General features: G+C 41.6%; 4 protein-coding genes across 10 annotated transcripts; 2 read left to right on the top strand and 2 right to left on the bottom strand.

Annotated features, from left to right (window-relative positions):
• Positions 1-20,960: 20,960 nt before the first annotated feature.
• On the bottom strand, positions 20,961-24,362 carry LOC124035201 (leucine-rich repeat transmembrane neuronal protein 4-like). The gene is made up of 2 exons (XM_046348631.1): positions 23,890-24,362; positions 20,961-23,397 (listed from the first exon to the last, which is right to left on the bottom strand). Exons 1-2 carry the CDS (start codon positions 23,891-23,893, stop codon positions 21,779-21,781), a joined length of 1,623 nt encoding a protein of 540 aa, XP_046204587.1. The 5' UTR covers positions 23,894-24,362; the 3' UTR covers positions 20,961-21,778.
• Positions 24,363-25,888: 1,526 nt separating this feature from the next.
• ddx51 (DEAD (Asp-Glu-Ala-Asp) box polypeptide 51) lies at positions 25,889-30,647 on the bottom strand. Its single transcript, XM_046348630.1, has 16 exons — positions 30,461-30,647; positions 29,976-30,316; positions 29,666-29,868; positions 29,413-29,563; positions 29,173-29,318; positions 29,018-29,089; positions 28,813-28,919; positions 28,543-28,651; positions 28,281-28,426; positions 27,924-28,101; positions 27,726-27,841; positions 27,513-27,629; positions 27,320-27,421; positions 27,008-27,071; positions 26,589-26,723; positions 25,889-26,449 (listed from the first exon to the last, which is right to left on the bottom strand). The coding sequence occupies exons 1-16, from the start codon at positions 30,481-30,483 to the stop codon at positions 26,423-26,425; spliced, it is 2,037 nt and encodes a 678-aa protein (XP_046204586.1). The 5' UTR covers positions 30,484-30,647; the 3' UTR covers positions 25,889-26,422.
• Positions 30,648-30,973: 326 nt separating this feature from the next.
• cenpe (centromere protein E) lies at positions 30,974-55,520 on the top strand. 7 transcript variants are annotated; one of them, XM_046350601.1, is made up of 60 exons: positions 30,974-31,128; positions 31,415-31,524; positions 31,620-31,709; positions 32,260-32,378; positions 32,460-32,579; positions 33,377-33,458; positions 33,568-33,635; positions 33,717-33,791; positions 33,870-33,921; positions 34,041-34,128; positions 34,223-34,352; positions 34,462-34,581; positions 34,684-34,836; positions 34,934-35,075; positions 35,662-35,737; positions 35,829-36,135; positions 36,237-36,293; positions 36,407-36,538; positions 36,768-36,842; positions 36,969-37,037; positions 37,137-37,268; positions 37,397-37,574; positions 37,689-37,843; positions 38,233-38,526; positions 38,625-38,771; positions 38,852-38,965; positions 39,046-39,129; positions 39,247-39,363; positions 39,522-39,743; positions 39,845-39,946; positions 40,036-40,257; positions 40,362-40,424; positions 40,976-41,074; positions 41,227-41,388; positions 41,485-41,706; positions 41,791-41,886; positions 41,981-42,064; positions 42,149-42,265; positions 42,356-42,577; positions 44,476-44,559; positions 44,648-44,869; positions 44,950-45,045; positions 45,134-45,217; positions 45,304-45,420; positions 45,511-45,732; positions 45,917-46,000; positions 46,088-46,183; positions 46,431-46,511; positions 46,621-46,758; positions 52,337-52,531; positions 52,623-52,838; positions 52,950-53,162; positions 53,274-53,477; positions 53,573-53,749; positions 53,853-53,965; positions 54,118-54,215; positions 54,306-54,441; positions 54,534-54,871; positions 54,971-55,024; positions 55,287-55,520. In XM_046350601.1, the coding sequence occupies exons 1-60, from the start codon at positions 31,073-31,075 to the stop codon at positions 55,364-55,366; spliced, it is 8,001 nt and encodes a 2,666-aa protein (XP_046206557.1). In that variant the 5' UTR covers positions 30,974-31,072; the 3' UTR covers positions 55,367-55,520. The 7 variants fall into 7 exon arrangements, with proteins under 7 accessions (XP_046206557.1, XP_046206556.1, XP_046206555.1 ...); XM_046350600.1 differs by having other exon boundaries at positions 36,371-36,538; positions 45,923-46,000; XM_046350599.1 differs by having other exon boundaries at positions 36,371-36,538.
• A 9,964-nt stretch (positions 55,521-65,484) lies between these two features.
• On the top strand, positions 65,485-100,477 carry LOC124036268 (leucine-rich repeat transmembrane neuronal protein 4-like). Its single transcript, XM_046350597.1, has 3 exons — positions 65,485-65,997; positions 67,489-69,082; positions 99,915-100,477. The coding sequence occupies exons 1-2, from the start codon at positions 65,964-65,966 to the stop codon at positions 69,036-69,038; spliced, it is 1,584 nt and encodes a 527-aa protein (XP_046206553.1). The 5' UTR covers positions 65,485-65,963; the 3' UTR covers positions 69,039-69,082; positions 99,915-100,477.
• Positions 100,478-141,821: the final 41,344 nt, after the last annotated feature.

Here is a 141,821-nt window from a genome sequence, read left to right as displayed (position 1 = left end):
TGAAGTATAATCTCATTGAACCTATGTATTCAGCTATGCCAGGAGAATTTAACAAGATAGGAGAAGGTACAATGAATAAGGGGCTAAAATACAAATAGTGTTTATCTTTGCCAATAAATTGCTTCCTTTGTGTTTTAAGGACTGCATGGACATTGATTGAGTTGTTTTTATCTCATCAAATGAGATTACTCTGAGCTTTACCCAGAATATGTGCCAAGCCTTATCCTCCACAGACAAGTCACGAAGGACAGAAATGGGAAAGTTGTGGTAATTTGGAATAAGTTAATGTCCCAAATCTTAACAGACATACCATATGGACCACTCCATTCTCCTCTATGGATAGTTTTTCACTTCACTGGCCTGGTTCTGCATCTATTCAGGATGGTTATATCTTACAGACCTCTAGTCTATTTGCCCTCTAAAAGTGATTACCTCACACAACTTCATCAATATTTATTTATTAAATCATCAAAGATGGCAGTGAACAAAATTGCAAGAACCTTACTATTGTTCATGCATTTTATGTTCCATCACTTTTTGTGTAAGAACAGTATTTGAACGTTCAACCGCATGGTTGTAAAAATCAACACCCATCATAAGCATACAGTATGCAATATGTTCACAAGACATGATGACCTCTGACAAAAAAAGCTCTGCCTTGAAATGAGTTGCCAATATTTAGCTTTCTCTTCTTCTATTTCTACACACATCAAAATAAACACAAAAACAACACAAACATGCATTCACACACACACGCACACGCACACGCACACACACACACACACGCACACACACACACACACACACACACACACACACACACACACACACACACACACACACACACACACACACACACACACACACACACACACACACACACACACACACACACACACACACACACACACACACACACACACTGCCTCCAGCTACAGTATTTCAGCTGAGATGGTGGACACTATAATCCAAGAGGGTATGCTTAGTCTGCCAAAGGCATTATAGTTTGGCAGAGAGGGAGGGTCCATGGAGATTGTAGACTCCCAAGTCCTGCTAGGAGAAGAGAAGGGGAAGAATGTAAGGGCTGCCACTTTCTGATAAACAACTTCACATGACTTTCTCCAACTGTTTTAAACTCACATTTCCAAGATGCAAAATACCACAGATTTAAGGGAGTATGTTGAAAAGTGGACGGTTTATTAATCACGTAAAATGGTTGGCTCAGTAATAAGTACATTCCTCTACTTTTCATTTACAAAAGGCATTTTGTTTCCTATTTCTAGCTTTAATGTTCTGGTTGTCATTGACCACTGACAACTAATGTGGGACATCTGGCAACAACTGAATATGAAAGTGGCTCTATGTTATTGAATGCAGCTCATGTTGCTTAACGTAGAACTGTTTATGCTCCAACACAAACTAAATAATTCATATGTATCCATAGTCTTCTTGTTATTGTAATTGAGAATGTAGAAATCTATTTTATTCCAAACTAAATATTAAATATTTGAAACGGTATAAAACTGTCACTTGCTTTTCAGGGTGTCTAAAGGATTCTAAAATGAGGATGTTTATTTTCTTTAATCTCTTTTGTGTATTCTCAATCTATTCTGTTGTGCTGTATAATTACTTTCAATGTGTAAACAACATACAGTGACAATGTATGACAAGATGAATAAAGGCAATTTTCATCAAGAGTAATTACAGTTTTGTAAATCAATTTATCATTTTGTTGAGTCTAGTCCTCCATGCTTGGTCTAGTACTCCACTGGATGGATTTTAGATTTGTACCATTATGGCAATCCCAACAAAACAAACTAAAAGTAACTGAAATGTTACATAATTACAAATTAAGAATCATTTGAATAGAACAATGTTGAGTAAGGTGCCCTACTATTTTATAAAATGTTACATCCATGTAAATAAAGGATATTACAGTGTAAATTCTATATTATATAGAGCTTGCTTTAAACTTTGAGTACAGTGGCTTGCGAAAGTATTCACCCCCCTTGGCATTTTTCCTATTTTGTTGCCTTACAACCTGGAAATAAAATACATTTTGGGGGAATTTGTATCATTTCATTTACACAACATGCCTACCACTTTGAAGATGCAAAATATATTTTCTTGTGAAACAAACAAGGAATAAGACAAAAAAATAGAAAACTTGAGCGTGCATGACTATTCACCCCCCCAAAGTCAACAGTTTGTAGAGCCACCTTTTGCAGTAATTACAGCTGCAAGTCGCTTGGGTATGTCTCTATTAGCTTGGCACATCTAGCCACTGGGATTTTTGCCCATTCTTCAAGGCAAAACTGCTCCAGCTCCTTCAAGTTGGATGGGTTCCACTGGTGTACAGCAATCTTTACAGCAATCTGGTGTACAGCAATCTACCACAGATTCTCAATTTGATTGAGGTCTAGCTCATTCCAACACATTTAAACCACTCGAGTATGTTTAGGGTCATTGTCCTGCTGGAAGGTGAACCTCCGTCCGAGTCTCAAATCTCTGGAAGACTGAAACAGGTTTCCCTCAAGAATCTCCCTGTATTTAGCCCCATCCTTCATTCCAACAAATTCTGACCAGTTTCAAAGTCCCTGTCGATGAAAAACATCCCCACAGCATGTGGTATTTCACTGTGGGGATGGAGTCTCGGGGTGATGAGAGGTGTCGGATTTGCGCCAGACATAGCATTTTCCTTGATGCCAAAAAGCTACATCTGACCAGAGTACCTTCTTTCATATGTTTGGGGAGTCTCCCACATGCCTTCTGGCGAACACCAAACGTGTTTGCTTATTTTCTTCTTTAAGTAATGGCTTTTTTCTGGCCACTATTCTGTAAATCCCAGCTCTGTGGAGTGTACGGCTTAAAGTGGTCCTATGGACAGATACTCCAATCTCTGCTTCAGGGTTATCTTTGGTCTCTTTGTTGCCTCTCTGAATAATGTCCTCCTTGCCTGGTCTGTGAGTTTTGGTGGGCAGCCATCTCTTGGCAGGTTTATTGAGGTGCCATATTCTTTCCATTTTTAATAATGGATTTAATGGTACTCGGTGGGATGTTCAAAGTTTCTGATATTTTTTTTATAACCCAACCCTGATCTGTACTTCTCCACAACTTTGTCCCTAACCTGTTTGCAGAGCTCCTTGGTCTTCATGGTGCTGCTTGCTTGGTGGTGCCCCTTGCTTAGTGGTGTTGCAGACTGTGGGGCATTTCAGAACAGGTGTTAATATACTGAGATCATGTGACAGATCATGTGACACTTACATTGTACACAGGTGTACTTTAATGAACTAATTATGTAATTGGTTTCACCAGATCTTATTTAGGGGCTTCAGAGCAAAGGGGGTGATACACATGCATGCACCACTTGCATTTTAAATTTATTTGAATTTTTTGAAGCAAGTAATTTTTTTCATTTCACTTCACCAATTTGGACGATTTTGTTTACTGTATGTCCATTACATTAAATAAAAAATACAAATGTAATTAAATTACAGGTTGTAATGCAATAAAAAAGGGAAAACGATGATGAATACTTTTGCAAGGCACTGTATAACTCTGCTAAAGCCATATACAGTGCCCTCAGAAAGTATTCACACCTCTTGACTTTTCCAGATTGTGTTGTGTTACAGCCTGAATAAAAGATTGATTCAAATTGATTCAATTACGATTTTTTGGGGTCACTGGCCTACACACAAATAATGTAAAAGTGGAATTATGTTTTTAGAGATTTTTACAAATGAATAACAAATGAAAAGTTGATTTTTGTCTTGAGTCAATAAGTATTCAATCCCTTTGTTATGGCAAGCCTAAATAAGTTCAGGAGTAAAGATTTGCTTAACAAATCACATAATTAGTTGCATGGACTCACTCTGTGTGCAATAACAATGTTTATCATGATTTTTGAATGACTACCTCATTTCTGTACCCCACTCATTCAATTATCTGTAAGGTCCCTCAGTCAAGCATTGAATTTCAAACACAGATTTTACTACGAAGACCAGGGAGGTTTTCCAATGCCTCGCAAAGAAGGGCACCTATTGGAAGATGGGTAAAAAAAGCAGACAATGAATATCCCTTTGAGCATGTGGGAGTTATTAATTACACTTTGGATGATGTATCAAAACGTCCAGTCACCACAAAGATTCAGGCGTCCTTCCTAACTCAGTTGCCGGAGAGGAAGGAAACCACTCAGTGATTTCACCATGAGACCAATGGTGACTTTAAAACAGCTGTGATAGGAGAAAACTGAGGAAGGATCAACAACATTGTAGTTACTACACAATAATAATACTAACCTAATTGACAGAGTGAAAAGAAGGAAACCTGTACAGAATAAAACATATTTCAGAACATGCATCCTTTTTGCAACAAGGCTCTAAAGTAATACTGCAAAAAAATTGGAAAAGCAAATAATTGTCCTGAATTTCAAAGTCTTATTTTGGGCTGTGATGAAGAAAACATAATTTCTTAGGATTAAAACATCACCTAAATTGAGCTAAGCACAGGCAAAAACCTAGTTCAGCCTGCTTTCCACCAGACAGTGGGAGATGATTTCACCTTTCAGCAGGACAATAACCTAAAACACAAAGCCAAATCTACGCTGGAGTTGCTTACCAAGAAGACAGAGAATGTTCCTGAGGGGCCGAGTTACAGTTAGACTTAAATCTGCTTATAAATCTATGGCAAGACCTGAAAATGGTTGTTTAGTAATGATCAACAATCAATTTGACAGAGTTTGAAAAATGTTGAAAAGAATAATGGGCAAATGTTGCACATTCCAGTTGTGGAACATTCTTAGAGACTTACCAGAAAACCTGACCCGTCATTGCTGCCAAAGGTGATTCTGACATGTATTGATTCAGGGGTTTGAAAATGTATCTAATCAAGATACTGTATATTGTATATTTTATTTCACAAATGTTGTAATTTTTCTTCCACTATGACATTACAGAGTATTTTGTGTAGATCGGGGACAAAAATGATAATTCAATCCATTTTAATTCCACTTGATCACACAACAAAATATGGAAAAGTTCAGGGGGTGTGAATACTTTCTGAAAACATTGTATCTCAGTGTCATGCCTTGGTCATTGTATTTTGTGTTTTTTGTTATATGTTTGGGTAGGCCAGGGTGTGACATGGGTTTATATGTTGTGTTTCGTATTGGGGTTTGTATTATTTGGGATCGCGGCTGATTAGGGGTGTGGTATAGGCTTGGCTGCCTGAGGCGATTCTCAATTAGAGTCAGGTGCTTATCGTTGTCTCTGATTGGGAACCGTATTTAGGTAGCCTGAGTTCGCTTTGTATTTTGTGGGTGTTTGTACCTGTCTCTGTGTTGTAGTCACCAGATAGGTTGTAATTAGTTTCACGTTTCGTTTGTTGTTTTCATATTTCAGTTATTTCATGTACCGCGTTTTCATTCATTAAAGGCATGAGTAACCAACACGCTGCATTTCGGTCCGACTCTCTTCATTCAACAGACGAACGCCGTTACACTCAGTGATTTTCTTTCAGGTACAGTCAGGTGAAAAATGTGATGCACCCTTTATAAAGATTAGCAAAAAATAATAAAATAATGCAAAATAAATCATTCAAAAACTTAGCTATGTGTATGCAATTTTTTAAATGATATTCTTCTATTCTTATACAGTTGCTCAGAGAAAGAGATTGCATCATGAATTTCAGTCCATTCACAAGGCATTTTCATTCAAAAGTATAACAAAAGAGAGCAAGCCTTGGTGATGCCGTCTAAATACAACAATACTAATTCCATTAAATTGAGCTGGGTCTTTAGTAACATGGCTGGCTGGCAGATACTCCTCACTTTAAAATGGATTTTTTAAAAACCGGAATATGTACTCAATCTTATTGTGAGGGTGGAATCAAACATTTCACTGCATACATGGTACATAAAGAATTGATATCGACGTGCCTCTTTGAAAACTTAAATCGGGGGGCTCCTGATTGGTGCAGTGGTCTAAAGGCACTGCATCTCAGTGCTAGAGGTGTCACTACAGACCCTGGTTCAATTTCAGGCTGTATTACAACCGGCCGTGATTGGGAGTTTCATAGGGCGGCGCACAATTGGCCCAGCGTTGTCCGGGTTAGTGTTTGGCCGGGGTAGGCCATCATTGTAAACAAAAATGTGTTCTTAATTGACTTGCCATGTTAAATAAAGGTTAAATAAATAAATACAAATCAGCCACTTCTTTTCTCTGACATTTCATAAAATAAAGCATAATGAATGGACCATCAGAATTATTCTTTAACCTAAGCGTATAATTTGCTATGACAACTTTACTTTCTACATGACCACACACATGATCAAATCATTACAGTCAGTGAGCACATTAAAAATGGGAAAATACCAAGGAAATTGCACAGAGTTGTCATAGTCCAACAGTCAAGATGAACTTTCTATGAATGTAGCCATCTTGACAATCTTGTCAACAAATGGTGTATTTTCTTTTGTAACACTTTAATCTTTTGCTATTTTGTTATACTGTGACATAGACGATGACATTGATAGACTTGATGGAAATGAGCAAATTGTGAAATCATAATATAAAATGCTATACAGGTATGAATAAATCAAAAACTGGAACTATAGTTTTAACTATGCATGCTTTAACTATGCTTTGTGGAAAGTTTTTTGGGGGGAGAACAAAGTTACTTTGGAGGGGATTATAACTATTTAAATACAGATCCCAAAAAATGACAACTTCTTAAAACTATTTGAATTACAGATCCCAAAACATGACTAATTTTCTAAATTATTTGAATACAGGTCTCAGAAATAAATACTTTTGAAAACCATTTGAATACAGATCTCAGCAAGTGACTACTTTTCAAAAACTATTCGATTGGCTTCCTTCAACTAATGTTAAATGAATAGAACACAATATCCTATACTAATGCGTGCCAATATATCTGACAGTCATACTTGATCTACACAATACGTTTATATCTGAACATTCTGTAAATGTCCATTCTTCTGAATGTCCATTGCCTCAGATGTACAGTGCATAATCAAGTCAAACCAATTACCAATGATATTTTGTACAGATAAGTATAAATCATTTGTGATGCTCAACTACTGTACTGTATTTCTCTTTCAGCATGCCACTGAACACGTTGAAAGCTGCAAATAATTTTATGATACCTTAAAATACTGGACAAAGTCATTTCAAACATTGCAAACAGCAAGCTGGTTGCTTAGCAAAAATGACTTTGAACCTCTTTGTCCATCTGAGGAGAAGTGTTCATGTTTCAAACACACACTGTACCATCTTTAAAGGGAAAGTTTACTCAGAATACAAACTAACGTGATTTTCTACCTACCTTGGCTATTGTTGATTCAAGAAGGCAGTTGGACATTGAGTTTCCTTCTGACACTTAATAGCCATATTTTGTTGCTGTTTGCATTCTCAGTAACACTTAACATTAATCTGTTCTTGTGACTGTGTAGTAAAACTGTAATTACTTTAGGAGCAACATTTTATTAGCATGTTTTCACATAATACTTTGGTAATTGCATTTTAATTGCATAGCAATGAACTGAGAATTTTTGTAACTTCTGTACACGAGGAATAGTGACTTCCTTATTCCACTTATGTAATAACTCCCTTATTGTGGAATTATAAAGCAATTTCCAAAGTCCTATGTACTGACAATGTTGCTATTGTTATAATCACAAAGTTACTACACATGTATAAGAACTGGATGTAAAGCTTTACCTTATGTCTCACTAATTACTAAAATATATTTGTTAATTAATTTGAAGCTGCAAAAGTGGTCTACTCTAATGTTGAGGTGATTCCATGTCCCTTGTGGATTTCATTATAGGCTATTTTCTCCAAACCATCCAAACCATGTGCTAATGATAGTATATTTTGACTAATTCAACTAACTGTTGAAGTTTTTGGTTCTGGCAACCATCAAATATATGTATTTTTGTTTTCAAATATTATTTGATTTTCTGCGAGGTTTTCTAAATACTTGCAAATATTAGTTGTTTTTCTGAGACCTGTATTTGAATATGAAAGAAACCAGTTGCTTAGAAACTGTATATAAAAGAAAGAAACTCTATATAAACTATATTCGACTACCTCGGGTATATGAAAAGTTGGTATTTTCAAATAAACTACAAAATACAACTATTTTCTGCCCAGGTCTGACACAGACTATGCATTATATTTACTGAATGGTGGGTGTATATTGATTTCATAATTTCATAATGAAATCAAATTGATCAAACAAAACCTTGTGCTTTACAAAAATGACAAATATGGGGCTAATTTCACAAGAGGGATGGTTAGCTTACACTGATTTTTCAAGATTTGTACATGGTAATTTACTTCATCCTTGTAACCCTGATCATGGTTGTACTAACAACACCTGTGTCATCCAATTAGGAATTACTTAAATTATACACTTTCAGATCTGGTGATAGAAACCCTGTCTCCGCCCCTGAACATAAAAAAAAAAGTCACAACAATTTTTATTTTATTTAACTAGGCAAGTCAGTTAAGAACAAATTCTTATTTTCAATGACACCTTAGGAACAGTGGGTTAACTGCCTTGTTCAGGGGCAGAACGACAGATTTTTACCTTGTCAGCTTGGGGATTCAATCTTGCAACCTTTCGGTTACTAGTCCAACTCTTTAACCACTAGGCTACCTGCCGTCCCGAACAATACACAGTTCATAATGAGATGGAAGAGAAGGCGAGGCTGTAGGACTGAATCATGATGTCTGTGTCATGTTTTGTCTTAGATTGTCTTGTCATTTTGGCTTTTCCCTCTGTTCATTTTCCCCTGCTGGTCTTTTTAGGTTCGTTCCCCTTTTTCTCTCTCCCTTCCTCTCTCTCTTCTCTCTATCGTTCCGTTCCTGCTCCCAGCTGTTCCTATTCCCCTAATCAATCATTTAGTCTTCCCACACCTGTTCCCTATTCTTTTCCCTGATTAGAGTCCCTATTTCTCTCCTTGTTTTCCGTTCCTGCCCTGTCGGATCCTTGTCTATTGTTCACCGTGCTGTGTCTGTGTATCGCCCTGTCGTGTCGTGTTTCCCTCAGATGCTGCGTGGAGAGCAGGTGTCTGAGTCTGCTAGGTTCAAGTGCCTTCCCGAGGCAACCTGCAGTTCTTGATCGAGTCTCCAGTCTGTTCTCGTCATTACGAGTGGAATTATGTCTTATGTTTGTAGATTTACTTTACTGGATTAAAGACTCTGTTTTCGCCAAGTCGCTTTTGGGTCCTCATTCACCTGCATGACAGAAGGATCCGACCAAAGAATGGACCCAGCGACTACAGACGTTCGTAACACTGCCGTCGAGATCCAAGGAGCCATGCTCGGCAGACACGAGCAGGAATTGTCTGCTGCTCGCCATGCCGTGGAGAACCTGGCCGCTCAGGTTTCCGACCTCTCTGGACAGTTCCAGAGTCTTCGTCTCGTGCCACCTGTTACTTCCTGGCCTGCCGAGCCTCCGGAACCTAGGGTTAATAACCCACCTTGCTACTCCGGGCAGCCCACGGAGTGCCGCTCCTTTCTCACTCAGTGTGATATTGTGTTCTCTCTCCAACCCAACACATACTCTAGCGAGAGAGCTCGGGTTGCTTACGTCATTTCACTCCTTACTGGCCGGGCTCGAGAGTGGGGCACAGCTATCTGGGAGGCAAGGGCTGATTGTTCAAACAATTACCAGAACTTTAAAGAGGAGATGATTCGGGTTTTTGACCGTTCAGTTTTTGGTAGGGAGGCTTCTAGGGCCCTGGCTTCCCTATGCCAAGGTGATCGATCCATAACGGATTACTCTATAGAGTTTCGCACTCTTGCTGCCTCTAGTGACTGGAACGAGCCGGCGCTGCTCGCTCGTTTTCTGGAGGGACTCCACGCAGTGGTCAAAGATGAGATTCTCTCTCGGGAGGTTCCTTCCAGTGTGGACTCTTTGATTGCTCTCGCCATCCGCATAGAACGACGGGTAGATCTTCGTCACCAAGCTCGTGGAAGAGAGCTCGCGTCAACGGTGTTTCCCTGCTCCGCATCGCAACCATCTCCCTCCTCTGGCTCAGAGACTGAGCCCATGCAGCTGGGAGGTATTCGCATCTCGACTAAGGAGAGGGAACGGAGGATCACCAACCGCCTGTGCCTCTATTGCGGATTTGATGGACATTTTGTCAATTCATGTCCAGTAAAGGCCAGAGCTCATCAGTAAGCGGAGGGCTACTGGTGAGCGCTACTACTCAGGTCTCTTCATCTAGATCCTGTACTACTATGTCGGTCCATCTACGCTGGACCGGTTCGGGTGCTACATGCAGTGCCTTGATTGACTCGGGGCTGAGGGTTGTTTCATGGACGAAGCATGGGCTCGGAAACATGACATTCCTTTCAGACAGTTAGACAAGCCTACGCCCATGTTTGCCTTAGATGGTAGTCATCTTCCCAGTATCAGATTTGAGACACTACCTTTAACTCTCACAGTATCTGGTAACCACAGTGAGACTATTTATTTTTTGATTTTTCGTTCACCTTTTACACCTGTTGTTTTGGGTCATCCCTGGCTAGTATTTCATAATCCTTCTATTAATTGGTCTAGTAATTCTATCCTATCCTGGAACGTTTCTTGTCATGTGAAGTGTTTAATGTCTGCCATCCCTCCCATTTCTTCTGTCCCCACTTCTCAGGAGGAACCTGGCGATTTGACAGGAGTGCCGGAGGAATATCATGATCTGCGCACGGTCTTCAGTCGGTCCCGAGCCAACTCCCTTCCTCCTCACCGGTCGTATGATTGTAGTATTGATCTCCTTCCGGGGACCACTCCTCCTCGGGGTAGACTATACTCTCTGTCGGCTCCCGAACGTAAGGCTCTCGAGGATTATTTATCTGTGTCTCTTGACGCCGGTACCATAGTGCCTTCTTCCTCTCCGGCCGGGGCGGGGTTCTTTTTTGTTAAGAAGAAGGACGGTACTCTGCGCCCCTGCGTGGATTATCGAGGGCTGAATGACATAACGGTTAAGAATCGTTATCCGCTTCCCCTTATGTCATCAGCCTTCGAGATTCTGCAGGGAGCCAGGTGCTTTACTAAGTTGGACCTTCGTAACGCTTACCATCTCGTGCGCATCAGAGAGGGGGACGAGTGGAAAACGGCGTTTAACACTCCGTTAGGGCATTTTGAGTACCGGGTTCTGCCGTTTGGTCTCGCCAATGCGCCAGCTGTTTTTCAGGCATTAGTTAATGATGTTCTGAGAGACATGCTGAACATCTTTGTTTTTGTCTATCTTGACGATATCCTGATTTTTTCACCGTCACTCGAGATTCATGTTCAGCACGTTCGACGTGTTCTACAGCGCCTTTTAGAGAATTGTCTCTACGTGAAGGCTGAGAAGTGCTCTTTTCATGTCTCCTCCGTTACTTTTCTCGGTTCCGTTATTTCCGCTGAAGGCATTCAGATGGATTCCGCTAAGGTCCAAGCTGTCAGTGATTGGCCCGTTCCAAGGTCACGTGTCGAGTTGCAGCGCTTTTTAGGTTTCGCTAATTTCTATCGGCGTTTCATTCGTAATTTCGGTCAAGTTGCTGCCCCTCTCACAGCTCTTACTTCTGTCAAGACGTGTTTTAAGTGGTCCGGTTCCGCCCAGGGAGCTTTTGATCTTCTAAAAGAACGTTTTACGTCCGCTCCTATCCTCGTTACTCCTGACGTCACTAGTCAATTCATTGTCGAGGTTGACGCTTCAGAGGTAGGCGTGGGAGCCATTCTATCCCAGCGCTTCCAGTCTGACGATAAGGTTCATCCTTGCGCTTATTTTTCTCATCGCCTGTCGCCATCTGAACGCAACTATGATGTGGGTAACACGAACTGCTCGCCATCCGCTTAGCCCTAGGCGAATGGCGACAGTGGTTGGAGGGGGCGACCGTTCCTTTTGTCGTTTGGACAGACCATAAGAACCTTGAGTACATCCGTTCTGCCAAACGACTTAATGCCCGTCAAGCTCGTTGGGCGTTGTTTTTCGCTCGTTTCGAGTTTGTGATTTCTTACCGTCCGGGTAGCAAAAACACCAAGCCTGATGCCTTATCCCGTCTGTTTAGTTCTTCTGTGGCTTCTACTGATCCCGAGGGGATTCTTCCTTATGGGCGTGTTGTCGGGTTGACAGTCTGGGGAATTGAAAGACAGGTTAAGCAAGCACTCACGCACACTGCGTCGCCGCGCGCTTGTCCTAGTAACCTCCTTTTCGTTCCTGTTTCCACTGTCTGGCTGTTCTTCAGTGGGCTCACTCTGCCAAGTTAGCTGGTCATCCCGGTGTTCGAGGCACTCTTGCGTCTATTCGCCAGCGCTTTTGGTGGCCGACTCAGGAGCATGACACGCGCCGTTTCGTGGCTGCTTGTTCGGACTGCGCGCAGACTAAGTCGGGTAACTCTCCTCCTGCCGGTCGTCTCAGACCGCTCCCCATTCCTTCTCGACCATGGTCTCACATCGCCCTAGACTTCATTACCGGTCTGCCTTTGTCTGCGGGGAAGACTGTGATTCTTACGGTTGTCGATAGGTTCTCTAAGGCGGCACATTTCATTCCCCTCGCTAAACTTCCTTCCACTAAGGAGACGGCACAAATCATCATCGAGAATGTGTTCAGAATTCATGGCCTCCCGTTAGACGCCGTTTCAGACAGAGGCCCGCAATTCACGTCACAGTTTTGGAGGGAGTTCTGTCGTTTGATTGGTGCGTCCGTCAGTCTCTCTTCCGGGTTTCATCCCCAGTCTAACGGTCAAGCAGAGAGGGCCAATCAGACGATTGGTCGCATACTACGCAGCCTTTCTTTCAGAAACCCTGCGTCTTGGGCAGAACAGCTCCCTGGGCAGAATACGCTCACAACTCGCTTCCTTCGTCTGCTACCGGGTTATCTCCGTTTCAGAGTAGTCTGGGTTACCAGCCTCCTCTGTTCTCTTCCCAGCTTGCCGAGTCCAGCGTTCCCTCCGCTCAAGCGTTTGTCCAACGTTGTGAGCGCACCTGGAGGAGGGTGAGGTCTGCACTTTGCCGTTACAGGGCACAGACTGTGAGAGCCGCCAATAAACGCAGGATTAAGAGTCCAAGGTATTGTTGCGGCCAGAAAGTGTGGCTTTCCACTCGCAACCTTCCTCTTACGACAGCTTCTCGTAAGTTGACTCCGCGGTTCATTGGTCCGTTCCGTGTCTCCCAGGTCGTCAATCCTGTCGCTGTGCGACTGCTTCTTCCGCGACATCTTCGTCGCGTCCATCCTGTCTTCCATGTCTCCTGTGTCAAGCCCTTTCTTCGCACCCCCGTTCGTCTTCCCTCCCCCCCTCCCGTCCTTGTCGAAAGCGCACCTATTTACAAGGTACGTAGGATCATGGACATGCGTTCTCGGGGACGGGGTCACCAATACTTAGTGGATTGGGAGGGTTACGGTCCTGAGGAGAGGAGTTGGGTTCCGTCTCGGGACGTGCTGGACCGTTCACTCATTGATGATTTCCTCCGTTGCCGCCAGGATTCCTCCTCGAGTGCGCCAGGAGGCGCTCGGTGAGTGGGGGGGTACTGTCATGTTTTGTCTTAGATTGTCTTGTCATTTTGGCTTTTCCCTCTGTTCATTTTCCCCTGCTGGTCTTTTTAGGTTCGTTCCCCTTTTTCTCTCTCCCTTCCTCTCTCTCTTCTCTCTATCGTTCCGTTCCTGCTCCCAGCTGTTCCTATTCCCCTAATCAATCATTTAGTCTTCCCACACCTGTTCCCTATTCTTTTCCCTGATTAGAGTCCCTATTTCTCTCCTTGTTTTCCGTTCCTGCCCTGTCGGATCCTTGTCTATTGTTCACCGTGCTGTGTCTGTGTATCGCCCTGTCGTGTCGTGTTTCCCTCAGATGCTGCGTGGAGAGCAGGTGTCTGAGTCTGCTAGGTTCAAGTGCCTTCCCGAGGCAACCTGCAGTTCTTGATCGAGTCTCCAGTCTGTTCTCGTCATTACGAGTGGAATTATGTCTTATGTTTGTAGAATTACTTTACTGGATTAAAGACTCTGTTTTCGCCAAGTTGCTTTTGGGTCCTCATTCACCTGCATGACAGTCTGTCTTCAAATCAGGGAGGTAGTCTCAATGAAATGTGAGTCACTATGTCAGAAAAGAAGAAAGTGGGCAATCAGGGTGTCCTGTTCACTTGAGATCCCATTAACATGTTAAAAAATAACAACCGCAACCAAAAACAATGCTTGGCCCAACTCAAAAAGAAACATCAAATGGCAAAAGCTGTGCTGGAGATAAAGATCCACTGGACCAGAACCAGGGCCTCTGTGCTGCGCATACAGTGCGTCAGTGGAGAATGTTAATTTCCAACCTCTGGAGTGGTGAATGCCACAGAGGTGACCAGGAGACATGATGTTGCTCCATGCATTATGAAACCCCCATTAAACAGAGGTTAATCAAATAAATTAAAACAATTCCAAACTCCAGAGATCCTAAGGTGGTCCGACATTAGTTCCTAATATGAAACATTGGACACGTTGACTGATTTTCTGCCAAATTATTTCATGAGGACATTGGAATCTATGTAGTACAGTCTAAAATGAAGGACACAGTAGGTTTGGGCCTGTAATGGTTCCGTGTTGGCATTCAGAGTCCTCTGGAATGGATATAGTGTTTAGGCAATGTTATATTAATTACAAGCAGTACTATGAATGTTAATTGTCATGTCATCTGCAGCGAGTGTTAAGAATATTGCAGTATGGGTAGGTCTGGAAGTAAAGATATATCACAACGTATACCACAACGTGCAATGGAATGTTAATCTTACTCAGTTATTGAGAAATACAATTGTTTTCCCTTTCTAAAAATACAATTCTCTAATAATAATTGCCTATCAAAATGCATTTGCCCCAAGTGTAAATTCAAAGCTCTATCTATAACATTTTGGATTCACAAGTTGGAGGCTGTGAATTAATGTTTTTGACACTTAAGACAATATATTCTGCCTTTTAACCGGGTATTGTCTAGGGTAATTAATTTGACATGTTCAATACCAGGCATACACAATCACTAATACAAAGAAGAAGAAGGAACGATCTATATAGGCATATTGCAGTACAGCCTGGGTAATTTAAGCACATACTGTAGTTTACTCAAATTGGAAATCATAGCTAGCATAGGTTAACTGTGCAGCAATGATTGTTTCCCCATCTATAGTAAAACACCTAACTCATGAACCTCGGAGTGTTCTTTTCACTTCCTCCTTTCCCAGATACAGCAGCCATACAGTGCTATAACCATCTGAAGTTTTCAAGACAATGTAAACCATGTTTCATCTATCAGAATTTGAAAAAGGCAGATTAACATGCACATAATTACAACATTGCTCTTTTCTACACATACAAAAGGCACATTTATATTCCAAACAGGAATTCATCATAAATGCAGCAGCTGAAAGCATAATAAATGGGTGTATAAATCTTGCTGCCAGCAGTAACTCCTCGTCATGACTCATACTGAGAAAGTGAAACAAGTGATGGGGCACATAAATCCATTTGAAATCAAATGGACATAAACCATTCTCAATGTTTGTTTGCGTTCACTTTACATCACATGATGGCCATGGACACATCACCCTCCTGTCATATTTCACAATATGATGTTTCTGTATAGACATGCTGTTTAGTGTGACTAAGCTGTGGTTAGATCGTTATAACGTTCTCTATTGGCCTCAAGAGCAGTGATCATTATGAATATTACACTCTACACACACCAAGCTGTCAAGTAGCTGCTTATACCAGCCTATACACAACAACACACATGAGGAGTCTCCAAGTCTGAGAAATGACATGTTTCTAGTTTAGGACCAGTAGAAGGATGATAATACACTGTGGATTATTATCCTCAATTGTAGACTGTGACTAAATTCCACCCCTTTTTGATTAGGTGGGATAGCTCACTGATGTAAATAGCTTTTGAACGCTGGCACCAAATTCCCCTAATCCTGTCTGGCTTAACACATGCCTCCTTGCCCACTTTAATTTATTTTCCTTTCCGTTGAGGGAGTTGACCGTATGGAGTTGACTGGGGAGGGAGGAGGAGAGGGGAAGACAGGCGGAGGTGGGTGGCATTTTTCTAATAGCAAAAGTGTCCTGACCCTTGGGACCATGTTTTCTGAGTGGCTGTTGCCCCTGTTCTTTCCCTTCCCTGTTACACAGCAGGAACACACGGCCCTCCCACACAAACACAAACAGACACAGCATGGAGAGAGCTAACTTAGGCATTTGCCAGTAGAGGGAGAGAAAAGAGGACAATCACAGAATACAGTGAATGGTAATGGAGGGGCATGTTGCCAAGTTACTCAGTCGTACAGTTTCTTTCTATAGTGCAGATGACAGTATCTGTGATATGAATGGTTCAGTCAAATTGGTGTACTGTCATACAATGCATACTCTGTTGACAACCAGTATGTCCATTCACACTTCGTTTTTACGATTGACAGTATCTGATATTGTCATTGTCCCAACTCATATAGCTACGCAACATACAGCACCAGTCAAAAGTTTGGACAGACCTACTCATTTAAAAAAACAAACTATTTTCTACATTGTGGAATAACAGTGAAGACATCAAAACTATGAAATAACACATTTGTAATCATGCAGTAACCAAAAAAAAGTTAAACAAATGTATTTTAGATTCATCCTTTGCCTTGATGACAGCTTTGCTCACTCTTGGTATTCTCTCAACCAGCTTCATGAGGAATGCTTTCCAAACAGTCTTGTAGGAGTTCCCACATATGCTGAGCACTCGTTGGCTGCTTTTCCTTCACTTTGCGGTCCAACTCATCCCAAACCATCTTAATTGGGTTGAGGTCAGGTGATTGTGGAGGCTAGATCATCTAATGCATCTAATCACTCTCCTTCTTGGTCAAATAGCCCTTACACAGCCTGGAGGTGTGTTTTGGGTCATTGTCCTGTTGAAAAACAAAGTATAGTCCCACTGTAAGGGTTGAGGAACTGGTGGCAGTGAAGTCAGACGCAGGAGAGCAGAAATAGGTAATAGCCAGAGCAGTTTAATTTCAAAACCAACGGCAATAAAAAAAATAACCTTCATGGGTACAAAACCCGACGCGCACCAGTAACATAGTGCACAAGCACTTACAAACAAACAATTCCACACAAGGTCATGGGGAGAGCAGAGGGTTAAATACACAACACTTAATGAGGGAAATGGAAACCAGGTGTGTAGGAAAACAAGGCAAAACAAATGGAAAATGAAAAGTGGCTCTACGATGGCTAGAAGACTGGTGACGCTGACCGCCGGACACCGCTCGAACAAGGAGAGGAAACGACTTCGGTGGAAGTCACTAAGTCACTAACCCACTAAGTCACTAACCCACTAAGTGCAAACCAGATGGGATGGCGTATCGCTGGTTAAGTGTGCCTCGAATTCTTAATAAATCACAGACAGTGTCACCAGCAAAGCACCCCCACACCATCACACCTCCTCCTCCATGTTTCATGGTGGGAACATATGTCACGTTCTGACCATAGTTCTTTTGTGTTTTCCTTGTTTTAGTGTTGGTCAGGGTGTGATCTGAGTGGGCATTCTATGTTGTGTGTCTAGTTTGTCTATTTCTATGTTTGGCCTGATATGGTTCTCAATCAGAGGCAGGTGTTAGTCATTATCTCTGATTGCGAACCATATTTAGGTAGCCTGTTTTGTGTTGGGATTTGTGGGTGGTTGTTTCCTGTCTTTGTGTTTTCTGCACCAGATAGGGCTGTTTCGGTTTTGCCACGTTTATTGTTTTGTAGTTTGTTCATGTTAAGTGTCTCTTATTAAAGAACCATGAACTTCAACCACGCTACGTTTTGGTCCTCCTCTCCTTCCCAGGAAGAAAGCCGTTACAACATCACATGCAGAGATCATCTGTTCACCTACTCTGTGTTTCACAAAGGCACTGCGGTTGGAACCAAAAATCTCAATTTTGACTCATAAGACCAATGGACAGATTTCTACTGGTCTAATGTCCATTGCTCATGTTTCTTGGCCCAAGCAAGTCTCTTTTTCTTATTGGTGTGCTTTAGTAGTGGTTTCTTTGCAGCAATTTGACCATGAAGGCCTGATTCACGCAGTCTCCTCTGAACAGTTGATATTGAGATGTGTCTGTTACTTGAACTCGGTGAAGCATTTATTTGGGCTGCAATCTGAGGCTGGTAACTCTAATGAACTTTAATGAACTAATCATCTGCAGCAGAGGTAACTCTGGGTCTTCCTTTCCTGTGACGGTCCTCATGAGAGCCAGTTTCATCATAGAGCTTGAGGGTTTTTCCAACTGTACTGTACTTTTCCAACTGTAAATTTTCCGCATGACTGACATTCATGTCTTGAAGTAATGATGGACTGTCATTTCTCCATGCTTTTTTGAGTTGTTCTTGCCATAATATGGACTTGGTCTTTTACCAAAAAGGACTATCTTCTGTATACCACCCCTACCTTGTCACAACACAACTGATTGGCTCAAACGCATTAAGAAGGAAAGAAATTCCCTTTTAAGAAGGCACACCTGTTAATTGAAATGCATTCCGGGTGACTACCTCATGAAGCTGATTGAGAGAATGCCAAGAGTGTGCAAATCTCAAATAATCTCAAATACAAATAATCTCAAATATAAAATATATTTTGATTTGTTTAACACATGATTCCATATGTGTTATTTCATAGTTTTGAGGTTTTCACTATTATTTTGCAACATATAAAATAATAAAAATAAAGAAAAACCCTTGAATGAGTAGATGTGTCCAAACTTTTGACTGGTACTGTACCTATGTACATATACAAGCAGTGATGAATAGTTATGGCAATTTTTACAGTGAACATTTTATAACTCCATCCTTAATCCATATCTAATATTCCACAAAAAGCACACCTGCTTCCCTATGAGTTCTTACGCAGCTGAATCAAAAACATGCAATTAATAAACATAGCCATTTCCTGTACAACAATTGTATGGGTCTAAAAATCATAATGGGCAAGACATTTAATTAAACTGCTTCCACAGCGAGGAGTGATTTGGCCCACACTACTTTAAAAGAGTGCGGCCCCATTTTTAGACAATATCAAGCAGCCTCAGAGGAAGTATGAGTGTTCCACTCATAAGTAGTAGTTTGGCCAAACATCACCTATTTTGACTATTTGTATAATATATGATATTAACTATTTTAGATATATAGCATCTATCCTTGAGAACAGGTGTGATCTGGGGAAATAAATATTCCCTTAAACTAAGCCCTCTGTTAAAAGCATAATAGTGATCAATTGAATGCAATTCAGTGATTCTGCATCTTGAAGCAAACATTTCAATGTCATTGAGATCGTAAACGAACACATGCTTTAAAAGCCTGAGAGAAGCAGATATTCAGACTAGAGGTCGACCGATTAATCGGAATGGCCAATTAATTAGGGCCGTTTTCAAGTTTTCATATCAATCCGAAATCGGTATTTTCGGGCATCGATTTGCCGATTTTTAAAATATATATTTTTTTACACCTTTATTTAATCTTTATTTAACTAGGCAAGTCCGTTAAGAACACATTCTTATTTTCAATGACGGCCTAGGAACGGTGGGTTAACTGCCTTGTTCAGGGGCAGAACGACAGATTTTCACCTTGTCAGCTCGGGGGATCCAATCTTGCAACCTTACAGTTAACTAGTCCAACGCAATAACGACCTGCCTCTCTCTCATTGCACTCCACAAGGAGACTGCCTGTTACGTGAATGTAGTAAGCCAAGGTAAGTTGCAAGCTAGCATTAAACTTATCTTGTAGGCAGAAGCAGGCGTGTAAACATTCATTCAAACAGCACTTTCTTTCCGTTTTGCCAGCAGCTCTTCGTTGTGCGTCAAGCATTGCACTGTTTATGACTTCAAGCCTACCAACTCCCGAGATGAGGCTGGTGTAACCGAAGTGAAATGGCTAGCTCGTTAGCGCTCGCTAATAGCGTTTCAAACGTCACTCGCTCTGAGCCTTCTAGTAGTTGTTCCCCTTGCTTTGCATGGGTAACACTGCTTTGATGGTGGCTGTTGTCGTTGTGTTGCTGGTTCGAGCCCAGGGAGGATCGAGGAGAGGGACAGAAGCTATACCGTTACACTGGCAATACTAAAGTGCCTATAAGAACATCCAATAGTCAAAGGTTAATGAAATACAAATGGTATAGAGGGAAATAGTCCTATAATTCCTATAATAACTACATCCTAAAACTTCTTACCTGGGAATATTGAAGACTCATGTTAAAAGGAACCACCAGCTTTCATATGTTCTCATGTTCTGAGCAAGGAACTGAAACGTTAGCTTTCTTACATAGCACATATTGCACTTTTACATTCTTCTCCAACACTTTGTTTTTGCACTATTTAAACCAAATTGAACATGTTTCATTATTTACTTGAGGCTAAATTGATTTTATTGATGTATTCTATTAAGTTAAAATAAGTGTTCCTTCAGTATTGTTGTAATTGTCATTATTACACATAAATAAATAAATAAATAGGCCGATTAATCGGTATCGGCTTTTTTGGTCCTCCAATAATCGGTATCGGTATTGGCGTTGAAAAATCGTAATCGGTCGACCTCTAATTCAGACAGCTATAGTGCTCTGGAACAATTAGCAACTAAGGATAAGGACAAGAAAATCTGTAATGTGAAATGTAAATACAATCTAAATGGAAATATACACTTCCATAGAGCCTAGATAGAACTCTACACTGTGAATCCTACATGGTTGCATTTGTCATAGCCTTAGTGGGCTGGTACACCACGCACATCCATAAAAAACAGGATAAAAACTTTTATGCATTTTTCATAAGATTTGAAATTGTCTTGTTACACCATGTTTTATGTCATGGTGAAGTGCCTCAATAGAAAGCCTACTAGTGCTGTTGGCTTTTATGGTATATTGCATGCCAGTAAGAAGACTAAAAACAGGACAAAATAATGTAATCATGTTTATGACACCCATTATTTAGCAACTACCATTCACAAGATTAATGACATAATTCAATTTCACATACAGTTACCATAATTCCATAAAACAAACAAGAGCTAAATATTGGAAAAGACTACACATAAAGTCTATCAGTTACTTGTATACAAGTATGAACACAAAGATCTCAATATTACTCAAGGATAAGAAAAGTGAAAAGTGGGGTAATTTGTAATCAACAGCAGATACAGATATGCCATCTCAATTTTATCCCTCTTTTGTTGCTGACAATTTTCCTGCACTGCAGGAAATGCACATTTCTAGTGTATTCAAGGCTTAAAAAGACTTCTAACATTTATTATTACTAGCTTACAACTTGATTTGCCCTAAGGAAAAATGTATCAACCCCTACAAAAATGGCCATTAACTATAATCCACAAATTTCCTGTTGCTGCAGGATTATTTTCCTGCTGAAAGAAAGTAGGTTTAGGTTTATATTCACAAACAGGATTAATTCATCCAATCAATTTGTTCTTAATGTGATAACGTTAATTTAAAACAACAATAATAAGAGTCAAACAGGGGATGAAAGTAGTCAGTCACCATGCACATGGTGATCTGTACAGTGCATCCCTGTGGAAAACATTTAGCTCTGACTCCCAAGCAGCTGTAAAGTGTGTTTTTAGGATGGATAACTTTAATTTAAAACAACAGTAAGAACAGAGTCAGAGGATGGAAGTTTAACTCAGTCTCCATTCACTAAAGAGGTTTACAGTGCATCCCTGTGGAAAACATTTACCTCTGACCCCCCAGGCAGAGTGCGTTTTTAGGATGGACTTGACAGATCATACCTCACATTCTCTGGATCCTGAGATCGTGCAGGGGCAGGACCTTGTCTCATTTACCAATGCATCCATGGTCTCAGAGTTTGAATGGTAAGTCAAATAATACTCTTGCAACTGAGAGTTAAGGTTAAGCTCCTGCTTCCGGGCCTTTTTTCTGCGCTTGTGGTTGACTGAGTGCTGCTGAAGCTGCCTCATGCTATTGGGGTAGCGCCTCCACGAGACATAAATTACCAGCAGGATCAATGACACAGACAGAAATAGGGCTACACTGCCTGCAATTATTTTATGGAAGGCCATATGCTCAAACTCTAGTTCTGGGAAAAATGAGGAGGATTCTGGAGAGATGGAGGTCATGAGTATGGACTCTGTTGTTTCTTTGTTTGTCACAATGGGAGAGACAGGTTGTGGAGCGAGTCTTTGTACAGTTGATGCAGGTAGACCTTGGGTTATTGTGGTCGTGGCAGAGAGAGGTGTGGTGGGCTTTTTGGTGTCCACAACTAAGGCTGTGGTTTGCCTCATGATCATAGCTGTGGTTTGGTCTACAACTGATATGTCCACACAGATTGTGTAGTTCCTCACTATGTCGATTACTCTGTCTCCCTGAACTGACTTGGGGCTGCTGCATATCATGTTGATGTCCTTTGAGCCTCTGAAGTTCTTCAGCCAGGTCACCAGGGGGCAAATAGTAGGGCTGCAGTCCCAGGCGTTACCCACCAGGCTGATGGTATTAATGGAGACCCAGGCTGAAACCGTGTCCTGAGACACGTTGCTCAGCTTATTGGATTCAAGATTGAGTATCTGTAAGTTTGGCATACACTGGAAAACAGCTGGGTCCAAGATCTGGATGTCATTTCCTGAGAGGTCTAATTTTTGCAGCGTATGCCAGATCCAAGGCAGGCCCTGATTGATGGCTCGTATGCGGTTCCATTGCAAGTAGAGGACCTGTAGATTGTTAAGGCGTGGAAAAATAAAAAAATGTATCCTTGAAAATTGATTATGCTCCAGGTGAAGCTCTTTCAACTTGAACAGCCCCAAAAAGGTGGTGCGGGTAAGGGTGCGTAGGTAATTGTAACCCAGGTCCAGGAACTCCAGGTTGCGACACTCCAGGAAAGTGCGTACAGGTATCCTGTTGAGACCATTGGATCGTAGGTGAAGGTTTTGGAGCTTACGCAGACCATAGAAATGACCTGGCTGCAAAGAATGTAGCTGGTTGTAGGACAAATCAAGATTGCGCAGGTTTGGTACAGCATTGAAAGTCTTATTTTGTAGAAGTGTAATTTTGTTAGAGCTGAGAATCAGATCTTTGAGCCTACGCACACCCTGAAAGGCTAAGCTATCTATAGCGGTGATGGAATTGTGGTCCAGGTAAAGCCAGATGAGCTGGTTGAGATGAGCGAATTGGTAAGGCAGCAGAGTCAGTAGGCTGTTGTAGCGCAGGGACAAACCCTGGCATCCAGTAGAGATGTTTTCTGGGATGTCTTGAAAGATGCCAGACTCGCAATAAACAATCTTCCCTTCACAGCGACAACTTGCTGGGCACATTCTCTCCCCCTTGCTGAGCAGCAGAAGAGAAGATGACAGGAGAAGACATAAAAGACACCTATCCCAAACTAGGGAACCTGTAGATGAGAAGAGATTTGAGTGCATGTGGCTACCAAAGCACTCCTCCATTTCAGTATGTGTGCCCTGTCACTGTGCAATGTCCATGACAGATTGATATTTTCAGGCAGATTTGTATTTTTTTGTGGCATTCTGTGAAGTGAAAATCCAGTCAACTATGGGTGATGGGTCTTTCTAAGACATAAATGCACAGCAGCAGAGAGCAGACACGGAATAACTTTCATATTTCATACCACTTATGAGCTCAATAATGTATAATGCATATTCATAAATATATAAAAGGGCAGGTATATTACTGTGACCAATCTTTTGTTGGGTTTTAGAGCAGCCAAACAACCCCTCATTATAAACCCTATATAATACAATAATGGTTGTACACTACTTAGGAAAAGCAAGCATCAAGGAGTTGTATGTAACAAAGCTTCAAAGCACCATAAACTTGCATGAAATAGAAATATGTATCTTTATGGGTTTCATTGGTGGTCACTTACCCATGGCTGCTTAGTGAAGTATGAGCAATCCTTTCAGCACCGTGGAACTGTCCAAATAATTCATTTAACTCCTTTCATTCGACACACGCCTGCTCTACCGTTAGAAAACTGAAAATATTACATGAATTGCCTAGTGAGTTTCAAGAGATGCTCTTAAATGTATACATCACTGACAATAATACTTTACATCAGAATTAAAGACAAGTTAGAACGTAAGCAGTTCCAACAGTTCAATATATCCGCGGTAGAGCATAATGTACTCATCCCTAAATAGTCTACTGGACTGGTAGCGACTTCACCCGTACGCGGCAAAAAAAAATGGAAATACTGGCTATGCGCAATAAACAATTCCGTTCAGGCGTGTCAGATTGCACAACCAAGTGCAAATGCAACACCTTGCGCCTTCTCGCTCTCTACATACACATGCATGCATGCACCCTCGCGAAGAGAGGGAGAGAGACATAGCCATAATGGCATTTGAAATGTCTCTATTCCTTTGAAACTTTTTAAAAGTGTAATGTTTACTGTTCATTTCTTATTTAAATTGTGTGATCCATTTCACTTTCTTTGGCAAGGTAAACATGTTTCCCATGTCAAAGCCCTTCGAATTGAGAGAATTTCACTGTATAATAATCGGTCACATTCGAGTTACTAAAATAGTTTTTTTTTAAACTTGTGCATTTATCGAAAGATAAAAGTTCTTCAACATACTGATTTATGAACGATCTATAATTATTTACAAAAGCTACCTTACTCATGACACATTTTCATAAGAAAAAGTAGCCTCCATAATCTGGCATCCCTAATCTGTTTAAAACATTAAAAAAATGTAATGCCTAATTTCGCTGTTGTAGCCTATAGCAGGCCGACTGCCCACAGTATCTATAAATAGCGTCACAACAAAATAGGAAAACGTGTTGTAACATTTGGGCTACATACAACTATAAGTAAAAACAAAAGATGTAGTACTTTACATTGACAAACTATACAAGGGACCCTTCAAACATACATCATGTGCAATTCAGGTCAGCAATAACAGTGAGAACAATCTCTCCTAATACATCAAATGTGTTTGGGAAATCAGATCAGTGCTGTTTAAACTAATGGCAGGATAAAAGGAAAAAAATTCAGTATTTTGGCCTTTTGTGATTTATTATTAATGAGAAATAAGATTGGATTTTTGTTTTTAAGTCCCTACCCAGGTAGCACATAACGTTCCGAGAACCATATGTTTCTTAGAGCTTGGTGAGAGTGTGGTTGCCCTATGTTATTTGCATACAATCTTTCCTTAACTTTCTGTGAAAGGTGCAGGATAGTTGCTTGGCTTTAGAATATTCTCAGCACATTTAAGGAACTAGACAAAAAAAAGTCAAACATTGATAACATTTCATTTCAATGTTGGGAATGTTCTAGGAACGTTCTCCAACTGGTTCGACATTGGAAAGTTCTCAAAGTTCAGAATGTTAAAAAAAAAAACATTCTGTGGGAATGTCAGTACTTCAGCATAACGTTTCATACCGGTTTCCTCATGGTTCTATTTAAAGTTGTGTTCTTAAATTGATCTAAGAACATTAAGAAAACTTTCCATAAAAACCACAAGAAACTTGAGTAATATTCAGAAAATGTTCTAAGAATGTTACTTAAAAACATACAATCCAGTCTCAGCATCAACGAAACTGTCCTTAATCTTGTTAAGTGTGCTCAGGTGTATTGGCCCACTAATTGGCCACATCTGATCATAATGAGCGCTTGGCTCCTATGAAATGGGGTCTGTTTGAATAGACTAAAAAGAACATGGCATGCTAGCTCCTTCCTGGTGGCGCAGTGGACTAATTCCTTGGATAGAAAACAAAAAATCATACAAACCTCTCTCACTGACAATAAAAAAGAAAGACAATTGTCTGTGTGATTAATGCCCAAGGAAATGAATTTCCATGCATTTTAACTGTGCTAGCAGTGTTAAAGTCAAGACCACTTGCTTAACATTAAGTGAAAGTCATTAAAATAATGTAGAATTTATTTTTTCAGAGAATCAACTAAACCTCCCAGGAAAACTTTCAAGGAACAAAAGTAAAATGTTCTCAGAACCTCCATGTGACCTAAAAATAAACCTTTTTATAACATGGATATTTTTTACTTCTGTTCTCAGAACATTTAAACATTTTTACCAGTCAGGAAGCGTAATGCTTTGTTCCCACAACCAACATGAAAACAAAAACATACGGTCCCACAACTTCCAAGGAAACAAATGTTCTGGGGATTGACATCATGGGCCTATCATTTTGCAACAGGTCATTGTTCAGTGGGCCATGTGAACTCTGCTAGCAATGCGCAGCAGTGTTTAACGTCGAGCCAATGGATTGTTTCATTAAAAACAAAGATTAATTGACATGTCCCATATTTATTTGAGAAAAACAAACATTTCATACAAAAGTCTGCACCTGGAACAAAATCTGATGTGCATGCTGACCACTGGTTTTGCCTGTCACAAGAGAAGGAACAATATTACACTATATTGACTCAAGTCACTGTGTTAGACGCGCTTCTTGGCCTTTTCACCCTGGGGGGAAAAATAAAAAGATGTACTGTTAAAAGTAATGACAACTTGCAGCTATGATGACGATAATGCTAGAGCAACAGACAACAGTTGTCCTCATGCCATTTGTTTGAATTTCAGTGATGTGAGTCTACTACACTACCTTTATGGTATTCCCCAACTCCAGTAGTGTCTGTTGATAGCAGGGTTCCATGCTCTTCAGATTCCCAGGCTTGACTATCTGTTTGTGGATCCCAGGGCTGCCTGCATCCTTCACCATCTGAATAAAATTATTCTCCTATAGAATAGCAACGACCAACACCAACCAGATTCAGCGTACAATAACTGTAGATCTATAACTAAAGCAACAATTTTATAGCTATTAAAACTTGTCTGGCAGTTTAATCACTACTAAACAAAACTCACATTTATTTAAATATAAATGTGCATTTTATTTATGCAGAAGCAATGAAATTGACAGAATACTGCTTTTCTGCAATGCTATCATTCCAGCCTTGGCCACACATTGACATATTTTCATTGCTCTTTGTGTCTTATGTTTGAAAAATACATCCATCTCACCTGTATCCCCAACAGAAATGTGAAGGCCAGTCCAGATTTTCCCGCTCTTGCAGTTCTTCCAACTCTGTGCCAACAAAAAGTTGTTGCACAGAAAGGCAAAAGAACATTGCATACATTGAAGGGTCCCTTGTAGTACTTTACATTGACAAACTATGCATCTTTTGTTTTTACTTACAGTTGTATGTAGCCCAAATGTTGTTACAACACATTTCCCTATTTTGCTGTATGAACATTGCATACAAAAGCTACAACAAATACAATTCAACCTATGCAGTTACAAGTGTAACAGTCAAATAAAACAAGCTAGCTTACCGGTGAATGTAAGTCCTGATGAACTGTGGTGCATCGTAGTTCACAACACATTTCACCCCGTTTATGTCAATGCCTCTGGCAGCAGCATCAGTGCTGATCAAACTTGAACAGAAAAAATGTATATATACATTTGGCAAAGAATAGCAAAGAAAATAGGATATTCAATTATCCGCTAACAGACACTCATACTTACAGTTGGATCTTTCCCTGTTCAAATTCCTTGAGGGTTCTCTTCCTCTCATTGGGGGAGAGTCGTGAGGAGAACTCAGCTGCCTGCACTCCACCAAAAAGATGCACTAGCAGGTACAGTCTGTCAGAGAGAACAGAAAGCAAAATCAAATTGCTGTGGACATGTAATCTTCATCCAATAATGCAGTAAGGATAAAACCAGTGAAGATTCACCAACCTGTGAGCGGCTTCTCTGGAATTGGTGAAGCACAGAATGGGACTAAACTTCAGGCGCAATATGAAATGGAGGATGAGGAGGGGCTTCTTACTCAGAGTGCAGGGCACATAGTATTCCTAGAAAAGAGACCACAATGCCACAATACTCTGGAATATAGGATAAATTATATTTAAAAAATGGGGATGTTTTGTAACTTACTGTCAGGCCCTGTGGGAAGTTAAACCTCTCTTGAGACTCGGGGTTGGTTGTTGACCGACTGTGGACAGAGCTGAAGAGTCTGGGCTGATGCAGGCCTAGCTGCTGCAACTTCTCTGGATTCTGAGTCAGTGTGGCTGAGAACAGGAGCTTCTGCAGAGGCATCTGCAGCGGTGACAAGCTGTCACAAAGTAAAAACAGATTTACTACATCACTGAAATGCATATACCCTAGAATAATGTATGAAAGCACACAACCCATAGGTGCAGAACAGTTTGTATTCTCACAAACAAACCACATAGTTGCCAGTCCTGCATTTTCCAGTACTGTCTGAAAGAATGCTGAGAAGTGAGGTCTTACCTCGCTGCTGTGATAGGTGCAGGCTCTGTCCTCTTGAAGATTGAGACTGCTTCAGAAACTCTCCTGGGTCTGTAAACTGCCTTGGTCACCTGACTGAGCCAAGACTGGTGCATGCTGTCAATCATCCGGTCTGCCTCATCAATGATCTACAGAGAAAGTTTTAATATTGACCATCAATGAAATATGAATCCTTTATTGAAATATTGTTAGTCATAACACCCATAAAAATACAAATGACATTGTACTAATATTAGTGACTCACAAGGAAGCGGAGGTATTCCAAACTGAAACCATCATTCTTATTGATGTGATCAACTAGTCTCCCAGGGGTTGCGACAACAATGTCTGCCAAACTGTGGCTTATTCCACCTCTGCAAAACAAGCAAAATGTGTATTTCTTTCAGATCGATTTTCCATTTAAAATCATGGTGTTATTTACGCAGATATTACTATTTTGAATGAAAGGAAACTAAGCTTAAACAAATAAAATAATTCATTATCCACCAAGGAAGAAAGACCTTGATGTATCTACCTGTTTTCTGAGAGCGATGCTTGCTCGGCGGCAAAGGACTTTTGACCAGCAAGCATAACCACTTTCAAGCTGTTGCCCTCCGCATATGAACTGAATACTTTGCAAACCTGTTTGAGAAAACATTAAAAAAATGTTCAAGCTCAGCTAACCAAAATAAATCACAAGTTATCTCCATCATGGAGATTGAAGGTTTGACCCAAGTTACCTGCTGTGCAAGCTCTTTGGTGGGCAACACTGCCAAAACCCGGACTTCACATACAACTCTCTCCATCAGTGCCTAATGACATAAAAAAATGAAAATTATGATTTATCTAGTGAAAAAAACCCCATTATATATATAGTTAATGGTTTAATTCATACCTGAATAACAGGTATGACAAATGCCAGAGTCTTGCCACTCCCCGTTGGAGCAGACACACAAATGTCTCTGGGTTTGTAGCCCCCTCTTCCAATCAATAGACCATGAGAGACACTCTCTAAAATGGCTGGGATGACCTCCGCTTGTACTGCAAAAGGGAAACAATAGAAGTTGAGTATTTTCCCCTCCCACATTGCGACAGCAAAACAGATTTCAACTTCCAATACTTTATGACTGCTAACCTGGAAAGAGGTGATGAATTCCATTGCTCTCAAGTTTCCGTTGTAGTTTAGTACAAATTCCTGGGACGTCACCGATGGGGACTAGGTTGCTTGTAATGTCTCTCTGGATTACATCTGGTTCAGCAAGCCACTTGGGCAGGACTCTTTGTACCTAACATATTACATATATGAAATGTATCATGAACATACTGTAAAGACATTTCCCACTAGAAGTTATATCAACGCGCTAGTGCACTTCACCAAACGACGGTACCTTTTGAATAATCTTTTTCTCAAATCCTCCTAGTATGGTGAAACCAGTCTGAGAGGGACTTGTTTCTGTGTCTTGTATTGACTGGTCAGTCTGAATTTTCTCCACCATTTCATCAACATTTTTTAGCAGCTCTGTTTTGTCAGCAGCAGCAGCCTCTTGCAGGTTTCTATTCTTATTGTGGACAGATGTCTGCTTCATCCCATCTAAGGAGAGAAACAAAGACAATAAGGAATACTAATATAAAATACATTCTTATGAATGTTATACCATTTCAACTGTAAATGTGTGATATAAAATAATAGATACACACCTTTGTCCTCTTCTGTCAGTTGCATCTTTTTCGTATCCTTCTTCTTTCGTGCATCATCACCCTCGGAAAGTTCTTCAGGTTCTGGTGGGGACACATCCTGGTTTACTTGCTCTTTCCTCTTCTTTGGGTGTTTTGTCTCATCGAGGTTGCCTCCCTTGTTTTTTCTTTTCTTCTTCACCGAGGTGTCCCCGTCATTCTCAACTGTTGTTTTTGACTGGTATTCTTCTTGACATGACAAGCTCTGTTGCTCCTTGACTTTGGCCTTCCTCTGAAGCTTAGCCAACAACGCTTTGGCTCGAGATTCGTTGCTCGAGCCATCATCTCCTTCATCCCCAAGGTATCTGTGAAAAGCATAGTCGTCAATGTACTTGGTTTCAGGTCCCCAATAAACACACTTCATAATATAACTACATAGCTAGCTGACTATGTCAATCAAGAACTAAGGAAGCTAGCTAACGTTAGCATACAACAAACAGTGAACATACCTATTAATAAGGAACAGAGCCATTGTTCAAATGTTGAAAGGGGCCAAGAAATGAGATGTGGGCAATAACTTCAATAATGCAACGTTATCTAGCAGCCATTCCACAACAATATATATTATAACTTTAACTATTTTTGCTGTTTCACACGTGTGTGTTTTCCCAGAGCTTTTTAGAGAAAGGAGGTGTCTTCCTGTTTAAAGTCGCTTTAAAATGACGTTAGTAGCTTCAGAAGAAGAGTTGACCAAAAAAAGGGTTGACCACTTTCAAAAATTAAAAGGTCATGTTTTCTTTATATCTTGTGAGTAAGTAACGCTAATATTTTTTTAAATGTTATTTGTTCATAGCTTAATATTTTAACTAGTGTTATCAATATTTGTATATATATTTTAATACAGTGAGCGCGTTATGAAAAGCCTGCTATCCTCGGAACCCACACCCCTGTAATATGCAGCCTTCCGAATTATGACGCCGTCCAATGAAAACAAAGGATAAGACAGTGCGCACATTTTCAAACTCAACTTTTGAATCTAGCCAGAAAGCTAACGTTATTCATCGAGTGAAAGGTATTTAGTTAGCCTCCGGGGAAAGGGACGTATTTTTTAAATATATACAATGGCAGAGGAATCTGCTGTCAAAGTCTGTGTACGGGTTCGACCTCTGATAGAAAGGTGAGGCTATTTTCTGAACTTTTTAAATATAGCTAGCTGGCTTACTAGCTAACGTTAGTAAAGAATAAGCTAGCAATTGTGAGTAACGTTAGGTATCGTAACATTCGCTAGCCGGTTAGCTCTGGCAGATGGCTATTTCATCTAACGTTAGCTAGTAAGCTAACAAAGCCAAAGTTGGAAAATGCTGTGGTTTATGTCGGCTACATTGTATAAAAACTGATACATTTGAGAACTTAGCTTGCTAGCTTTGTCTGCGGATATCTAACGTTCGTTACATTCGTCGTAGGGAGGAATCTGCTGCAGAAAGCGCTGAGCCAGTCAAGTTTTATTGGAAAACGGATAAGAAGACAATTCATCAGGTCGACGATGGAAATCTTACCAAGAACTTCAGCTTTGGTGAGTTTTCAAAAAAGCGAGGATGAATGCTGTCTGTCATACTGTGTCTGAACGTGTAGGCAATCACTTATGCTTCTGATTTGTTTCCCTGACAGACCGTGTATTTAATGCCGAAGAAACAACTCTGCAGCTTTACCAGGAACTTGCAAAGCCTCTTGTTGTCTCCGCTGTTGAAGGTTATAATGGTAAAGGAAGGATACATTATCTTCTCAGATTACAGTATTTTGACCTTAATTCTATTTATTTTTCCAGGTAAGTTGTCTGAGAACACATTCTCGTTTACAGCAACGACCTGGGGAATAGTTACAGGGGAGAGGAGGAGGATGAATGAGCCAATTGTAAGCTGATGGTATATGAGGGACAGCTTGGGATATTAGCCAGGACACCGGGGTTAACACCCCTACTCTTACAATAAGTGCCATGGGCTCTTTAGTGATCAGTGTCAGGACACCTGTTTAACACAGGGCAGTGTCCCCAATCACTGCCCTGGGGCATTAGGATATATTTATTTTGACCTGAGGAAAGAGTACCTCTACTGGCCCTCCAACACCACGTCCAGCAGCGTCTAGTCTCCCATCTAGGAACCGACCCTGCTTAGCTTCAAAAGCAAGCCAGCAGTGGTATGCTGCTGGCTATATGAACACTATTTAGTAACACTATAGTTGTATTTGAAATCTCTATTGGGTTAACTTGTTTGTTGACATATATATTAAGTGGCATACATTATTTTCTCAGGAACAATATTTGCTTATGGACAAACTTCATCTGGAAAGACTTTCACTATGATGGGGAGTTCTCTTACTCCAGGAGTTATACCCCTTGCCATGGAGGATGTCTTCCAGACGATAAAAAATGTGAGTAGTAGTAGATTGTTTATTTTATATAATATGCACGTGTTTAGTGTTATAAGTGGTTTGCTTTCGTTTTTACTTTAGTGTCCAAAAAAGGAGTTCCTCCTGAGGGTGTCATACTTGGAGATCTACAATGAAACAGTGACAGATTTGCTCTGTGACAATTGGAAAAGGAAACCTTTAGAGATCCGAGAGGGAAACAATGTAAGTTTGATGGATATATTGTAAGACAATATAACTTTTAGACGATAATAAAGATATGACTGGGGTGTATTCATTACACTGATTCTTGTGAAAGATGTTTCTCAAAGTGAACAAAACAGGGATGGACCTACATATCCCATTCATAGACGCTAACTACCTTTTAGCGCCTATTGACGTCAGTATCTTCTGGACGAGGGAGTTTTGATAAGAGTCCCAACGCTCTTTCTGAATGTCAAAATGCATCACTTGCGGTACAGTTTTGAAAACATGAGGAACATATCTTTCATATCAGCAAAAAAAGTTAAATTGCTACACATCATTTTTTTATGGTTAGTATTCCCACATGGCCATATCTCCATGTTACAGCACTTGTTTACAGAAGGCATAGGCGGTCACCTGTGCTAATTGGCAATCTAGCGTGCCCCGAACACCTGTGTAAGTGTAACAGAGGAGGAAGTATACTTCGTCAACTGGAGGCACACAGCATATGGATCTGTGCAAAACTGATTCAGTAGGTGCATATTTTTTATTTGAAAGACTGTTTCTTGCTGATATGAAAGATAAGGGGAATATCAGCATACGTTTCAAAACCGTTTCTAGCGACAATTATTGACGTTTCCAAACATTAACTACAATTATGAAGCTGTGTTTTAATCTCCAGATGAGGGTTTTCGAGACCTAGAACCAGAAATTCTTGTTTTAGTTGCAAAACAGAACGTTTTGCAACTTTTGAACTAGTGTTTACAACCCTGGTATTTTGAATTGTGGAATAAATGGTGAAATGCCTGTCTTTGCAGAAAAATGTCTATGTTGCTGACCTAACTGAGGAACTGGTGACATCTCCCGAGCAAGCCCTTGCGTGGATTAGAAAAGGAGAAAGTAAAATACTCTTCCTTATTTCATCATGCTAGACTAAGTATAGTCCATGTATGTATTGCTTGAAGAACATACTGACACTATTCTATTTGATGTTAAATGTATCCGCTAGAGAATCGCCATTATGGAAAGACAAAAATGAACCAGCGAAGCAGTCGTTCGCACACAATTTTCCGCATGGTGAGACATTTTGTTATACATCACAATAGACAATGCATTTCTGGTATCTGTGCTGGAGATGATGCTGATGCTTTTTCTTAGATCTTGGAGAGTCGTGACAGTGGTGACTCTGCATCTGGTGAAAATTCAGACTGCGCCATTATTGTGTCCCATTTGGTAAGCTGCCACAGTCAAGTGTGTTTTGTGAACTCCGATATTTTGTATTTTTTCTTACCAGCCTTCATTTTCATGTAGAATTTGGTTGACCTGGCTGGGACTGAGCGAGCAAGTCAAACAGGTGCTGAAGGTAAGTGGTTTGATACCTGTGCTAATGTAACAACAGTGTGAAATATCGGAGTCTGAACAGACTTCATTTGGTGGTCAATTTCAGTTGCTTTTGGTATTTTTTGACATCTGATATTGTAGGTACACGTTTCAAAGAAGGATGTAATATAAATCGCAGCCTGTTCACCCTCGGTCAGGTGATCAAGAAACTGTCTGATGAAACCCAGAAGTAGGTGTTAGTAATTTATAAAAAAAACATTTTTTTAGCTTAACTTGTGCCATGTGTTTAATGTTCACTAATGTCATTTTATCCATACATTCAGGGGTTTCACTAACTACAGGGACAGTAAACTCACCCGCATTCTCCAAAATTCCTTGGGTGGAAATGCAAAAACTGTCATCATCTGCACCATCACCCCAGTTACTCTGGAAGAAACACTTAGCACACTCCAAGTGGGTGACTTTTTTTTGTCAGACTTCCATCATAAATCCTTATTTTTAAATGTTTTAATATAAGACAAATGTTACATTACCTAATCAACTGCCCATCTCTACAATCTAGTTTGCTAGTGCAGCAAAGAACATGAAGAATGACCCGCATGTCACAGAGGTTTCTGATGACGGAGCCCTTCTGAGAAGATACAGAAATGAAATTGTAGAACTCAAGCGCAGACTTCTTGAGGCAAGTCTACCTGTACCGGCTATTGGGGTTCTTTAGAAATGTTTCCGGCTCTCCAAGTATTTGTAAATTTAACTTTTTTTTATTTTTGTACACTGCCTTAAGGTCTCATCAGTCACTCAAACAACTGCGACAGAGAAGGAGACTCTGTCCCAGATTTTGCAAGAGAAGGATCAGCTCCAAAGAGAACAAGCGGACCGGTATAAGAATTTAGCCAAACTTCTAGTTACTTCGGAAAACTTCGTTACCATCAAAAAGGTAGACTTTTAGTGCCTTGCAGATAAGTATATGATCCTTTATTCCTTTATTTTAGTACCTATTTTATTTTTATGTTTAATCATGTCTGTTTGTAAAGATGCCGAAACGCAGGGTTACGTGGGGTGGAAAACTGCCATCACCAGCCTTCCACCATGCTGGAGAGTCGGATCTGAGCTTTGCTGAGCCTTTTCTCAAAAAGAGAAAAGCTGATATGTCTGTCTTGACAGAGCAGAATGAAGGTAAGTACGCATAGGAAAAATATACTTAATACCAATCTCAGTCGCCAGTTGAATAGTGTTTCCTCCAACACATTGGTGTGGCTGGCGGGTGTTAAGGAGCGCGGGTGACGTTTCGGAGGACGCATGACTCCACCTTTGCCTCTCCCGAGCCTGTTGGGGACTTGCAGTGCTCAGACAAGATAAAAATTGGGGAGAAATGGGAGGTAAAATACACAAAATAAATTGTATATTGTGGTGCTCCTGCACCTTTTTATTATTTGTTTTTCACCTTTATTTAACTAGGCAAGTCAGTTAAGAACACATTCTTATTTTCAATGACTGCCTAGGAACAGTGAGTTAACTTCCTGTTCAGGGGCAGAACGACAGATTTGTACGTTCAACCTTTCGGTTACTAGTCCAACGCTCTAACCACTAGGCTACCCTGCCGCACCATATGAGGACACAGATTGTACTTTTGGAAGAAATGTCCTCTGGTCTGTTGCAGTAAAAAGTAGTACCGGAAACTATTTCAGTGTAAGTCGGGCACTGGCCGTACTGGTACATGAATCCCGATCAATTGCTTGTTTTTTTGTTTGTGTATTCTCAGATGGCGAGGAGTTCGATTCTACCTTTGACATGGAGATGAACCAGAGCAATCTGACCATGCGTGGTTTTGCAGAAAGGTGAACATGGACTATTGCCATTTTATCTTTACACATTCCTTACGGCTTATTGTCCTTCATACTCATGTTCCTACATTCTCTTCTTTTCTAGTGAATTTTTATCTCCAAACCAACTGAACAAATTGTCTGAGAAGGTGTCCTGTCTGGAGCTCCAGCTGGAAAATGAGACTCAGCAGAAGCAGGAGGCCATGGAGGAAGTGGAGACATTTCAGAGGCGGGTTGTGGAACTGGAGAAGCAGCTAGAAGAAAAGTCACTAATGCCTGCTGATGCACAGTTGGACAATGAGACTCAGCAGAACCAGGAAGCCTTGGAGAAGGTGGCTACTTTCGAGATGAGGGTTGCTGAACTGGAGAAGCAGCTAGAAAATTCTCAAATGCCTGCTGATGCACAGGACCAGGTTGGTGATCACCAATTCCTTCTCACTGTTTTATTGTACAGAATGTTGAATCCTTTAATCTAAATGAAAAACATGTATAACTATATATATTTTTTTTACAGATGAAAAAGGGATTTGAAGAGACCATTCAACTCTGTGAGACGTTGGTGTCTGAGAAGGTATATAGCTATTTTTATATATATATATTTATTTATTTTCCTGAATACTCTCACCTCACTATGCTGTCTGTTGACAGGAAATGGTTGCTACTGAGCGTGATTGTCTCAAGCAGGAGCTCAACATCCTAATGGAACAGACTGAAAAGTTGAAAAAAGAAAAGGCTGTACTTCTTCAGGAGATGGAGGAGAAGAAAGAGCTGGATGAATTCCAATCTTTGGAAGAAGAGAGCAAAAGAGAATATGAGGTTATAGACTGCTGCGTAGATTGCCTAGATATGCCAAAAGTTCTATAACCAACTTATTTCAATGTAGTAATTAAAATTGGAATCTACTATGTATGGTATAAGCCAATTGCAAGTCCATAAATATCGTATCTTAGGGACTTATTAGAAGTCATTAAGATTACTAGCACTTCTGAAATGCTCCCTTGCTGGTTTGTAGCTTTGCACTCATTGGCTTTTATTAACCCTACAGAAAGAACTACTGAATGACATTTCCTCCTTAAAGAAGGCCATGGAGGCCTCTGGACGCAAATCTCAAGAGCTTGAGGTAAAACTATGAAATGTTTAGGCAGAAGCAAAAAGCTGCATCTAACGAGATGTCTTGTGGGTCTGTTTTGTCAATGAGTGCTTGGTTGCATGGCGGTTTGATTTGCCAAATCTGATCCATCCCTAGGCTAATCTGGTGTCAATGTCCGAGGAGCTGAAAAAGAAAGGCGACTGGGCAGAGGAACTACAAAGATCGGTACATTCATTTTTGTTAATTGATTTGTTCTTGACGTGTTCACAATGGTTGTTGCAGCACCACCCTGGTGTAACATAGCCATCATACTTTTCTCTTAAGAGTGACGTTGACTTGGTCCAACAAGTGAAGCAGCTGCGACGCTCTCTGGATGATGCTGAGGGGTTGAGCCGGGACACTAAGAAGGAGTGGGCCCACCTGCGCAGTGAAAATATATCACTCAAAGAGAGGGCTGTAAGTTTCCCCTACTTCTGTGCCAATATGACAGTCTGCAGCCTGTATTTAAATGTAAACTGCACTCCATAGATGGACCATTATCATGTTGTATTACCCCTAACGTTATGCTCTGGCCTTGCTTTCAGGTCACACTAACTGCTGGCTATGAGAGGATGGAAGCTCAGGTGAATGTCCTTCGACATCAGTTGGAGGCAGAAAAATTGAGCTTCAAAAAGATGCAGGTTGACCTTCAGAGGGAGTTACAGGGAGCCTTTGAGGAGAACACCAAGCTTACTACCCTTCTGGATGGGAAAGTTCCCAAAAGTTGGTACTCTTGTTTGTCTTTTGTATAGTATTTCCTCTTCTCCAGCCTTTCATTTATTTGCCATGTAGTTAATGAATGACCTATCTAACATGGTGTGTCCTCTTTTTGCTTAGATCTTATAGACCGCATTGAACTTGAGAAAACAGTTGCTGACCTGAAGAAAGAGCTGGAGAAGTCTCATGAAGATGAGCGAACCCTACAAGCTAAGATCGAGGATTTGAGTGCACTGCAGGATCTTCCAGATAAAGTCAACAGTTTTATGAAGCAGGTAAACCTGTTTGACACGATGTAGAACAGTTTCCCAAATGTTTATAATTTGGCCGCTCAAGTATTGTAATTTTACATATATATATGTATATGTGTATGTATATAAAAATGTTGTACATAGAATATGGTAAAAACCCCAGCAAATCATGTTCAACTGATTTTAATTTTGGAATTCTGTTCCAATGTATTCCCACACATAGTAGAGAGATGTATGTAATCGATGTTTTAAATGATTGTTTTGGGCTTCTTGCGGTCAATTTGTAGTCTACAAATTATGTTCTCGCCCCCTGACCATCCGCCCAAGAGAAATTGTTTTATGATCCCTGACGTAGAACAGAGACTTTTTTTTTTTAAAGAAGTGCTATCTTTTAATGTCTTCTGGCTGTTCAGGTATGTGATCTCACGGAGGACCTCTGTGCAGTCCAAAAAGAGAGAGACATGCTGGTATCTGCTAAGGCCTGCAGTGAGGAGGAAGCTCATCAATTCAGAGAACATGTCCAGAGCTCCCAGGAGCAGCTAGTCAAACTTCAAGGTGATCTGAGCAAAGCAGAGTTGAGGGAAAACGACCTAACCCAGCAGTGCACCGACATCACTGAGCAACTGGAGACTCTCCGTAAGGACTTGGCGTGCTCCTCTCTGGAGAACAGTCAGCTTCTGACTACTGTGGAAGAGTCCAGCCTGAGAGTAAATTGTTCTTTGGTCCTTGTTAAATCACATGATCTTGAATGTGTTTGTTGAATCTTCTATAAGGCTGTCCTTCAACAATGAATTTTTTTATTTAGCTGAAGGAGAATGAACAGTATCGTGCATCAATTGAAGATCAATTGTGTGGAATGCAACAAGTCATGAAAGAGTTGGAGGAGAAGCTTGCTGACAGTGAATCATCCAAGGAAAAATATGACAATTTATCCCAGGAACACCAAGATCAGGTGCAGTGCCTCTCAAAACAACACATTTCAGCTGTCTCCTTACAGTAGGTATTTACAATTTAGGTTCATTTGTACTTCAGATAAGGCAGCTGAGTGAGGAGGTGATACAGGTCCAGGCAGAACTAAAACGGCAACAGCATCTGAACTCAGAACAGCAGTCATGTGCCCAACAAGATGATCAACATCAGCTACAAGTCAGTGTCTTTATACAAGTTATGGCCTGGGATCATTTTTAAATGGAAGATTTAAATTGTTATCTTTCTCATTTGTACAGATACAGGAACTACGAGCTGCATTGGAGACCATGACAGAGGAAAGGAGCCAGTTGAACAGTGACTTGCAGCAAAATATGGAAATGGTGAGGCCATGTCTGTGTTTTTGTTCATCCAACCACTGCACTTTGATGGTGTAGCTAACTAAACAAAAACATGGAAGTGCCAGTTATATTAATGTGATATTACTCTCTCCTCTATAGACTGCAGAGACTCAGGGACTTCTCCATTCCATCCAAGAGGAGCTCAGACAACAGAAACAAGTGAACTATGACCTTGAGAGCCAAAGTTTACAGAAGGAGTCTCTTCTAGAACAGCAGGTTAATAGCCTTTTTCCTTTTTGACATGTAGCCTCTTCAGATCACATGCATATTGATGAAACATTTCAGTTAGTTTATTTGACTTTCATTTTAGTAGTATGTTTCTTCAGTTGTTTTGTAATAAAACAATTAGATCTTACCTTTTTTTCTCCTCAAAGATGAGGCAGCTGAGTGATGCACTTGAGTCTGTGCAAGCTGAGAGAGAGCGTCTCCTGTTTGAGAAGACAGACAGCTCTCAGAATCATGCAGAGGAGTTGGAGAAGCTGCGCTCTACTGTGACCTCATTGACTGAAGAGGGAGACCAGTTCCAGGAGATACTGGAGGGACTCCGGGAGGAGAGGAACCAGCTCAAGAGAGACCTGGAGGAGAATGTGGACATGGTGGGTGATTGATCGATGTAAATACACTATTTAGAAAATGCACACACTAATTGCAATTGGAAGCTTTTTGTATTAAAAGTTTACTTTTTATATTTTTGCAGATTGAAAATCAGGAGGAACTACGGGTGCCACTTGAAAAGATATACCATCAAGAGGAAAATATGAAACCTACGGAGACTGCAAATCTAGAGCTGCAAAGTCAGGTAAAAATGTGCTTTTACTTGCACAACAGAATTCATTGTCACATCAATCAAAGTGTAGATTCTAATATGAATGCTAACCTACTCTTCAGATGAAGCAGCTGAATGAGGAGCTTGAGTCTGTGCGAACTGAGAGAGAGAGGCTCTTGTTTGAGAAGACCAATAGCCTTCCGAATCATGCAGAGGAGTTGGAGAAGCTGCTCTCTACTGTGACTTCACTGACTGGAGAGAGAGACCAGCTCCAGGAGATACTGGAGGGAATCCGAGAGGAGAGGAACCAGCTCAAGAGAGACCTGGAGGACAATGTAGAGATGGTGAGTCTGAGTTACTTTTATATCTATTGAAATCCATATTTTCTGCTTTTATCCTATTTTGTGTATCCATGTGATTTGACAGAATACATGTGTTTGTTCGACAGCAACATCTGAACTCGGCACACCAGCCCCATAGAGAACATCAGGAGACTGACCTACGTTTGCAGGTAAGTCATTGTTTATACACTGAGTGCACAAAACATTAAGAACACCTCTTATGACATTGACTAACCAGGTGAAAGCTATGACCCCTTATTGATGTCACTTGTTAAGTCCACTTCAATCTGTAGATAAAGGGGAGGAGACTGGTTAAAGAAGGATTTTTAAGCCTTGAGACAAAGATTGTGTATGTGTGCCATTGAGGGTGAATGGCATGACAAATTATTTAAGAACTACAACGCTGCAGGTTTTTTTTCAAGCACAGTTTTCCGTGTCAAGAATGGTCCACCACCTAAAGGACATCCTGGCAACTTGACACATCTGTGGGAAGCATTGGAGTCAACATGGGCCAGCATCCCTATGGAATGCTTTTGATACTTTGTAGAGTCCATGCCCCAACGAATTGAGGCTGTTCTGAGGGCCCAAAGCGCAGTGGGTTATTAACTCAATATTAGGAAGATGTTCTTAATGTTTTGTACACTGTATATTCAGGTGATGCCAAACACCATGGTTCAACTGTATTTGTTTATTAATTATTGCTTTACATTGTTGCCGATAGATGCAACTAGAGGCAGTGAAGGAGTTAGAGGAGCGACTGGAAGCTGTTAAAGAGGAGCGGAGCCAGCTGAAGACTGACCTTCAGGACAATGTAGACATGGTGAGGAAATATTATACACTGCGTTATTTATAAGAGACGTGATGTTGAAATGTGCTTGTTGTACAAAGATTTTAATCAGTAATCTGCTCTTACTTTACTTTTTTTGAAACGTGTGCATGTAAATGCAATTCATTTTTTAACCATTGTTTTAGATGATTGAGAATCAAGAGGAACTAAGGGAGGCTCAAGAGAAGATCAAATCGCTACAGGGGAAAATCCAACTACTTCAGACTCAGAATGCAGATGTTGAGACAAGGTTGAACAACATAAATGTTCCAGAGAATACGTCCTGTCTAGGAGAGCTTCAAAACCAGGTGAGGTTCTTAGTCAGTTGTCGCCACGATGTACTACCTAAATGCAACCAATGTGTAGGTTGAATATATTTTTTATCTCCAAAACCAATCACAAAGATAAGGCAGCTGAATGAGGAGCTAAAGTCTGTGCGAGCTGAGAGAGAGCGTCTCCTGTCTGAGACGACAGACGGCTCTCAGAATCATGCAAGGGAGTTGGAGAAGCTGCTCTCTACTGTGACCTCACTGACTGAAGAGAGAGACCAGCTCCAGGAGATACTGGAGGGAGTCAGAGAGGAGAGGAACCAGCTCAAGAGAGACCTGGAGGACAAAGTGGAGATGGTGAGTCGTAAGGCCATTTTTGGGGTGTAGATTGGCGCATCAAGCCGTGAGTGGGGATGTAAAACGAATATGCGTTCCCCCTAGATCATACAAGTACATACAGAACCTAAACATCAGCAACATCTGAACTCCGAGCAACAGACTGAGAGGGAACATCAAGTAGCTCAACTTCAGCAGCAAGTTAGTCTGTCTATGATTTTATATGATGATGTTAGAATATTGTTGAAACACTGGATAAGTTTCATTTGTATTTAAATGTTTAACTTTTGTACAGCTACAGCAGCTAGGAGAGGAACTGGAAACCATGACACAGGAGCGGTGTCAGTTGAAGGGTGACCTGCAGGAAAATCTGGAGATGGTGAGGCCATAGCCAAACGTTTTCCAGTTAACCAATCCTGACTTTGAAGTGTGCTCCAAGTCTAACACGTTAGCTTTATTCTAGGCTGCAGAGACTCAGGGACTTCTCCATTCCATCCAAGAGGAGCTCAGACAACAGAAACAAGTGAACTCTGACCTTGAGATCCAAAGTTTACAGAAGGAGTCTCTTCTAGAACAGCAGGTTAATACCCTTTTTCCTTTTTGACATGTAGCCTCTTCAGATCACCTGCATATTGATGAAACATTTCACCTGTTTTACCCCCTGATAAAGGCTAAGCAGCTGAATGAGGAGCTTGAGTCTGTGCGAGCTGAGAGAGAGCGTCTCCTGTCTGAGAAGACGGACAGCTCTCAGAATCATGCAGAGGAGTTGGAGAAGCTGCTCTCTACTGTGACCTCACTGACTGGAGAGAGAGTCCAGCTCCAGGAGATACTGGAGGGAGTCAGAGAGGAGAGGAACCAGCTCAAGAGAGACCTGGAGGAGAATGTGAAGATGGTGAATGATGGATTACACAGAATGTTTAGACCAGTGGTTCTTAACCTTGTTGGAGGTACTGAACCCCACCAGTTTCATATGCGCATTCACCGAACCCTTAATTGGAAAAATAAATTATGATTTTTTCTAATTCAAAACATAGGTATATATATTTACTGGTGCACAAAATGAACCGTGCGTCAACATCACTGTGTTCAAAGAACAAAATCATCAAAACATGATTTTCACACAAAAACAAAAACATAATAATGAATATTTACTGCAAATCAGTGTGACTTCTGCTGTTGCCTTTCAGAGACCAGTTCAGAAATGCGCGGCTTCACCTTGGCAAGTGCCACTCTCATGTCATTATTGCAACAAAGTCTGTTCCTTTTCTTCGTTTTATGTCCAGCATCCTCAAAGGATTGCTCGCAAAGATATGTTGTAACAAACGGTATGAAAATCTTGATGGCTTTCTTAGCAATAACAGGGTTACGTTACTTTTGTTGACACCAAAATGTTGAAAGCATTGTTGTTCTGAAGAGTTGCTGTTGAACCTGGCTCTGCTGAATTTCAATGATTTCATTGAGGTATTCATCATTGACATCTGTTGTCTCAACACTAAACGTGAACTGCTGTCTCACCCATGATGGATATGACTCTATTGTAGGAAAGTATCCGTCGAGAGACTTTGGAAGCTCATCTAAGTGTGTGACAATTGCTTGCTTCAGTTCATGCAGGTACAGAAATGTCTCTGATTCCAGATACACCTTCGATCTTACTTACACAGTCGTCCAGCAGGGGAAAGTTTGCGAAGTTATCGTTCTCTGTTCGTCAATTCCATAACGGTAGCTTTTTTGAAAAGCCTTCAGGTTTTCCTCCTGACTGAAGATGATGTTGACTCCACCGCCCAGCATCTTTTGATTGAGATGATTGAGAGCTTCAAGATATCAGCCATGTACGCTAAAATGAGAATTAACTCATTTTTGTAGCAATCTGCATGACAATGTTGGTGCTTTTGCAAAAACAGGGCTAATTCCACACGCACGGCAAAAACACGATTCAGCACCTGTCCCCGGGACTCCACCGAACGTTAGAATGGTACAGAAGTACCTCGAATTCAGAGCCCATTTCTTTACACAGCTCACTGAAGATGCGGTGCCTCAGAGCACTAGTTGGCACATAGTTCACACATTCCACTACAATATTTTGGTTCTATGAGTGTTTCACCAATGGTGTGTGGTTTGCCCTGGTTTGCGATCAGGTAAGCAACTAGGAGAGGAACTGGATGCTGTGAGGATCAGTTTGTTGATGGGTACAACGCCGATGACAGGCAGAGTAGCTTTTACATCCAATCTGACTCTCTTCACCTTGAATTCAGCGACGCTGTGTTCTTGTATTTTCCATCTCCATGCAGCTTAAGGAAGTGTTCTTAGTTTTGCCGGTGCTAGACTAGAATTACTCAACTTGGCATTGCAAATCATGCAGTTAGGACGCTGACTTTCATCACGTTCCGTTTACATGTGAATCCATATTGTACATATTAATCCGACCACTTTCATTTTTTGCTCGATCATAGTAAGTATGAAAGGATACAAATATTAAGAAAGAAATCACAAGACATACCATCACGACAGTCACAAGTAGACTACTGGGCACACCAAATTCCCTGCAGCACAGATAGGCCAAGCGTTGTAGCGTGATCACCTGCAGCCAATGATGGCCAAGCAGGGCGTGTCATCACAAATCATATGAGTCAGATGTGTGTCTTGAACCGCCGAACCCCTGAGACTGACTCACCGAACCCCTGGGGTTCGATCGATCCCAGGTTAAGAACCACTGGTTTAGACAATGCTCACACTAATTGCAATCCGAAGCTTTTTATATGACAAGTTTACGTTTTATATATTTTTTTTCAGATTGAAAAGCAGGAGGAACTACGGGAGGCACTTGAAAATATGAAACCTACGGAGACTGCAAATCTAGAGGAGCTGCAAAGTCAGGTAAAATGTGCTTTTACTTGCACAACAGAATTCATTGTCACATCAATCGAAGTGTAGATTCTAATATGAATGCTAACCTACTCTTCAGATGAAGCAGCTCAATGAGGAGCTTGAGTCTGTGCGAGCAGAGAGAGAGCATCTCCTGTCTGAGAAGACAGACAGCTCTCAGAATCATGCAGAGGAGTTGGAGAAGCTGCTCTCTACTGTGACCTCACTGACTGGAGAGAGAGACCAGCTCCAGGAGATACTGGAGGGAGTCAGAGAGGAGAGGAACCAGCTCAAGAGAGACCTGGAGGACAAAGTGGAGATGGTAAGTCTTGACTTAAAATCAACAATTGTGATTGTAGAATTTATTACTTATTTGACCCATGACTGTTCTCTTCAAACCAGTCCATCAAAGTCCAGGAGGAATTGAAACAGCAGCAACATCTGAACTCAGAGCAACAGACTGAGAGGGAACATCAAGAAGCTCAACTTAAGCAACAAGTTAGTCTCTGTCTATGATTTTATATGGTGATGTTAGAATATTGTTGAAGCACTGGATAAGTTTAATTTGTGCTTAACTTTTGTACAGCTACAGCAGCTAGGAGAGGAACTGGAAACCATGACACAGGAGCGGTGTCAGTTGAAGGGTGACCTGCAGGAAAATCTGGAGATGGTGAGGCCATAGCCAAACGTTTTCCAGTTAACCAATCCTCTGACTTTGAAGTGTGCTCTAAGTCTAACATGTTAGCTTTATTCTAGACTGCAGAGACTCAGGGACTTCTCCATTCCATCCAAGAGGAGCTCAGACAACAGAGACAAGTGAACACTGACCTAGCGAGCCAAAGTTTACAGAAGGAGTCTCTTCTAGAACAGCAGGTTAATAGCCTTTTTCCTTTTTGACATGTAGCCTCTTCAGATCACATGCATATTGATGAAACATTTCACCTGTTTCCTCCCCTGATAAAGGCCAAGCAGCTGAATGAGGAGCTTGAGTCTGTGCGAGCTGAGAGAGAGCGTCTCCTGTCTGAGAAGACGGACAGCTCTCAGAATCATGCAGAGGAGTTGGAGAAGCTGCGCTCTACTGTGACCTCACTGACTGAAGAGAGAGACCAGCTCCAGGAGATACTGGAGGGAATCCGAGAGGAGAGGAACCAGCTCAAGGGAGACCTGGAGGACAAAGTGGAGCTGGTGCGTAACTTAAATTCTCAAATTATTCTCAAGAAATAAACATGATTTATTTGACCCATGAATGTAATTTCTTTGAACCAGTCCTTCAAAGGAACAAAACAGCCCAAGTCAGTAAAAGCCTCTACTCATCCAGGTGATGGTATCTCATAGTTGCTTGTTTACTGTTTTGTCACATTTTGTTCAGATGCAGCAGCTAGAGGAAGAAGGCACACACATGAGAGATGAGAGGGCCCAGATTCAGGGAGACCTGCAGGAAAATATGGAGATGGTGAGTCAGAATTATTTATAGGCCTGTATTAGTTTTAAAATGTGTATTTTTATAGAAATCATTTTTAAAAGTGTAATCTCGCCCCAGGTCATACAAGTCCAGAGGACATTAGAACAGCAGCAACATCTGAACTCACAACAGCAGGCTGAGCGCGAACAACACGAGGACGAACTTAAACAACAAGTGAGTCGTAGTTAAACTAAATAAACTCAGCAAAAACCGAAACGACCCTGTCTTTCAAAGATGGCTCCTTCCATCTTTCATGAACTATCTGAAGAACAACCTTGAGTACAGTATAGACATGGTGAGTCTGTATGACTGTTCTGATCTCGGAGAAGTAGAGTGAGCCAGCAACCAAGCTTGAATGAGGGTTTGGTACATGTGGTTTTGGCTAAAATGGTTTTAAATGTTTACTTTGCATTTCCCTCAGATGAAGCAGCTGGAGGAGGAATGTAAAGGTTTCAAAGAAGGACAGTTTCACTTCAAAGTTGAAGCAGACACCGCACGCAAGGTTTGTTTTTCATTGTATTGCATAACAAGTAATTCCTTCTGCTCTGTCTGAAATTGCTGTGGCATTTTTCAAATTAATCCTCCCCCCCCCCCCCCCCCACACATTCCAGATGCTTAGTGACGCGAACGCAACCATCTCCATATTGACAGAGCAGATCAATAACCTGGAGCAGAGCACCAGCTGTTGTACCACCAGGGCAGGAGAGGGACTGTGTTCCAGACTGGAAGGTTCAATGCAGAAGTTCCAGGTGGGCTAGAACTTGATTTTATAGTGAACAAAAAATATGAACGCAATAATTTCAAAGATTTCACTGAGTTGCAATTCACATAAGGGAATCAGTCAGTTTAAATAACAGTTTAAATAAATTAAACTCTAATCTATGGATTTCACATAACTGGGAATACAGATATGCATCTGTTGGTCACAAAAACCTTTAAAAATAAAATAAAAAGTAGGGGCGTGGATCAGAACCAGTCAGTGTCTGGTGTGACCACTATTTACCTCAAGCAGCGTGACACATCTCCTTCACAAAGAGTTGATAAGGCTTTTGATTGTGGCCTGTGGAATGTTGTCCCACTCCTCTTCAATGGCTGTGTGAAGTTGCTGGATATTGACTGGAACACACTGTTGTACACTTCGATCTAGGACATCCCAAACATGCTCAATGGATGATATGTCTGAGTATGCAGGCCATTAAAAAAAACTGGGACATTTTCAGGTTCCAGGAATTGTGTACAGATCCTTGTGACATGGGGCCGTGCGTTATCATGCTGAAACATGAGGTGATGACGGCGGATGAATGGCACGACAATGGGCCTCAGGATCTTTAATGTTATCTCTGTGCATTCAACATGCCATTGACATAATGCAATTGTGTTTTATCTGTAGCTTATGCTTGCCCATACCATCAACCCACCACCATGGGGCACTCTGTCTGTTCACAACTTTGACATCAGCGAACTGCTTTCCCACACGACGCCATACACATGGTCTGCGGTTGTGAGGCCGGCTGGACATATTGGCAATTTCTCAGAAAAGACTGAGGCAGCTTATGGTAGAGAAATGAACATTCAAATTATCTGGCAACTACTCTGGTGGACATTACTGTGGTCAGCATGCCAATTGCACGCTCCCTCATCAAATCAAAATGTATTTATATAGCCCTTCGTACATCAGCTGATATCTCAAAGTGCTGTACAGAAACCCAGCCTAAAACCCCAAACAGCAAGCAATGCAGGTGTAGAAGCACGGTGGCTAGGAAAAACTCCCAAGAAAGGCCAAAACCTAGGAAGAAACCTAGAGAGGAACAGGCTATGTGGGGTGGCCAGTCGTCTTCTGGCTGTGCTGGGTGGAGATTATAACAGAACATGGCCAAGATGTTCATAAATGACCAGCATGGTCGAATAATAATAATAATAATAATAAGGTAGAACAGTTGAAACTGGAGCAGCAGCACGGCCAGGTGGACAGGGGACCGCAAGGAGTCATCATGTCAGGTAGTCCTGGGGCATGGTCCTAGGGCTCAGGTCCTCCGAGAGAATTAGAGAACGCACACTTAGATTCACACAGGACACCGAATAGGACAGGAGAAGTACTCCAGATATAACAAACTGACCCTAGCCCCCCGACACATAAACTACTGCAGCATAAATACTGGAGGCTGAGACAGGAGGGGTCAGGAGACACTGTGGCCCCATCTGAGGACACCCCCAGACAGGAAGGATATAACCCCACCCACTTTGCCAAAGCACAGCCCCCACACCACTAGAGGGACATCTTCAACCACCAACTTACCATCCTGAGACAAGGCTGAGTATAGCCCACAAAGATCTCCGCCATGGCACAACCCAAGGGGGGGGGCGCCAACCCAGACAGGATGACCACATCAGTGAATCCACCCACTCAGGTGACGCACCCCTTCCAGGGACGGCATGAGAGAGCCCCAGTAAGCCAGTGACTCAAGCCCCTGTAATAGGGTTCGAGGCAGAGAATCCCAGTGGAAAGAGGGGAACCGGCCAGGCAGAGAAAGCAAGGGTGGTTCGTTGCTCCAGAGCCTTTCAGTTCACCTTCCCACTCCTGGGCCAGACTACACTCAATCATATGACCCACTGAAGAGATGAGTCTTCAGTAAAGACTTAAAGGTTGAGACCGAGTTTGCGTCTCTGACATGGGTAGGCAGACCGTTCCATAAAAATGGAGCTCTATAGGAGAAATCTCTGCCTCCAGCTGTTTGCTTAGAAATTCTAGGGACAATTAGGAGGCCTGCGTCTTGTGACCGTAGCATACGTGTAGGTATGTACGGCAGGACCAAATCAGAGATAGGTAGGAGCAAGCCCATGTAATGCTTTGTAGGTTAGCAGTAAAACCTTGAAATCAGCCCTTGCTTTGACAGGAAGCCAGTGTAGAGGCTAGCACTGGAGTAATATGATCAAATTGTTTGGTTCTAGTCAGGATTCTAGCAGCCGTATTTAGCACCAACTGAAGTTTATTTAGTGCTTTATCCGGGTAGCCGGAAAGTAGAGCATTGCAGTAGTCTAACCTAGAAGTGACAAAAGCATGGATTCATTTTTCTGCATCATTTTTGGACAAAGTTTCTGATTTTTGCAATGTTACGTAGATGGAAAAAAGCTGTCCTCGAAATGGTCTTGATATGTTCTTCAAAAGAGAGATCAGAGTAACGCCGAGGTCCTTCAGTTTTATTTGAGACTACTGTACAACCATTAAGATTGTCAGATTCAACAGAAGATCTCTTTGTTTCTTGGGACCTAGAACAAGCATCTCTGTTTTGTCCGAGTTTAAAAGTAGAAAGTTTGCAGCCATCCACTTCCTTATGTCTGAAACACATGCTTCTAGCAAGGGCAAATTTGGGGCTTCACCATGTGTCCTTGAAATGTACAGCTGTGTGGCATCCGCATAGCAGTGAAAGTTAACATTATGTTTTCAAATAACATCCCCAAGAGGTAAAATGTATAGTGAAAACAATAGTGGTCCTAAAACGGAACCTTGAGGAACACCGAAATTTACAATTGATTTGTCAGAGGACAAACCATTCACAGAGACAAACTGATATCTTTCCGACAGATAAGATCTAAACCAGGCCAGAACTTGTCCGTGTAGACCAATTTGGGTTTCCAATCTCCAAAAGAATGTGGTGATCGATGGTATCAAAAGCAGCACTAAGGTCTAGGAGCATGAGGACAGATGCAGAGCCTCGGTCCGATGCCATTAAAATGTAATTTACCACCTTCACAAGTGCCGTCTCGGTGCTATGATGGGGTCTAATACCAGACTGAAACATTTCGTATACATTGTTTGTCTTCAGGAAGGCAGTAAATTGCTGCGCAACAGCCTTTTCTAAAATTTGAGGAATGGAAGATTCGATATAGGCCAATAGATTTTTATATTTTCTGGGTCAATGTTTGGCTTTTTCAAGAGAGGCTTTATTACTGCCACTTTTAGTGAGATAGGTACACATCCGGTGGATAGAGAGCCGTTTCTTATGTTCAACATAGGAGGGCCAAGCACTGGAAGCAGCTCTTTCAGTAGTTTAGTTGGAATAGGGTCCAGTATGCAGCTTGAAGGTTTAGAGGCCATGATTATTTTCATCAGTGTCAAGAGATATAGTACTAAAACACTTGAGCGTCTCTTGATCCTAGGTCCTGGGAGAGTTGTGCAGACTCAGGACAACTGAGCTTTGAAGGAATACGCAGATTTAAAGAGGAGTCCGTAATTTGCTTTCTAATGATCATGATCTTTTCCTCAAAGAAGTTCATGAATTTATCACTGCTAAAGTGAATGTCATCCTCTCTTGGGGAATGCTGCTTTTTAGTTAGCTTTGCGACCGTATCAAAAAGGAATTTCAGATTGTTCTTATTTTCCTCAATTCAGTTAGAAAAATAGGATGATCGAGCAGCAGTAGGGGCTCTTCGGTACTGCACGGTACTGTCTTTCCAAGCTAGTCGGAAGACTTCCAGTTTGGTGTGGTGCCATTTCCGTTCCAATTTTCTGGAAGCTTGCTTCAGAGCTCGGGTATTTTCTGTGTACCAGGGAGCTAGTTTCTTACGAGAATTTTTTTTTAGTTTAGGGGTGCAACTGCATCTAGGGTATTGCGCAAGGTTAAATTGAGTTCCTCAGTTAGGTGGTTAACTGATTTTTGTCCTCTGGCGTCCTTGGGTAGACAGGGAATCTGGAAGGACATCAAGGAATCTTTGTGTTGTCTGTGAATTTATAGCACGGCTTTTGATGTTCCTTTGTTGAGGTCTGAGCAGATTATTTGTTGCAATTGCAAACGTAATAAAATAGTGGTCTGAGTCCAGGATTATGAGGAAAAACATCCACAACATTTATTCCATGGGACAAAACTAGGTCCAGCGTATGACTGTGACAGTGAGTGGGTCCAGAGACATGTTGGACAAAACATAGCTAGCTATAAAAAAGTGATTGAGTAGGCTGCATAGATTTCATGACTAGAAGCTCAAAAGACATTTTTTTTTTTTTGTAAATGTTAGCAACACCTCCGCCTTTGCGGGATGCACGGGGGATATGGTCACTAGTGTAGCCAGGAGGTGAGGCCTCATTTAACACAGTAAATTCATCAGGCTTAAGCCATGTTTCAGTCAGGCCAATCACATCAAGATTATGATCAGTGATTAGTTCATTGACTATAATTACCTTTGAAGTAAGGGATCTAACATTAAGTAGCCCTATTTTGAGATGAGGTATCATGATCTCTTTCAATAATGACAGGAATGGATGTGGTCTTTATCATAGTGAGATTACTAAGGCGAACACCGCTATGTTTAGTTTTGCCCAACCTAGGTCGAGGCACAGACACAGTCTCAATGGTGATAGCTGAGCTGACTACACTGACTGTGCTAGTGGCAGACTCCACTATACTGGCAGGCTGGCTATTTCATTGTGGAGCTAGAGGAGTTAGAGCCCTGTCTGTTGGTAGATCAGATGAGAGCACCCCTCCAGCTAGGATGGAGTCCGTCACTCCTCAGCAGGTCAGGCTGGGCCCTGTTTGTGGATGAGTCCCAGAAAGAGGGCCAATTATCGGCCAATTATCTACAAATTCTATCTTTTGGCAGGGGCAGAAAACAGTTTTCAACCAGCGATTGAGTTGTGAGACTCTGCTGTAGAGCTCATCACTACCCCTAACTGGGGGGGGGGCAGAGACAATTACTTGATGCCGACACATCTTTCTAGCTGATTTACACGCAGGAGCTATGTTGCGCTTGGTGATCTCTGACTGTTTCATCCTAACATCGTTGGTGCCGACGTGGATAACTATCTCTCTCTCTACACTCGCCAGTTTTAGCTTTAGCCAGCACCATCTTCAGATTAGCCTTAACGTCGGTAGCCCTGCCCCCTGGTAAACAGTGTATGATCGCTGGATGATTCGTTTTAAGTCTAATACTGCGGGTAATGGAGTCGCCAATGACTAGTTTTCAATTTGTCAGAGCTAATGGTTGGAAGCTTCATCTGTGGCTTCATCTGTGGCGTTGTGTGACAACTGCACATTTTAGTGGCCTTTTGTTGTCCCCAGCACTAGGTGCACCTGTGTATTGATCATGCTGTTTCATTAGCTTCTTGATATGCCACACCTATCAGATGGTTGGATTATCTTGGCAAAGGAGAAATGCTCATTAGCAGTGACATAAACAAATTTGTGCATGAAATATTACATTTTTTGTGCATCTGGAACATGGAACCAACCAACCCTTTGAGATTTTTATATTTTTGTTCAGTGTATATTTCAAATTCTTTACAAGTTCTTAATTTGATGGCAGCATAATAAAATCAGTTATTCTATCCCATTGCAGGTGTCACTGGTGAGGCTCCAGCTTGTTATCAATGGTGCTTCTAAGCCTGGACATGGGCCCTTGGTTGATGTCACACAAGTTGAAGAAGTCATGATACTGAAACTGTTGCCCCTTCTTCCAAAGCCCACACAAAAGATCTATAGCAATATCAATAGATCTACTGTCCAGATCACTAACACAGTGTGGGATACAAAGGTACGAATAATCACATCTTTGTCATAGTTGCTATTTAAAGTGTAACTGCAATAGTTAACCATTTTTGCTAAATTGAGTGAAATCATTTTAGGTGTTGCTGAAGCTGTGTGCCAAGGATTACAAAACCCACATTGAAGCCCTGGTTCAGAATGACTTGGCTGTATTTGAGGAGAGGAGACTCCAGGACCTGCTCCTCTGTAGAGCCCAGGCACCCAGTCACTCAGTCAAGGTGGTTGAGAATGACCTCCTTGACGTCTGGGACGAGAGACTGTCAGAGCTGTTGGACAGGAGAGAAGGTTACCTCCAGGTGGGTGGGCCTCACATTACTGCATAGTTGGGTTTTGTCTGTAAAATGAAACAGAAAATATATCTTTATACTGTATGTTGTGAAACTAATCATCTTGTATCATGTTCTAAGAAAATGAACAGTGTTTTGAAGAAGCTTGAGGAGAGCCTGGCCGCTCACCCAGCAGCAGTGTCAGAGGAGCTGAGGGCGCGAGAGAGGAGCAACGAGGAGCTGAATGCTCTATGCATGGTCCACTCACCAGACTCAGCAGCAGTGGAGAATTTCCTGGAGCGAGAGCTGGCCCGGCGCTCTGCTTTGGCACAGGCCAACACACTGGCTCTCCGGGTAGTTAACCCCATCAATAATCTCCAGTCTTAGTTACCACATACAGAATGACAATTGTATCTTTGAGGTTGATCATGGTTTGTCTGAATGGTTTTTCCTCTTGCCTTGCAGGGATTGCGAGATGAGCGCTGTGGTTTGCTCAAAGAGCTAGGCGTGGTCCGAGCACAGGCTGACAGTCAGCTGAAAGAAGAGAGGAGTAAGACCTCTACTCTATTGCAGATACTGGAGCGTGCCTCCGTCAAGACTGAAGCTGACCTGCTGAGGGACAACCAGCAACTTACCCTGAAACATCAGCAGTTGGATGGAGAAATCAAGGTACCATTTTAACTAGTTTTCAATCTCATGGATGATTTCCATTTTTCTAAGTGAACCTATGATTAGTTTACAACGGGTATGTTTTGTGTTTGCAGGAAATGCAGATGAGAGTTGATCAGCTGGAAGAGGACCAGATCAAAGCTGCTAATAGTGTCTCAAACCACAAACAAGCCACCCAGCTACTACAAACTGAGCTTCAGGATGCTTGTGCACAAGTCAAGGACAGGGAGGGCTCTATTCAAGTCCTAAAAGAGAAACTCAGAGAGACTGAAGTAAGGTTTGGTGCAAGGTGGAATTTCAACCCTGAGCTTTTATTTGTATTTTATGTGGGATGTGTTCAATACTGTATAAAGATGTTTTAATTTTGGGGTATAGGTTCTGGCTAAGAGAAGAGCATCACCTAGTGCTCTTCAGCATGAAGAGCTGAAGGCTAAAGTTTTGAAAATGGAGTTGGAGATGACTGCATCATCCTCTAAACACCAAGAAGAGTAGGGTCTAATTTATTTAATCATGCCCTCCTATGTCATAGAAATGTGTATTCTTTCTTTGTCTGATTTGTACCACTGCTGAATTTGAGTATCTCTCCCAGAGTCATTGGAAAAATTGCATGTTTGGGACGTTCTGCATTTGTTCCCCTCAGGTTACTGAGGATGACGACGGTCCTGAACCACAAGGAGGACGCTCTGAGGACTCTGAAGGAGACTCTGAGAAGATCACAACAGGAGGGAGAACAGTCATGTAAATCTATTCATAGAATTTGAGATGACGCCAAAACAGCAAGTTAATATTTAGATGAGCCCTAATTTGAGATGTTTAATTCTATTGCAGTCAATGAGGGACAGGATCTGCATGCCAGACTGATAACCGCCAGAGGACGCACGGTCCAAAGCAACATTCTCCTTGAAAAGAACAAACTTGAGGAGGAACTGAAAAGGCTACAGAGCAAAATTTCAGAATTGGAGAGGTGAAGATGGATCTGTAAGTTTACTGTAATGCTTTGATGTTTCTTGTGAGCTCATATCACTGACCTCTGCTGTTTTGTCTCTGTTTTAACAGCCTTGTGTTCACTCAGCAAGGAGAGATCACAAAGTGGAAGGCTCGAGCAATTAAGCTGAAGGAGAAGAAGAGGGACGTAGTAGACAAGCCTCTGTCTCCATGTACTCCTACAAAACACCGCCTTCCCATGAATTCTGAGCAGTTCCTCAACTCTCCCAAGAGGTTCCTCAACTCTCCCAAGAAGTTAATTGACTCTCCCAAGAAGTTCCTCAACTCTCCCAAGAAGTTCCTCGACTCTCCTAAGAGCAAGTTCTTCGATGTCTGTTCAGGCTCTGAATCCATGTCGATCAACTGTCCCAAGCAGTTTTTTGATAACTCCAACCTTGGAACCATTCAAGGTAACTACGGTTAAATTTACTTGACTTTACCTTGTAATTTCAGTTTGTATCCAGTCACCCAACAGCAGTTCGCCTTAATGAAATTACATGTTTTACCAGAGGTTGCAGGTATTCCCATATCAGAAATTAAGTCTGCTGGAAGTGCAGAAGAGGGTAATTGGTGTAATCTGTGTGTTTGGGATAAGTGTTATTGCTAATTGGAGCACAAACAACTCATCTGGCTGTTAATGTCACTTGTCACATACTGGTGTAATGGAGTGCGGTATAAGGTTTGGTAACAAAATTGTGATAACACTTCATCACTGTTACTAACGTTAACGCTATCTTTGGTATTTTAACCTATACCAGGTTTGCTTTGGTTCTGCATGGTTTTTTATTTAGTATTGTTTTAGCTGATTTGGTCTTATCTTTTCAGATTCAAGCGCAAGTGTGGATAAAAAGGACGAATTTTGGCCTCTGTCACCAAAGCAATCTGATGTATGCAAACAGCAGTAAATGTTTTACCTAATTGTACTAATCATTGTCTATTTTTCAACGTTGGAAATATTTTCAATGTTTTCAATTGTATTTGTCAGTCAATTTTAGCTTTTATCCATTTGATTACATGTTTTATTGTTTAAAATAAAGAGCTGTTTCTTGAATAAGACTCCACTCAACCAGCTTTCTTTTTTGTAATATGACTTGCAATTTCAAATGTTCTGACATAACAGCAGATGGCATGCTCGCACTATTTTGATTAAGATTGTCCATGTTTTGACAATGGAGGATTTGAAACGTTCTCTATGGAAGGTGGTCTTGATGTTCAGTTTCTCCCATTTTTTTATTATTTTCAGACTATTTTGAACTAAAGATTGTCCATTCATTACTCATCATTGGAAGCGCTTTCTAAATCACTAGGGCAATTACTGGAGTAGTTCAGGATTTTCCCACTTTATGTTAGATGGTTCTTCACCCTGAAAGTAGTCTATATGGCCAGGGGAAACTAATCCATGGTTCGGTTTTCTTTAAACAGCCACGACAACTTCTGCTGACTTTAGCCACCACAAGATAACAATCAACGGAAGTGATAGTTTTTCAATTTTATTTACATGCACTTAGGTTACAGCTAAATGAATATTGAGTTGATTTTAGGTGATTTGCTTAGTGTCTAAAAGTCTGCACCTCCTAACTTAAAAAAAAATGTTCTGATAAATCTTTAAAGGGATTACATTTTTTTCCCCTACAGATCTACATAACCTACCTACATTTTCAAAGTGAATGAAAGTTAGTGTTCCTAATTAACAAAATAAACACTGAAATATCATAATTGGAATGGAATTTATTCTTGGTGAACGCACCTTCTGCAGCCATTTCAGCTGTGAGTCATCTGCATTAAGATTCTACCAACTTTGTACAACTCTTAGGGCAACAGCCATTGTTTTTGTAAATTTCTCAGGCTTCAATATGGTTGGAGATTGTTGGACAGTAATATTTAAACCGTAGCCACATTTTTGTTTTAGGGGCTAACTTTTACTTCACTACATTCCTGAAGAAAATGTGCTTTTTACTCTGACAACCAGAAGTACTCGTTACATTTTGAATGCTTTGCAGGACAGGAAAATAGCCCAAATCACGCACTTATCAAGAGAACCTCCCTAATGCCTCTGATCTGGCGGACTCACTAAACATATGCTTAGTTTGTAAATGTCGACGTGTGCCCCTGGCTACCCATACATTTTAAAAAATGAGAATGGTGGCGTTTGCTTATTAAATGGAATTTTAACTGACATTTTAACTTCTTTTTTTTTACCTTTTGAATAGGCAAGTCAATTAGGATCAAATTCTTATTTACAATGACTGCCTACCAAGAGGCACTTAAGTATTATTTAAAACAATCCTTTTAGACTTTAAATCAAGTAATATTTTACTGGCTGAGTTTGTCATTTTCTATGAAGTTCTCTTTTACATTTACTGAACTATGACAATTGGGTACTTTTTCCACCACTGGTTGGTGGCACCTTAATTGAGGGGCTCGTGGTAATGGCTGGGGTGGAATGACATGGTTTCCATCTCTTTGATGCCATTCCATTTGCTCAATTCCAGCCATTATGAGCCGTCCTCCCTTCAGCGGCCTTGTGTGCTAGGAACACTCAACACCTCTTGGACATCATTCTGTCTCATGCATTTTATTTTTTGTAATTGTCCTGCAGAAAAATAAAGCCCTATCCCAGTGTTAGGTTTTCAGAAGTTGAGCTGTTCCATTTTTGTATTTTCAAGTATTGTGGCTGCATGTTATGGGTATGCTTGTCATCGGCAGGGACAGGTTTGTCAGGATCAAAATAAATATGAAAGAAGCAAATCCAAGAAAGTTATAGGAAGACCCGAGTCACTGAAAATGTGGTAGATCTGTAGGGAAAATCTAGATAATTTAATCCCGTTTTAGATGTTTTAAGGCAGCAAAATTAAAAGTTCAATGGGTGTAGATTTCTATAGACACTGCACATGCCCCTATCACTTCCATTGATGGTTAGTTTGTGGTTTTAAAGAAAATCTAATCCATGGTTCAGTTATTTTTGCACAGACTGTGTACTTTCAGGGCAAGGAACAATCTAAGTTCAAGCATCGTGAACTACTCCTTAAGCTACATGCCAGAATGAAAATCTGAATTAGACTAAACTATTTGTGCAGGTAAATAGGGGGCCTGAATTGGTCTACTTAGACTTGGGTCTCAGCTGCCCCAAGGCCACATTCTTTTGGTCACTTCCTCTGCATGGTTTCACATTTAAATGAAGGAAGGTTAACTTGGAGAGATTGTTTTTCTCCAAGTGCTGCACACTGGTACACAAAGTCCGTAATGGCATTCTTCCCGTTGCTCTCTTGGTTGTGAGGACCGAAGAGTATGAGCCTTCAGAAAGCGGACCAGTACCAAGGTAAATAACTTGTAGAGAGTGCTGTAACACATCAAAGGTAATTTGATCACACTGTCCCAGACGGAAGGGAAGTAAAGATGACAGATTTAGAGATACTGGAATGCATGGCTTAATTTGTACTACATATCATCTAGTACAGGTCTATAACCTAATGACTGACTGGCTTTGAATGAGCCATGAGACTGCGAGCCTGCTGACATTTGAGCAGAAGTGACAGTTTTCTACAGTTTGTTTCTCATGTTATGCAGTACAAGAAGAAGATGGAACACAATTAGTGAGAACAAGGACAGACCTTGGTATGAACATGGAAGAGAATAAGGGAGACCTTTAAGGTAATTACAAGCCTGAACCAGACATTCCCTGAGCACAAGTCCGAGTAGCCTTCATTGTAATTATAGTAAGCCAGTGTCAGTTTTATCCACTCTCCTGCAGCCCACCACTACTTTTTCCAATGTTTCTTTTTTTACCTAATTGTATTCTTATTTATATATTTACATAATGTGTTACAGTGGGATTCATTATCCAGGAAAGGTCTTTCCCTTGTTCAATTATTCAGGCTCAGTCACAGACAGTCATTAAAGTTTCATGGGAGACAATTTGGAGGCAGTGCTGGTCGCATAGTGAGGTGAGCATGCATGCACGGTCGCTTTGGTAAACAAAAAAGGCCTTGTTGTCTTTAGAAATGTTTGTTGTGAACTTGTGACTGAGGAGTAAGTTACATGTGGAATAAAAGTACGTTCATCATTACATTTGGGGACTATTGACCCAGCAACTTGATCAGATGTATTTGATTAGGCATGTCACTTTGGGAGTTATCTTATCTCAGTGGTCCTTTTGGGTACTTCAGATTATCACAGGTGTCTGTAACTGTCTTGGGCTCTCTGTGTGGCCTTATCACATGTAAAATGTCTGAAATAATTAAATAAGATGATTTAAAAAAATAAACAGAATGGCTAAGTTGTAAAACATAATAAATATAAACCACCCATTTAGTGTGTACCATTAATGTTTGTGAGGGTTTCAGCATGAAATATCCTTTATATTATTTTTGGCACTTTTATTTAACTATGTCAATATGCATTTATTGTAAATATGTTGGCATAAAACTGGTGGCAGTTGTGGAAAAGTCATTAGTTGGAAGAGTTGCAGAGTTCATTGAAAATAATGCCAATGTGGATTTAGATGCATTTTTCATTAACAAGGCTATTTTCTGTTGAACCATATGGGTTATCTACTATAAACCTGTGGATAATATTGACTCAGATACATACAAAAATGATACTATATATGAATACATTTTTTTAAAAGTTATTCATGTATAAATGACTAGTTACAATAGATTGCCATAGATTTTCTGTAAATTACAAAAATGACTGAAGATTACCAGTAGTTTTGCAACCCTACTCTTGAGACAATATGTAATAATGATGCACACAAATAGATAACCCAAAAATGTGTTTTCTTATAATTATTGTCATATTTAGAAATGTAAATTCCAGTGCCTAAAGAATAACACACAAGTTACTCCTCCCCATACACACTTAGAAATAACACTTGTTTTGGGAAATACACAAATATAACTTTGATCATTCTGCATGCCTTGCATCCTCTTAACTGCCAAATCACATGCTCGCAGAAATAGCCTTGAGTGGAAAATGGGTCATGTAAGATTTTTTCTGCAACATAAATGGGAACGCGTAGGCTACACTAGGGAGGTAATTGAAACTTTGTGTGTATCGGGCTTTACATGGGATAATAAATACACAACAGCAGCTTACTGTAATACTTTGCTGAAAAAGATTAGAGCAGAAAATATCTGAATCTCTGAAATAAGAATCACAGACAATTTATTTTCAGATAAATATATTTTTACAAAACAAACCACTGCTCTAAATTGCTGAGTGAAATTGTTACAGGGATGTGAAAGGAAGAAAGAATGACTTGGCATTCTATCTCCTCATCACAGTGAAATGTTGTTGAATTACAACAACAATTTTCAGGCATGACAAGCAGGCCAGTTATCTCTCGGATTCATTGTTAAAGATTTTGAAAATATTTTATGGGAGGAACATCATACTATACTGTTTCTACTCTCTAGTCTTCTGACTATTCTGTCTGAATACTGTTGTTCATATTCACTCTTACAATATGTCTTGATAATGTTCCTTTAAGGCATGTTTTCATATCAGAGGAAAAATATTGTAAAGGTTTTACATTTGCTCTATTCTTAGCGCCAACTCATACACTGGTAGCATGACTAATTGCAATGTTTTAATTTCTAATTGTCCGGGTATAAATCTTCCATTTGCTCTGGGCTCCAATCCCAGAATGAGATGTGATTACATGAGCTGAATTAGACTTTTTAAAACCCTGGTTTCCAAAAGAAACAAAATTAGCTAAAATGTGTTGGTTATTTGTCTCCAATATGTATATTGTGTAAATAAGTATTATGATGTTCAAAATGTGGTTGAATACTACAAGTGTACAATTTGGATTTGGACATTATATTGTGATGGAACTCCATTCCTCTCCGTCCCTCACCAATTCATGGTAATTCCTCCAATGTGTCATCTATCCTGGGTCATCAGTTCCCCTGTATATGGTTTTGATCCCCTGCATGCATCAACCAATGGTTGTGTGCCATGTCATCGACTGTGCCGTCGGGCACCAAATTGCTATAACATATTATGTGGTTAGCTGATAAGTGAAATACCCATCCAGGCGTTGTAAGATCTGGAATGCGTCAGCAACATCTAAGCAGAGGAACACAACCTATATTTTCTGCATTCAAGTTTTGTCCTCCCGAGTGGCGCAGTGGTCTAAGGCACTGCATCACAGTGCTTGAGGCATCACTACAGACCCGGATTCGATCCCAGGCTGTGTCGCAGCCGGCCGCGACCAGGAGACCTATGAGGCTGCACACAATTGGCCCAGCTTCATCTGGGTTAGGGGAGAGTTTAGCCGGCCGGGATGTCCTTGTCCCATCGCACTCTAGCGACTCCTTGTGGCGGGCCGGGCGCATGCACGCTGACTTCGGTCGCCAGTTGTACAGTGTTTCCTCCGACACATTAGTGCGGCTGGTTTCCGGGTTAAGCGAGCTGTTTGTCAAGAAGCAGTGCGTCTTGGCAGGGTCGTGTTTTGGAGGACGCATGGCTCTCAAGCTTTGCCTCTGCCGAGTCCGTAAGGGAGTTACAGCAATGGGACAAGACTGTAACTACCAATTGAATATCACAAAAAAGGGGTAAAAAGTAAGTACAGTACATCACAATCTTGTGCACAACGGCACAGTCGATAATGTGGTATGCAACTATTGGTTGATGCATACAAAGTCTAAGTAGAGGAACAGGACCAATGTTATCCTTTGATTGGGCTGTGTTGCCTCATGGCTGAATTGGCTTGATTGGTATAACCCCTGACCTATTTTTTATAAAACATTTGGTGGCATCCCATAGACTCCGGGGGGTTATCAACAGCATTGTAATTGGTCATTATGCATGTCCAAAATGGCATAGATATCTGTCCCAATAACCAGATGGAATTTAGTTAATTCTAACAATATTCTCTTCAGACAATCAAAAAACCTGGAATCATATGAATTTGGACCATACATATTAATGAAGGGATTAAGTGGATACACTTAAGGGAAGTGATTCGGCCTTCTTGGTCTTAGCCTTTACCCAACATCATTATGATTACGCCTTTAGTTTTGTTTGGGGTTGATGAAACAGCGCCCAGTTTGTACAAATGGTTCTCTGTTTTATGTGAGTTATTTTGGAGCAGGTGTGTTTCTTGGAGCATTGCTATATCAATATGGTTTCTTGCTGGGATATTAAGACAGCTGGAACTTTTAATAGGATAATTTAGGCCTTTCAAATTCCAAGAGAGAATAGCTACCATTGCCATTGTTTTTGAAAAAAGAAGGTAGTATTAATAATGTAATTGTTATATTTAGTGTTAATAAGCCCATGGATGTGAAATAAAAGCAAGAGTCACAGGGATACCCACCCATTGGTCGTTCCCCACCCAGAGCTGACTTGTGTGTGTAAATTATGTACAGTGGCTTCAGAACGTATTCACACCCCTTGACTTAATCCACATTTTGTGGTGTTGCAGCCTGAATTCTAAATAGATTAAATGTTGATGTTTTTCTCACTGGCATACACACAATACCCAATAATGCTGAAAAGGAATTATGTTTTTCAAAATGTTTACAAATTAATAAAAATATCAAAGCTGAAATGTCTTGAGTCAATAAGTGTCCAACCCCTTTGTATGGCAAGCCTAATTAAGTTCAGGAGTAAAAATGTCCTGAACAAGTCACAAAGTAAGTTGCATGGACTCAATAATAGTGTTAAACATGATACTTCCTGTTTGAGTTTTTGCTTGTAAGCAGGAATCATGGAGTTATGGTCAGATTTGTCAAATTGAGGGCGAGGGCGAGGGGGAGCTTTGTATGTGTCTCTGTGTGTGGAGTAAAGTTGATCTAGAGTTTAATCAGCTCTAGTTGCACTGGTGACATGCTGGTAAAAAAATAGGTAAAACAGATTTTAGTTTTCCTGCATTACAGTCACCAGCCACTAGGGGAGTCAACTCTGGGTAAGCATTTTCTTGTTTGCTTATGGCCCTATACAGCTCGTTGAGTGCGGGCTTAGTGCCAGCATTGGTTTGTGGTGGTAAATAGACAGCTATGAAAAATATAGATGAAAACTCTCTAGGTAAATAGTATGATCTACAGTTTATCATGAGGACAGTTTTGCTAGCACAGACTGGAATATGTTTCGGGGTTACTCCGATGGCATTGAGGAGTACACCACATCAGTCACTGGCTTCATTAATAAGTGCATCGTTGATGTCGTCCCCATTGTGACCATATGTACATACTCCAAGCAGAAGCCATGGATTACAAGCAACATTCGCGCTGAGCTAAAGGGTAGAGCTGCAGCTTTCAAGGAGCGGGACTCTAACCAGGACGCTTATAAGAAATCCCGCTATGCCCTCAGACGAACCATCAAACAGGCAAAGCGTCAATACAGGACTAAGATTGAATCGTACTACACCGGCTCCGATGCTCATCGGAGGTGGCAGGTCTTGCAAACTATTACGGACTACGAAGGGAAGCACAGCCACGAGCTGCTCATTGACACGAGCCTACCAGACGAATTAAATAACTTCTCTGCTCGCTTCAAGGCAAGCAGCACTGAAGCATGCACAAGAGCATCATGCCGATGTGAGTAAGACCTTTAAACAAATCAACATTCACAAGGCCTCAGGGCCAGATGGATTACCAGGACGTGTATTCCGTGCATGTGTTAACCAACTGGCAAGTGTCTTCACTGACATTTTCAACCTGTCCCTGAGTCTGTAATACCAATATGTTTCAAGCAGACCACAATAATCCCTGTGCCCAACAACAATAAGGTAACCTGCCTAAATGACTACCGACCCGTAGCACTCACGTCTGTAGCCATGAAGTGCTTTCAAAGGCTGGTCATGGCTCACGTCAACACCATTATCCCAGAAACCCTAGACCCACTCCAATTTGCATACCGCCCTAACAGATCCACAGATGACGCAATCTCTATTGCACTCCCTCTGCAACTGGATCCTGGATTTCCTGACGGGCAGCACCCAGGTGGTAAGGGTAGGTAACAACACATCTGCCACACTGATCCTCAACAAGGGGGCCCCTCAGGGGTGCATGCTCAGTCCCCTCCTGTACTCCCTGTTCATCCATGACTGCATGGCCAAGCACGACTCCAACACCATCATTAAGTTTGCCATTGACACAACATTGGTAGGCCTGATCGCCAACAACGATGAGACAGCCTATAGGGAGGAGGTCAGAGACCTGGCAGTGTGGGGCCAGGATAGCAACCTCTCCCTCAATGTGATCAAGACAATGGAGATGTTTGCGGACTACAGGAAAAGGAGGACCGAGCACACTGACATTCTCATTGACGGGGCTGTAGTGGAGCAGGTTGAGAGCTTCAAGTTTCTTGGTGTCCACATCACCAACAAACTATCATGGTCCAAACACACCAAGACAGTCATGACTATGGCCAAGCTTCCTGCCATCCAGGACCTCTATACCAGGTGGTGTCAGAGGAAGGCCTAAAAAATTGCCAAATACTCCAGCCACCCTAGCCATAGACTGTTCTCTCTACTACCGCACGGCAAGCGGTAGCAGGGAGGTCCAAAAGGCTTCTTAACAGCTTCTACCCCTAAGCCATAAGACTCCTGAACAGCTGATCAAATGGCTACACAGACTGTCCCCCCCCCCCACCCCTATTTTTACGCTGCTGCTACTCTCTGTTTTTTATTCATGCATAGTCACTTTACCTCTACCTACATGTTCATACTACCTCAATTACCTCGACTAACCCCTACCCCCGCACACTGACTCTTATTTGTTTTTACACTTTTTTTCATCTTCTTAAAACGGCATTGTTACTTAAGGGCTTGTAAGTAAGCATTTCACTGTAGGTCTACACCTATTGTAATCGTTGAAAGGATAGTCTCGAATGACACTCATCCAGTTTATTCTCCAGTGATTGCCCGTTCACCAGAATGGAGGGTAGAGGCTGTTAATCCACTCTCCGATGTAGTCTCGACAGTTATCCCTCACGCTGGCCTCTATAGCGCCGTCTCCTTCTTTCTTCGAGTGTCAGGGATTTGGGCCTGGTCCGGGATAATCAATATGTCTTTCACCTCTGACTCATTGAAGTAGAAGTCCTCCTCCAAATTGAGGTAACTGTTCTGATGTGCAGAAGCTCTTTTGAGTTATGTACAGATAAAGTTACAATCAGTGCAAATAAAAAAATAAAAAACTTGCACAACTGGTAAAAATGGCAGCTTTTCCCTCCAGCAGCATTCTACTAAACTAATTTTCCCATGGGGTCGGAGAGATAAAATTGCAGTTTAATTCAATTCTAAAGATTTTCCCATTGGGTGTAGTTGAAATTCTACACATTTTGCCATAATTTATGTAATGTTAAAATTATATCTGCGTGAGAGTGGCTAACAAAATCAATGGGGGTCCCCTTGCGGTTGGGGCCTTGGGTTCAGATGTGCCAGTTTAGAAATAGGCCTACCTCTCATTGGTCAGTGCTCGTTGGCACTGCGCGCAGTTTGACTTGGCTACAGATAGTGCCTGGGGTTGTTCGGAATACAAAATTACTTGTACATCAATGATTGTCAACATAATGACATGCTTAGTTTTACACTGAAGGAGAGGAGGACCCAGTTGTCTCAAAATATGAGAGGTATTTTCGGAAGGTAAAAATAAAGGAATTTGAGCAACAAAGGAAATCGTGAACTGGCAATTCGTAACGTTTCAATCAATTTCTGACGATGCATGCTACATTTGGATTGGTTTGGTGTCCCCAACGCACTCTGCCGATGTTAAACATTTGAAACCCGGACGGATGCGCAAGCCTGTCGGTGAATCGTTAAGCCTACATCCCTAAAAAGTAGCGTATAGTTAATTGTGCAAAAACATACACAAATGTTCAATTCATTTCGTTTGTGTAGGCCTATCCATCCATTCGATGGCAACACTACTGAAGCACGCGATATGACCGGGAGAGGGCATCCTGAATATCATTGTCTTGCAGTCTGAGCGCACGAGCATTTGCCAGCACTCGAATAGTCATTTTCTCTCATCAGGACCAGTTGCGACTAGACGAGAGAGCGAGAAAGGCGAAACACGGCAAAAACCAGTAATCCGCTTGGTTGAATCTCACGCATACACTGGCGCTTGCTGACTGGAATACAAGCTTACACTGGGAATATCCGCGTATTGTGTTGCTTGTTCTAGATTCAAACCGCAGATAAAAGATATAAACTTATTTTTAAAGTGTATTTTTTCATGTTAGACTATATGCGGCCAATGGGTTTTTCCGTCGTCATCTGTTGAATAGACTACAGTGCTTTTTCTTTGCTTATATACTTTGAGTCGTGGTATGCAACTGAAATAAGGAGATATAAGGCTACTCCATACTTACAAGACTTTGAAGCAAAGCAGTAGCTCTGCAGTGCAGTCCGTTTGGCCAAGGAGCAAAGTAGCTGCATTGGCTTCGTTGAGTGGGCTAGTTCAGCTGTGTTGGTTAGGCTATTTGTCCAACCAAGTGAGGATTGCGCGCGACATGCGGGCTTTGGAATCAAGCATCAGAGGGCTCTAACCTATGAAAAGGAGCCGACACCACGAAAACATGATGGGTATGTTGAACATCATACAAATGTGTTCCATTTGCCCAACTACATTGCTCTCATGGAAGGCAAGGCAACTGCTCAAAGACAAACGAATCACGACATTGATTACATTAGGCTATTGTGAAAACCCATGTGTTATGTATTTCCTATGCTATTGGAATATAATTCAAAGTCCTATAATTCCAGAACAAAATACAGAAAAATCCCTAGAGGCATAATATGCCATGCAGACCCTCATGAAGGGAACACTATTATCAATCTGCCGTATGCTAATGCGAATGTGCCGCCGTTGTAGGCTAGGATAGTGGCCTTTATGAAATTAGCCTACCAGGCAGACAGCATTTCTCCATCTGAAACGTCTTGCTATTAAGTTATAGCTTTGATAACTTTAAGGGTTTTCTCGAGTTTGTAACCGCAATTTCATTTTCTTAGGAGGGCAAGCTATGGTCAGTAGTCATAATACAGCTTTGATATATATATAAATAGTCTTCACTTTGATCAACAGGTTTCCTATGTTTTTGGTCTCATCAGTGTTCAATCTGCCTTCATGGGATGCCGTTTTGACACTGTTCTCATTAGCAAAATGTAATGCATTACATAGAGACCGAAATTAATAAAGAAGTCAAAGGAATCAGGGGCTGATTTGAATAGCTTTGATTCTGTTTAATTACTAACCAGAAACGTTGCCTCCTCTTTAGTCTTCTTCTGTCTCAGTTTGTTATTTGCATTTATACACAACTGAGCTGTCCTATTGTCCCATGATATAGTATTACATAAAACGTCCAATTACTTAAATGAAAGTATTATGGTATGTGAGACTGAAGGTCACCACTTTTACAACAGGTTTTATGTCCCAATAAATTTGTGGCTTGAGGCTTGGCTAATAGATTCTTTGAAATTACAGATTCCCATCAATTATCTTTGAATTTACAGATATTCCTGCTTGGCCATTGTCTTAATCATAATAGTTTATTGAAAATAATTATAGAGCATGATTCCTTTATAGTTGCTATCCCTCTTGAACTACTCACCTTTCATTTTACCTCACATTACTCTCAATATCACCCACAGGAATTCAATGTTGATGGATGTCATTTCTAATTCATGTTAAAAAAAGCACACTCGCAGCTGATCTCTTGCAGCATGCAGCTCTTGCATTTAGGTTAGATGTTTTTACCATACACCTCAGTGTGTGTCAAAACATCTGGGATGACACTGATTTATCTTATGTGCTAGTTTGAATGTTAGTGATTCTCCAAGCAGGAAGGACCACAGCTTGCTGGTCCCCTAAAAAAGTTGAGAAGGCTGGTTTAAGCAAATATTGCTGAACATATATTGTAGATAATATTTCCCCTCCCACTTCATTCACAGTGTCAAAATGTTTATTCTCAGCATGCTCTCATTTTGAATTACATTATGCTTACTGACATAAATGTATGCACTTTTTGAGTGTCCCTATCTCCACCCCCCACCCACCCCCCACCCCCATTTCTGCAGGATCCCTGATGCGAGATAGATGGCTCATGATCCCATTGTTGATGCAGGGCTGGCTGCTAGCGTCTCCAATCAGTGTTCGTGAGCGCCCCTGTCCTCAAAGCTGTAGATGTGATGGGAAAATAGTATACTGTGAATCCAATGCCTTTCGGGACGTGCCAAACAATGTGTCTGTGGGATGCCAGGGCCTCTCTTTGCGCTACAACAGCTTAGTGAATCTCAGCGCTAGTCAGTTCTCAGGCCTCAGTCAGCTTGTTTGGCTTTATCTCGACCACAACTACATTAACTCAGTGGACAGCCAAGCCTTTCATGGGGTACGGAGGCTGAAAGAGTTGATCCTCAGCTCTAACAAGATCACACAGCTACAAAACAACACTTTCCATACTGTCCCTAACTTACGCAATCTTGACCTCTCTTACAACAAGCTGCAAGCCCTCCAGCCCAGTCAATTTCTGGGCTTGCGGAAGTTGCTTAGTCTCCACTTGCGGTCCAATTCTCTGAAAACTGTCCCAATGCGGGTTTTTCAGGATTTGCGGAATTTGGAGTTTCTCGATCTTGGCTATAATCGATTGCGAAGCCTCACTCGAAATGCCTTTGCTGGGCTTCTTAAGCTGATCGAACTTCATTTGGAACACAACCAGTTCTCCAAGATCAACTTCTCTCACTTTCCCCGCCTCACCAACCTGCGGGCACTCTATTTGCAATGGAACCGAATTAAGTCAATAAGTCAGGGTCTAACCTGGACATGGACGTCCTTGCAAAAGCTGGACCTTTCTGGAAACGAACTGCAAATAGTGGATTCCAGTACGTATCAATGTCTCCCCAACCTACAGACCCTGAACTTGGACTCCAACAAGCTTAGCAACATGTCCCAGGAGACAGTGGATGCCTGGATCTCACTGACCACCATCAGCCTAGCTGGTAATGTGTGGTACTGTAGCCCCAGCATCTGCCCCTTAGTGGCCTGGCTGAGAAACTTTAAGGGGAACAAGGAGACCACTATGATTTGTGCCGGGCCTAAGGAGGCCCAGGGAGAAAAAGTGATCGATGCAGTAGAAACATTTAGTATCTGTAAGGTCACTCCCACCACCCCTTTTGTCTCAACCACAGCCTCCCTCAACACCCCATCTCAGTCTGAGCTCCTGCCCCTTCCCACTTTGTCCAGGGTTGATGAGGAGTTGACCCGCAGTGGTACGGCCATCCCCTCCCCTTCTGGGGCTTCCCCTACCACCCCAGAGCAGAATTTTGAGTTTGTATCCTTCCATAAGATTATTGCTGGCTGTGTGGCACTTTTCCTGTCGGTGACTATAATTCTCCTGGTTATTTATGTGTCCTGGAAGCGCTATCCCAGCAGCATTAAGCAACTCCAGCAGCGCTCCATGGTCAAAATGCAGCAGAAAAAGGTGCAGGAAACAGAACGCACCCTCAGCTTGCCTCTGCAAGAGTATTATGTGGACTACAAACCTGCAAACTCTGAAACTATGGAGGTGCTCGTTAATGGGACTGGACCCTACACATACACAATCTCAGGATCCAGAGAATGTGAGGTATGATGCGTCACCCTCCTAAAATCCATTTCCACTGCGAGGCACGAGAGGTAAATTTCTCAGTGATTTTGGGGATAAAAAAATGTTCAATTTTTTTAATCCTCTTTCTGTGTTTGTTTGTTGGATAGGAAATATGAGTCAGTGCATGGTGACTTGAGTCTGCATGCCAGGGTGGTTCAGATAAACCCAGGTCATTTAAAGTACAGTTTTACCTCTCTGTTAAGAAAATAAGCATCATGAATTGATTGAGAGTTAGAGAGTGAAGCTCAAGTTCAAGTTTTCTTGCACTCCCATTTGAATTCTTGTCTTACAGTGCACTATAGGCAAAATAGAATGACTTCATCAAAAAAGTGAGACGTGCCAGATCAAGTCACTATGCAGTGATTATTTTCCTATCATGTGTGTATTTGCTACCTTGCCAACGGCTTTGTTTGTGGTAAATACTTGATTCACTTGATTGGTGACTCCATTGTTTGTTTTTATACATTGCATTCAAAGAATGTTGGTATTCTCCCACTGTGCTTTTCTAATTTGTATGTGATAGTGTGAACTGATAGTGTGAACTGATAGTGTGAACTGATAGTGTGAACTGATAGTGTGAACTGATAGTGTGAACTGATAGTGTGAACTGATAGTGTGAACTGATAGTGTGAACTGATAGTGTGAACTGATAGTGTGAACTGAATGTCACTATTGTCTTATTTGGACTCTCTCTCTCTTACTTTCTTGATAGTGATAAATCGATTAATGGACTTAAAATGTAATGAGAAATAGACAGAGGCTATATCTTTAACACCTCTCGGGTGTAATGGCTGGGGCATTACATGAAAATAAAACTCAGTTTAAGGTATTGCATTATCAAGTACATAAGATCCTCAGTGCAAAACAGTCTGTTTCTTTTAAGATAAGTTCTATCTACATTGCCATCTCAAACCTGGCCCTGTCTCTCTCCCTTGGTCTCTCGCTATGCCTGTCACTAGATGTTTCTGGTTCTAGACAAAGAGGAGCAAAGCCAGGCCGTAAGCCATCACTGAGGCCCTTGATGTTGCAAGATGGCAGTCAGGCTGTTTTCTTACAGTAAGATGGACCTTGATTTTATTACAGTAAATTGGAAGTCTTCATTGGAGATCTGAGACTAAGCAAGAGGCCGTCAGTGTGCGTTGTATCCAATGTGTAGTGAGCTACACTGAGTGATTTAGAACTGAGTCATAGAGGAATGTATACTGTAGAGGTAGAGGGGGAGGGGAGGGAAGGTTAGTGAGGAGATGTAAAGTGGAAAGAAGGTTCATGGACTTCAAATGTATTCCCAATACTACTTCTACCCTTCAACATATTACCACTATTGTAGCCAAACATCTGTATTTCCTATGATGTCTCTCAAAGCCTCATTTGATAAAAGAGTCATCAGATTTATTGTCATCAGTTCATTGATTTATTAAATTGCACCAGCAGATTATTTTTTTTCTGACATAGGGAGCCCCAGCAAATCACTTACTGTGAAGCCTTACAAATTGAGCATAGCAATAATGTAAACTATGTGATATTATGTCCCTCTGGCCCCCTGAATTACAAGGCATCTAATCAGATTAACCCAGTCTATTTTGCTCATGTGCCTTTACAACGACAGTATTACAGTATACCGTGCAATAATACTTATCAAAACTAAAGCCATGGCATACATATTTGGACTACTGAAGATGGAAATGCATGCTGCAAAGTTGCTTTTCTTTTTACATAACCATTTGTCGGGACCACAGCTACACTCTTAGAAAAAAAGGTGATATATCTAGAACCTAAAAGGGTTCTTCGGCTGACCCCATAGGATAACCTTTTGAAGAACCCTTTTTGGTTCCAGGTAGAACCCTTTTGGTTCCAACTAGATCCATTTTGGGTTCCACATAGAACCCTTTCCACAGAGGGTTCTACATGGAACCCAAAATGATTCTACCTGGAACCAAAAACAGTTCTCCTGTGGAGACAGCTGAAGAACCCCTTTTTCTAAGAGTGTAGACGCTAAGGGATTGAGAGAGGAAGTCGGACAGAAGACTAAATCATTTGCCCATTCTTAATTAGGCACTTTTACCATTGCCCTTTATTTCTCTGATGCCATGTATCAGTCCTTTCCTGTCCTGCTGCTTGTTGGCTTTTAACAGACTGGTAGATTGTTATCAACAGGGCATGCGTTGCCCAGGGATTGCCACTTGAGTCTGCACCTTTCCCTATGACTCCCTCTGATTCTGTTTCACTACAGCAGTAATCAGTCTGGTAATTAAAAGGCTAGCAGTGCCCCACCACTTTTGATTTAGTTTAATAAAAAAAATATTGATGCGAAAGCATAAAAAATGTGACTGTTACTGGGTTAGCCATAGCTAGATGGTTAGCTAGCAAAGGATAAGAACGTTGCCGGTGAGCATTGCAATGGAACATAAAAGAACGAACGACTGATATTCCGTAAATATCAAACTAATTGAACTCTAGCAACCAGAAGATGAGAAAGTATGATTTCCTTTATAAAAAAATAAATATAAAGGAAAGAAGTATTTCTACTGGTAAATGTGGCCCCTCGTGATGAGCGCACATTTTTTTTGTGGCCCCCACCCCAATCAAAGTGGCCCATCCCTGGCCTAAATGATGCAAACCTGCATAAAGCAAGCTCAATCCTGTGAGTTCTTTTGCCCAATCGTAGTTCTTGTCTCTGTGTCTGTGTATAGAAAACCCACCTGTTCGTATAATTACTAGATTACTGCAGTTTGACAGGGTTTTCATCCTCCCCAGGGCCAGGAGTATTTCCAGGAGTTTTTTAAAACCATATGACCTAATTAGAAAAACTCTGGCCCTATCCTAGCCCATATATAACTTTTTTACAACTGATTAATCACTGTCATACCCTACTGGAACCAGAGTAGGGCTGCTGCGGTGTCCGTGTTACCGCCACACCCGCAGTCATAAGTCATGACTGCAGTGAAGTCTGGTCATGCTTTGGTAGTACTAAAATCACTAATGATAGTCAGGTCACTAATGGCCTGGTACTCACTAAAGGCCTGGTACATGCTTTGGTAGTACCCAAATCACTAATGATAGTCAGGTCACTAATGGCCTGGTACTCAGGGCTCTATTGTCCCTCCATCAGGTTCTAATGGCCTGGTACTCAGGGCTCTATTGTCCCTCTATCAGGTCCTAATGGCCTGGTACTCAGGGCTCTATTTTCCCTCCATCAGGTCCTAATGGCCTGGTACTCAGGGCTATATATTTTCCTACATCAGGTCCTCATGATCTGCTACTCATGGCTCTATTGTCCCATAACCACTCTGACATAAATGCAATAAAAATCACATCAAACACTTATCATCTAAACAGTATTGTGATTTTAAAACGCACCTGACTGTGATGAAGTTCAACTGCATGTTGAAACTGAGTGTAAAACATGGTTGCTGTGGATGTTATTTCAAAGCCTAACACAACGAAATGGACAGCGCTTTCTAAGGTGATGATTAATTCAAAACACTCATTGGCATATTAGATCTTATGCATAGGCTTATGAGACCATGCTTGAAAACCCCACTGAATAAAATAATTGTGCTGTTATACAATACATAGACTACCACATATTACGCATAGCAAAAAAAACATAAAATAAAACTAATTTCAGTTGTCTTTGGTACATAGAAAACCCTATAGCCTATACACCAAAATGTAACACATTTGAGCAATCAGCTTTGAGTGTGGACTGTAATTATTATGCATATTGGATTTAATATATATTTTTAAAATCTTCATTTAACTAGGCAAGTCAGTTAAGAACAAAATCTTATTTGCAATGACAGCCTACCGGGGAACAGCGGGTTAACTGCCTCGTTCAGGGGCAGAATGACAGATGTTTTACCTTGTCAGCTCAGGGATTCGATCCAACAGCCTTTCAGTTACTGGCCCAACGCTCTAACCACTAGGCTATCTGCCACTACCTCAATGGGCTGGTTAGCTTATGCTCCACTCCAAAATATACACTGCTCAAAAAAATAAAGGGAACACTAAAATAACACATCCTAGATCTGAATGAATTAAATATTATTATTAAATACTTTTTTCTTTACATAGTTGAATGTGCTGACAACAAAATCACACAAAAATTATCAATGGAAATCAAATTTATCAACCCATGGAGGTCTGGATTTGGAGTCACACTCAAAATTAAAGTGGAAAACCACACTATAGGCTGATCCAACTTTGATGTAATGTCCTTAAAATAAGTCAAAATGAGGCTTAGTAGTGTGTGTGGCCTCCACGTGCCTGTATGACCTCCCTACAACGCCTGGGCATGCTCCTGATGAGGTGGCGGATGGTCTCCTGAGGGATCTCCTCCCAGACCTGGACTAAAGCATCTGCCAACTCCTGGACAGTCTGTGGTGCAACGTGGCGTTGGTGGATGGAGCGAGACATGATGTCCCAGATGTGCTCAATTGGATTCAGGTCTGGGGAACGGGCGGGCCAGTCCATAGCATCAATGCCTTCCTCTTGCAGGAACTGCTGACACACTCCAGCCACATGAGGTCTAGCATTGTCTTGCATTAGGAGGAACCCAGGGCCAACCGCACCAGCATATGGTCTCACAAGGGGTCTGAGGATCTCATCTTGGTACCTAATGGCAGTCAGGCTACCTCTGGCAAGCACATGGAGGGCTGTGCGGCCCCCCAAAGAAATGCCAACCCACACCATGACTGACCCACCGCCAAACCGGTCATGCTGGAGGATGTTGCAGGCAGCAGAACGTTCTCCACGGCGTCTCCAGACTCTGTCACATGTGCTCAGTGTGAACCTGCTTTCATCTGTGAAGAGCACAGGGCGCCAGTGGCGAATTTGCCAATCTTGGTGTTCTCTGGCAAATGCCAAACGCCCTGCACGGTGTTGGGCTGTAAGCACAACCCCCACCTGTGGACGTCGGGCCCTCATACCACCCTCATAGAGTCTGTTTCTGACCATTTGAGCAGTCACATGCACATTTGTGGCCTGCTGGAGGTCATCTTGCAGGGCTCTGGCAGTGCTCCTCCTGCTCCTCCTTGCACAAAGGCGGAGGTAGCGGTCCTGCTGCTGAGTTGTTGCCTTCCTACGGCCTCCTTCACGTCTCCTGATGTACTGGCCTGTCTCCTGGTAGTGCCTCCATGCTCTGGACACTACGCTGACAGACACAGAATGTTTCTTGCCACAGCTCGCATTGATGTTCCATCCTGGATGAGCTGCACTACCTGAGCCACTTGTGTGGGTTGTAGACTCCGTCTCATGCTACCACTAGAGTGAAAGCACCGCCAGCATTCAAAAGTGACCAAAACATCAGTCAGGAAGCATAGGAACTGAGAAGTGGTCTGTGGTCACCACCTGCAGAACCACTCCTTTATTGGGGGTGTCTTGCTAATTGCCTATAATTTCCACCTGTTGTCTATTCCATTTGCACAACAGCATGTGAAATTTATTGTCAATCAGTGTTGCTTCCTAAGTTTAATTTCACAGAAGTGTGATTGACTTGGAGTTACATCGTGTTGTTTATGTGTTCCCTTTATTCTTTTGAGCAGTGTATTTCCACGAGTCTGGGAGAGAACATATAGCCCTAGATGATGCTGTTGGTTCATGGATTGTGTTGGCCGGCTCACAGTTAGCCTACAATTATAGAAAATGTGTATTTGATTTTGATAGCCTAGTAATAGGGAATTTCTATATTTTCATAATTAATTAGCTACACAGAATATTTCACCATCCATCTCCTCTGTCTCCTTCATTCCTTATTCGAGCGCTCAGACGGGCTCTCTACAGTTATATGTTTCATTGCGAAAAACATGTTGCTATCGATGTTCCTGGAACAGATTTCACTTGGTTTCCCAAATTAAGCACTGGTTAGCTGCAAGCACAGGGTTGGACAGCCCATGACATGCAGAGTTTGGGTTGAATATCATCTGATGCGCAGTGAGAGCATCCTCTTCAAACAGTGGTTGATGCATGGACTGAACTAAGTGTTCTTATATTTATTTTTCAGCTGCTCGTATTAAGCACAGCTCCACTTTAAAAGCAAAGTAGCCTACAGGGCATCATTGAAAAACAGACCGGCGGGAAAGCTTGTAACCTCCATTTGCTATTCGAGTGCATACGGATGACATGTCTTTTTTACCCTGTCCCTGTTTGATAACGGGCCATTCTAAATTTAAACTCATTTGACATATTAGTAAAGACAGATTAAATTGGGAAAATATGATCACGTAATGAGAGAACAGCTGTGCAGTCTGAGGCAATGATCAGAGCTCAAGTTTGTTTTGCGACATTCTCAAATCATCAATAGCCTATAGTCGCACCATGCAGCCCATATATGGTTTGATTTCTAAGACATTCTAAGGTTTGTATCATTCACAACTAAAGTTGCTAAAATAACTCTAAATCTAGCATATATAGGACCTGTTTCAAATGATCACTTTACACTCAACATAGCCACTTCATATGCACACTCACTCTGGAATGGAAATTATTATTATTATTATTTTTTATTCAGCTAAGTTCAATTATATTATTTTCACTATAAAATCATATAATATCAAATACTGGCACCACCTTATAAGCATATCTTGTCTGATAAATGAACAAGCCTACAACCTATGGCATGGAGCATAGCCAGATAACATGCAGTAGGCCAATTCATCTTCTCTTCGGAATGATTTTCTTCTTCATATCATAATGTGTCTTTAGACCTGACTAAAATAAATGATAGATTTATTGTGATGGTGTATAGTAAACTGATTTCTTAGACTTTTCTAAATGTAGATGTTCCAAAGGCACACATCAGCGGCTTATAGGTGGAGATGCTAAACTTGTTTATGTTCATTAGCGGTCATATTCCTTGAGATCGGCAGTCTTTTGAATGACAATAACCGGCTGACAAAATGTCATGACTGCCACAGCCCTAGTCTAGAGTTTTACCTGGTTAGATTACCAGAGAATTCTATTTGCCCCACCACTCTGGGACCTCTGGTGCCACCTCTGGAATGTTAAAAGTAATGTCATCCATTATTAAGTGCACAGGTGCAGAATAGCTTCTAGTCTGGAGGACGTCCTCACTATCTAGCTTTCATATGAGAATGTGGTATGGGAACACTAAATGGAGGACTTAGTTAGGGGCTCTGCTGGCTAGAATAACGAATAGCCCTGCAGATGAAAAGAGCAGAGGGTTTTCCTCATCTCTGTTATCCCTTGTCCTCTCTCCTCAAGGGGCAGCCAGAGCGGCTGGAAATGTAATAGGATATCTTATATGCCAAACATCACTATGCAGAGTGAGTATAAACACAGGAGATATGTCCTATTAATATGAGACAATTAAGATTTTAATGACATGTTGGGCACATTCCATTTCCAGGTGGAAACATTTCAAGTCCCAATAGCCCTACTGTCTTGTCTCCACATTCTACTTTTGCCCTCCCTCTGACTTTGTAATGTAAACGCTGGCAGTTCATGTTTTCAAGATGCTATCTCAAGGATTGGGGAGTAATTCAGTACGGAGGGAGATTTCATGACAGAGAAAACCCCAGAATTTCTCTGTCCTCTTTGGCCCCGCTGGTCTTATTCTGTCTCAAGTATCACTTTGAAATCAATGAAAGTGTTTCTGTATTGTAGACGTTGATTCGATTTAAAGAAATGTGGTTAGAGTATGGCTGAATCAGACACAGGTAGACAGCATCCTCCGAATACTCCTCAACGGTACTCAATTACTAGTGCATGATACCATTATTCAGATGAATATTTTAATCTGAATGGAGGTGTCATGACCCAGTCCTAGATACTGATCACTTGTCTTGGAAGGAAATCTATTTGACTGATAATGATGGACCCATTGTTCATTTAACCAGGCAAGTCAGTTAAGAACAAATTATAATTTACAATGACAGCCTACCTGGGAACAGTGGGGTTAACTGCCTTGTTCAGGGGCAGAATGACAGATTTGTACCTTGTCCGCTCGAGGATTCAATCCAGCAACCTTTTGCGACCGCTCTAACCACTAGGCTACCTGCCGTTTACAGGTGCGCGTTGTTGTCTAGCATTTTTACCTCATTTAACCTCACAGTCACAGCTTTTTACAGCTTATAGTACATCAATATACATCCATTTTGGCAATGGAAAATGTTATATTTCCAACTCTTTTTGTAAGGAAGAATCAGAATCAGATCCAGAACTTTAATTATGGGTACCAGTAAACCTGTTGTCACTCATTTTCATTATAATTGACTTTGATAAGGTTTTGTACATCAGTGGTCCTGACATCTTCAGCTTTTTGTGGAGCTCAGGGACATCATGTGACTTTATTGCTCTTCTGCGCTCCATCCATGTCGTTGTCATGTGCTCCATTTAGTTTTGTTGTGACATTACATTTTGTCACATCAGATCTTTTCACATCAGATATTATTCAGAGCTGATTGGTCAGAAGACATATTAGTGAATAAAAGATCAGAACTGGACTGCCTGTCCTCCAGCCACTGTGAGAATGAATGGGGGTGGATAGGGAGGAAAGGGAGAGAGATCAATATTGCATCTTCTGTAAAACATTCTCCGCACAAATAAATCAGCGGGTGAGATTATCCTTGGAGCAGAGAACAGATGCATTTAATCAATTGGAGATCGGAATTTTGTATCGATCTCTCTCCGTATGCATGTTGGACATTATTGAACTGCCCTGTTTCTGGCAATTCTTCTGGATCTCAGTCAATCCCTATCTCTTTCTGGGGGATTGAAGATCAGCATCCAGGAAGTATGGAGGGCATGGTTAGCAAGAGACTGGTAGACTATCCAATGAGAGTTAACATAAGAGTTAAGGAAGAAGTTAAGTTGTTCAAATAAATACATTTGCACCCAAATAAACAGACATAATGAAATACAGTGTGACCATCTGTGTACTAATGATCAAGAATGAGATGAGTGAGAGACAAGCTGGTTTGTGTATGTGTGCGTGCATGTGTGCATTAGCGCGTGTGTGAAATTGAGTCATCTTGACATTGAGTCTGGTTTCATTCACAGTTGATGGTCAATTCTTGAACATAAATTGTTTTGATATTCGTAAAAACTATTTGATTGAAATGTATTGTTGCAGATTGGCAGAGTGTGCCACCACAGAGACGTAATGGGGCCCTGTGAGAGCCAAGGCTAAAAGGCTAATTGGTCGTTCTCCAATGATTGATGTCAAGGTTGTCTGGACATGCCAAATTAGTAGTGCCCACGGCGAGAGGTTGGGTAATGGCTCATGAGACAGGGTGTAGCCTTGAAGCTTACACAGAATTGCTTTGGGAGAAGCGAGACACAAGATGTCACTCAAAATGTTGTCAGATACCATGAGGCTGATTCATGGAGGGACTTTTGACTTTTTGGGTATGCTGCCCTCGTAGGTTCAATTGATTTCATCACACTCAGACAGGTGCTCATGGCAACCTCATTCTCTGTTCTTTTGATCAAAACAAACTGAAGTGGGAGAGGTGAGGTTGTCTACAGTTGAATTAAACCATCTAAACTTAAGTTGATAAAGCACAAGTTCTCACAGAATGTTGTAGGCCTGTTCTGTTATTACATAATTATGAGTATGCATTACTGAATACACATCAGCTAGCACCCATTATATACCCAATACAGAATTCTGAGCTACTAAATCTGAAGCCTACAGTACATAGTATGAAGGAAAGATTGGAAGCTAAATATTGGAGTTAGTGTCAAGATTTAATGGCTGGCCTAGACAATGGCACCTAATGAAACCAGCTGACTGAGTTGAGACAAACCTTAAAATTGACCACCTGCCTGGGTACGACTGTAACTTCCTCAGGAGAGACTAAGTTATAGCTCCCTCCCTCCCTCCCTCCCTCCCTCCCTCCCTCCCTCCCTCCTCCCTCCCTCCCTCCCTCCCCCTCCCCCTCCCCCTCCCCCTCCCTCCCTCCCTCCCTCGCTCCTCTCCTCCCTCCCCCTCCCTCCCTCCCTCCTCTCTCTCTCTCTCTCTCTCTCTCTCTCTCTCTCTCTCTCTCTCTCTCTCTCTCTCTTTAACCTTCCTCCCTCTCTTGCTCTCGCTCTCCTTGTGAATCAGCAGACAGGACCCAGAGTGCAGATCTACAAACGGGGGCTGGTAGCTGGCTCTGGGGAGATGTTAAGTTCATGGCTTACACCGTGGCTCATAAATACTATGTGTGAGACAAGCAGCGTGTTCAAATTGGATGAAAGCTGAACAAACATTGTGCTTTTTGATATCCGATTGTGTTTCAGAGAGCCCGACATAAAAGGGTAAGAAAGGTGTCCTGATGCTAAATTAGGTTTTTCTTGTTTTTGTACTTGCACTTCAAAATGTGCACTTGCACTGATATTTGATACTTGGACCCCCATGTCACTGTTGCTCTCAAACAAGACTGCAAGGAATACAAACCAGCAATGTGTTGTTTAGGAATCTTTTAGTTGTTTGGGCTCAATTTCATTCGCTTGAATTTACTTGTATTGCATTGGCATGGTTATTTTGATGACATTGTAAATTTGTCCTCAACGGGGGTCTGATTTTTCACAGAGGTCGTCTCATCACTGTCTCAGCCACAATGAGGAAAAAGTTCACCAGGCTGGCAGAGATGTTCCGTGGGCAAGAAGTTCAATTACTTCATTTGTCATGCAGCAATAAATGACAAATTAAGTGTCTGGCACCGGCTACTGCTTGGGGATGGCTGCATCAGAATACTAATGTGTGTGTGTGTGTGTGTGTGTGGGGGGGGTTCACTTGGGGTGGGGGGTCGCTTAGCTATGATGAAATGGATCTTCAGTCCTTATCACATGTTCAATTGTAGTGTTCTCTTCAATAGACCCATTCAAATCCTTTATGCCTCGCTAGAGTATGTACACAACACTAACAACCAGTAACTATGCCAGTCAGGGATAGGTCTTCCTAACCTTTTTGAAATGTCAGTATAATGTTGTGATATTTCTCTGTCTATATAGACTAGGATAATGATGGGGGCTTCTGTGTGTGTGGGTGTGATAGAGAAAATGTTGATTTGAGGAGAGGAGATTAATGGTCAATCCCTAATCTGCTTGTGTTATTTATTTCTGAAAGCCCTGTTGGATAATCAAACTGTGGCAAAAATGGATCCATTCAACCTTGTAATCAATTACATTTAGTGCCCCCAATCCTGCATGGCTGAAAGAACAGCTGTAGAGCCGTGTTTCATCCAAACGCCAGTCAGCAGCCTGAGCCTCACAAGTACTGACACACCATAATACACAGGTCCTGAATCAGCATGTTCAAAGGGATCTCTTTGAAGATGATTGCCAGGTTCTAGCTATAAAGCCGATCTGTTCCCTTCTCTTCTCTATTACTCTCCTCCCTTTGTCATCTGATTTACTGGTAGCTTTTACTATGTTATGTCTATGAGACCAGGCTAAGGGGAAAGGCCCACATCTTCACATCAGATTTGTATAATGGCAAGCCTGTGGGGATAGATTCAGTTATATGAGAGATCAGCAGTGCACCAACACTGTGTGATGAGCTGTGTGATGATCTATCTACCTGTTGACAACCTGCTGGCTGTGCCTTCATCTAGCATAGTATTCGTGCCAGAATACTGATTTGTCAGATGTTTGAAGCAACACTGAAACCACAGTTCTTCAAACAGACAAAAATGTCAAAACCTTGTTCTGTTTCTGAGAACAGTGTTATTACTGGTTTGAAGCAAGTTATCTGGGTGTTGTCCTTATACTGCTTAAAGTGAGCTTCCACAGTATCCTGGCTGGTAACTAATTTCAACAGCCGTCACTGCTTTTGTAGCCTGTTGTCAGTGGGAGCCTCCTTATATCAGTGTCAGATCATTCTTCTATGGTAACATTTTATCAGGCCAACAGCTGGCTGCCTCATCTCCTGTCTGCTCACAATTTCAGCCACATCAATATTGAAAGAGTGTGCTCAAGTCCAGGGCCTGTCTCATAGCACTTACACAGTTGTTTGGCCTCCTGCTCTTGCTCCAAGAAACAAGCACAAATAAGTTGCCTCAGGATCAACCAAATCTGATCTGACTGAGTGGTTCATTTTCACACGTGGTCTCTGCTGCAAAATATATTCTATATGAAATAACAGAGAAAGAGATGATGACAGAATGAATGAAACCCTACAGTGTGAACCAGTAGCATGTTTTACATAGCAATTTATTGCAGTTTTCTCCTAAATAACTATCATCCTTTCTCAATCTTTTAGGTGAAGCTCAGTTCATCTGTGTCCAGAACCTGAGGACAATTTAAGAGAATGTTAGAAGCCCATCTAACCCTCATCCCCTGTCACACATACAATTTCCTACAGCCTCAGAGTAAGATTTATAGTCCTGTACTGTTATCACCATGGAAACTGAAGTATGGTGAAAGGCCTGGTAGTGTGGAGGAGCTGACAATACATCACAACAAGATGAAAGAGGGATTTCTTCAACACACAAACTTTTCTCCCAACTCTCTGTTGAAATAAAATATTGTATTCTTTGTTCTTTACAGTTATGTTGCTTACAGTTTCTTGTTGTTCTTTTAATATATATACAGTTTTTAAATATAAGTTTAAACAACAAAGCAAAATTAAAACTCAAATAAACAGAAACAACACAAAAACAACACAACCACCCTACCTGATACATACCCCCCATCAACACATAAAAGACATAGTCGCTTCGCATTTCAATACACATACACTGAGTGTACAAAATATTAAGTACAAATCAAAATTATATTTGTCACATACACATGTTAAGCTGATGATATTGAGGGTGTTACGAATACAGGTGAACGCTATGCTCCCTTATTGATGTCACTTGTTATATCCACTTCAATCAGTGTAGATGAAGGGGAGGGGACAGGTTAAAGAAGAACCCTTGAGACTATTGAGACAGGAATTGTGTATTTGTGCCATTCAGGTTTTAAAAAACCATCATGGTTTTAAAACTCACCTCACTGTGATGATCAATTTGAAGAAAGAAGTTCAACAGCAGATTGAAACTGAGTGTAAAACATGGTCTTTGTTGATGTTGTTTAAAAGCCAAACACAACAAAATGGACAGCGCTTTCTAAGGTGATGGTTCATTCAAAACACCCAAACGCATTGTCACGACTCAGGATAAGACCCAGATGCAGACACAGGAGGCGGCTAGTACGATTCGCAGATCATTTATTAAAACATCGGAGGCAGGCAAATGGCAGATCGAGGGCGGGCAGAGGCTTGTAAACCAGTTCAGAGTCAGGCAGGCAGGATCAGGACAAGCAGAAAGGTCAGAACCAGGAAGACTAGAAACAAAAACTTGAGAACAAGAAAAAACGGGAAATGCTGGTATGACCTGACAATACAAGAGGAACTGGTAACAGACAAACAGAAAACACAGATATACAGTGGGGATTTTTTACTGCCGATTTTGCAGGTTTTCCTACTTACAAAGCATGTAGAGGTCTGTAATTTCTATCATGGGTACACTTCAACTGTGAGAGACGGAATCTAAAACAAAAATCCATAAAATCACATTGTATGATTTTTAAGTAATTCATTTGCATTTTATTGCATGACATAAGTATTTGATCACCTACCAACCAGTAAGAATTCCGGCTCTCACAGACCTGTTAGTTTTTCTTTAAGAATCCCTCCTGTTCTCCACTCATTACCTGCATTAACTGCACCTGTTTGAACTCGTTACCTGTATAAAAGACACCTGTCCACACACTCAATAAAACAGACTCCAACCTCTCCACAATGGCCAAGACCAGAGCTGTGTAAGGACATCAGGGATACAATTGTAGACCTGCACAAGGCTGAGATGGGCTACAGGACAATAGGCAAGCAGCTTGGTGAGAAGGCAAAAACTGTTGGCGCAATTATTCGAAAATGGAAGAACTTCAAGATGATGGTCAATCACCCTCGGTCTGGGGCTCCATGCAAGATCTCACCTCGTGGGGCATCAATGATCATGAGGAAGGTGAGGGATCAGCCCAGAACTACACGGCAGGACCTGGTCAATGACCTGAAGAGAGCTGGGACCACAGTCTCAAAGAAAACCATTAGTAACACACTACACTGTCATGGATCAAAATCCTGTAGCGCACGCAAGGTCCCCCTGCTCAAGCCAGCCCATGTCCAGGCCATCTGAAGTTTGACAATGACCATCTGGATGATCCAGAGGAGGAATGGGAGAAGGTCATATGGTCTGATGAGACAAAAATAGAGCTTTTTGGTCTAAACCCCATTCGCCGTGTTTGGAGGAAGAAGATGGATGAGTACAACCCCAAGAACACCATCCCAACCATGAAGCATGGAGCTGGAAACATCATTCTTTGGGGATGCTTTTCTGCAAAGGGGACAGGACGACTGCACCGTATTGAGGGGAGGATGGATGGGGCCATTTATCGTGAGATCTTGGCCAACAACCTCCTTCCCTCAGTAAGAGCATTGAAGATGGGTCGTGGCTGGGTCTTCCAGCATGACAACGACCCGAAACACACAGCCAGGGCAACTAAGGAGTGGCTCCGTAAGAAGCATCTCAAGGTCCTGGAGTGGCCTAGCCATTCTCCAGACCTGAACCCAATAGAAAATCTTTGGAGGGAGCTGAAAGTCCGTATTGCCCAGTGGCAGCCCCAAAACCTGAAGGATCTGGAGAAGGTCTGTATGGAGGAGTGGGCCAAAATCCCTGCTGCAGTGTGTGCAAACCTGGTCAAGAACTACAGGAAACATATGATCTCTGTAATTGCAAACACAGGTTTCTGTACCAAATATTAAGTTCTGATTTTCTGATGTGTCAAATACTGCAAATTAAATTACAAAATGCAAATTAATTACCTAAAAATCATACAATGTGGTTTTCTGAATTTTTGTTTTAGATTCCGTCTCTCACAATTGAAGTGTACCTATGATACACAATTATAGACCTCTACATGCTTTGTAAGTAGGAAAACCTGCAAAATCAGCAGTGTATCAAATACTTGTTCTCCCCACTGTAAATACACAGGGGATAATGGGGGAAAATGGGAGACACCAGGTGGGGGTGGAGACAAGCACAAGACAGGTGAAACAGATTAGGGTATGAAAGTGCATGTTTTGTTTGTTTGGTTTCCCAAATGAAGCACTGAGTAGCTGAAGGAACAGGGTTGGAGAGCTCATGACATGCAGAGTTTAGGATGAATATCACCTGTCGCGCAGCAGGAGCATACTTCTCAAACAGTGGTTGATGTGTGGAGTGAAATAACTATTCTTATCTTTATTTTCTCAGCCACTCATATTGAGTAAGCACAGCTTGGCTATAAAAATGAAGTAGCCTAGCCTAGCCATCATTGAAAAATTGACCTATAGAAAAGCTTGCGGATTCCATTTGCTAATCGAGTGCATATGGACTGACATGTTAAATGAAATCAAATCAAAATGTATTTATATAGCCCTTCGTACATCAGCTGATATCTCAAAGTGCTGTACAGAAACCCAGCCTAAAACCCCAAACAGCAAGCAATGCAGGTGTAGAAGCACGGTGGCTAGGAAAAACTCCCTAGAAAGGCCAAAACCTAGGAAGAAACCTAGAGAGGAACCAGGCTATGTGGGGTGGCCAGTCCTCTTCTGGCTGTGCCGGGTGGAGATTATAACAGAACATGGCCAAGATGTTCAAATGTTCATAAATGACCAGCATGGTCGAATAATAACAAGGCAGAACAGTTGAAACTGGAGCAGCAGCACAGTCAGGTGGACTGGGGTCAGCAAGGAGTCATCATGTCAGGTCGTCCTGGGGCACGGTCCTTGGGCTCAGGTCCTCCGAGAGAGAGAAAGAAAGAGAATTAGAGAGAGCATATGTGGGGTGGCCAGTCCTCTTCTGGCTATGCCGGGTGGAGATTATAACAGAACATGGTCAAGATGTTCAAATGTTCATAAATGACCAGCATGGTCAAATAATAGTAAGGCAGAACAGTTGAAACTGGAGCAGCAGCATGGCCAGGTGAACTGGGGACAGCAAGGAGTCATCATGTCTTTTTTATCTTTCCCCTGTTCCTGCACATTTAATAATGTGCCATTATAAATCTTAACAAATTATACATATTGGTGAAGACAAGATTAAATTGAGAATAGTCTAACAAATTATACATATTGGTGAAGACAAGATTAAATTGAGAATAGTCTGATGGGTAAAAATATGATCACTTAAGAGAACAGCTGTGCAACCTGAGGCAAGGAATAGAGTACAAGCTTTTTTCTCGACTTTCTCAAATCATCAATAGCCTATTAGTCGCATCATGCAGCCCATATACTGTATGTTTTGATATCTAAGAAATTCTAAGGTGTAATGGGATCCTGTGTGTAGCTGGTGTAGAGAGTCAGGCGCAGTACCGCAGAAATGAGCGGCGGGTGAACTCTGTGTAATGGTCCAACGCCGCGTTTCCCTCACTCCCTACGACGTTGGCCCACTCCAGGGCTTTGCCTGAGAGGCGGGAGACGAGGGCGGACACGCTCTCACGTCCCGAAGGAGCCGGGTGGACGGTCGCCAGGTAGAGCTCCAGCTGTAGTAGGAACCCCTGGCATCCGGCAGCCGTCCCATCATACTCCCTCGGGAGCGCGAACCGAATCCCACTGGGACTGGGTGAAGGAGAGGTGGACAGTGGGGTCGGTGGTAGTGGGGCTGGTGGAGGCGCTGGAAATCCTCCTCCTTCTCTCCCAACGATCCATTGTCTGCAGCACGCAATCCATGGTGGTGCCCAGATGTTGCAACATGGTCGCGTGCTGCTGGACGCGCTCCTCTACTGCCACAGTGAGGGTGTCTGCTCCTGCTGACTCCATTGGGTTGGTGAGTGATTCTGTAATGGGGTCCTGTGTGTAGCTGGAGAGTCAGGCGCAGGACAGCAGAAATGAGTAATCAACGTACTTTACTAAAATACAAGGCAAATATACGAGCCCACAATAACGGACTGATCTACAAAGAACAATCACTCACAAACAAACATGGGGAACAGAGGGTTAAATAATAAACAGGTAATAGGTGAGTGAAACCAGGTGTGTAAGACTAAGACAAAACAAATCGAAAATGAAAAGTGGATCGGCGGTGACCGACCGCCGAACACTGCCCGAACAAGGAGAGGGACCGACTTCGGCGGAAGTCGTGACATAAGGTTTGCATCATTCGCAACTTAAGTTGCCAAATAACTCCATATATAACTCCATTAACTACATTTAGTGCATAGGACTTGTTTCAAATGATCACTTTTATATTTAGCATAGCCACTTGTAATGTGCATACAATGATATCACATGTTGTTCTCCACCAATTTCTATTCCCCGAATTGAGCCATGAGTTCTAATTATTTATGCTACAGGTTCCGTACAGTGCCTTGCGAAAGTATTCGGCCCCCTTGAACTTTGCGACCTTTTGCCACATTTCAGGCTTCAAACATAAAGATATGAAACTGTATTTTTTTGTGAAGAATCAACAACAAGTGGGACACAATCATGAAGTGGAACGACATTTATTGGATATTTCAAACTTTTTTAACAAATCAAAAACGGAAAAATTGGGCGTGCAAAATTATTCAGCCCCCTTAAGTTAATACTTTGTAGTGCCACCTTTTGCTGCGATTACAGCTGTAAGTCGCTTGGGGTATGTCTCTATCAGTTTTGCACATCGAGAGACTGAAATTTTTTCCCATTCCTCCTTGCAAAACAGCTTGAGCTCAGTGAGGTTGGATGGAGAGCATTTGTGAACAACAGTTTTCAGTTCTTTCCACAGATTCTCGATTGGATTTAGGTCTGGACTTTGACTTGGCCATTATAACACCTGGAGATGTTTATTTTTGAACCATTCCATTGTAGATTTTGCTTTATGTTTTGGATCATTGTCTTGTTGGAAGACAAATCTCCGTCCCAGTCTCAGGTCTTTTGCAGACTCCATCAGGTTTTCTTCCAGAATGGTCCTGTATTTGGCTCCATCCATCTTCCCATCAATTTTAAGCATCTTCCCTGTCCCTGCTGAAGAAAAACAGGCCCAAACCATGATGCTGCCACCACCATGTTTGACAGTGGGGATGGTGCGTTCAGGGTGATGAGCTGTGTTGCTTTTACGCCAAACATAACGTTTTGCATTGTTGCCAAAAAGTTACATTTTGGTTTCATCTGACCAGAGCAACTTCTTCCACATGTTTAGTGTGTCTCCCAGGTGGCTTGTGGCAAACTTTAAACAACACTTTTAATGGATATCTTTAATCAATAGCTTTCTTCTTGCCACTCTTCCATAAAGGCCAGATTTGTGCAATATACGACTGATTGTTGTCCTATGGACAGAGTCTCCCACCTCAGCTGTAGATCTCTGCAGTTCATCCAGAGTGATCATGGGCCTCTTGGCTGCATCTCTGATCAGTCTTCTCCTTGTATGAGCTGAAAGTTTAGAGGGACGGCCAGGTCTTGGTAGATTTGCAGTGGTCTGATACTCCTTCCATTTCAATATTATCGCTTGCACAGTGCTCCTTGGGATGTTTAAAGCTTGGGAAATCATTTTGTATCCAAATCCGGCTTTAAACTTCTTCACAACAGTATCTCGGACCTGCCTGGTGTGTTCCTTGTTCTTCGTGATGCTCTCTGTGCTTTTAACCGACCTCTGAGACTATCACAGTGCAGGTGCATTTATACGGAGACTTGATTACACACAGGTGGATTGTATTTATCATCATTAGTCATTTCGGTCAACATTGGATCATTCAGAGATCCTCACTGAACTTCTGGAGAGATTTTGCTGCACTGAAAGTAAAGGGGCTGAATAATTTTGCACGCCCAATTTTTAAGTTTTTGATTTGTTAAAAAAGTTTGAAATATCCAATAAATGTCGTTCCACTTCATGATTGTGTCCCACTTATTGTTGATTCTTCACAAAAAATACAGTTTTATATCTTTATGTTTGAAGCCTGAAATGTGGCAAAAGGTTCGCCAAGTTCAAGGTGGCCGAATACTTTCGCAAGGCACTGTAGTTAGAGAAAATAAATAACTGGGCAGAGGGCATCCCTGTCTTGTCCTTGTTGATAACTTAAATGCATCAGAGATTTGTCCATTTCTTCTTATACCGTGCCTTCAAAAAGTATTAACACCCCTTAACTTTTTCCACATTTTGTTGTGTTACAGCCTGCATTTAAAATGCATTTCATTGAGATTTTGTGTCCCTGGCCTACACATAATATCCCATAATGTCAAAGTGGAATTATGTTTTTGCAAATTAATTACAAAATGAAGTCAATAAGAGTCAATAAGTATTCAACCCCTTTGTAAAAGCAAGCCTAAATTAGTTCAGGAGTAAAAATGTGCTTAACAAGTCATATAAGTTGCATGGACAATAGTAGTGTTTAACATGACCTTTGAATGACTACCTCATCTCTGTATCCCACACATACAATTATCTGTAATGTCCCTCAGTCGAGGAGTGAATTTCAAACACAGATTCAACAACAGAGATCAGAGAGGTTTTCCAATGCTTAGTAAAGAAGGGCACCGATTGGTAGGTCGGTAAAAATAAAATAAAGCAGACAATGTGTATCCCTTTGATCATGGTGAAGTTATTAATTACAGTTTGGATGGTGTATCAATGCACCCAGTCACTACAAAGATGCAGGCGTCCTTCCTAACTAAGTTGCCAGAGAGGAAGGAAACCGCTCAGGGATTTCACCAGGCCAATGGTGACTTTAAAACAGTTACAGAGTTTTAATGGCTGTGATAGTAGAAAACTGTGGCTGGATCAACAACATTGTAGTGACCTAATTGTGAAAAGGAGTAATATAAATATTCCAAAACATGCATTCTGTTTGCAATAAGGCACTAAGGTAAAACTGCAAAAACGGTGGCAAAGAAATTAACTTTATGTCTTGAATACAACGTTTTTGGGGCTTATCCAACACAACACATCACTGAGTACCACACTTCATATTTTCAAGTATGGTGGTGGCCTTATGTTATGGGTATAGTTCTCATCGGCAAGGGCTAGGGAATGTTTTGGGATAAAAATAAATGGAATAGAGCTAAGCACAGGCAAAATCCTAAAGGAACACCTGGTTCAGTCTGCTTTCCAACAAACACTGGGAGACAAATTCACCTTTCAGCAGGAAAATAACCTAAAACACAAGGCCAAATATAGACTGGAGTTTCTTACCAATATTACATTGAATGTTCCTGAGTGGCCTAGTTACAGTCTTGACTTAAATTGGCTTGATAATCTATGTCAAGACTTGAAAATGTCTGTCTAGCAATGATCAACAACCAACTTAACAGAGCCTGAAGAATTTGAAAAACAAATAGTGTGCAAAACTCTTAGAGACTTACTCAGAAAGACTCACAGCTGTAATCACTGTCAAAGGTAATTCTAACATGTATTTACCCAGGGGTGTGATTACTTATGTAAATTCAATATTTCTGCATTTAATTTGGAACACATTTGCTAAGATTTCTAAAAACATGTTTACACTTTGTCATTATGGGGTATTGTATGTATAAAAATGTATTTCAATCCATTTTAAATTCATGCTTTAACACAACAAAATGTGGAATAAATCAAAGGGTATGGATACTTTCTGAAGGCACTGTAACTGCTTTGGGAGATTCATTTTAGATTACAGAATATCCACTGATCCATGGAAATGGCCCAAACTGATCCATGGAAATGGCCCAAACTGATCCATGGAAATGGCCCAAACTGATCCATGGAAATGGCCCAAACCAGCTGTTCTTCTAAATGTATCTTTACTGCAGGGCAGGTGAAAAAAAATAAAAAATGCAACAACAAATTATTTCATTTTTTTTTTTTCTATTCTCTCAACATAGTGGTAGGATGGCTAGAGAATGTACTCCACAAGAGAGTTATTGACTAGAGTCATTGTACCTTGAGCAGGCTTGAATCCACCGAAATTGAAAAAGCAATGTGTTTATGCCCTCTTGAAAAAGCCAGTTATTATAAATACTTTGCAGATGTAGGATTCTAATTTTATTACCCTGTTGTTGCCCATATGTCTGCACATATGTGACATAGTACGCAATTGTTGGGGACCACTTTTGACTAGTGAGTGCTACTTTCAGATCTACTGGCTAAAAGGTATACAAGAGTACCGGAGAATCTCTTTAAAATGTTCATTCCATTTTTTTGTGTGTGCATGCCTTATGCTAGATTCATCAGAGCATTGGAGTTTAGCTTTCTTACCCCTTTGCTCTGTAAATAATATGTGATGAGCCTGAGCCTGTCACACTGTGAGAGCACTGGTAGTGTAGCTATATGTTTAGTGATGGTGACTCACCCAGAGAGTCATTCCTTATCCTCTGCAGCTGAAATGGCTTATTTTCTAAAGAAGGCATGTGTGGGCACCACTGTTTTCAAAATCATTTCTAGCTCTCAATGGCTTGTAGTTAATCTTATCTTTTCACCTTTCTCTCTTTTCAATCAACAGCCTTTCTTGTCTCAGAGGACAGTGATGTTCATGTGGATTTCCCCAAGATATTCTGACCCATGTGTTTAGACACTGACAAGTTCATGACCTTGCCTACTGACCAACCATAGAGCCTTTCTAAGGTTTATCCAAAGGGTGATTATTGACAGTGCATCTGACGAGCTGCAGATCCAGGTTATATCTGTATACCGTATTAGAGAAGCTTCTATCATAGGAGAGATATTCCCTCATTTATTTGAACAAGTAGAGATCATAGTCAACCACAACCAGTGCTCTTTCAGCCAGAACAGAGGGGATTGCATTAATATTATTCCTTAGAAGTTAATGTTTCTACTGGTTATTTACTTATCATTTTGCACTTACTAAAGTATCTCTGATTTGCAACATTAGCTTGATATCCCATCTAGAGAAAGCCAGCCTGATAAACCATAGAAATACATTAGGAAATGAAATGGTCTGTTCCTGGCACACTAATGTGCATTCAGCTGTTTTTTCTCCATGCATACACTACAGACCTTCACCCCTTGTTTCCTCCGAAAGTATTGAAACCTACTCTCTTTCTTAGTGAGAGAGGGAGAAGGAGTACAATTTCTGGAGAATGGAAAACAAAGCTATTCCCTAACCATGTACTGTATGTACTATTGTAACATTAGTTTCTCTGGATTTTAAAATATTTTTTTTAAATGCACAGCCCAAAACAAGTACCTTTATTTGAGCATTTGAATGGTTATTTGTAAAAACCAAATAGTCGACCAAATTATATTTGAAAGTATTTATTTTCTTTCAAATACTTATTTCAAATACTATTTTCAGATACCTGGGTTTTTAAAATAAAGGTTATCTGAATACTTGTTTTGAAATATATTGAAAAGTAATTGAAATACCTGAAATAGTATTTGAAATGAGGTCTGTATCAAATAATGTAAAACAGATTATCTGTCTTACATGATTTGTATCATTTTATTGTATGTTATTTTGGTATGATGAACTGAAATTTCACGCGCTATTCAGGATATTCATAATATTGATAACATTAATATTCATGTCAAAGGATTTTACTTATGTCGTTCAACATTTTGTAATATCATATTAACACTTAACTCGGGAATGGTTGGCTCACGCTGTTACAGCAATAAGCCGAGAATAGATTAACAGCATGTTCTTGCATAATTTCTGAATGGCACACTGTGATTTCTCACACTCTGTTAGTGCTCAATTTCAGACAGTGAGAGGGTAGGGCAAGCACAGCATGCAGGGCTTTCTGCCCTATGTTTGGACATGAAAAATAATTAGAGGGTAAATATAATTATTTTTGTCATAGCTTGTTGGAATTGCAAATGACTGGTAAATGTGTATGAACCCTTCTATGGGCATTCACTTTCCATTACTGAGTATATGTTTTGCTGTTATCATTGTCCACATGGTGCGTCATGTTTGTTCTGAAATATTACATTTACATAAGTATTCAGACCCCTTTCTCAGTAGTATGTTGTAGCACATTTGGTAGTGATTACATGTATGGTCTCGAGACTTCTTGGTTATGATGCTACAAGCTTAGCACACATGTATTTGGAAGTTTTGGGCCACTCATGGACATTGAGAGAGTTGTCCCGAAGCCACTCCGGCGTTGTCTTGGCTGTGTTCTTAGGGTGGTTGTCCTGTTGGAAGGTGAACCTTTGCCCCAGTCTGAGGTCCTGAGCGCTCTGGAGCAGGTTTTTATCAATGATCTCTCCGTTCATCTTTCCCTTGATCCTGACTAGTCTCCCAGTCCCTGCTGCTGAAAAACATCATCACAGCATGATGCTGCCACCACCATGCTTCACCGTAGGGCTAGTGCCAGGTTTCCTCCAGACGTGACGATTGGCATTCAGGCCAAAGAGTTCAATCTTGTTTTCATCAGACCAGAGAATCTGGTTTCTCATGGTCTGAGAGTCTTTAGGTACCTTTTGTCAAACTCCAAGTGGGCTGTCATGTGCCTTTTACTGAGGAGTGGTTTCCGTCTGGACACTCTTTAAAAAATATATTTTATTTGATTTATTTCACCTTTATTTAACCAGGTAGGCTAGTTGAGAACAAGTTCTCATTTGCAACTGCGACCTGGCCAAGATAAAGCATAGCAGTGTGAGCAGACAACACAGAGTTACACATGGAGTAAACAATTAACAAGTCAATAACACAGTAGAAAAAAAAGTGGAGTCTATATACATTGGGCATGAGGTATAATTACAATAATAATAATTACAATTTTGCAGATTAACACTGGAGTGATAAATGTTCAGATGGTCATGTACAGGTAGAGATATTGGTGTGCAAAAGAGCAGAAAAGTAAATAAATAAAAACAGTATGGGGATGAGGTAGGTAAAAATGGGTGCGCTATTTGCCGATAGACTATGTACAGCTGCAGCGATCGGTTAGCTGCTCAGATAGCAGATGTTTGAAGTTGGTGAGGGAGATAAAAGTCTCCAACTTCAGCTATTTTTGCAATTCGTTCCAGTCACAGGCAGCAGAGAACTGGAACGAAAGGCGGCCAAATGAGGTTTTGGCTTTAGGGATGATCAGTGAGATACACCTGCTGGAGCGCGTGCCTCAGATGGGTGTTGCCATCGTGACCAGTGAACTGAGATAAGGCGGAGCTTTACCTAGCATGGACTTGTAGATGACCTGGAGCCAGTGGGTCTGGCGACGAATATGTAGCGAGGGCCAGCCGACTAGAGCGTACAAGTCGCAGTGGTGGGTGGTATAAGGTGCTTTACTGACAAAACGGATGGCACTGTGATAAACTGCATCCAGTTTGCTGAGTTGAGTGTTGGAAGCAATTTTGTAGATGACATCGCCGAAGTCGAGGATCGGTAGGATAGTCAGTTTTACTAGGGTAAGTTTGGCGGCGTGAGTGAAGGAGGCTTTGTTGCGGAATAGAAAGCCGACTCTTGATTTGATTTTCGATTGCAGATGTTTGATATGAGTCTGGAAGGAGAGTTTACAGTCTAGCCAGACACCTAGGTACTTATAGATGTCCACATATTCAAGGTTGGAACCATCCAGGGTGGTGATGCTGGTCAGGCGTGCGGGTGCAGGCAGCGAACGGTTGAAAAGCATGCATTTGGTTTTACTAGCGTTTAAGAGCAGTTGGAGGCCACGGAAGGAGTGTTGTATGGTATTGAAGCTCGTTTGGAGGTTAGATAGCACAGTGTCCAAGGACGGGCCGGAAGTATATAGAATAGTGTCGTCTGCGTAGAGGTGGATCAGGGAATCGCCCGCAGCAAGAGCAACATCATTGATATATACAGAAAAAAGAGTCGGCCCGAGGATTGAACCCTGTGACACCCCCATAGAGACTTCCAGAGGACCGGAGAGCATGCCCTCCGATTTGACACACTGAACTCTGTCTGCAAAGTAATTGGTGAACCAGGCAAGGCAGTAATCCGAAAAACTGAGGCTACTGAGTCTGCCGATAAGAATATGGTGATTGACCGAGTCGAAAGCCCTGGCAAGGTCGATGAAGACGACTGCGCAGTACTGTCTTTTATCGATGGCGGTTATGATATCGTTTAGTACCTTGAGCGTGGCTGAGGTGCACCCGTGACCGGCTTGGAAACCAGATTGCACAGCGGAGAAGGTACGGTGGGATTCGAGATGGTCAGTGACCTGTTTGTTGACTTGGCTTTCGAAGACCTTAGATAGGCAGGGCAGGATGGATATAGGTCTGTAACAGTTTGGGTCCAGGGTGTCTCCCCCTTTGAAGAGGGGGATGACTGCGGCAGCTTTCCAGTCCTTGGGGATCTCAGACGATATGAAAGAGAGGTTGAACAGGCTGGTAATAGGGGTTGCGACAATAGCGGCAGATAGTTTCAGAAATAGAGGGTCCAGATTGTCAAGCCCAGCTGATTTATACGAGTCCGGGTTTTGCAGCTCTTTCAGAACATCTGCTATCTGGATTTGGGTAAAGGAGAACCTGGAGAGGCTTGGGCGAGTAGCTGCGTGGGGGGCGGAGCTGTTGGCCGAGGTTGAAGTAGCCAGGCGGAAGGCATGGCCAGCCGTTGAGAAATGCTTGTTGAAGTTTTCGATAATCATGGATTTATCGGTGGTGACTCTACCATAAAGGCCTGATTGGTGGAGTGCTGCAGAGATGGTTGTCCTTCTGGAAGGTTCTCCCATCTTCACAGAGGAACTCTGGAGCTCTGTCAGAGTGACCATTGGGTTCTTGGTCACCTCCCTGACCAAGGCCCTTCTCCCCCGATTTATCAGTTTGGCCGGGCTACCAGCACAAGGAAGAGTCTTGATGGTTCCAAACTTCTTCAATTTAAGAATGATGGGGACCACTGTGTTCTTGGGGACTTTCAATGCTGTCTCAGAGCTCTACAGACAATTCCTTCGACCTCATGGCTTGTTTTTTGCTCTGACGTGCACTGTCAACTGTGGGACATTATAGATAGGTGTGTGCCTTTCCAAATCATGTCCAATCAAATGAATTTACCACAGGTGGACTCCAATGAAGTTGTAGAAACATCTCAAGGATGATCAATGGAAACAGGATGCACCTAAATTTCGAGTTTCACAGCAAAGGGTCTGAATACTTATGTGAATAAGGTATTTCTGTTTTACATTTTTTAATAAATTAGCAAACGTTTCTAAAAACCTGTTTTCACGTTGCCATTATGGGGTATTGTGTGTAAATTGATGAGGGGGAAGAACAAAAAAACATACATTTTAGAACATGGCTGTAATGAAACAAAATGTGGAAAAAGTCAAGGGGTCTGAATACTTTCAGAATGCAATGCATATTGATGACAGACATCAGAAAAGCACACACAATGAAGCAAAGTCATCTGTCCTATAAGCATCGTTGGTCAGCTGGAAACACGGTGAACAGCATTAGAGAGAGTTCATTCGCACAGAACACCCTTTTGAATGATTTCACTGGGACCCTTTTAACTATAACAATGATAGCTGCCATGACCTGCTTAATGAAATATTTATCAGTGTTTTGAAGATTGAGACTATTTTCATGACTATTTGATACAAAGACACCAGATGTCTTGAGAGTGTGTCTTTGTGAGGGTGTTTGTGCATACGTCTGCTCAGTGACTTGCCTGGCTTCAGACATCAGAAAGTACCCATAATGAACCAGAGTAGCATCGATGGTCAGCTCCAGATCATCTGAGCAATGCGTTGACAACAGTGATGAGCTGAAAATAGGATGAGCAGCGTTAGGGGATGATAAATCCCTACATCTGAAGGATTATGTACGTAAAACACTTCTCAAATAAAAATGTAATTACATAGTGAATTTCCAAAAAAAAACAAAAAAAAAGATTTTTCTTGAATCTTTAGAGCTTGCAGTATTACGATGGAGAAGTTGCTGTACTGATTTGGCTTTGCTTAATTTTTTTTATGGCAAGGCAGTTTAACAACTGGGTAGATGTCAGACAAAATCAACTACAGTATTTAGTTATGCATGTTTATGTAAAATGGAATGTTTATTAGTAGTTTTGAAATACTCAATTGATTAACATTAAAGGCTAAATGCTTACTTACTTGTGTGTGTCTTAGACTTGAACATACATCATGCATTGATGTCAATGCATGCATGCCATTTGTGCAAATTGTTTTGTTTCTGTTCATAGGATTAAGCCCTAAATGATTATTATCAAACTATTATCTGAATTGTTAGCTGAAACATGATATCCTGTGATAGTTAGTGAAGTTACAACTTCTGTGGTCTTCCCTGTCCGACGCTGAGTCAAACTTTATCATCTTCTTTCTAATTAGACTACCTTCACTTCATTATACAGTCAATCTATGGAAGCACAGGCCCTTGGGTCATTAGCATGCCATTCAGGGCCCATGTAATGACCAGAGATGATGATAGCAGCCTGTCTATGCTCTATGTTTGGATCACATAGACCACTGAGTGAATTATCCAGCTGACGTGGAGAAGGCCCAGCCTGAGGATGTTGTTAATATGCCAACGTGGGCTCATGCTACCCACGGCAGTCTGAGATTGACGCTGGGCCATGCTGGCACACTGCAGCTGTCTGTATCCTAATGGGAAATCATTCTTTTTCAGCCTGACCCCAATTCAGAACAGTGCAAAGGGGGAAAAACTTGAGTGAATGCTTTGATAAGCAATCCAAACCTAATAGCTTGGAAAATTGATTTAATTGCGGTGCACATTGACCTAAGTGTTTATAGCCTGTTCTCTTTGGTATCCTCAGCACTCGTCTTCTTACTTACGTTTGTCCGTCTTTCCAAAAAGGGACTAAGGGAGAGAGTGACAGAGAAGGGGCCTTCTTCAGGTTTTTGTACAGGTCCATTGATGAAGCTACAGAACTAGGATTTTATATTATATAATGATGATTAACTCCTAATCTTCCTCTTTCAGCTTTTCTGCAAGATGTTTGAATGTTGGTGAACAAATCTTGTGATATCCTACCTACAGTATGTGATTTGCAGTGCTTGGATTTAGTTATTTGATATGGTTTGTTATGGTCATATAGGACATATCTTGACGAATGTACTAGTCAGTGTACTAGGGGACCAGAGTAGCCTAGTGGTCAGTGTAAGGAGATATATTTGGGGTACCCCACTCAAATAAAATAAAAAAATGATTTGAATTTAAATGCCTTAAATTGATATAGAGTAAAGGAGAGGCTCAGGCTTAGAAATAGCTATTAATAGAGAGAAGTGTTTTACAGGGTGTTCATCTATCTAGGGCTATTTATGTTTTTGCTGTGTTATAATGTGAATCAGAGAAGACTTCTTCAGCCACGTTCTGTTGAGGGAAGACATCAAGGAGGCCTAAAGCAAACTCCTCTGTCTGCGCTGTTTAACCTTTAATGCATGGTGTTGGCTGCTGCCCAGGCTATGCTAGCCCTATGAGTCACGCCTTTAAAAGATCCCACCATAACAGCTAGCTCCTTCCCAATATACCTGATTAAACCTGGATGCACACGCTCACCGGCGAGCCAAAAAGCCTTTTATTTTTCAAATATTCATCACTCAGACCTGGATTTAATCCTATTTTCAGAAAGGGGTTCAGGGAAGGAGATCTTCAAACTGACTACCACAATGGAGGATGTTTTCACAAGACTACATCAAATCGCTCAATCCATTACGAAGTAAAATAGAAAAGTCTGTCTGGTCAGTGTTGTCTTGATTGCTTCTCGAATAGATCCTAGAGCTGAGGTCCCAGTGTTTTTGTGTTTGAGGACAGGAGTCAAGTGGTACAACTTAAATCCCATTTAGCTAAATGTCATTGTCATTTTTTTCTGCATTAGTGCATAGTGCAAGCACATTATGGTTGTAAACAGAGTTTGACACAGAACACATCTAGGATTTCTGATCAGTTAGATTAATCGCAAAAAGTTTAAGGCCTTGCTGCCAAAGTATGTTGACTTGTGCCCCCCACCTCCCACACACACACTTTGGTGCTCTTCCCTGATAGTTGCCTCTCAACTGTTACAGTGTGGAGTACAGTATCTATTATGCTCACAAAGCAACATGAACATTGACCAGATGCATTGAAATGTAGGTCTAATTAACACTTAAACGTTCACAGTCCTATTGGGAAATCCAAGTTGCTGACCTGCCAGAATAGAATCGTGGCAAATTCACCTACTGGGATTTACACAATTTGAAAATGACCGGAGACCAGGCCTGTTTTAAAAGAGCTGTTTTAAGCTATGGCCCCCTTCCTGTCATGTGCTGTTAACAGAGAAAGGGGGCAATTTGCTCAACACTATAGGGCCATAAGCTAATTTAAAGTCTTTCACACAGACATTTTGTTCTTCCCATTACACTAATTAGGAAACTTTTTCCTAAAACGAGTCATTCTGCTGACAATTTGTTGTGAATCCTTCATAGATACAGCCACTGAATATATTAACATTCTGGGCATGGTTGTGAATATTAAGTTCCCCAAAGATCAAGCTAGGTTCAGGAGCTTGAAGACTGAAAAAGCTTGAAAACTGATTCAGGTGGTTATCAAATGAGCAATAATGTCTCCACAACAACATTGTAAAGTGTATGTTCATATATTAGGTATTTTACTTCTAGTTGAAGAAGGTATGGCTTAATCCACAGAAACTAATTCTGGGAACAGAGATCTCAAGCCCTCACCATAGTACATCAATTTAGAGAGGAAATCGTATTGTAATCAAGATTATATTATATTTACATTCAATAAATATCCAGATGTGTAAAGAAATAGTTTCAAGAGCTTAGCTGGGGAAGTGATAATCAATGCTATACAAATGTAATTCATTCAGTTTTTGGGGCCATTGCGAGGTTGACCAGCTCAGAAGTAAAATAAAATCTCAAATATAAAGCAGTGCAGGCTACAAAAGTCTCTTCAAATGATTAGCACATTTAGTTTTGTTTCTGTTATGTTGTGTGTGTGTGTGTGTGTGTGTGTGTGTGTGTGTGTGTGTGTGTGTGTGTGTGTGTGTGTGTGTGTGTGTGTGTGTGTGTGTGTGTGTGTGTGTGTGTGTGTGTGTGTGTGTGTGTGTGTGTGTGTGTGTGTGTGTGTGTGTGTGTACTATTAACAGAATCAATTAAATATTGTGATATTAGTTTCAATATTTAATGCCACATTTATAGGGTTTGATCGGATTTAATTAAACATAATTCACAGAACTGTAGTACATAAAAGTGAGAGAGGCCTTTGAATCAGCAGAGTGCTTGCAATTTAACAAGAGCCCCCTGCTTAATGGTGTCAAGACTCCATTTAAAAGAGTAAAAGCAAGTATGTATGCACTCTTGCTTAAGGCTTTAATCTTGCACACTGTATACTGCAGATCAGTTTAGCTGAGTGGGTGCCCTACTACTATTGATGGTCCTGCATGCTTCTGTTAGTGTATTTTGCACTGTGGTACATACAGTTCATTTGTCATTTTAGTGTTTAGACTGAGATAAATCATTTATGACCTTGCACAAATGAGCTCAGTGATATTCATGTGTTTTGTGCAGTAGAGCACAATTATTGCATGCAATAATCTGATTTGTTTTAGGTTTACCAGAAAATCTGATATTAATTTCAATTGTCAATGACTAACAGATAAAGGAAACACTGTGTTGGCGGTGTTAACTACATTAAAACTGACACAACCTGCACACTGTTCCTCTCACAGACAGTCTCATTGGATGTTGACATAAAACCACACCTGTCCCTCAAATATACCGTTAACATTGTTTCAGTGAATCTGCCTTGTGGTTTTCCCTTTATCTGTGACTGTTTGAATTGGGACCTTATACTACTGTAAACTGGCCGAACATTTTGGGACTGCTCTCATTGTGAGATTTTTGCATGCAATTTATCTGTACACTAGCCTATTTCACTTTGCACCCTAACATAAAAAGTTGAACATAAAAAAACATAAAAGTTTTTTTATACCTCTCTATTTTACTCTCTCTTTCCATCCCCCTATCCTTTCCCTTTGTTCTCTCAGGTACCACAGCAGTTGAGTGCCCTGACGTTGTACAGGTATGAACAGCCCATAGTGGACTAGTGCCAGGCCCGTGGGGCGCTGCACCTCAACATGGGCTTTGAGCCCCCCTCCCAGCCACAGGGATGTCTGAGGCCACTGGGTTGCAGGTCAGGTCATACTGCTGGTCTCTCCTCTGCGCCCACTGCCTCACTCACGCGCACAGACCCCCAGCCTCCCCCCCCCCAACAGTGACCTGTGCAGACGGGGAGACCAGACAAGCACTCCCCTCTCCATCTGGGCTACTGAGCATGGTGTTGCTACAGTACTGTATACTGCTGCAGATCGTGAGGGAGAACAGCTGCAAATCTGTACTGGGGGATAACATTCTGACTGAGGAACCTGTTATTCATAGAGAGAATTAATTTATACCTTCACTAATAAAAATGTAAATATTCATTAATGGAAATTAGAGAGCACTGTTACAAGATAGCAGAGCATATTTTACCCTTTGATATCCACAATTACTGAAAATAGTCCAATACACTATGACATTCCTTCTGCTACTGAAATGGTGTCCAGCATCATGAGGAGAAATGGAAATAATTACATGATTCATTACTCTCATTGAACTTATTGACTCAGTTGCTCACAGTTTTGGAATCTTCCCTGTGTTAAGTAAGTAATTAAATAGAAAAATGCAATAAATATAACTGGGGAAACAGTAGGGTGAGCAATGGAATAGCAGAACAAATTAAAAACTAACAGAGCTGAAAGGTTTTGTGCTGCTTTTTCAAATAACACTGCCAGTCAGAGATCTTATGCATTTTCAAGTCCCCGTAGAGATTTCATCTCAATAAGTGAGCCACTCAAATTAAATTATTCACAAGGAGAAGAGAAAACTTGGTAAGTAATGGGCACACCGTTTTCATGTCAAGTGTACAGCTGACATTTCTTTGCCAGAAGTATGTATTTTAATGGAGATTTTTATTATGTTAGTGATTTTTATGTTCATTATAATACAATGCAATTATTTATTTAGTACAAGATGAGAAGTAGAACATTGATGAGTAAAAGGAACATTGTTTTCATGTCAAGTGTAGGCTACAGCTGACATATTGTTTCAGAAATGCATTGTTTGTACAGTATTGTGTTGATATTGTTTATATTCATCATGATCATCCATCGCATTTTCTTGATTAATGACAATTTATTTTATTTTTATGTTTTTAAAACATGCCAATCCTCATTCTGATTGTAAGATCCTCTCTGTCTCTCACATATCATGTGTACTTACTGAAATGGAAACCTTTTAATGTGACCTCAGATCATGGCATTCACCAAGAGATCAGCGGCGAACTCAGTCACACTCTTTGAAAACAAAAGTGCTATCTAGAACCTAAAAGGGTTCTTCGGCTGGACCCATAGGAGAACCCTTTGAAGAACCCTTTCCACAGAGGGTTCTACATGGAACCACAAAGGGTTCTCCTATGGGTACAGCCGAAGAACCCTTTTGGAACTATTTTTTTCTAAGAGTGCAGAGTGGAGATGGAGAACTTTGTACAGGATGGTTTTGACTGAGACTCAGTACTGTTTAACAGCTTGAGTCAGACTTTCCATAGCTGTGGCACAGTAGATCAACCATATTTGATGTCTACTTCCCCCACGTCTACTGTGACTGTTACAGTAACCATCTTTATGTATCCCCTCTTCCCTCATGTCTACTGTGACTGTTACAGTAACCATCTTTATGTATCCCCTCTTCTCCCATGTCTACTGTGACTGTTACAGTAACCATCTTTATGTATCCCCTCTTCTCCCATGTCTACTGTGACTGTTACAGTAACCATCTTTGATGTATTGCCTCTTCCCCCATGTCTACTGTGACTGTTACAGTAACCATCTTTATGTATCCCCTCTTCCCCCATGTCTACTGTGACTGTTACAGTAACCATCTTTATGTATCCCCTCTTCCCCCATGTCTACTGTGACTGTTACAGTAACCATCTTTGATGTATTGCCTCTTCCCCCATGTCTACTGTGACTGTTACAGTAACCATCTTTATGTATCCCCTCTTCCCCCATGTCTACTGTGACTGTTACAGTAAACATCTTTGATGTATCCCCTCTTCTCCCATGTCTACTGTGACTGTTACAGTAACCATCTTTATGTATCCCCTCTTCTCCCATGTCTACTGTGACTGTTACAGTAACCATCTTTGATGTATTGCCTCTTCCCCCATGTCTACTGTGACTGTTACAGTAACCATCTTTGATGTATTGCCTCTTCCCCCATGTCTACTGTGACTGTTACAGTAACCATCTTTGATGTATTGCCTCTTCCCCCATGTCTACTGTGACTGTTACAGTAACCATCTTTATGTATCCCCTCTTCCCCCATGTCTACTGTGACTGTTACAGTAACCATCTTTATGTATCCCCTCTTCCCCCATGTCTACTGTGACTGTTACAGTAACCATCTTTATGTATCCCCTCTTCTCCCATGTCTACTGTGACTGTTACAGTAACCATCTTTGATGTATTGCCTCTTCCCCCATGTCTACTGTGACTGTTACAGTAACCATCTTTGATGTATTGCCTCTTCCCCCATGTCTACTGTGACTGTTACAGTAACCATCTTTGATGTATCCCCTCTTCCCCCATGTCTACTGTGACTGTTACAGTAACCATCTTTGATGTATTGCCTCTTCCCCCATGTCTACTGTGACTGTTACAGTAACCATCTTTGATGTATCCCCTCTTCCCCCATGTCTACTGTGACTGTTACAGTAACCATCTTTGATGTATCCCCTCTTCCCCCATGTCTACTGTGACTGTTACAGTAACCATCTTTATGTATCCCCTCTTCCCCCATGTCTACTGTGACTGTTACAGTAACCATCTTTGATGTATCCCCTCTTCCCCCATGTCTACTGTGACTGTTACAGTAACCATCTTTGATGTATCCCCTCTTCCCCCATGTCTACTGTGACTGTTACAGTAACCATCTTTGATGTATCCCCTCTTCTCCCATGTCTACTGTGACTGTTACAGTAACCATCTTTGATGTATCCCCTCTTCTCCCATGTCTACTGTGACTGTTACAGTAACCATCTTTGATGTATCCCCTCTTCCCCCATGTCTACTGTGACTGTTACAGTAACCATCTTTATGTATCCCCTCTTCTCCCATGTCTACTGTGACTGTTACAGTAACCATCTTTATGTATCCCCTCTTCCCCCATGTCTACTGTGACTGTTACAGTAACCATCTTTGATGTATCCCCTCTTCTCCCATGTCTACTGTGACTGTTACAGTAACCATCTTTATGTATCCCCTCTTCTCCCATGTCTACTGTGACTGTTACAGTAACCATCTTTATGTATCCCCTCTTCCCCCATGTCTACTGTGACTGTTACAGTAACCATCTTTGATGTATTGCCTCTTCCCCCATGTCTACTGTGACTGTTACAGTAACCATCTTTATGTATCCCCTCTTCCCCCATGTCTACTGTGACTGTTACAGTAACCATCTTTGATGTATCCCCTCTTCTCCCATGTCTACTGTGACTGTTACAGTAACCATCTTTATGTATCCCCTCTTCCCCCATGTCTACTGTGACTGTTACAGTAACCATCTTTATGTATCCCCTCTTCCCCCATGTCTACTGTGACTGTTACAGTAACCATCTTTGATGTATCCCCTCTTCTCCCATGTCTACTGTGACTGTTACAGTAACCATCTTTATGTATCCCCTCTTCCCCCATGTCTACTGTGACTGTTACAGTAACCATCTTTGATGTATCCCCTCTTCTCCCATGTCTACTGTGACTGTTACAGTAACCATCTTTATGTATCCCCTCTTCTCCCATGTCTACTGTGACTGTTACAGTAACCATCTTTATGTATCCCCTCTTCTCCCATGTCTACTGTGACTGTTACAGTATTCTTCAAGCAGCCTCTTTTGGATGTGGTTCATACTCATACACCACTTCAAGGACACATATGTAAATAACAATTCCCAATGTCAAACAAAGTGTCTCTGCTTTTTCATGGACACAGTCATTTCCCTACGAAGAGGAGCAGCCTTATCTGAAGGTCAGATGAACTTGAACATGACCTGATCTGGATGTAGAGACTGGCTATGAGAGTGTTTCTGACATTATGTGAAGTCGGGCTACTTGCAATATTGGCTTGCTGTTTGAACAAGGTGTTATCCAGATTTCCATGAATTAAACCATGTAAAATATCAGCTTTAACTGTCATCATAGGATAAAATGATATTTCAATTGATTTTCCGATCAATTGTTTTTTATGCTCATTAAAGAAGAGATGACTGTGAACATTAAAATTGCTTTTTCATTTGTTTACTGGGATATTGTTTCTCTTTTAATACCATGAAATTATACTGCTTATCATTTGTCTGGGAATGTGGTTTTCTGGGATAATGTAGACCACCTGTAATACGGTGCTGAATGAGAACTTTGTTGTTTTTCATTTTCTGCATCAAAGCACCACATATCTGACGAATTGATGATTGTAACAAAGTAAAGCCATTATTAGCTGATGTAACACCATAACACCGGTGCGGCAGGTAGACTAGTGGTTAGAGCGTTGGGTCAGTAACCGCAAGGCTGCTAGATTGAATCCCTGAGCTGACAAGGTAAAAATCTGTCGTTCTGCCCCTTATTAACAAGGCAGTTAACCCACTGTTCCTAGGCTGTCATTGTAAATCAGAATTTGTTCTTAACTGACTTGCCCAGTTAAATAAAGATTAAATCAAATAAAAAAATCAATATATACTTAGAGTAATCATCACATATTTAAACAGTGTTGTTTGCTTTTGTAAATTGTGAGATAACTGCCTGCAGAGTGAAGAAGTATGTACATGACACACCTTTCCAAATCCAATTCAAACTCAAAGACTGAAAAGCACAGTGTATTGCAAATGATTTATTGACTTTATGAAGCAATCAAATACAATGATTGAGCTCATACCGTTGGCATGCGCACAGTAGCCTACATAGAACCAGAAGCATTTATTTCACAATTATTCTTTACACTCTGAGTTATTCCCATCCCAGGGACATATTCATTGACAGTGCATAACAGCTATCATCAAGACAGAAGAATCTGATTCTCTCAGTCTTAAAGTCGACTGAAAGACTCTCTCCAAGGCTGCCAACATCCTGGCTTGTCTTTGTTCTCGGCAAGAATAACAGTCTTTGTCCTTCTGAGACTTGATCGTTTCCAATTTCCTCCCTTTTCTGACTGTGGACCTCATTTTTAGAAGTGCAAAGTTTGCTGCATTAGCAAGAAGAGTTGGTTGGCTTATTTTTCAACCTGCTTTTTTATTTATCTGAACAACATATTGACGCTTACGTCAATACATTGCATTCAATGGGAAAAGAAAAGTGTCACAGGGTTGACGCTTATGTCAATACATTTGCAGTCAATGGGAAAATATGAAAGCCAACTAATTGACGCTTATGACAATATATTTCAAGTCAATTGGAAATTATGGTGATAAAGTTCCAATGGGTAAATTGGTCAAATACTTACACAGACAAACAGACAGACAGGCATGCAGATAGACATGTCTCTCTCTCTCTGTTCTCTAATCCCCCCTCTCACTCTCTCCATCCCTCCCTTCTCTCTCCCACCTCGTATCTTTCTCTCTCTCTGTTGACCCCCCCTCTCCCTCTCCCACCTTCACCCCTCTCACTCTCTCCCATCTCTACACCACCCTCACCATCCCCTACTCTCCCTCCTCGCCCGTCCATTGTCTCTCTATCCTTTTTTCCCTCCCTCCAAACACAGAGATAGACGGATAGGTGGACATACAGGCAGGCAGGCAGGCAGGCAGACAGACAGACAGACAAACCGACAGACGGGCAGGCAGGCAGACAGACAGACAGACAGACAGACAGACAGACAGACAGACAGACAGACAGACAGACAGACAGACAGACAGACAGACAGACAGACAGACAGACAGGCTAGTTTTAGGTAATTTTTGTTTTATTTTTTGAGACCTACCGTAGCTCTCTTTTTACAAATGCGCCCTGTATACACAACATAAATATACAGTACACATTATACCCAAACTATATATATACAGTCACACATTAAAATACAAAAACATAGTCATGAGAAGCACAAATACAACTGTCATGCAGGTGATAGAGGACCCAAAAGCGACTTAACAGAAACAGAGTTTATTCAAATCCAAACAGGGAGTAACAGAAATCCTCTAGTCTGTAGAGGGGAATAACAAGAGAAGCGGCCACAGACTGCAGGTCGCTTCGGGTAGGCGCAGGCCGTAGTAGACAGAGACACCTGCTCACACGCAGCATCTGATGAAGGCAAAAAACACGACAGGACAGGGCGAAACACAATCACAGCATGGTGAATACAAAACAAGGAACCGACGGGACAGGAACGGAACACAAAGGAATAAATAGGGACTCTAATCAGGGGAAAGGATCGGGAACAGGTGTGGGAAGACTAAATGATGATTAGGGGAATAGGAACAGCTGGGAGCAGGAACGGAACGATAGAGAGAGGAGAGAGAGGGAGGGGGAGAGAGAGGGATAGAAAAAGGGAACGAACCTAATAAGACCAGCAGGGGGAAACGAACAGAAGGAAAAGCAAAATGACAAGATGATATAAGACAAAACATGACAGTACCCCCCCACTCACCGAGCGCCTCCTGGCGCTCTCGAGGAGGAACACTGGCGGCAACGGAGGAAATCATAGATCAAACGGTCCAGCACGTCCCGAGAAAGAACCCAACTCCTCTCCTCAGGACCGTAACGAAAAACGATAAAAAGGAAACTAGGGTACTACTCTAAAAAAAAAAAAAAGAGAACTAGGGACAGACTGAGACACAGCAAGGGCAGGAACAAGAACAGGAGAGATGCGATGGCAGGGAACAGACTGAGACCCAGCAAGACCAGGAGCAGAAGCAGAAAAAAAATTACCAGACTTCTTCTGCGCGCAGTCTGAACACGCAGCCACGAAACGGCGCGTGTCACGCTCCTGAGTCGGCCACCAAAAGCGCTGGCGAATAGACGCAAGAGTGCCTCGAACACCGGGATGACCAGCTAACTTGGCAGAGTGAGCCCACTGAAGAACAGCCAGACGAGTGGAAACAGGAACGAAAAGGAGGTTACTAGGACAAGCGCGCGGCGACGCAGTGTGCGTGAGTGCTTGCTTAACCTGTCTTTCAATTCCCCAGACTGTCAACCCGACAACACGCCCATAAGGAAGAATCCCCTCGAGATCAGTAGAAGCCACAGAAGAACTAAACAGACGGGATAAGGCATCAGGCTTGGTGTTCTTGCTACCCGGACGGTAAGAAATCACAAACTCGAAACGAGCGAAAAACAACGCCCAACGAGCTTGACGGGCATTAAGTCTTTTGGCAGAACGGATGTACTCAAGGTTCTTATGGTCTGTCCAAACGACAAAAGGAACGGTCGCCCCCTCCAACCACTGTCGCCATTCGCCTAGGGCTAAGCGGATGGCGAGCAGTTCACGGTTACCCACATCATAGTTGCGCTCAGATGGCGACAGGCGATGAGAAAAATAAGCGCAAGGATGAACCTTATCGTCAGACTGGAAGCGCTGGGATAGAATGGCTCCCACGCCTACCTCTGAAGCGTCAACCTCGACAATGAATTGTCTAGTGACGTCAGGAGTAACGAGGATAGGAGCGGACGTAAAACGTTCTTTTAGAAGATCAAAAGCTCCCTGGGCGGAACCGGACCACTTAAAACACGTCTTGACAGAAGTAAGAGCTGTGAGAGGGGCAGCAACTTGACCGAAATTACGAATGAAACGCCGATAGAAATTAGCGAAACCTAAAAAGCGCTGCAACTCGACACGTGACCTTGGAACGGGCCAATCACTGACAGCTTGGACCTTAGCGGAATCCATCTGAATGCCTTCAGCGGAAATAACGGAACCGAGAAAAGTAACGGAGGAGACATGAAAAGAGCACTTCTCAGCCTTTACGTAGAGACAATTCTCTAAAAGGCGCTGTAGAACACGTCGAACGTGCTGAACATGAATCTCGAGTGACGGAGAAAAAATCAGGATATCGTCAAGATAGACAAAAACAAAAATGTTCAGCATGTCTCTCAGAACATCATTAACTAATGCCTGAAAAACAGCTGGCGCATTGGCGAGACCGAACGGCAGAACCCGGTACTCAAAATGCCCTAACGGAGTGTTAAACGCCGTTTTCCACTCGTCCCCCTCTCTGATGCGCACGAGATGGTAAGCGTTACGAAGGTCCAACTTAGTAAAGCACCTGGCTCCCTGCAGAATCTCGAAGGCTGATGACATAAGGGGAAGCGGATAACGATTCTTAACCGTTATGTCATTCAGCCCTCGATAATCCACGCAGGGGCGCAGAGTACCGTCCTTCTTCTTAACAAAAAGAACCCCGCCCCGGCCGGAGAAGAAGAAGGCACTATGGTACCGGCGTCAAGAGACACAGACAAATAATCCTCGAGAGCCTTACGTTCGGGAGCCGACAGAGAGTATAGTCTACCTCGAGGAGGAGTGGTCCCCGGAAGGAGATCAATACTACAATCATACGACCGGTGAGGAGGAAGGGAGTTGGCTCGGGACCGACTGAAGACCGTGCGCAGATCATGATATTCCTCCGGCACTCCTGTCAAATCGCCAGGTTCCTCCTGGGAAGTAGGGACAGAAGAAACGGGAGGGATGGCAGACATTAAACACTTCACATGACAAGAAACGTTCCAGGATAGGATAGAATTACTAGACCAATTAATAGAAGGATTATGACATACTAGCCAGGGATGACCCAAAACAACAGGTGTAAACGGTGAACGGAAAATCAAAAAAGAAATAGTCTCACTGTGGTTACCAGATACTGTGAGGGTTAAAGGTAGTGTCTCAAATCTGATACTGGGAAGATGACTACCATCTAAGGCAAACATGGGCGTAGGCTTGTCTAACGGTCTGAAAGGAATGTTATGTTTCCGAACCCATGCTTCGTCCATGAAACAACCCTCAGCCCCAGAGTCAATCAAGGCACTGCATGTAGCACCCGAACCGGTCCAGCGTAGATGGACCGACATAGTAGTACAAGATCTAGATGAAGAGACCAGAGTAGTAGCGCTCACCAGTAGCCCTCCGCTTACTGATGGGCTCTGGCCTCTTACTGGACATGAATTAACAAAATGTCCAGCAACTCCGCAATAGAGGCACAGGCGGTTGGTGATCCTCCGTTCCCTCTCCTTAGTCGAGATGCGAATCCCTCCCAGCTGCATGGGCTCAGTCTCAAAGCCAGAGGAGGGAGATGGTTGCGATGCGGAGCAGGGAAACACCGTTGATGCGAGCTCTCTTCCACGAGCCCGGTGACGAAGATCTACCCGTCGTTCTATGCGGATGGCGAGAGCAATCAAAGAGTCCACATCTGAAGGAACCTCCCGGGAGAGAATCTCATCCTTAACCACTGCGTGGAGTCCCTCCAGAAAACGAGCGAGCAGCGCCGGCTCGTTCCACTCACTAGAGGCAGCAAGAGTGCGAAACTCAATAGAATAATCCGTTATGGACCGTTCACCTTGGCATAAGGAAGCCAGGGCCCTAGAAGCCTCCCTACCAAAAACTGAACGGTCAAAAACCCGAATCATCTCCTCTTTAAAGTTCTGGAACTTGTTAGAGCAATCAGCCCTTGCCTCCCAGATAGCTGTGCCCCATTCTCGAGCCCGGCCAGTAAGGAGTGAAATGACGTAAGCAACCCGAGCTCTCTCTCTAGAGTATGTGTTGGGTTGGAGAGAGAACACAATCTCACACTGCGTGAGAAAGGAGCGGCACTCAGTGGGCTGCCCGGAGTAGCAAGGTGGGTTATTAACCCTAGGTTCTGGAGGCTCGGCAGGCCAGGAAGTAACAGGTGGCACGAGACGTAGACTCTGGAACTGTCCAGAGAGGTCGGAAACCTGAGCGGCCAGGTTCTCCACGGCATGGCGAGCAGCAGACAATTCCTGCTCGTGTCTGCCGAGCATGGCTCCTTGGATCTCGACGGCAGTGTAACGAGCGTCTGAAGTCGCTGGGTCCATTACTTGGTCGGTTCCTTCTGTCATGCAGGTGATAGAGGACCCAAAAGCGACTTAACAGAAACAGAGTTTATTCAAATCCAAACAGGGAGTAACAGAAATCCTCTAGTCTGTAGAGGGAATAACAAGAGAAGCGGCCACAGACTGCAGGTCGCTTCGGGTAGGCGCAGGCCGTAGTAGACAGAGACACCTGCTCACACGCAGCATCTGATGAAGGCAAAAACACGACAGGACAGGGCGAAACACAATCACAGCATGGTGAATACAAAACAAGGAACCGACGGGACAGGAACGGAACACAAAGGAATAAATAGGGACTCTAATCAGGGGAAAGGATCGGGAACAGGTGTGGGAAGACTAAATGATGATTAGGGGAATAGGAACAGCTGGGAGCAGGAACGGAACGATAGAGAGAGGAGAGAGAGGGAGGGGGAGAGAGAGGGATAGAAAAAGGGAACGAACCTAATAAGACCAGCAGGGGGAAACGAACAGAAGGAAAAGCAAAATGACAAGATGATATAAGACAAAACATGACAACAACATCACAAATCACCCAGAAAAAAAGTTCAATTCCTCCACAAATAAGTCCCCAATCATTACTCTAAATTGCCCAAACGGCATCAGAAAATCATGATGAAATGTATTTCGAATTGTGTTCCAGCAATACAGCATTAAAGCTCAAAGTAGATTTCAAGTCAATCAAAAATAATTATAATCCAATATCCTCTTCAAAATTCAGTATAACAATAATCTTATTATCTATACCTGCAAGACCATTGTGTCCAATAGAGGTCAAAAATGTTTTTGGGTTGATTGCCTTCAAATTTCATATGCCGGGTCATGACAGTCTCTTGGTCACAAATATGTACATTTGGGAACATTCAACCTTTTGGAAACCGCAACTACGACCCCTACTAAAGTCACTTCCTGTAATCACAGGATCCTAGCTACAGTGCCTTGCGAAAGTATTCGGCCCCCTTGGACTTTGCGACCTTTTGCCACATTTCAGGCTTCAAACATAAAGATATAAAACTGTATTTTTTTTGTGAAGAATCAACAACAAGTGGGACACAATCATGAAATGGAACGACATTTATTGGATATTTCAAACTTTTTTAACAAATCAAAAACTGAAAAATTGGGCGTGCAAAATTATTCAGCCCCTTTACTTTCAGTGCAGCAAACTCTCTCCAGAAGTTCAGTGAGGATCTCTGAATGATCCAATGTTGACCTAAATGACTAATGATGATAAATACAATACACCTGTGTGTAATCAAGTCTCCGTATAAATGCACCTGCACTGTGATAGTCTCAGAGGTCTGTTAAAAGCGCAGAGAGCATCATGAAGAACAAGGAACACACCAGGCAGGTCCGAGATACTGGTGTGAAGAAGTTTAAAGCCGGATTTGGATACAAAAATATTTCCCAAGCTTTAAACATCCCAAGGAGCACTGTGCAAGTGATAATATTGAAATGGAAGGAGTATCAGACCACTGCAAATCTACCAAGACCTGGCCGTCCCTCTAAACTTTCAGCTCATACAAGGAGAAGACTGATCAGAGATGCAGCCAAGAGGCCCATGATCACTCTGGATGAACTGCAGAGATTTACAGCTGAGGTGGGAGACTCTGTCCATAGGACAACAATCAGTTGTATATTGCACAAATCTGGCCGTTATGGAAGAGTGGCAAGAAGAAAGCCATTTCTTAAAGATATCCATAAAAAGTGTCGTTTAAAGTTTGCCGCAAGCCACCTGGGAGACACACCAAACATGTGGAAGAAGGTGCTCTGGTCAGATGAAACCAAAATTGAACTTTTTGGCAACAATGCAAAATGTTATGTTTGGCGTAAAAGCAACACACCATCCCCACTGTCAAACATGGTGGTGGCAGCATCATGGTTTGGGCCTGCTTTTCTTCAGCAGGGACAGGGAAGATGGTTAAAATTGATGGGAAGATGGATGGAGCCAAATACAGGACCATTCTGGAAGAAAACCTGATGGAGTCTGCAAAAGACCTGAGACTGGGACGGAGATTTGTCTTCCAACAAGACAATGATCCAAAACATAAAGCAAAATCTACAATGGAATGGTTCAAAAATAAACATATCCAGGTGTTAGAATGGCCAAGTCAAAGTCCAGACCTGAATCCAATCGAGAATCTGTGGAAAGAACTGAAAACTGCTGTTCGCAAATGCTCTCCATCTAACCTCACTGAGCTCGAGCTGTTTTGCAAGGAGGAATGGGAAAACATTTTAGTCTCTCGATGTACAAAACTGATAGAGACATACCCCAAGCGACTTACAGCTGTAATCGCAGCAAAAGGTGGCGCTACAAAGTATTAACTTAAGGGGGCTGAATCATTTTGCACGCCCAATTCTTCAGTTTTTGATTTGTTAAAAAAGTTTGAAATATCCAATAAATGTCATTCCACTTCATGATTGTGTCCCACTTGTTGTTGATTCTTCACAAAAAAATACAGTTTTATATCTTTATGTTTGAAGCCTGAAATGTGGCAAAAGGTCAAAAAGTTCAAGGGGGCCGAATACTTTCGCAAGGCACTGTACGTTCTTAAAGACTTGAAACTCAGGGTGTTTTTGACAGTGTTTTTATGTAACTGCAGGGAGAATATAAAGGACCAGGTTGAGGATGAATTAAGCCACTTCCAGTTGCCATGATGGTCATGATGGTTTGTGTAGAAGAATGGTTAGCTAGTTCAATCACAGTCCACGGAGGCATCATGGCTATATACGGGCTGTAGGTAATGCTTTTCTATGGAAGAAAATCCTTGTTATCTGTGGGGTCAAGTTTTAACTATGAAGAATTCATTTGTAGGCTTGGGTTCATCGGGAGTGTCTGTTGAATGATCCCATATATTGAATTTTGTTTCTAGCCTCAGCCGTTTTGCCGATGTCACTCAAAAGCACATTAACTCTAGGTCAGGCTACAAGTGAGGCCTACCTTTCCGCCATGTTGTGGGGGAGGGGCGAATTAATACATTTGAATTGGATTAAGGTTAGGGTTACAGTGCATTCGGAAAGTATTCAGACCCCTTCACCTTTTACACATTTTTTTTACGTTACTGCCTTATTCTAAAATGTATTAAATAGTTAGTTTCCCTCATCAATTTACACACAATATCCCATAATGACAAAGCTAAAACAGGTTTTTAGACATTTTCGAAACTGAAATATCACATTTACATAAATATTCAGACCATTTACTCTGTACTTTGTTGAAGCACCTTTGGCAGCGATTACAGCCTCAAGTCTTCTTGGGTATGACGCTACAAGTTTGGCACACCTGTATTTGGGGAGTTATTCCCATTGTTTACTGCAGATCCTCAACCTCTGTCAGGTTGGATGAGGAGCGTCGCTGCACAGCTATTTTCAGGTCCTTCCAGAGATGTTCGATCGGGTTCAAGTCCGGGCTCTGGCTGGGCCACTCAAGGACATTCAGAGACTTGTCCTGAAGCCACTCCTGCGTTGTCTTGGCTTTGTGCTTAGAGTCATTGTCCTGTTGGAAGGTGAACCTTCGCCCCAGTCTGAGGTCCTGCACGCTCTGGAGCATGTTTTCATCAAGGATCTCTCTAAACTTTGCTCTGTTCATCTTTCCCTCGATCTTGACTCTGTCCCTGCCACTGAAATACATCCCCACAGCAGGATGCTGCCACCACCATGCTGATGAGCGGTGCCTGGTTTCCTCCAGCCGTGACGCTTGACATTCAGGCAAAGAGTTCCATCTTTGTTTCATCAGACCAGAGAATCTTGTTTCTCTTGTTTCTTTTGTCAAACTCCAAGCACTGTTAACTGTGGGAACTTATATAGACAGGTGTGTGCCTTTCAAAATCATGTCCAATCAATTGAATTTACCACAGATTAACTCCAATCAAGTTGTAGAAACATCTCAAGGATGATCAATGGAAACAGTATTTACCTGAGCTCAATTATGAGTCTCATAGCAAATTATATGGAATATTTATGTAAATAAGGTATTTCTGTTTTTTATTTCAAAGACATTTGCATAAAATGCTAAAAACCTGTTTCACATTGTCATTATGGGGTAGTGTGTGTAAATTGATGAAAAAAAAAATATTGAACAAATTTTAGAATAAATCTGTAACATAACAAAATGTGGAAAAAGTGAAGGGGTATGAATACTTTCAGAATGCACTGTATGCCGAGGGTTGAGGCCCTAACCATAGCTTCTTGTCCACTCCCAGCTCAACCCTAACCCTAACTCTAGATTAATGTCCACATCCCAGCTCAACCCTAAACAAAGCCTCAAACCTAACCCAATCCCTTGGTGTGATTTTTCATTATTTACTACATTATTTACTTATTCAATTCATTTTTTGATCCAGCTTGCATGCTTTATTATTATTTTTCCTCTTCTTCTTGTTTACCCTCAGCACTTAATCAACCCTGGTCTTCCTCTCATTGAACTGTCGCAGGTAACATTGAGCTCTCGGCCTCCATTGATCCCTCAGGCAAACAACCGCCCCCTGTTTCCCCACCCCCTCCAGGCCAGACTGACTTGACATGTATATATGCAGACAGAGCAGGATGTCGTGTCTGGAACGGTTATGCTTTAAAGAGTAACAATTTGAGAAGGATCTCATCTGCTGAATTTGAAGTGTTGAAAGTTAGGGTTCTAAACCGTAGTACCTCTTCTTTTCTATAATATCTATATAGATGTTCGTTTGGATTAGGGTCTGCATTTTGCCTGGATATTTCTAAATGGAATGACACTTTTACATTGCCCATTGCATGATTGTGTATGATGAATGATCTTTTACCCCATGACACAACGTTGTAACTTGTTCTTAAATGGCATCTGAAAGCAAAAGTAGTCTATTCTTTATTACATTATTAGGTTGAACTATAGCCTAACATGGGGTTCAGTCCCATGTTGTGCTTGACTCTAATTTACATGGATTTGTTTGCTTCTTATGTTGTAGACTGCTGTCTACCTGATGTTGCGTGATTGATATTATTTAGTTTTCTGTTTAACTATTCTAAAGAACAAGGTGTAGCCTAGGCCTAATTATTTCTCCATGTTTCTGACTTGTCTGTTCGTTGCACATTGCCTTGCCAATATGTGCACTCAATGAGATGGCTGCCGTTTTACAGGCTTCTAACCAATTATGCTATTGTGTGTGTTTTTTTGCGTTATTTGTAACTTATTTTGTACATAATGTTTCTGCGACCGTCTCTTATGACCGAAAAGAGCTTCTGGATATCAAGACAGTGATTACTGACCTACTGGACAAAGGTTTTTTTCTTTAACGAGTCGGACGCAAAGGGTTTACTTCAGACATCCAACAAGGCCCAAATCCCCGTCATTCACATGAAGAAGAGACAGAGATATTGGGGACGTAGGTTGGGGTGCCAACGGCAAGTGAGTAATCCCCCTCTACCATCAGTCCTATTAGCCAACGTGCAATCATTGGATAACAAAATGGATGAGCTCCGATCAAGACTATCCTACCAATGGGACATTAGAAACTGCTGTACTCCCTGTTCACCCATGACTGCATAGCCAAGCATGACTCCAACAGCATCATTTAGTTTGCCGTTGACACAACAATGGTAGACCTGATCACCGACAATGATCAGACAGCCTATAGGAAGGAGGTCAGAGACCTGGCAGTGTGGTGCCAAGATAACAACCTCTCCCTCGACGTGATGAAGACAAAGGAGATGATTTGAGAGAAAAAGGAGGACCGAGCATTCCCCCATTCTAATTGACGGGGCTGTAGTAGAGCATGTTGAGAGCTTCAAGTTCCCTGGTGTCCACATCATCAACAAACTATCATGGTCCAAACACACCAAGACAGTCATGAAGAGGGCACGACAATGCCTATTCCCCCTCAGGAGACTGAAAATATTTGGCATGGGTCCTCAGATTCTCAAAAAGTTCTACAGCTGCACCATCGAGAGCATCCTGACGGGTTGCTTCACCACCTGGTATGGAAACTGCTCGGCCTCCGACCCCAAAGCACTACAGAGGGTAATGCGTATGGCCCAGTACATCACTGGGGCCAAGCTTTCTGCCATTCAGTACCTCTATACCAGGTGGTGTCAGAAGAAGGCCCAAAAAATTGCAGAAGACTCCATCCACCTTAGTCATAGACTGTTCTCTCTGCTACCGCAAGGAAAGCGATACCGGAGTGCCAAGTCAAGGTCCAAAGGCTTCTTAACTGCTTTTACCCCCAAGCCATAAGACTCCTGAACAGCTAATCAAAAGGCTATCCAGACCCCTCTTTTACGCTGCTGCTACTCTCTGTTTATAATCTGTGCATAGTCAACTCTACCTACATGTACATATTACCTCAATTACCTCAACTAACCTGTGCCCCCACACATTGACTCTGTACCAGTACCCCCTGTATATAGCCTTGCTTGTTATTTTACTTTATTCAAGCTCTGTCAAGTTGGTTGTTGATCATTGCTAAACAGCCATTTTCAAGTATTGCCATAGATTTTCAAGACTATTTAAGACAAAATTGTAACTAGGCCACTCAGGAACATTCAATGTCATCGTGGTAAGCAACCCCAGCGTAGATTGGACCTTGTGTTTTCGATTATTGTCCTGTTCAAAGGTGAATTAGTCTCCCAGTGTCTTTTGGAAAGACTAAAAGGTTTTCTCTTGGATTGTGCCTGTGCTTAGCTGTATTACATTTATTTTTATCCTAACAAAAACTCCCTAGTCATTGCCGATGAAAAGCATACTCCTAACATGATGCAGCCACCACCATACTTGGAAATATGAAGAGTGGTACTCAGTGATGTGTTATTGTTGGATTTAGCAATACTTAATACTGTACAGAGTGTACAGACTTCCTTCTTTTCATTCTGTCATTTAGGCTAGTATTGTGGAGTAACTACAATGTTGTTGAGCCATCCATTGTAGATCCATCAGTTTTCTCATATCACAACCAATGTAATTAAATGTAACTAAATGCAATCGAAAATGTAATCTACATAATCCCAAAAAGTAATTATTTATCATGAGTGGGCCATAAACAATAACTAGTAATGCTGCATACTCAAAGAAAGGTTCAAATCTCACCTTTCTGCTAAGAATAGTTACACATTTCTGAGGTGTAGTCATTTTTTGGAACACAGGTACACAGTGTGAATATGATACAAATATAAAAATATGAAATATTTGATATGATGTATTTCCTATTCAACAAAACTCTATGAATAAGGCTTGAAATGACTTATGTGCTTTCTTAATATAGCATAATCAAATTATAAAATGAATCATACAGACGAAGAACCATATCTGTGACAATTTTTCCATTTTAAGATAATCAGTTATATTTATATTAATTGTGTGTACCACATTAGGTGTTTTATGGTTGACAAATAATTCACCATACCCATATCTTCCAACAACAATTGATCTTTATTTGTTATTTAAAATGTTTTTATTTATGTATTGCCGTTATAATTTTTAGAATGTGGAAGAACAGTATATCTCCAGTGATGATTTCAGTTTGTGGAAGAACAGTATATCTCCAGTGATGATTTCAGTTTGTGGAAGAACAGTATATCTCCAGTGATGATTTCAGTTTGTGGAAGAACAGTTTGTGGAAGAAGAACAGTATATCTCCAGTGATGATTTCAGTTTGTGGAAGAACAGTATATCTCCAGTGATGATTTCAGTTTGTGGAAGAACAGTATATCTCCAGATGATTTCAGTTTGTGGAAGAACAGTATCTCCAGTGATGATTTCAGTTTGTGGAAGAACAGTATATCTCCAGTGATGATTTCAGTTTGTGGAAGAACAGTATGTGACATTTTGCATGACTGTTGTAAGATGTCCTTTTTTAACACCTAATATGATGTTTTAAGTACTTTCAAGTACAGATGCCCTTCATGTAAATAACTTAAATGCAATATGTAGTTAATTCATTTGTATGGAGGTTCATTTAAAGGTGGTCTATCAACTTCAGCACTGATGACTTTTCTTAAAAGTTGAGTCATGAAATCTTAGTCTCATTTAAAATGAAGCCCTCAATGTGAACATACCATAGAAAAACTACAAAAATAGAATACAATTAAATGAATTCAATCAAAACAAGCACAACTTGTACATATCCAATATGTGTCACGGAATTCTTCCTGGGAAGGAGAGGCGGACCAAAACACAGCGTGGTTATTTTTATACATCTTTAATAAAGATGATAACTTGAATAATGTATAATACAAAATAAGAAAATGTTGCACAACCAAAACAGCCCTATCTGGTGCAACAAACACAAAGACAGGAACAATCACCCACAAACCCCAACACCAAACAGGCCACCTAAATATGGTTCCCAATCAGAGACAATGACTAACACCTGCCTCTGATTGAGAACCATATCAGGCCAAACACAGAAACAGACAAACTAGACACACAACATAGAATGCCCACTCAGATTACACCCTGACCAAACAAAACATAGAAACATACAAAGCAAACTATGGTCAGGGTGTGACAGTATCATCTTTGAAACATCATCAGGTGTATGAAGGACTGACACCTTGCGCCTCTTCTCAATGGTGGCAAAAGATCGATCACAAGGAAGAAAAGAATGACCAGAGTCCATGAACTTCTGCACAACTTGGGTAAAGTAACCCATAGAGACCAGCATCGACATCAGATTGAGCATCCGCCAGTTGTTATTCTGTCCACAGCATCTGTCACTGAAGATGATCAATTTGCTCACCTCTGGTTTGGTGAGTGGCGTGAATTTTGTCTTCACCCACTTCAATATGCAGCTTGCCACCTCAATGGACCCTCGGTGTGCAATCCCTGCAGGATACAGTGTAACGTTACATATAACTAGCTTGCTACTGTAGCCATGTCGAATCATCCGGTGGATGGAGAAAAAGTAGCTAGCTATGTTTCTTCTATAATCCAGCAATAACATTTGTAACGATAATGTATAAATTAGTAGCCAACGAACTTTAGCTAATATGTTTTCTCTATAGTTACAAATTAGACAACCGAGAACATACATGTTAGTTACTGTACTCTATAGCTAGCTACCTTGATTGTTTGATATACGGTTCTTTGACATACCTCTTTTGGACAGCTTTTCCCAGTTTGTCTTGACCTTTACTATTTGTATAGGGTTGTCCCGCATCCCGTAAGATCTTCCTTTGCCTGTCTTTCCATTCTTTTAGTTTTGTTTTACGTTTCTTTCCCACATTTTGGCGATTTTCATCAGCAACTGAAAAGTTGTGCGCTTATCCGTCCATTCTGAGTGGTGCACATAAACGGTTATTCCACCAGAGCCTATCTTTAAATTTAAAAGTATTGTTAATTAGCGCGTGGAGAGCTTGTGAAACCGGTTCACTATAGAAAAAGGGTGTCCAATAATGATTTTTCATGTATATCTCTCTTATTTTTTTTATGTCACTTATATGGTTCTTCGTCTGTAGGATTCGAAATACTAACTATAAGATTTATCCTTTATAACTTTAAAATATAGAAAATGTGCATATTTTCTAATGGTCTCTCTTGATCAAAACATCTGCCCTCGTCGTTGTGAGACAAACAGAACGTGTTTTTTGTTCAAAATCTATGAATTATGGATTGCAGGCATGTGCTTTGTCAGTGGCTGAGAGTAGGGTTTAGCCAGGAGTTCATGGACAGTCAGAAGAACAAATGAAATCCCAGCTTCAATTGGTTTCAGATTTCACATCTTATGTCACACAGGCTCAGAAAATAGCCCTGAAAAATAGCCCTGATTCTGTGGGAATCAGGGCTATCGCTCAATGCAAGCAGGTGTCCACAGATCAATTCACAATGTCAGTTGGAACCAGTACCCATGCCCTTCTTTGCTAGGCATTGAAAAACCTCCCTGTTCTTTGTGGTTGAATCTGTGTTTGAGGGACCTTACAGATAATTGTATGTGTGTGGTATAAAGATGGGGTAGTCCTTCAAAAATCACTATTATTGAGTTAAACATTTATTTAGGTTTGCCATAACAAAGGGGTTGAATACTTATTGACTCAAGACATTTCAGCTTTTCCTTTTTTATTAATTTCAAAACATTTCTACAAACTAAATTCCACTTTGACATTATGGGGTATTATGTGCAGATCAGTGACACACATTTTTTATTCAGGCTATAACACAACAAAATGTGGAACAAGTAAAGGGGTGTGGAAACTTTCTGAAAGCACTGTAACCTTGAGCCTCATATTTTAACATTGACATAAGAGTCAAATGGTTGACGCTCATCTTTTCCCATTGAATGCAATGTATTAAAATAAGCGTCAGCCCTGTGACTGATCTTTTCCCATTGACATAAAGGTCATTAATGCAACACTCATTTTTCCCATTGAATACAACGTAATGACGTAAGCATCAATAGATTGACACTCATCTTTTCCCATTGACTGAAATGCATTGACATAAGCGTCAGTGCTGTGTCACTCGTCCCATTGACTGCAATGTATTGAAATCAGTGTCAATGGGTGGACGCCTAACTATTTACATCCTTTTCTTCTCCTTCAGGGAAGTTGTCCAATTGTGTGAGAGGCATCTATGAGAAGCATGACTTCACTCCAGACGGTGAAGAAAATTCCTTGAACCTCACCTCATACCTGGACTATTGACTGAATAAAGGAAAATGTTTTCAAGTTTTTACATTTAAGTGCTGCACTAAACCGAGAGTGATCTCCAATGCAGGTGATCCAAAGCATACTATTAAGGATGCAATCATCACAGACACATTTTGTTCAGGCTTGCACAGATTATCAGATTTGTACAATGCATGTGAAAATGTTTAACATCTCAGGAATCATGTGAACATGAATTTGCATAGAATCTGGAACGCAAACAGTATCTAATATAGATGAACACCAGTGGGGGTCAGTGCTGTTTAAGATGAGGGAGGGCAATTCATTTTTCATGAGCATGGCCTTATTGTCACGCCCTGATCTGTTTCACCTGTCCTTGTGCTTGTCTCTGAGCCTGCCGTCCTGTACCTTGGCCTCTACTCTGGATTATCAACCCCTGCCTGCCTTGACCTGTCATTTGCCTGCCCCTGTTTTTACAATAAACATTGTTGCTTCTCACAGTCTGCACTTGGGTCTTACCTTGATACCTGATACTTATTTATATTACAGTATATTGGATGACTCTCATTCATATTCCCTTCACCCAGGTTTAGGCTTCTACATGATACTCAAATTTTCCGTATATCATGAGGTTGCTACAACCTAGCCTATGAATGAAAGTTTACAACGTAGGTGCACACAGGTTGAGAGACAAATTTGAGGCGACAGACAGTGAGTGACACATTGACAGACAGTGACATTCAATACTGCCTTGCACACTCTTGCCTGTATCCAGCTGATATACGGTGTAATCATTAGTCCAACAGTTGCAAAATAGAGTTTCTATTGGACAAATACAGGTATGTTTTTGCTTCCGTTTAAGATTTTTTTAAACAGAATCGGTCGGAATGAATACACCCCTGATCACGTGTTGTAGCCACATTGTATTCCTTCTATGCGCTCTCCTCCTCTCACCTTGTCCCTTTGCTTATGGACTTCAATGCACAACGCATGAGCTGTATATGACCAGGCAAAAAACCTTTCCAAGCCAAGCCTCGACACACAGCCTACATCGTTGTCAACATTTTAGCTAAAGTAACGCTATCGTCAGCATAGCTAATAGAATTAACGCGTTAGTAAACCCGCTACAATCATGCAGTAACGTTACAGTGTAAAGTTAGTTAGCAGTTACACCGGCGGCCCCCGGTGGCAATAAATTAGTAATACCAATCTCTCTATATTTCTCTCTTGCTTCTCCTAATTTGTTAAAAACTGTTCAACTATCTTTCTCTCTCTTTGAGTCAACTACTCACCACATTTTATACACTGAAGTGCTAGCTAGCTGTAGCTTATGCTTTCAGTGCTAGCTTAATGATCTGATCCTTTGATTGGGTGGACAACATGTCAGTTCATGCTGCAAGAGCTCTGATAGGCTGGAAGACATCCTCCGGAAGTTGTCATAATTACTGTGTAAGTTTATGGAAGGGGGTGAGAACCATGAGACTCCTAGGTTTGGTATTGAAGTCAATGTACCCAAAGGAGGACGGAAGCTAGCTGTCCTCCGGCTACACCATGGTGCTACCCTACAGAGAACTGTTGAGGCTTCTGTAGAGCTACTTTGCAAAATATTGTGTTTTAATCAATTGTTTGGTGACGTGATTATATTTAGTATTGATTTATCTAAAAATTATATTTATTTTAATGTTTTACAATTAACATTTTTATGAAATTCACTGAAGAGAGATCTCGTCCTCCCCTTCCTCCTCTGTGGAGCCTCCACTGGCCAACACTCTGTTGATGTTTCCTGTTCAGCAACTTCACATACTACATTTATGTTCTCAAAATAGGAAGTACATTTAGTTGCCTGCATTACCACACACATTCCCATATGACACACATTCCCATTCTTTATTTTGTTTGTGTTTGGTATCAATCAAATTACATAACTAAATGAACATCATCTTAGAAATAAAGAGACTAGATGACATAGTAGTAGTAGATCAAATAGTGATTGAGTACAGTGGGAGAGTTTAGTTTCTCTCTGCCCTCTTCTTTGTCCCTGTGTACTGGGCATTGTCATCTTCGAGTTGTGTTCAGGCTACAGGCAGGCCCGGCAGGGCAGCTGTGAAAGCTCCTGATTTCCTTTGGGATTTTGGGGACTTCTATACCCACTTTCAGATTGCCTTTGCAATTCCAGACAGAACAAACCCAGTATGATGTTGTTCCTGCACCCAGTTGATTTTTAATCCTCTCTCCTCTAAGCAGATGGTGTCCTTTCTCTAAAGCAGTCCTCTGCCTTGATCTTGGCCTTGGTTTGAAGGGTCAAGGGTAGGCTACATCATCCCATGGTTTTATTTATTTAATCTTATTCTCTATAAAAGCTAAGAAGAAGGTGATTCCTCTTATTATTCACTGAACCAGTGTTAAAGAACCATACATGATGTTAACTCAAGGAAACGCAAAATGCACAATAAGAAGATGTGTAACACAATGCAAGAGTAGATAAGATCAGATTCCATTTTTTAATCGCCTGTCCTTTGTTTCCCCCCAAACCTTTCCATTTTCACACAGTGAGAATATAATGTGTAGCGTGTCACTTACTCATCTGGGATGATGAAGCATAATATTTGTCTATTTGTTGACTGTTTGTATAGAACGATTCAAACTCTAAGTTAGATTGCGTGCTCAGCAAGACGGGAGGTTCTAAATGAGGATTTTTCCTGGACCATCAGAAAATAGCAGCAGCTCATTGCAAGCCCACAACAGAGCTCTTATTCTGAATTACAGCTTCACTTTCTCAGTGTTGCCTCACCACACACTCATGGGCTGTTTGGACGATAAAACCAGGGAATATAAACATGACATGTTGCCAGGTCGTACAACTGCCACAAGAAAGACACACTATTTAATAATTTGAGAATCCCCATTGCACTGTAAATGAACAGTAACATGATCCATGTGGAACTAGTAAAGCTAACTGATTAAATGCATTTTTCACAAGTTGTGTATAATACCTACAATATGTAGGGTATGTCTAAGCGCAGATTCCATCTCATGGCCCTTGGTGAAGGCAGAGGAAACATGGAGCAGCAGGCTTCCTAAAAAGAGAACATACTGTACATCCATGTATCATCCTAAACCTAAAGGTACACTCAGCAAAGTGAGAATCATCACTTGGCTATTACTTCAGTTCTATGAAGTCTAATCACAGCATCAGCACTTACATACATGTTTCACAGTTTCTTATTGGTAAAATGTCCTTGGCGCAATGCATCTAAAACATCACTCCAGCTGAGCTTTGGCCTTCTACCCTTATGAGTTCTCATGAAAATGGATTTCACAGCAAGTAGTCAAAGCACATGCACAACTGCCCTGCGCTGCATAACCTACTCTAATCTACTACATGTAAATCAAAATCAGAGACTGGGCTCAATGTGGATTTAGGCATGGTCATGTCCCCACAGTAAGCACTCTAAAGACTTGAAGCAAAAAAAGCATCTCATCTTTATTTAATCTCTTATAATGATAAATGATTGCCCTGTGGACGTCTGAATTTATGGGATGAAATGTTAATCTCTAAATCCGATTTGAGCCTTTATGGGCTGAGTGAGGACTGTTCCATGTGATCAACACTAGGCATGAAAGAAAACGAAAGTCGACACCAATGATGCTTGATTAAAAGATAGCAGTGATTGTAGGAATAGAGCAACATTTTCCATAATGCATGGCTCTCAATGTAACATCCCCCTATAAACAATCAGATTTAAAATCAGGCTGTGGACACAGCTGTCTCTGCTTCTATTTTTATTCTCAAAGCTGACACGTGAAAAGGCAGCTTAAAGCATACTTAATGCTGCCATTTAAATGCTTTCTGAATCCATCTTGATCAATGCCAGGTTTAGTGCTGGAAGTACACATCAAATATGGTTAACAGTTATTTTGCAAAGCATGCTCTGTGTTGTTTCTTTAGTGTTCATGTGAACAGAAACACGTTTTCATCAAGACGATTAATAGACTCAGAATGTGTTGTACAATGTCAAAAATCAAATTATTTTTTCAGAAGACAATTCTCCCGAATTGAACTTGATCCAATGTTGCAGTGTGCTGAACCTGGGAAATTAAACTCTAAATAACACTGGGTCACTTGTTGGACAGTTGTTGATTGGTTTTATTAAACAGGAAGTCGGAGGAGTATCCACCTGTCATTAATGGTTTAGAGCATTGATCCTTTCCATGCTGCATTCAGCTTATTCTCAGACCTCACATGTATGGCTATTGTCTTATTCAGTCAAGATTGTGAGCCTGGATACTACCATAGACCTTTTACATTTTATGTTGGTGGTGTATGGATGCATTTAAGAAAGGATGAGTATTTTAAAAACCAGATACATTTGGGTTGTGTTATAGAGAGATGTGGCATATGTACGGCAAAAGAGGTTGCTAGGCAATACAGTACATTCGCTGCCAAGAAAAAGATTAAAACAGTGAATTATTGTATGAGATGTAAAGGGAAAAGCCTGAGCGAGCGAGAGCGAGAGAGAGAGCGAGAGAGAGAGAGAGAGAGAGAGAGAGAGAGAGAGAGAGAGAGAGAGAGAGAGAGAGAGAGAGAGAGAGAGAGAGAGAGATTACTAAGGATGGTCAGAAAGAGGAAGGACAGCCGAGGCAACTGTTTAGAGAAAAACAACTTATAGTGTATACCTGTGTGGCTCAGTTGGTGGAGCATGCCGCTTGCAATGCCAGCGGTTGTGTGTTCGACTCCCACGGGGTACCAACACAGGACAAGAAAAAGTAGGAAATGAATGCGCTCACTACTGTAAGTCACTCTGGATAAGAGTGTCTGATAAAATGTAAATGTAGAGAGTGGGAAGGGGGAGTTAGCAGAGCTATGAAAGGAATGGGATGCCAGAGTGAGCTGGAAAACAGAAGCAGTGGGTGATACAAATGAGATGTTCCATATACCCCAATTATAATTTCCCCTTTACACACAATAGCTTGCAGGAGGAAAAGACTGGTGTAGCCCACCAATGCTTAGTCGTAACAGGGCACAGTAGATAAAGTATACATATTCTAATAGTTTCTGTTCATAGGATTGTAAATAGATTAAATCAAAATAAGCTTCTCTCAGCACTTGATATCTCTTTATCCCAATGACTTCTCCATCCACAATGTATGGGGGAAAGGGATGGGGCTTTAATATCAATTTCTCTTTGTTTATCTAACAACATAGTCTCTGGCTTTCTCTAAACCAGGTCCATTTCCCATCTGCCATACAAATAGCAATGAGTTTATATGGAAATGTCATATCAGGAGATGTTCATCTATATCCTAGATAATGTAAAGTTTTAGAGAATGTAATTGTAATACAATGGTGTCAATGGCCTGAAATGAGGTAGGGAGGGAAAATTCAGGCTAGAGTGCCTGTAATACTAGTCCCCTGGCACAAATACCCTGGTAAGCTGTTTGAAAGTATACTTTTACTAATAATAAAGGTCTTCGGTGCTTCACCCTGTCCAAGTCTTAGCAAGATGGCACAGATGTCATTTAGCTGTCTCTCTTTCAGGCTAATACCCAGGTGTGGCTTTGTGCCCTGTAGAGTCAAGTGGATTTATGGATGGAGAGACTGTAGCTGTCATGTCCCTGCAGCTGCACCATCACTGCTCTGCCACTCTGCCAAGGCACAGTTTGTTTTCCAAGGACTGCTCTTGCATCATAATGAGCTGCATGCAAGAAATAATGTTACAACCTCACCCCCAGGTACGTTTTGGATATGGGCTCCATCAACTGAACATAAGCGCTGTGGATGTAGAAACAAAACAAATAACTCTCCTTCTTTTACAGGATTCTTGGAGCCTGTGAATTTGCATACTGCACAGTAAATCAAAAATCACAAAGAAAGCCATTAAGATAAGATCTATATGGTTACATCGTTAACATATATTTATTTAACACATCTCATTTATATTTATGCTGCACCTCTTCTTTACCTGTGGCAATGAAGGCGATTTCCAGAGCCTGAAATAAAAGTGTGCTCAGCCAGAAAATGCCCCATCAATTTGAGTTTGCTACATTGATTTACATTTCCCTGACAGAGGGCAATTTATGACTTGTGGAAATCCAGGATTTTTGGCCTTATTTTTCCTGGCTCTGAATCTATCATGGGTATTCTAATCAAAGTCACAATAAAGGGAAACTACGTCTCCGTTGATCATCTTTTGCCAGCTCGCATGGATTATTTTAATCTGAATTAATGAACGGAATAGATTGCTAATGCTGGTCACAAATCCTACAGGAAGACAACAGACACACACATCTTACCCTCACCTCAGCCAATGTGTCATGTTTGTCATTTATTATCATGTCTTGTCCCTGTGCTCCCCATGCTATTCGTTTCCCTCTGCTGGTCTTATTTGGTTCTTTCCCTCCTATCCCTCTCTCTCCTCCCTCTCTCACTCTGTTTCTGTCGTTCCGTTCCTGCTCCCAGCTGTTCCTATTCCCCTAATCTTTAGTCTTCCCACACCTGTTCCCGATCCTTTCCCTGATTATCCCTATTTATTCCTTTGTAATCCGTCCTGTTCCGTCGGTTCCTTTTGTATTCACCCTGTCGCCCTGTCCTGTCGTTAGCAATCAGATGGCACAGATTCATTTATGTCTCTCTTTCAAATACCCAGGTTATGCTTTGTGCCCTGTAGAGTCAAAAATGGATGGAACTGTCTGTCATGATTTTGATGCTCTGCATACTCATGCCAAGGCAATTTGTTAGACTGCTCTCCATCATGAATGAGAAAATCATTTAATGAAGTTTTGATGCATGGGCTTTTCAAACATAAGCAATGTGGACCCCCAGGTAGTTTATATGCTCTCCATCAAATGTGAACAAAGCCTGTGGATCCTTTAGACTTAAAACAAGATAACTGGCTCTCAATAATTTTGGAGCCTGTACATTATTTAGCATATAGACAGTAAATCAAAATCACTTTAATTGAAAAGATAAATCTATATTTTACATCTCATTAAAGACATCTGACTATTTAACAGCTTTCATTTGATTTAGAATGAATCAAATCCAATGAAGGCGATTTCCAGAGCCTGGGCTAAAAGGTGCTCAGCCAGAAAATGCCCCATCAATTTGATTTGCTACATTGATTTAATTATTTTGACTCCACAGACATTTCATTAATTTATTCAATTCATGACATTGTGGAAATCCAGGATTTTCCTTACCCTGGCTCTGAATCCTGGATTATCATGGGTATTCTAATCAAAGTCACAATAAATTTGAATCATCTTTTGCCAGCTCATTGGATTATTTTAATCTGAATTAATGAACATAGACTGTGCTGGTCCAAATCCTACAGGAGCACAACAGACTTTGAAAGATCTTATTGCTCATGGGAAATACAAGAGTTATGCACCAGACTCCTCATGAATCAAAACAGGTATTTATTTGAATAGTTTTATGGTGTTGTCATGCATGGGTTTTTATGGTTCAGCAATACTGTACACCTGCTACTAAGCATAGCTCGTTTCTCACTCAAATGTGTGCAAACTAGGATCTTTAAAGACTTAAAATTGCTTCACTGAGGGCTCTCCCAATTATAATTCTAGACGTACCTGTCTGATTTTGTCTGGGTTTGTACATTATGTTAGCGTATATAGACCTACATCACTTTAATTGAATACCAGACTAAATCAATATGGCCGGTCTGTTAGCTTCTCAGTTTGAGAAGAATGAATCAGTGGGTAATGAGGCAGAGGGCTAAAAGGTAAGCTTCTCCATTTTAATGTACAAAGATACATCGTGTTCAAAACACACAGCATATTGTTAGAGAGTTGCCAGCCATGATTCATTTACTATATTCAATTCCCATTTGGCAACAACAGAATACGCTGCTTTCCTCAAGACATCCTTCAATCGCTATTGATTTCTTGTGCTTGAATACCAATGCTATCCTGAGACACTTTATATATTTCCATCAAATATCTGTGCTTCCCAAAATAAACTTTTACCCTACAGCATTCACAACCTGGTTATTTTGACTCCAATCTCTATTGCATGGGAAGTATACAAGAGATTTGAATATACCCAGTATAACACAACTCAGGATAAGACCCAAATCCAGACACTGGAGGCAGACAGTTCGAATCTCGAATGTTTATTACAAAATGGGGCAGGCAATCGGCAGGTCAAGGCCAGGCAGAGGTCAGCAACCCAAGGCAGCGTGGTCTTTAGAAGAGCGGACCGGGCTCTCCTCCAGGTAAGGCGACAGAGGCGGACAAACATCTGGGCCGAGGGTATGCTGAATTCTCCCTCTTGCTCAAGGAAGGGCAGGGGCTGATATCCCATGGGACACTCGAAAGGCGAGAGACCAGTGGCCGAGCAGGGAAGAGTGTTACGGGCGTATTCCAACAACACAAGTTGCTGGCTCCTGGTGGTGGGATTGGCAGAGACGAGACAACGAAGAGCTGTTTCCAGGTATTTATTGGCTTGCTCCGAAGACAGGGTGGCCGACGACCCAATGAAGGTGCAGAACGCATTCCAGAACCGGGATGAGAACTGAGGACCACGATCTTAGACCATGTCCACCGGAAGTCCATGGATCCGGAAGACATGCTGCACCATGAGCCGGGCCGGCTTTGGAAAACCTATCCACCACCATAAGGATAGTGATGTTGTCATCTGATGGAGGGAGACCAGTGACGAAGTCCAGGGATATATGGGACCAGGGGTGGTGAGGAACAGGGAGTGGTAGAAAGAGGCCAGCCAGAGCTTGCCACTGAGTCTTATTCTGAGCACACACAAAGGCCAGGGTCTGCAAGAGCCAGGATGACTGGCAAGTCTGGAGGAAGGAGTCAATTCCAGGACCGGGGAATGGGCAGAATCCAGGATAAACATCCTAGGAAGGAGATGGTGGAGCAACGGAATTCGCATTTCTTAGTTTTAACAAAAAGCTGGTTCTCCACAAGACACTGGAGGGCCTGTCGGATGTGGAGGACATTCTCTTGAGCTGAGCGGGAAAAGACGAGGATGTCATCGAGGTAGACAAACACGAACCAGTTCAACATGTCACGGAGAACATTGTTAACCAGGGCCTGGAACACAGCAGGAGCGTAGGTCTGTCTGAATGTCATCACCAGGTATTCGTAGTGCCGTCAGCCATGTTAAAGGCTGCCTTCCACTCGTCTCCTTCCCGTATCCGCATCATGGTAGGCGTTCTGAAGGTCCAACGTCGAAAAGATCGTAGCCCCCTGGAGAGGCTTGAAAGTCGAAGCGATGAATGGTTGCGGGTAACGTTTTTTAACCGTGATGCCATAAGGCCCTGGTAGTCGTTACCCGGGCGCTGGGTTTTGTCCTTCTTTTCCACAAAGAAGAACCCTGCGCTGGCAGGGGAGGCAGATGGATGGACACACCCTGCAGCTAGGGAGTCCTTAATGTACCTTTCCATCGCATTAGACTAGACATGCAGATTTGAGCCTCTGATTCTCACTCGTTCTTTTTACATTAATGCATGAACAATGTATTTAATTTAATTATGTTGATATGATTAGTGATATTAATTCATTTGCCTTTTACAGATAAGAGAACTCACACGTAAATGGTATTTAATCAATGATTTAATATATTGCTGTTAAGTCTAGTCTATGAAAGCTGTTGGCTGCCGACATACAAAGACAGATCTTGAAGCTTTTATTGTTATTGTAGAAACACGATAAGGTGGATGAGGCTCCTGCTATGAAGTAGTTGCTCGATAATGTAAGCTGGTGTTTCATCTGTCTTTTGGAAACTTCAGATGTGGCAACATGTTATTTATGTTTGAAGCTCAGTGTGCTGCAATGCACTGATTTATTAAATTGTTTGCCTCACGGCAACCCCCCACACACACATTATAAAGGAATTGGAGATTGTCGACCGGAGCATAGCAGCCAGTAAGCGATAAATTACATCAGTGGTGATAACAAAGTTTCAAACACACATACACAAATGTGAAATGCAGCTCTTTTGTATGTTTCTACCTTACTTTGCCTTCTCTGTCAGATGTGATGTAGGCCAAAGAGATGTCAGTGAAGAATTGCTGCAGTACATTACCCACACAGTCATGCCCTAACAAGCCCTAGAGCAGGGTTTCCCAAATCCAGTCCTCGAGAATCCCAATCAGCACACATTATTGTTGTAGCCGCAGACAAACTCACCTGATTCAACACATTGAGGGCTTGATGATTAGTTTACAAGTTTAATCAGGTGTGCTTGTCCGGGTCTGGTGCCCAAGAGGGATGGTGTCAGGTGGAAGGTTATGGAACAGGAGGATGGTGTCAGGTGGAAGGTTAAGGAACAGGAGGATGGTGTCAGGTGGAAGGTTAAAGAACATGAGGATGGTGTCAGGTGGAAGGTTAAAGAACATGAGGATGGTGTCAGGTGGAAGGTTAAAGAACATGAGGATGGTGTCAGGTGGAAGGTTAAGGAACATGAGGATGGTGTCAGGTGGAAGGTTAAGGAACAGGAGGATGGTGTCAGGTGGAAGGTTAAGGAACAGGAGGATGGTGTCAGGTGGAAGGTTAAGGAACATGAGGATGGTGTCAGGTGGAAGGTTAAAAGAACATGAGGATGGTGTCAGGTGGAAGGTTAAGGAACAGGAGGATGGTGTCAGGTGGAAGGTTAAGGAACATGAGGATGGTGTCAGGTGGAAGGTTAAAGAACATGAGGATGGTGACAGGTGGAAGGTTAAGGAACAGGAGGATGGTGTCAGGTGGAAGGTTAAGGAACAGGAGGATGGTGTCAGGTGGAAGGTTAAGGAACATGAGGATGGTGTCAGGTGGAAGGTTAAGGAACAGGAGGATGGTGTCAGGTGGAAGGTTAAGGAACATGAGGATGGTGTCAGGTGGAAGGTTAAGGAACAGGAGGATGGTGTCAGGTGGAAGGTTAAGGAACAGGTGGATAGTGTTTTGTTCTGATCTGGCTCTGTAGTGCACCACCTTTCAGGAGTGCGATTCATCTGACACATTAATGGAAAACTGAACCTCAGTGAAGAGTAAGAAAATTGAATGTTTACACCAGATTTCTGCTGGAGGAGCAAGTCGATATAAAATGCTATTATAATTTATTGTCTTGTTTATATATTTGCGCATCTCTCTGTCTGGTTTTAATACAGTGACAGAGGCGTTACTCTAGTCCTAAAATGAGTTCCCTTGCAAAAGTAGTCTTGTAGGTTGGTGGTTATTGACTTGGAGTGTGTTTGCTTGTCCATATGTCGGTTGTGGTGAACTTTGGTTATGTGAACTTTGGTAGATGATATAGCAAATAGAATTCAGGTTGGTGTAAAGCCTTCCACTTTACAACCATGGCATGTTGATATGAGACAATATTTATTGTCTTTCTTGCCTCCATACAGAGGCTTTCAGAATGTGTCTAACAAGAGGGGGATGGCTATACAGGTCCTAGCTTAGCTGTCAGCTCTAGAGAGCACTCATACAATCTAGATGTCTGTCAGCTCAGAATAATAACTTACAGGCTGTGGGTCTCTGTGGGCACCCCTCCATCCCACACACACACACACCATCCCCTCCGCTGCCACCCAGGCCCACGTGCACATCCATCACAATTACACCCAGCAGGAATTTGAATAGCTCTTTGTATTTAGCAAGTTGATGTTTATTGTCATGCCTCTTGTTTTGGAGGCAGAACTGAGCTATTTCCCCTTAGATAGGCCAGCTGCAAAGTCAAAATTGGCTATATTGTAAAAATGTATTACGACAAGCATTTGCTTTTTGGTCTTAACTTAATGTTAAGGTAAGACATTAGGGCAAACATTTTGGTTAAGGTTAGGTTTACTGACTTTGTAGCTGTATTAGCTAGTGACCATTCTGCAGAGCTGCCTCCAGAACAAGATTCATGATTTAAAAATGCAAACCTGCATGTATTTAGTAGCCGGAGAACATCATGTCAATTACCTTCTACACAGCACCTCAAGGCAAATAGTTGCCTATTATGGCTACTTCACTGACTATAAAGACATGGTTGCAGAGACCATGAAAATCAGTAGTGAATTTTGAGTAAGATATAATTTCAAAATTTGTACTCTTGAGTGTATATTTGTACCCCCTGTGAGCTATTTTCCATATTTCTAACAAAGCCTCAAATATACTGTTTATCTTTATTCCAGCCCCTTGTGGGTTATTACAACCATAGAAATGACCCTTTTCACTCATCAAAACAGCAGCTTCAAAGGCTGCTTGCGTGCCAGGCCACTAACCACTCTCCAGATAGCATTTAAAATTGAAGTTGACCTATGCACAGAATGTATAAATCTTAGCTGGAATACTGCTTTTGAATATGGTTTGCCTAAGCTCATTTAGAGTAGGTGTGGGTGCACAAGGAGGAAGGGTGAGGGAGAGAATGAGAGAGGGAAATAGGTGGAAAGGGAGTAAGAGGAAGAGAGAGCGAGGCAGAGTCAGCATTGCAGTGTGGTACACAGGCTGCATGTGACTGAAACCAAGCCTTGATTTATTTGTTCCATTTAATAAAACAATTCTCTATGGCTTTCTTGACTCATTTTTACCTAATTGCAGTCCTACTTGTACATTCAAGAAATATATACGGAATGGAAGCCAACAAAAAAAGTGCTTAATGGGGCTTAAAGACCTGTGCATGACAGAATGAGAGAGCTAGAAAGAGAAAGAGAGACAGAAACAAATCCAATCAAATTTCATTTGTCACATGTTTCGTAAACAGCAGGTGTGGATTAACAGGGAAATACTAACTTACGGACCCTTCCCAACAATGCAGAGAGAAAGAAAATAGAGAAATAATAGAAAAGTAAAACACATAATAATAGAAGTAATAACAGATACACAATGAGTGACAATAACGTGGCTATATACAAGGGGTACCAGTACCGAGTCAATGTGCTGGGGTACGAGGTCATTGAGGTACATACAGTATGTACATATAACTAGGAATACATTGACAGATGTTAAACAGTAGCAGCAGCGTATGTGATGAGTCAAATTAGTTAGTGCAAAAAGGGTCAATGCAGATAGTCTAGGTAGCTATTTGGTTAACTATTTAAATAAATATTTAGCAGCCTTATGGATTGGGGGTAGAAGCTGTTCAGGGTGCTGTAGGTTCCAGACTTAGTGCATAGTTACTGCTTGCCCTAGCAGAGAGAACAGTCTATGACTTGGGTGGGTGGAGTCTTTGACAAGTTTTAGAGCCTTCCTCAGACACAGCCTGGTATAGAGGCCCTTGTTGGCTGGGAGATCGGCCCCAGTGGTGTACTGGGCCATCCCCACTACCCTCTGTAGCGCCTTGAGGTCGGATGCCAAGCAGTTGCCATACCAAGCGGTGGTGAAGCCAGTCAAGATGCTCTCAATGGTGCAGCTGTAGAACTTTTTGAGGATCTGAGGGCCCATGCCAAATCTTTTCAGCCTCCAAATTTGATTTGTCCATGCGCGGAATACAAGTGTAGACTTTTCAGTGAAATTCTTACTTACAAGCAGTTTTCCAACAATGCAGTTAAAAATTATAATAATGAGGAAATATATAAAAAAATATAACACAATTTAATAACTCAATAAAATAACAATAACAAGGCTATATACAGTACAAGGAGTCGAGGGGCAGTTTGGCGGTTGTGTTGTTGCCTACCCTCTCCACTTGGGGGCGTCCCATCAGGAAGTCCAGGATCCAGTTGAAGAGGGAGGTGTTCAGTCCCAGGGTCCTGAGCTTAGTGATGATCTTGCAGGGCATGGTGGTGTTGACCGCTGAGCTGTAGTCAATGAACAGAATTCTCACGTAGGTGTTCCTTTTTTCTAAGTGGAAAAGGGCAGTGTGGAGGGCAATAGTGATTGTGTCATCTGTGGATCTGTAGGGGCGGTACATGAATTGGAGTGGGTCCAGGGTATCTGGGATGATAGTGTTGATGTGAGCCATGACCAACCTTTCAAAGCATTTCATGGCTACAGATGAGAGTGCCATGGGGCGATAGTCATTTAGAAAGGTTACCTTCAGAGACTGAGACAGAGTTCAGCGTTCAGAGACTGAGACAGAGAGAGACAGTACAGTGCCTAAAGAAAGTCTACACGCACGTTGGATTTCTTTACATTTTATTACAATGTGGGATTCAAATGGATTTAATAAAAAAAATTGTCAACAATCTACACAAAATATTCTGTAATGTCAAAGAGGAATTATAAATATTTTTTAAGATTAATGAAAAATTTCACACAAATATACCTTGATTAGATATGTATTCACCCCTGAGTAAATACATGTTAGCATCACCTTTGGCAGCAATTACAGCTGTGAGTCGTTCTGGGTACATGGGGGCAAAAAAGTATTTAGTCAGCCACCAATTGTGCAAGTTCTCCCACTTAAAAAGATGAGAGGCCTGTAATTTTCATCATAGGTACACTTCAACTATGACAGACAAAATGAGAAAAAAAAATTCCAGAAAATCACATTGTAGGATTTTTATGAATTTATTTGCAAATTATGGTGGAAAATAAGTATTTGGTCAATAACAAAAGTTTATCTCAATACTTTGTTATATACCTTTTGTTGGCAATGACAGAGGTCAAACGTTTTCTGTAAGTCTTCACAAGGTTTTCACACACTGTTGCTGGTATTTTGGCCCATTCCTCCATGCAGATCTCCTCTAGAGCAGTGATGTTTAGTGGCTGTTGCTGGGAAATACGGACTTTCAACTCCCTCCAAAGATTTTCTATGGGGTTGAGATCTGGAGACTGGCTAGGCCACTCCAGGACCTTGAAATGCTTTTTATGAAGCCACTCCTTCGTTGCCCGGGCGGTGTGTTTGGGATCATTGTAATGCTGAAAGACCCAGCCACGTTTAATCTTTAATGCCCGTGCTAATGGAAGGAGGTTTTCACTCAAAATCTCACGATACATGACCCCATTCATTCTTTCCTTTACACGGATCAGTCGTCCTGGTCCCTTTGCAGAGAAACTGCCCAAAAGCATGAGGTTTCCACCCCCATGCTTCACAGTAGGTATGGTGTTCTTTGGATGCAATTCAGCATTCTTTGTCCTGAGTTTTTACCAAAAAGTTACATTTTGGCTTCATCTGACATTCTCCCAATCTTCTTCTGGATCATCCAAATGCTCTCTAGCAAACTTCAGACGGGCCTGGACATGTACTGGCTTAAGCAGGAGGACACGTCTGGCACTGCAGGATTTGAGTCCCTGGCGGTGTAGTGTGTTACTGATGGTAGGCTTTGTTACTTTGATCCCAGCTCTCTGCAGGTCATTCACTAGGTCCCCCTTGTGGTTCTGGGATTTTTGCTCACCGTTCTTGTGATCATTTTGACCCCACAGGGTGAGATCTTGCGTGGAGCCCCAGATCGAGGGAGATTATCAGTGGTCTTGTATGTCTTCCATTTCCTAATAATTGCTCCCACAGTTGATTTATTCAAACCAAGCTGCTTACCTATTGCAGATTCTCTTCCCAGCCTGGTGCAGGTCTATAATTTTGTTTCTGGTGTCCTTTGACAGCTCTTTGGTCTTGGCCATAGTGGAGTTTGGAGTGTGACTGTTTGAGGTTGTGGACAGGTGTCTTTTATACTGATAACAAGTTCAAACAGGTGCCATTAATACAGGTAACGAGTGGAGGACAGATGAGCCTCTTAAAGAAGAAGTTACAGGTCTGTGAGAGCCAGAAATCTTGCTTGTTTGTAGGTGACCAAATACTTATTTTCCACCATAATTTGAAAATAAATTCATTAAAAATCCTACAATGTGATTTTATGGATTTTTTCCCCTCATTTAGTCTGTCATGGTTGAAGTGTACCTATGATGAAAATTACAGGCCTCTCTCGTCTTTTTAAGTGGGAGAACTTGCACAATTGGTGGCTGACTAAATACTCATTTGCCCCACTGTACCTGGGTTATACAATATTTGGACATTACTCTTTTAAACATTATTCAAGCTCTGTCAAGTTGGTTGTTGACCATTGTTATACAGCCATTTTCAAGTCTTGCCATAGGTTTTCAAGCCAATTCAAAACTGTAAAATATTCAATGTCCTCTTGGTAAGCAACTCCAGTGTATATTTGGCCTTGTTTTAAGTCATTGTCCAGTTGAAAGGTGAATCTGTCTCCCAGTGTCTGTTGGAAAGCAGACTGAACCAGGTTTTCCTCTAAGATTTTGTCTGTGCTAGCTCTATTCCATGTATTGTTATTTTTTTTAAATCAGTCGTCCTTGCCGATGCAGTGTTGTAACAAGAGTTCTAGTATGAGACCACATATTGAGTGTCTTGGTCTTGTCGGTGTCGGATACAGTTGTACTCACTCAACCTGGACTCGGTCTCAGACACTGTGGACTCGTAATTTAATTATCAGCTTCCATTCAGTCAGCACATAAAACCGCTTCGCCAGGCCAAATATATACACTTTATTGAAACATTATCTTTAAAGCCATTATATCTATTACATACATGTTTTCGCAGTGGCGAACCTATAGGCCTTTAGTCTGCGACAGGTTCGTGAGTCTGAAAGGACAAACAAACCGCAAGACCAGCGCATTCATGTAGGAGAGTTTCTAAAACAAAAAGGGCCAGTCATGTAGTGAAAACGTATATCCACCTTTTTTCAGTGGGCATTGCTTCGACTCAATTCTTAATCCCTACTGATGTGTATCAAAGTAGTGTAGTGAAGGTATACGATGTATCAATTACGTGGTAGTACAATAGAAAAATCATGCACAAAGTAGTTTACACAATCGCAAAGCACGTGAAACATATTCACACGCGCGCCGCACACATTGCCTAGTTTCGGGCGGAAAACCATCTGCAGGCAGCAAGTGTGTGCAACTCTCAGCTGGTTTTGGCATGGAGCAGCGCACACAAGAATGGTAGCGGTTAGGGTAGGAAAGACGTTTCAATTCATGATATCTACCAGTAAATTCTGACTAAAGCAACAATGGTTATGCCAACCAGGTATTGAAAAAGTTTAGTACGAAGTGTTGGTTACTAGGTTATTTGCGATGCGCCATTTTTCTGCCTGTTTGCATCAGGGGCGTAGACATTGATGGGCTTCCGTGGACAGAGGCTCACCCAATGGAGAGCCAGGAACTGACAGGCCCACCCAATCAGGTTGATGTGGTTTAAGCATTGTTGTGGACTTACACGATGAAATTGTTGTATTTTTTTCTATACAAAAAAAGGTGTGATTTTAAGAGTGAAAGTATGAAAAATCTATAGGAAAACTAATTTAATTTTGTGGGAGAAAATATAGGATTTTCTACACCTGGTGCCTTTCCTACGCTGGGCGGGCCGTTTAGGAGCTTTTTGGCAAAATTAGAGTATACCCAATTCTCCAGGCACCACTAAACCACTGCATAGGGCCGATGGAAAGACAGCAGTCACACACAGCATGATGTTAAAGGATAAGCAGTCCATAAACTCAGACATAATAAGCCAATAAGTCCCAATCATAAGAATACAAAACACAACCAATCGAAATGTACAACTATTAATTCCCATTGCAAAAAAACATTTAATGTTTAGCACACAAAGTAACTGGTCACCTAAAGTTTCAATTGGAACTGATAGTGTTTTAACTGCTTTGCAGATATAAAACAAACAGACAATTATAATATCAGTCCAAAATGTCAAATTCCCAGCTAATGCTACAAAGCCAACTTAAGAGGTTTGAAAAATAGGTTATATTTTTCTTACCTTTATTTAACTAGGCAAGTCAGTTAAGAACAAATTCTTATTTTAAATGACGGCCTAGGAACAGTGGGTTAACTGCCTTATTCAGGGACAGAATGACAGATGATTACCATGTCAGCTCTGGGATTCAATCTTGCAACCTTTCGGTTACTAGTCCAATGCTCTAACCACTAGGCTACCTGCCGCCCAATAACTCACTAAGGCATTGTAAGCAGAATAGATGGATGCAGTTCATTGCATGATTCATATAATTCACCAATACATTTCTTGGTTGTCCAAAAAACATTGCCATCGGGTTATAAATCACAGCTGGCCTGGTACATTGTTTGCTGCCTCTATTCGGGATGCATTGTTTCAGTTTCAATGACTCAATATTCTGGACAAAAACAAAGCATGTAACTAAGGCTGGGAATGTCAATCAAATCAAACTAGCAGGGATAATGATCACAAGTCAGTAATAAAGTGGTTAATAGGTTAGCGTATCTATTTACGTAGCCAACTAAAAACACAGACCCTAACTTTAGCTAGCGAGCTAGCTAGCTGCTCAGAGGATGTCATGTCATGCCATTGGAGGAGTGGATGGGTGACTGACTTTTTCCCCTCATCGTTTTTTTCAGTCGCAATACACAGCTAGATATGCAGGTGTCATTTGGTTAGCTAGCAAGAACTTGAACGAGTGTTATACAGTTAACATATCTCTTGCATTCACAAATTCACTCCGATTTCAGAGCACTCTCATCTGAGTGTGCCAGAACGCAGAACAACTGATTAATTTACCAATGTGCAACACCTGCTGAATATGACCAGTGTCAGTAAATGTAGGCAAAATAAGTACTAGTTAGTCAAGAATGCTCTAAACCCTTAGTGTTCCTCAACTGGCCTCTACATCGCTTCATCCCCTGAATGCCCATCCACTAGCCGCTGCCCACTAGCTGCTAGCTGGCTAGAGCATATTGGACTTGTCAGGACCCAGTTACGACCTCGGGTCTCCGGTGTGAGAAACAGTCTCTTAGTAAACTGAGCCACTAATAGTCAGCAGAACCCAGAAGATGAGGCAGACACAGCAGTACTAGAGACGGTGATTTAATAAAGAAAAAAGGAAAAGATCTTCAGGCAAAAATATAAATTCACAACGTCAAAAGTAAATCCAAGAGAAAAATGTATATAATCCAAGACACAAGGAAAATCCACAAAGTGGTAAGAACAGCAGCGGAAAAACAAACCTCAAAAGAATAATAAAAAATAAACAAGAACAAAACCAGAGTACCTCAAGAAAATCCAACTAGAGAAACAAAAGTTCACAGCATGGCTGGGTGCTAACATACAAACACAGAGCAAAGAACTGAGGAACACTAAGGGTTTACATGGATTCAAGGGAAATGAGGCACAGGTGCAACTAATAACTAGAACAAGGGAAAAACAAAAGGGTCAAAAAAGCACAATGGGGGCATCTAGTGACCAAAACCTGAACAATCCTGGCCAAATCCTGACAGGACTGTTAGCTGTATAGATCAATCGGCCAATTTCTTGGGCTGCTATACATATTTTTCCAATTGGACTTGGACCCCTCTGCTACTCGGAACCCTACTAATCCATCACGACTGGTCTATCGACGTCACCGCACACGGAGGCCAAAACATACTTTCCTCTGTCGAGATGTCCCTATAAGGCCCTTCTGCTAGCTTGCTAGCCCCCGTTCTGCCAGCTGTCTGAATCGCCGTGTCTCCAGTCAGCCCAACCACTCACTGGACCCCTATTGATCACCCGGCTACGCATGCCTCTCCCTAATATCAATATGCCTTGTACATTACTGTCCTGGTTATTGATTATTATCTTTTTTCACTATAGAGCATCTAGCCCTGCTCAACATGCCTTAACCTACCATTTAGTTCCACTTCCCACATATGCGGTGAAATCACCTGGTTTAAACGTCTCTAGAGACAATATCTCGCTCATCATTACTCAATGCCTATGTTTACCTCCAATGTACTCACATCCTACCATACCTCTGTCTGTACATTATGCCTTGAATCTATTCTCTCACGCCCAGAACCTGCTCCTTTTACTCTCTGCTCTGAACGCACTAAACGACCAGTCCTGATAGCCTTTATCCGTACCCTCATCCTACTCCTCCTCTGGTGATGTAGAGTTTAATCCAGGCCCTGCAGTGCCTAGCTCCACTCCTACTCCCCAGGTGCTCTCATTTGTTGACTTCTGTAACCGTAAAAGCATTGGTTTCATGCATATTAACATTAGATACCTCCTCCCTAAGTTTGTTTTATTCACTGCTTTAGCACACTTTGCCAACCCGGATGTCTTAGCCATGTTTGAATCCTGGCTTAGGAAGTCCACCAAAACCCCTGAAATTTCAATCCCTAACTATAACTGGGACACAGTAAAGTCCATGGAGAATTAGAGCACCTCCTCCCAACTGCCCACTGCACTGAGGCTAGGAAACACTGTCTGATACATTCACTATAAATCTGATAAATCTACTATAATTGAGAATTTCAATAAGCATTTTTCTACGGCTGGCCATGCTTCCCACCTGGCTACCCCCTACCCCGGTTAACAGCCCTGGGCTCCCCACAGCAACTCGCCCAAACCTCCCCTTCACCCAAATCCAGATAGCTGATGTTCTGAAAGAGCTGCAAAATCTGGACCCCTACAAATCCTATTTCGCAAACAAAGCATCCTTCACTCATGCTGCCAAATATACCCTGTAAAACTGACCATCCTACCGATCCTCGACTTCGGTGATGTCATCTATAAAATAGGCTCCAACACCCTACTCAACAAACTGGATGCAGTCTATCACAGTGCCATCCGTTTTGTCACCAAAGCCCCATACACTACCCACCACTACCCACCAGGTTATCTACAAGAATCTGCTAGGTAAAGCCCCACCTTAGCTCACTGGTCATCATAGCAGCACCCACTCGTAGCACGCGCTCCAGCAGGTATATCTCACTGGTCATCCCCAAAGCCAATTCCTCCTTTGGTCGTCATTCCTTCCAGTTCTCTGCTGCCAATGACTGGAACGAACTGCAAAAATCTCTGAAGCTGGAGACTCATATCTCCCTCACTAGCTTTAAGCACCAGCTGTCAGAGCAGCTCACAGATCACTGCACCTGTACATAAACCATCTGTAAACAGCCCATCTATCTACCTACCTCATCCCCATACTGTATTTATTTATCTTGCTCTTTTGCACCCCAGTATCTCTACTTGCACATTCATCTTCTGCACAGCTACCATTCCAGTGTTTAATTGCTATATTGTAATTACTTCGCCACCATGGCCTATTTATTGCCTTAACTTACCTCATTTGCACTCACTGTATATAGACTTTTTGTTTTCTTTTGTTCTACTGTATTATTGACTGTATGTTTTGTTTATTTTGTGTTACTCTGTGTTGTTGTGTCAAATTGTTATGCTTTATCTTGGCCAGGTCACTGTTGCAAATTAGAACTTGTTCTCACTAGCCTACCTGGTTGAATAAAGGTGAAATACAATTTTAAAAAAGAATTGGAAAACCTCCCTGGTCTTTGTGGTTGAATCTGTGTTTGAAATGAATTGCTCACGTG

The sequence above is a fragment of the Oncorhynchus gorbuscha genome, linkage group LG05, assembly GCF_021184085.1.
Source record: "Oncorhynchus gorbuscha isolate QuinsamMale2020 ecotype Even-year linkage group LG05, OgorEven_v1.0, whole genome shotgun sequence".
NCBI lineage: Eukaryota > Metazoa > Chordata > Actinopteri > Salmoniformes > Salmonidae > Oncorhynchus > Oncorhynchus gorbuscha.
Note: the sequence above shows the minus strand (reverse complement) of the source record. Positions and strands in the feature narration are given on the sequence as shown.

What these genes read in the sequence shown, in the direction of transcription:
- ddx51 (XM_046348630.1), bottom strand. Translation starts at nt 30,483, where the DNA reads ATGGCTCTGTTCCTTATTAATAG. An exon ending in ACTGACAGAAGAGGACAAAG is followed by an intron (nt 29,869 to 29,975) that starts GTGTGTATCTAT and finishes TTCTCTCCTTAG; the next exon opens with ATGGGATGAAGCAGACATCT. An exon ending in TGGAATACCTCCGCTTCCTT is followed by an intron (nt 28,427 to 28,542) that starts GTGAGTCACTAA and finishes CTTTCTCTGTAG; the next exon opens with ATCATTGATGAGGCAGACCG.
- LOC124036268 (XM_046350597.1), top strand. Translation starts at nt 65,964, where the DNA reads ATGAAAAGGAGCCGACACCACGAAAACATGATGG. An exon ending in ACACCACGAAAACATGATGG is followed by an intron (nt 65,998 to 67,488) that starts GTATGTTGAACA and finishes CCATTTCTGCAG; the next exon opens with GATCCCTGATGCGAGATAGA.
- cenpe (XM_046350599.1), top strand. Translation starts at nt 31,073, where the DNA reads ATGGCAGAGGAATCTGCTGTCAAAGTCTGTGTACGGGTTCGACCTCTG. An exon ending in TACCAAGAACTTCAGCTTTG is followed by an intron (nt 31,525 to 31,619) that starts GTGAGTTTTCAA and finishes TTTCCCTGACAG; the next exon opens with ACCGTGTATTTAATGCCGAA. An exon ending in AAGCTCAACTTAAGCAACAA is followed by an intron (nt 45,046 to 45,133) that starts GTTAGTCTCTGT and finishes ACTTTTGTACAG; the next exon opens with CTACAGCAGCTAGGAGAGGA.